This window comes from Haemaphysalis longicornis, unplaced genomic scaffold (assembly GCF_048455015.1).
Source record: "Haemaphysalis longicornis isolate Haplotype H1 unplaced genomic scaffold, Haemaphysalis longicornis Haplotype H1 scaffold_6, whole genome shotgun sequence".
NCBI classification, from domain to species: Eukaryota; Metazoa; Arthropoda; class Arachnida; order Ixodida; family Ixodidae; genus Haemaphysalis; species Haemaphysalis longicornis.
This window is the reverse complement of record NW_027526407.1, coordinates 156716210-156860388: the sequence shown is the minus strand read 5'-3', so window position 1 is coordinate 156860388 and position 144179 is coordinate 156716210. Positions and strand designations below refer to the sequence as shown.

Sequence of the window (144179 nt, the reverse complement as noted above, 5' to 3'; positions counted from 1 at the left end):
GATGCATATGACGACGATTACTACTACCCAGCACAGGGTAAAGCGACGACGGAGCATGTAAATAAACAACTTCAAACATAAAAATGCGTGGTGACGTGTCCTTCACTGCTCACGTAGAAAGAAATCCTGCACAGTTCGCTATGGTTGAAGCCTTCGTAGTACAAGCGTGGCCAGTATTTTTTTTTCTTTTTTTATCAGAAACTAGTGGCATAGTACCCGGCGATGGCCGGGTGGGCATCAACACGAATGGGCACGGGTCGGCAGGCTGAGCCTCACGAGTGCACTCACCCCCCCCCCCCCCCCCCCCCCTCCCCCTGTGCGAGAGCAACTTGCGTGGAGCCCCGCTCACCACTAGCGAGTGCACTCGCGCTACTAGCGCCATTTGCGGGGCTTTACCGCGGAGAGCGCCACTATTGCGCTTGTACTCGTTGTTGGCTAGTCGTCGCAGGAGCCGCTCGCTGTGATGGTTGTTAAAGGGACCCCGAAAAGCTTTGTGAAGGTGGCAATCAAATGCATTCAGGTGGTAGAACACATAACGGGGGATTTTTGAGCCAAGTGTGAGCCCCATACGTTGTACGGATAATTTGTAAACAATTTTTGAAGATCGCCTTTCTCAGCCGATGAGCGCGACGCCGCAGCGAGCCGACTACGGGTGACGCAATGGCGAAGGCGCCCCCCTGATTCGGCCGATCGTCGGCCGCCGGCAACGTCACTGCCATCGGCTTCCGGCTGCTCTTCCTCGTTCCTGCGCGATCCCGAGGCAAAGGCGGGCCCGCAGCGATTGACGCGTGCCTAGGCGCAGGAATGTAGCTAGCGGAGAACGGAAGTCGAGCGTCGCGATGTCACATGGCTATTCCCAGTGTTTCCAACTGCTTTGAAAGAAGCAGAGAGGGAGAAGAAATCGATCGGCAAGGGGGGAGAGGTGCACTTAATTGCTTTTCGCGCAGCTGATACTGAATGTAGATCAATAATCCCAACGGCATTGCATCGCTATATTGGTACTACGCGACAATACAGGTCTTTTGTAACTTTTACAAAAGGCTTTTCTGTGTCCCTTTAAGGTAGGATCGCTTTTAGCTTCTCGTCACTGCGCCGCCGGTGCTACGGGGCACCCTAGAATTAGTTCTCTGGTGGCGTGTTAATTTAGGAATATGATTTGGATGGCCTTCTGACGCCGTAATGCACTAAACTGCTCACGGTTTCTTGACTCATGGAGGATCTGCTGCACACACTGGCGTGCGAGGGGAGACGATGAGTGGTGAGCACGAGTGGGTGTGAGTGGGGACGGCGAATGGTGAGAGTGAGTGAGTGCGAGTGGTCACGGCACATGAGCGCGAGTGGTGCACCATGGAGGGCGCGTAATGAGCGTAAGTGTGAGAGGTGAGGGCGGCTGAAGCGCGAGTGAGTGCGTGAGGAAAAATATATTTTTTCTGCGTCAGTGCGAGTAAGTGGCGCCCCGTTTTGCCGAGGTATGCGAATGGGTATAACTAGCGTAGCTTAGCCTTTATTTAGTGACGCTAGGTATAACGCCTGTAGAGTTATCCTTTACTTGTCATGACTATAGTCTCGCATGCTGTCAATACTAGCAGGCGAGTGGTTATGGGAACGCGTGCTTTACTCGAACTATCCAGAAACGAACTGTGCCAACATGGTGTGCTCAAAGGACTACTTACTTATCGGAAGTATTACCTGGTACGTGTGAAGGATACCCATCAGTCGCAGTTTAATAATAAAAAAAACTCCCACCTCCCCTCGCGGGAACCCCTGTGTAGATGCGACGCATAGGGGGTTGTTGTTTCCGTTAGATTGATTCTCCCATCGCGTGAAACGTGCCGTGAACCACCTGCCGCGGCTACGACGCAACACAATCCACTTTAATTCAATCCAATCCAATCCAAGCCAATCGACTCCAATCCAATGCCCCTCGCGAGAGAGTGTTCGCTATCGGAGAGGAGAGGGGGTGAGCGGCGGAGAGCGCAGCTGGCGCGGTGAGGAGAATGGGGGAGGGGCGGACAACGCCGACGACGACGACGCCGCCGGAGGGACAAGGCGAGTGAATCAGATGCTCTGAATCTAATAACAGAATGCTACGGGCGGTGTATGGTCGCAAATATTCCCAAGAGAAGGCGAGCGCCATGGCCTCCGCGTGATCACCCCGCGCGCGTTCATGCTAGCGCGTTCACACTAGCGCTATGCTAGTAAACGTTTACTGGAGCAGCAAGAAGGGAAAAGGGAAGAAACGTGTGGGTCGACCCGTTATGGAGGAACGTGCACCCGGAATTCAACGAAGGCAGAAGACGCGTCAGAGCCAAGGCACCAACGGAGGTGCACGCGGAAGACCCCGACGCCAGATACGTGGACGCAGCCCAATATATGCCGGCCGCAACGGCTTCGCGATCGCGGTGGGTGACTCCAGAGGCAACGCGCGGGCGTCCGCCAGCACGTCGAGGAAGCAGAAGAGAAGAGCGAGTGCATACAGGCGGTGAGGAACTGCGCCAGATGAAGAAAAAAAATTGGGCCCATCTCCCCGCGAGGGGGACTCGAGTAAATGCGTCGCATAGGGGGTGGGTGTATTGCGTTAACGTTTAGTGTTTGGGGAGTTGGTGGTAGTGAATGCGTTGTATCAGCAGCTTCTTGACGTAGTTTGAATGAGTCAAGGATATAAGGCGCGTTCGTAGCCTTTGATTCTGTGTCGACTTTGTGGCGCTGTGGTTAGAGCACCATGTACCTTGCGTTCCGCCCGCAGAGTCGTGGGATCGAAACCAGGCGCCGATAAGTATTATTTTTTTATATAGTGTAGGGGGAGGGGTGCGGACCTGTTGTTGAGAGCGAGGAGGGTAGCGTGATGCGGGAGAGGAGGAGTGGGGGAGAGGGCGCACCTGCGCGCTGAGCTGTTGCGGACGGACGGCGGACGCTACATGTGAGTTAAAGAAATGCTCTGCATTTAAAATGCTCCAACGGCGGCACGCATCCTGATCCGGCAGGCAACAGGATTCCAATGAAGCGGTTCCCGGCGCAAGCAGGCGCAGCGTCGGAGAAGAATGCCAGCCGCAACGAAACGGCACAGACCCGAGCGCGAGGATTCAGCGTCTAAAGGCCCAACGAGACGAACGGTCCAACAGTGGATATTCCGTCTCGTTGGACATTCAGGCTCGATTGGGTCTTTCGTCTCATTGGACATTCAGGCCACAAGCGGAGCGCGATGACTCGCCGATCGCACGCAAGGCAACGGCCGCCCGCTGTGGTTCAGCGCCAAAGGCCTTTCGGCTGGCCCGCAGACTTCTCCCGCCGCCAGGACTGAGCAGGTCACTGGCCGTGCCGTTCAGGCAACTACAAAGGAGGACGCTTTTGAGCCCAGCCCTACTGCAAAGGATGAACCCAGAATCACACCCCGACGACAAGTGCAGAGCGTGCCGCAGGGAGACGGCCACACTCGAGGTTCACGCTATGGGACACCCCAGCGAGGCTAACTCAGGACGTATACCGCCGCAGCTCGAGGAATCAACGAAAAGCGGCGACCCAGAAACAACTCCAGGTCGTCCAGCAGGTCGTCGAGGCGCTGGCTAGGCAGCTAGGAACCTAGCGAGCCGGCAACGGCGAGCGGGGATCCTCGCAGAGCACCCGCCAAGACGACGACGTTGGCCACATGCGAAGCGCGAGTGCGCACTTCACTGCAGGCTAATAAAAGTTTTTCCAATCCAATCCAAAAATCCCGATCGCCTTTTTATACGCTTGTTGGACAGAATCCTGAGGTTGGTTTTTGGACAATTTTATCATTGGGCACCACTGATAAGCAAAAACGAATTAGCAACGGACTGAATAGTTATTGAGAAATCCGTACAAACCGGTAATTATGCATGGCTGCTATGGAAAAATCTTGTAAAACAGATTTTACAGATTGGTATCGGTCATCCATAACAAGAAAGAATTGTTCAATATTTCAACGGCCCTGTGATAAAAAAAAAACGAAAAAACCCGCGAAAAAAATTTGCGCTTCTCACTCTCTCTGTAACTTCTTAAGAATTAGGTCACACTGAATTGAGCTCCTCCACAACAATGGGGATGTGCTCCCCAACCTTGAAGTTCCTAAGACCAGAAATATGGCTTGCGTTCACATCAAATGTTAGGCCTCTACGGCCGTCATGGGTGTAATTTCAAAAATCCTTTTGGACCTTTTAAGTACTTTGTCACAGGGCGAAATGTGGGTAACATTTGCTAGCAAGAACTTTGCCAGCAAATTGCAACGTTTGCCAGCTAATCTTCCGCAAAAAAACTTGAAACGTCGAACCTTTCAGACTTCACGTGATACTCCTGCCGAACCGATTGTGCAAATTCCGTTGTTACGTTTTTTTTTTTTTTTTCTCTTTTATTCTGCCCAGGAAATCATGTTTGCAATAGTTCCGCTATTCCTAACTGATGTAGATTTCTACTGTGTTCTTGTTGTTTTCACTGTATGTGTATACATATACTTATCTGGCGGAAGCACCGCCCTTATGTAATGCCTTCGGGCCTTTAAGGAGCAAATAAATGAAACTAGATGAAATAAATGAATGTATCAAACATGCCTTGCGGAATCTTCCAAATCACTCAATTTACTTAAAAATGCAGATCTGCCCCATTAGTGTAGGTTAGGACAATACCGTATGACTATACTTTTTAGTTAATCTCACGGGCTTCACAACCAGTAAAAAGCACTTCGACATCTGAATGGGTGAGCGACATAATCACGATTACGCAAAAACACAACTTCCCCCTTTCCCTCTGTTAGGGGAATAATTTACGGAAATCCAACCTCACTGAGCCCCTACGCCACGGCAGAAACGTACTCCCGAAGTTTGAAGTCTCTAGGGCCAACAGTTTCGGCCGGGCGTTGATGAATCAGTCAGTCAGTCGATTAGCCGAGCTTTGGTCGCTTCGCCTGCTTGGGGTTTAAGCGCCGGGCACAAGTCGAAGAGGAGAAGACAAAGGCACACCTCTGTGATGATCTTTCGCCCAGTGCAAAATCTGCCGAAACAGCAGAGCTGTAGTTGTCTTGCATCGGCCCGAACGTCGACGGGAGGTCGCTCGAAAACAGCAACGCCGTCGCCGCGCAAATTCCACGGTTACCCGCAATAGAATCGGCAGCTGAGCGTCAGCGGCAGGAGGCTCCCCTCGCACTGGTCTCGCAGAAACCCGCCCCTGAGAGACCACTGCGCCCTCTTTCGGCGAGTCCAAGAACCGGTTTCTGCAAGGCCACCGGCGGGCAGGGAACCTGCTCCTACCCCTGCGCGACGAACTACCTTCACCAGATGACGGCTGAACCTACAACAGCTCCCCTGTTAACAGTTACGTGCCACCAGTGGTGGGGATGGCGCTTGAAAAAGAGAGCCGGAAGAACGTGATCAAGAAAAAAAAGAAGTAAAGAAACGAAAAAAAATCACGCCATATCCACGGAATGAATGATGATAAGTGGGGCGAAGCTCAAGAGGGGGAGATCATCGGTAACCGTAACTCTCCCGTGAAAGTTCGCCCATTACATAATTAAGAAAGACGTAAGACTGTGTGCGTACATTGTACAAATCAACTTTTATTTTCGGAGTCAATGCTCCCAGGCCCAGACCTGGTGAAAGACCCCGCGCCATCGAGGACTACCCCGCACCTCCACCACAATTTGTCACGTAGGATGGGACACAACGGTAAAGAAAGAACTTTTATTTAGGGTGAACTTGTGCCCGAACAAGAAGAGAGGAAACGAGCAAAGGTCCTTGCGTCTCGTTCGATCTCCGAGGACGACTGCCTGCGTTCGTGGCGTGATCTCTTGCGTGATCTCCCCCTCGCAGTGCACGTGCGCTCGCGCCTCCGTTGGCGAACACAGACAAGCTCGCGCTCCCGGTGCCGAGTTTGCGCTGCCGGTTGCAGCCGGTTCTTGCGCGTGCAACGCGGCCCACTTTGCGACATCTCCGAAAGCATGCGGTGGTCACGTACCACGAGACACAAGGGATGGACAGACCCATGACTTAAGGAGCTTCGCCCCTAAAAAAAAACTACTATTTTAAATTCTTCAAGAATATTCGGGATTCACTTGGCGTACTGTCCACAACCTTCTCAGTTTGCGTTTTTCCTGCCAAATGGCTGGTCGCCACTGTGATAGCAGACGGAAGTAAATGAAACAAGTGGCCTCATTCGTCGAACCGAACATGGGCCCAAGGAGAGAGAAAAAAAAACCTCACTATTTTATAGTTCAGCCTTTCATCACCAGTAGGTTCTTTGAAGGAGAAAGCTGTCGCTACTGCTGCCGAGTTTCGTTCTCGTACTTAGCAAAATGAAGTTGTATTACAGAATCAAATCGGGACAGAAAAACATTTTTGTTGTAATAATTGTAAATCCAGGGGGTTTACAGTGGCTAGAATACACTAAACGCAAATGACTGCTGAACGCACTTTGTGCTTTTCGGTGTCTGGCCACAGTGGTTATTCGTCTCGCCGGTTCATTGCTCTTCCATCTTTATCTTTACTATAACACGATTTTAGCGTTAGTAATTGTAACGTGCAGGTACTACGCGAAAGGGTATAAAAGTTTGTGCTCCAAAGGCTGCCCAGAGAATTTAAGGCCACTGACGGCGCTTCTTTGACTGAGACGACGTTGAAACTTGACGCCTTTGGCAAGACCCACTGGAGCGGCACAGCAGCCGCACTCGAGCGCCCCGCCATTTCGGCTCCCCATAATTAAGACGAGTCGCTCTACCGACTGAGCTAGCCGGGAGTGAACCTGTTGCGTACAGTGCGCAACACTTTTGTTTATAGACAGTTTTAGTTGAGCGTACGCAGAGAGTTGCGCGCGCACGTAGGGGCAGCACAGCGCCCGCAGCGAAGTTCTCGCGAAGAACCAGTTTTAGTTGACCGCACGCAGAAGTTGGTGCTTGGATAAACCAGTAGCGCGGACATGCGCGCTTTGTGTGTCATGCAGCGCCACTAAGCGCCAGATTGGCGAACGAAACATGTGGTTGCCGGCCAGCGCCAGACGTAAACCTAGCCAGAAGAAGCCGTAAACCAGTTTGGGGGAGACGCCGTTCCTTTGTTCCTTTCGTTCACGGGCGACAGAGACCGGAAAGAGGAAGGGAGGGGCCTCGCGCACGGACCGCAAAGCCCGCAAAACCCGCAACGCAAGAATCCAAAACTTGCGGGCGCACGCAGAGCGCGCGGCCGCCGCTTACGTACTGCGCATGCGCCCTCGCGCCTCCGCAAGTTCTTTGCGCGCGCAGAGCTGCTGCGTGCGCTCAACTAAAACTGTCTTATAACACCGAGTACAAAACTGCGGACTCAAACTTGTCACGAAACACGTTTATAAGTGCGAAACCTGTGTATTAGACAAGGGTGTTGTCGTCCGTACGTGCATCTCGCAGTCCAGCGAGGAGGAGGACGAAGCACTCGAGCGGGCGACCGTCATGTACAAATACAAAATCAGACTACATCGACGAAGGTACTAATCCCGACGGCGCCGGATTGCGCAGCGTTGGTGAGGATTAGCCAACGTGAAAAACGTGCCGACGTGAAAAACGTCGGACAGCACCAACATAATCTGCCAGATTGGTTCTTCAGCTAAAAACCGCCTAATTAATCAAATGGGCTCTTTCATTTTTTTGAATTTGATCCTGTCCAACGTCCGTTTCACGCCACTGCTAGGAGACGCCGACGCCCGCCAACCTCACCACCTGAGGGGAGGTCAGATGATGTAAGAATCTTAGAGAGTGAGGGCAGGGTACTTGAACGTCAGCCGGCGTGTTGGATGCCGAGCGAGGTCGGGACAGGATATACTCCAACTTTGGCTTAAAGGGGCTATGCAGACAAAATACAAGTTTGTTTTATTCGAAAGGTTCCGTGTTCTATAGCGCCCCCAGTGCTTGTCCCGAAGCAAACGATCCTTTATTCACTGCGAAATTAATCAATTTCAGCTAGAATTTTTATTCCCACGCCAAAACGTGTTTGAACGACGTTTGCAATGACATCATAAGAACAGGTTTTCAAATAAACTTGGTGTGGAGCGAAGACTTTCTGGGAATTGTGGCTGCCCGCGATACCGACTCGGTACGCGGCAGCGCTCGGAGGCCCGCGCGGCGTGCGCGGGATTGCGCAACAACACGGCAAGAATAGAGGGGTTCGCTTGCCCGTCGCGAGATGACGCCACCGGCGCGCTTCGGAGCGGGGAGCTGGGAGCAGTCCGCGGTGTCTTTTTTCTAGTTCTTCCATTTACGCGCCCCAAGCGGTAGCGGCCCGGGGCAAGCATTAGCTCCTCTTTCTCTCACTTTTTTCTCTCTTCTCCCCTTCCCGGAGCAGCCCCTCTCCCCCGTTGCTGCAAGAAGCTGCGCATGCGCGAAAAAGATTTCTCTCCGGAGTCCGCCCGCGGCAGGCGCTACAGCGGCGGCGTGCGATAGAGAAGCCGCAGGGCTCGCGTGCGCGTCGTGGCATAGTATAAATTGTGTCAGCGTTCTGAAGACCACAGAAGAGCGGTTATATGCCCCATGCACAGGGACGAAGCGCAGCAAGAAGTGATTTTGCTTCGTGTTCACAAAAGGTGAGACACTCATTCATAAAGCTGATACCGTGTTCGATGTCAAGTTAAGCTATGCCGTGTCGTACACCAGTGCTTATCACGGCACGTTGCATTTGTGCTCAGTCGTATTTTCGTAACATGAATAAAGTGTTGAAGTGCGATTTTGGCTGCTGTCTTACTGTCCGAGCAGCGTACGTACGCCTGCATGGTGGCGAGGCCGGCGAGGCCTAGCGGGCGGCGCTCTGCTAGCAAGCAGCAGAGCTATAGTGCCTAGAGTATATTCTAGGCACTATAGCAGAGCGGCGGGAAGAAGCGAAAGGAGGAAAGTATCAGCACCCTCCTCCCCATTTTGCGCCTCCTCGCGGTGTTGCCATGACAATAAGTACGCCTCCAAGCTCAAGATGGCGGCGACGTTGCTATGGCAATTAGAACTCACTTTTGCCCGCCCAGGCTCGCCAGGAGAGGATATAGCGCTACGACCACAATTAGCCGGGACGGTGGGTTGAAGGCTAAGATGCCGCGGACTGCTGGGAGTCGCTTCGGCGGAGAGACGGCTGCGGAGAGCGAGGACTTGGACCGGCGGCGCGCCGTTGCTCCGGCCGTCCCACTCGCCCGGAGAGAGCGTAATTTCGAAGGGGCCGTTTCGGCACTTTCCGCCGCCCCGCGGCGCGCGGAGCCGATGGTTGAAAGCAACAGCCGTCCGTGCTGCGCCGGTCCGCTAAATGGCTTCTGACAGCTTTTGCGCTCCGTATGGCAAAAATAAACGGCCATAGCTGCTTTTAGGAATGGAAAGTAATATTATAGCACCTGGTAATGCCTTTATGTCAGCTACGGTGGCGACAAGACGGGTTTATTTCACATGCGCTGTCCCGCTCTACGCTCCACGGAACCGATTATGCCTTTCTGATAATACCGCGGTAGTGAAACTTCCCGCGTTTAAATGATGTTCGAATCATAAACAGGTATTGTTATTTATTATGCTGGCGTACGGTCTTAATTCAGTTCTGTACAGCCTTCTGTACTTGAGACAGCGGGTGGCCGCTGTGTTTTCTGGCATTCGAATCGATCTTTATCGGTCGTAATACCGGTTGAGGCTGAAAAACGCTGGAAGTGAATTATGTTGAGAGATTCCTGAGCGACATCGTCTTCTCCGTGGCACATCTGCGTTATGCTATTACGTTTTCGTTTTCAGCGGAAGCAAACAAAAATAAGTAACTTAGATGTACTCCGTTTTTTTTTCGTTCTTAAAGGTATTTTGGTGCCTACTGGGAAGTGCAATAGGCACTGTGAGTACTGAATCCATAAAATACACGAACTTTTCGTTACTGATTTCAGGTCCCATCTGAGAAGTAACTTAGCTTTTATATGTTTCGTTTGAATGTTAGCAATTTCTAAACAGTTACCTACCACAGCGCACAGAGAGTCCAGCGGCTGCATGGCTTTTTTACATAATCACTGCGGAATCATTAAATACTCAATTACGCAAAAATATGGAATTGGGGGTCAGTGCGAGCGAGATATGGTTCCGAAAATTGCAGGCCGCGCAAAGAAAATAAAATGGAAGAAAACACGGTGTATTTGGATCAGGAAATGAAATTCGGAGCCGACGGATTGCCAGCTGTGAAGCACGCTATACGCCTGCGAAATGGCCAGTGAATGCACTATGGCCTTATAGATCGGTACTCAGGTCCACAGTTCTCAGCGGGAGCTGTGAAACGTGGCAACACCGGGGGAGGGGGGCTCGCAAGAAGATGCAAACGAACAAAACATGACGCAAGGCCTACAAAGACGCAAGTTCTCGCTGCCGCTAGAACGATTCCTAATCGACGCCTCCTGAACCGTTACGACACGTAGATTATACGCCAGAGGTATCCCTCTGATGACATTGTCGAAATAGAAGGTGACACCAACGTGACGGACCTACATTGAGGATCGCACAGCTTAAAATAAAAGGCATTCGCATTCTTGCAAGTAAGCAAAGTGTCTCTGTGAACGTTTTTAAAGGGAAGTGTTACAGGCTAGGTTCCGATCAGTAGCTGCGAACGTCGACATGGTGCGTAGAAAAAGTCGCGTTGACAGCATGTATCCAGCGGCAAAGCCAACTTTCTGGCGTTTGCTCTGTATATGTCGATCTCATCTCGGTCCTAGAAAATCATAAAGAAATTGGTCATCAGGGCGGTTGCATCATTACGCTGTGCTTCATTTAATTGTCATAATTAGTTTACAGTGCCGTTATAAATGTTACAAAAGTCCCGTCTGCTCGACATGGCCCTGTGGAGAGTGTATGGATACAAAAAAACGGCTGTGACTTTTGTTTTATCAAGACTATCGCGAAACAAATATGAAAATTATTAGCGGAAACGACTCGAACATTACGTCAGGCTCTATCTGCTTTGCACCATTAAGTAGTTCACAGCTGAAGTTGTAATTCCCGTTTGCTGTCAATACATTTGCATGAGGGAAACGAACAGCTTCATATGGTTGTCCAGTTTCATTAAAAAAATTAACTAAGGAGCATACCGTATACGTTCAATCACAAATTACAAACAATGTTTGTTTCACGCACTTCTTCGATTGCACCCTGCTGGTCCGGCCGCTGGTCAGCTTTCACACAGAAGAACGGCAGTAAACAGTTTTTTTTTAATGTACGCAGTAGTTTTTTTCACAAATGTAGGATCTCAAAGCGTGTGCCTGACACAAGCAGAAAATATTCCAGTGCGGTAAAAATTTCATATATATGCTTATAATTTCAAATCACGTTGCAGTGCCCTGGATGCTAGTTTCTTGCGCGATGGGGCCTGGTCGCTTACCGTTGCAACAACATGGCACGCCAACTGCACGCTGCGCCGCCGCGGCCGGCGGCGGCAACATGGCGGCGGCTTCGGCAGCGAAGTGTTCGCATCACCCCAAATAACTATTTATAATAACTCTATAAATAACCTCCGAGAAAGTACTGCGTACCACTCCGTATGCTCGGTCGACGCTTGAAACATGGTCAACCTTTCGTTGATCGCTTGCACACCGTTGCTTCGGTTAAATAAGTTTCTCTAAGCTGCTGAGACAAGCCGACTTCATAAATTCATTGTCAAGTCTCCTATTTCATCAAAACAAAACGCCCGCTGGGGAGGCAAGGGGAATTACCACAGCGAAGACACCCAGCCGCGCAATCTCCGCCTAGCCATTCAGAGGAGCCGGTGCGAGCGGCCGAACCATCGGCTAACACCGCCACCTCGCGGCACGTTGCGGAGTGAGCTGCATTACATTTTTTTGCTGGGGGACGCGCCGAATGGGACGGCCGGAGCAACGGCGCGGAAGCAAGGGGAGCGGTGTAATTTTGCTAACTCCGACACACGCCGCGAGGCGGCGCCGTTAGCCTAAGGTTGAAGCGAGACTCGTTTGGCCGACGCTGCCTGTGCTTTGAGTTGTAAATCAACCTTCGTTGTCGCGTCTTCGTGATAGAAAACTTTCAATATGTGGTCTGTATATTTTGACTCGATCCTACCAGTAGAATGTTGTTTAACGTACGTTGTTTAACACCCACGATTCAATTCAATTCAATTCCCATAATCTGGTTCTTGCTCGGAACGCACAGAATATGCGTTCCGTGCGTTCCAAACAATATGTACGAGATTTTCAGAAAGAAAACCGGAAAACGTGTTGTGTTTTGGAACCATGCGTGACTACAAAAAAGAATACTGCTGTGCAATGAATTCATTTATGCATCACCCCGGGCATTGTGTACGTCGAAAATTCAAAGGCACCAGTAACTACCCTAATGGCACCAGCAACTACTTCTACCTTTCTCCTGCATTGGTGTGCGGTAACTTTTGTATTATTAAACGTCGCGCACAGGCTGCGAAGGCCGAGTTTTCGTCCTCTGCGCCCGCCCGCGCCAGGGAAAGCGACCTTAAGCGTGAACCGCATGGAGCGTTTTCTGCTCGCGAAAACGCGCCGCGCACGCCACAGGCGCACTGACGCTGCCGCGTAACCACCCGCACGCTGCGCCGCCGCGGCCGGCGGCGGCAACATGGCGGCGGCTTCGGCAGCGAAGTGATGTCGGGAGCTCGAGCGACCGCTTCTAAGCGCTCTTTCAAATGCCGCTCAAGGCACGAACGAAGTTGCTTGTGCGGTAAAGGAGCTTATAATGTGGGTGAAAACGGTACTATAAAACATCATTCGCACCGCTAGTGAAAGCGCCCATTCAATATCTGCTGGGGTGGTAAGCCTAAACATCCCCGGCGGAGCCAGCCGGCGGTCTCGAGAGATTCGAAACCGCCGCCATGAGGCGCGCGCCTCCCCATTGGCGCAAGTAGCCAGGCTCCTCCCACTGGTGCGCGCGACGCTCGTCAAAATCTAGCCAAGGCAGATGCTGCCGCAGGCGCGGAGTCGTCGACGCCGGCGTCGAAAAAACGAACGCGCAACGCCGACGCGCGCGAATCGCGTGAAAAAACGCTCCATGCGGTTCGCTGATGATGATGATGATGATGCTTAGTGGCTTCCCCTTTGTAACGGGGTGGCGTTGCACAGCGGCCTTAGTCGCAACGCCACTGTACAATCACCTCGCCAAAAAATACAAACAAAATAAATAAAAAATAATGTCAAAATAAAAAGAAAATGCTTTTACGAAATTTTTGTGCTAGCCTGACGCATGTCTTCCCAGATTGTTCTCTGCTCTTTTCGCACCAATATTCTAACCTTCTTTTACTAACCTCTACTGCTGTCCAGTTCACTTTTCCGCTAACCTTAAAGCCAAGGGCTTCCGGAAGCTGGATGGCTCCATCACTGAGGACTGGACGAATACTTTTGCACTCCGTTACAATATGTCGCATGGTTTCTGGCTCATTTCCGCAGCCTGCGCATAGTTCATCCTGTACCGGCTCGCGGATAAGCGTTTTTGTCCTTTAGGCTACGCGCGCCGCGGTGCGGCGAAAAACTCGGCCACGCCCCCTTTTCAACTTACGCTCTCTCCGGGCGATTCGGACGGCCGGAGCAACGGCGCGCCGCCGGTAGCCGATCGCGGAGGCCACGCCCTACCGTGGCCTCCGCGATCGGCTACGGCGGTATAGTATATTCTAGGCACTATACTGGCGGCGGGCCGCCGGCAGCCGATCTTGGAGGCCATGCCCTGCCCTTCCCATTGAAAGGCGCGCGACGCGTCAGGCAACGTTCTTCATACAGGCGGCGTTGTTCTGAGCATGCATTTAATATCGACCTGTTTGTTACTTCGCTTCCGTCATACGCCGCTGACGCATGAAAGTCGCCGCTCCCACACGCGAGTTTTGGCGGACTGTACATTCTTTAACCTGTGTACTGGTAAAATTAAAAAAAAAATGTTGCTTTGTTGTATTTTTTGTTCATTTTGCACTATGGCGCAGATAACAAAAAAAAAATAAGCAACCGCTGCCTACTGGGGACAGCGGTGCGGTGCACTGGAGCTTGTTCCAATCCTGCGGAACCATAAACCGCTTCCCTGCGAAATCATTATCAACCCAAACGCCCAGCTCCTGCTTGCCGAACCCCTTCAGCGCCTGGCTTTCCGATTGCCGAAACTCCGGATGAGCTCGCCGAGCACGTTCACGGACCCGCCCCGTCGTCGTTCTGTCAGGGCTGCCTGCTCTTCAGCGGAGCGGACCAAGCGCGGCCTACCCACGGCGCAGACGGCCTCGAAAGGGCGAGAAACTGGGCGCGTGGAGCGAGCTCCTCTCTTCTCGGGCGCGCAGGGCATCTTGCGGCTGCCAGCTGCACCTTCTGGTGCTTTATCTATTCCTGATAACAAACAGTGCCGGAATTTTCTAGCTAGAATTGTATAAATAGGAGCTCTGTGACGTCTGCTTTCTTGTTATGTTTCTGAGTTTTTTTCTCGGTGATAGGTGATTTACCTAATATTGTCACATTGTTATTTATGCTTTTCTTGTTTGATTACTTGTGTTCTACCCCCACTCCCCTCTGTAACGCCTTTGACCCTGAGGGTATAATAAATAAATAAATAAATATATATATATATATATATATATATATCTTCCAATGAACCTGAAATCGGTACACGCTATTTTTAACGTGTTTAACACGTTTTGTTATTTGTGATTAAAATAGCACTGCTACTGCCAGTTGTGTCCCTATGCTTTGCTGCAAATTTGCCTAATATTTTCTTTCTGTTCAGCAATGTTCGCAGTCAAGATGAATGCCACCAGTTTGAGTAGTGTGGAAAGGTTTTGCCTATAGTATATACTTCTTGCGCAAGCGTTGATCAACTTTTGGCCGTGCGGCTGAATCGAGAGACAGACGGGCACACCTAAATTTTCGCCTTCAGGTATAGCGCTAGAATGAGTGCCGTGTTCATTAAATGAAGCGTGGTCGTCGTGTAATGCACCTACCCCTCCCGTTGCTGTAGACGGCGTAGGGGAAGGCATACACGTTGCCCAGGCCCACTGTCGCCGCCATGAAGAGCAGGAACAGCTCCGTCTTCTCGGCCCACGCTGCGCGGTCCAGTTCCACCATGATGGAAACCACTGACGTCGGGGCCTCCGATTGCGCTAGCGCTGCACACTACTGCACGGGCTTCAACAACTGCACGAAGAATGCACGCCTATTTAGAAAGAAAGAAAGAACTTGGCAGACGGACGTCTACTATCTTAAAATTTAGCGCTAAAATAATTAAACTGCGGCCAGGCCGTAGCGGCTTTCCTGTTGCCAATCATAAGCCAGCCAGAATTGCTAAAGCCAGAATTTCCGACGCCCGAGTGCGCATGCGCCTTGACAGTTATTGCAGTTCTGAGCACACATTGCCCCTGATGTGAATGCTCGGCTAGCAATGCTAGGCTAGTCCGACCAGCAAAGCTTCCGAGTTTGAAAACACACATGTGCCACTGGAAATAAGCGACAAATTGGTGTTTCGGTTCACTTCAGCATGGTCCACCAGCATATATTATTGCATTATGTAGCTTGTTTCTAGTGGATAAAAAAACGGGCCATTTCCACTAACCTGCGGAAGGGCGAAGCATGCATTCAAAGATTGTACGTCTCTCTCTTGCCACAAGGCGCGTGCTGATATACGCGACATCTCAATTATGAAGACGGAGGGGAAGAGAAATTCGAAACGAAGAACAGCAAATTATAACAATAAAGCTAGTACGGAGCAAAATAGAAGCAAGCAAGCAAGTGCGAACGAAAAACGAGTTTCCCGGTGTTTTACTACCGTGGCCACGTGATGACGATTATGAAAAACTTTTATTAAGTATCAATCAATGTTTTTTTCTGTACTCTTGCTAGGAGTCGGCCAGTGTGCCTTGGGACCTGGCGGCTGCCTGAGCTTGATTTATGACCTTCTGTTGAGCTTCTAGGTCTGAGCTGAGCATCAGAGCATCCCAAGTGTCTATGGTGTGTCTGTGGTCACGTTCATACCATGTGGACTATGCTTGCCAGGATTTCGCGAAGTTTCCATTTAAGCTCAAATTGACCTGGGTAGAGTTCACTATGGAGAATACGATGAAGGCGACACGAGACGCGGACAGCCCGAGCCCCTGAGGTGCTTCGTCCCTAAAAGCTGCTACCTAAAATAAATGGCGCTTGATTAAAGATTCGGTGAAAAGCTATTGAAACGCTCAAAGAAACACACTCTGGTTTCCGGAAACACAACACGCCGAATGAAAAGGCAGAAGGTTGATAGGTATAAACTCTGAGTAGCGAAAAAGTGGAATCCAGCAAATAGTGTCCTTATGCTTTAAAAATCATCATCGCCGTCAATATCCTCCTCACTCCCATCATCGCCAACGATTGTCTTGAGCCCCACCCCTGTTCTCTTCAGACCACTGCCGAAGCCTCTTATTTTTAGATAATTGTGCACGTGTGCATGCACGACAATTAAAATGTGTTTGTCTTTCGTTTTTTTACATTTGGGATCGCTTTTATTTTCCATATCTCGCCGCCTGCACAGTGCGTGAGCGTGTGTGTGTATGTATCAATATAATCCCGTTTTACCATGCGCTACTTGCGTTTGTTTATGTTTTTCTAAATTCACGGCACTTTCGATTGGTCGACTTGGATATTGTTTCCGACCTGTGGAGTCTTCTTTCGCCCTGTGATTCAGTTTTTACAGGTGATCTCGACGGGCAGCACCTTCATAGAGAACAACGCTACGATGCAACGACTGATCCGAAGTTCGAACTCGTCTACACAAGGAACCGCAGGAGCATTTCAAAAGAAACTGACAAATTTCTGGATCTTTACCAAATACCATGACTTCATGTTCTAATACTAGCGTCGAAACTACGCTCAAGCACACTTGTTTATGGATCAAAATATTGCAGAAAACAACTTTCAGAAATTGTTTTAAAATACGCGTGAACGGCGTCGACACGATGAGATAATGTCGTCCTTGCAAAAATATTTCGACCGTTTCGTGGGAATGAACGCTGTAACTCGCTGATAATGCGGCATTGTACTTTTGCATATTTAGTTGTCCTAATTGTTGGGAGGAACGTACCGAGCTGTTTGTTTCGGCTCCATTTTTATATTGAGTAACACGTGCATCTTTAACAACGTTTATCTGTATTTTACATAGAAATATCGATGTAACGTGGGTATATGGACCGAAGCCGTAAGGAAGGTGAGGACACTTTCAGCAACTGGGAAAACGCTCGTGACATGCTCCTCAAAGATGTCCGGCTATATGTGGAACTTTGTGATTTAAGAGTTGATGAGAAAGATCCCAAAATTGGAGATGCATGCGACACCTCGTTAATTCTGCACCAATGTGCCGAGCAATACGCCTCCGTCGTGTCGTCTCCTCAAGGTGCCGTTATGAGAAGAAAAAACGACGAGGGAGAAAATGATTCAACAAAGAAGGCTAACAACTAAGACTCTTTTTAAAGCATAAGGCAGAATAAAGGGACAAAAAAGGGAGTGGCGTCAGTTTCCGAAAACACACAAACAAAAAGGAAACATTGGCCGACAAAGCAAGTGATGTAGTACGACCGCAGAACCGCCGAAGTTTCTTCGTCCTCGTATGAACGCCATTTTTTGGTCACAAAATCATTACATTCGAGGCACCGTCTCCACACCACTGCAATTTTGACCAGGGTGGGGGCTAACGTAGTACGAAGCAGCGTTCTGTGCATTTTGGATATCAGGCTGGCCGCGCGGGTAATACTATAAATATTTCGGCACGCATCATATTTAAAGGCGCCTCTTCTGTCGCGTTTCTTGTGCTCGCCTTTTGTAGCACTTAAAGGCCAACTGCACTCAATATTGTTTTGTCCAAATTTGATCCAAATAAGTAGTCTATGTTCTTAAAATCACAATGGCCAAATCCTAAGCTTCGTAAGCACAGGGTACACTAGGTACCACCGTTCAAAGTGCCTCTGATCAGACGACGTTTGCACGTGGCGGAGAGTCGCCGAGACAAGTTCCGAGCAGCCTCTGACGGAGGTTGGGAACCTGTGCCGTGCAGCTCGCGCTTCTCCGGCGACTTGCACGGCGCTCCTCCGCGCGCAGGGACGCGTCCGCTCGGGTTTCTCTGCTACACCACCGCGCTGTGCCGACGTCGCCATTACATGTTTCAAACTAACCACATAGTAACAATATCCGCCACTTTTTTTCAGTGCAATAAAGAAGATAAGCAGTCTACAAACTCCCGCGCTCACGAACGTTCACGCGCTAACGAACTGTTAGCAAAACGTTTTTTACTTGAAAATGACATTTCTACTAAATTAAAACGCGGCACGCACACTTGTCTCACATTTGTCGTTCTTATTGCATCTATCACAGAAAAAAGGGTCTTTTATAAATTATTGACCACTTTTCCGCGTCCAATATCTGCAATATTTGGGCCAACGCCACCTCCATCCCTTAGACCTGCCCAAAGTTTTGCGACCTAACTAGAGTTGCTGCACACGCGGTTTAAACATTTATGCGACTTTTTTCTCACTCGCTAAGTGAACCAAAATCAGCCTTGCTGGTGGTAACAAATACATCCGCGCAAATATCGGCCGTCGTCTTTGCGAAGTGCGAAAGCTAACGAAACTGCTCCTCTCCTTACAATAAACTTGTTTTTTCGATTCCCAAATGAAGTATTTACTTTTGCAGAAGTCTAGATTTAGCTTACCTGAAAGTAAAATGTTTTCAACAGCACATGTCTCTGGACAGCGTTAGACAGGTAACGTTTTTCGTGTTTTAGTGCATCATTTAGCTGTGGAAGGTGGCGTATAGTTTCAGATCCCTTTTATAATTCGATTCTCGATGTGCAGCAAGGCAACAAAATTCTGGGCTGATATTCACGAAGATGTTTGCACGTAATGTATAGTAAACATAGTGATTGATCTCCGCCCGCGTGCGGGTTATTCCCTTCAAGGACAGCGACATGACAGCCGAGGCGCCGGCTAACCACAGCTGCTTTTCGATATCGTACGAGCAACTAGCTTTGCAAATAAGGACCAGCTTTTTTACTCGCAATGCCAAGGGTTGCTACAAGGGCAGTTATTCTGATGTAAAAAGAACTGTCACACGGTCTACTTCATTTCGATTGACAGCAACGCGATGTCGGAATTGCGCCTAACCCCATTATCCTGGGCAAACGTTATTGGGGGTTCTCACATGGAAACAACAGTGCGAAACGCGACGCTACCACGCCCATTTGAAGGCGGCTCTGAGCGGCCACCGGTTCTAGAGCGGCCGCTTCCGTTCCTTCACGTACGTCACGTCCGGCCGTTGTAATGGCCGCCTTTTCGGTTCCGGAAACGCCAACGTCGTGAGCCGTTTGCGCCGCGCGCGTTCATATTTAAAAGTAGTATTTTGTATTTCGCAATCTTTTTATGTGTACTATTACGTGACATTTTTACGTTGTCGAAAATTTGAGTGCAGTGGGCCTTTAAATCATGCCGTCGCGTGTTTCCATGTTTTTTTGCTTTTTTTGTATTTGCTCCTTGCAATTCCAGCACCTTGGATTGGCCCATTTGAATTGCGTAGAGAAGAGACGGCTGCTTATTGCGATATGAGCTGCAGTTACATTGACCAATCCTCAGCAATCCTTCCGTGATTTGCACCCTTTTGCAGGGCTGTGGACCTGCAATTGAGCCCTTCCGCGGTAAGCGCCCGTCATGTAAACAGCGGTCGACGTTGTGGAAAGAGCCGTAATCGCCAGAAGGCCACCGCGCCGTCGCTGTACGTCCCACAAGGGGTCGACGGCTGAGATGTGACTGCGCCTTCGTGACCTGGGGCGGAATTCCCAGTTTTGTTCATTTAATGTGTGTGCCAAGGTGTTCATTTAGAGCGAGCCCTGATTGGATGAAATCGGGGGACCCGGATGCGCCGCATGAAAAGCAAGGCTGGTTTCTGCGCATGTTATTGGTCGAAGGCTTCCGCACGAGCGAGAACGACGGATTTACACGGAACGCGAAACTTACAATTTTGTTTCACGTCGCGGCGCTGCGCGAGGGAACGCGGAATTCTGAGATACCAGTTTCCATTGCTGGCGGTCGCGATGAGAACACAGCACACGGGAACATTGAACAATGAGAACACAGAACATAGGTAGGCGATCATAGATCGCGGCGCGCTGCAGCAGTAGTGTGCAAAACTGCGACGTGCAAGAAGTCGGGGACAGCCACGGCGGTGAAGCTCAGGCCTTGTAACGTTTAGCGGCGACAAGAGAAACGCCACCATATCGACCCAAGCTGGTCGCCAATCGCAGTGGGTGCGGTTCCAGATCACCGCGATGCTTTTCCGCCGCAGCCAGGTGAATGAGGGCACCAAAAGGCGCTCCAACACCTCCCTCCGCCCCCTGCTTGTGCAGGGACTGCGCTGCGCCTTCCTCAGCAGTCCTGCCGCTTGCGTGAGTCGACGCGGCCAAGCGTTCGCTGCATTTCGCTCAGTGGCTTCCGTACAGGCAACATAAACGCTGATACGCGTTCCAACAACGCTTTGTGGACACCGCGAGATCCCGGCCTCCCAAAGAAAATGCATGCAAAGAACATCCATCACTGCGCTGCAAACATCTCGTAGAGCAGCAGAACCCAAAAGCAGAGAAAAAACTTTTAACCAGGCTAAAAAAGAAACCTGTACTGCATTGATTGATTGATTGATTGATTGATTGATTGTAGGGTTTAACGCGCCGACGCAACGCAGGCGATGAGGCGCGCCGCAGTGGAGGGCTCCGGATTAATTTTGACCACCTGGGGATCTTTAACGTGCGCCGAAATCTCGTACACACGGGCGTTTTTGCTTTTCGCCTCCATCAGAAAAGCGGCCGCCGCGGCCGGGAATCGAACCCGCGACCTCGTGCTCAGCAGCACAACGCCTTAGCCACTGAGCCACCGCGGCGGGTTGTAATTCATTCCTCATAATCAAATTCATGATAATATTTCTTCGAAACCCATATCGTCTTATTATGTAACTGCCTCTCAAGAATGAATACCACGGTAGTGTCACCTGGCAACAGTGAGAATTACCGTCAGAAATTTCTCACGGCAGTCGCCTCTCATTGGCTCAGCACGAGGTTCTATGGGATAAATATTCCCTAAAAAGCCATGTTTGCATCTGCCCCTGTAGCGCTGTGGTATAGTAGTTGGTTTTAAATGAGAAGGCTCAGGTTCGAATCAGACATTGCGACTTTCTTTTTTTTTCTTTTTCTGAATTTTCAGTTATGATTTTGCTATTTTTTTTTTACTCTGTGTTTTACTATGTCAAGAGATCGGCGCACAGGACCTCTAGAATGGGTTGAATAACGTTTAATATAGGTTGTCTTCTGTGTCGCTAGGCTGAGTTAGGTTAGGTTTGTTGCAGTTGGGCTGGATTTGGGTAGGTTATGACGCGTCCTGTTGGGTTACGCAAGGTTCGGTGGGGTTATGTTACGTTAGGTTTTGTTGGGACGTAATATTATTCAGCAAACTTTAGGCCAGCAAGCTTTTATGGAAATTGCAGTGAGAATCTCACGGCTGCCGTGAGATCAGACGCAGCCGAATACCACACCACACAAACGAATTTGGTACAAGTCCACGGTTATACGTATTCCCGCTTTCAGTTCTCCCGTGCCCATGGCCGCAATGCGCTCGTCCTCTTTTACGGGGAAATAAGCGTTCGTTCCACAAAATTCATGAACAGGTCGTCATTGCCAAACAGCCGTTCCGAGAGCTAGCTGACGCTTAGAAGGCCCTCCTCCTGCATATTAGCGCGCAGCAGCGTTTTGCGCGGCGGTTACACCAAGATGACGCGCGCAGTGAACGGCACAGCTATATACGAGCGCCGTCCGTACAACCACAAGGCCGCAGGAAAAGAGGAACTCACAGAATCAGCACAGAATCGGTCGTCGCTGATGCCCGGCTTCTTCCTCTTCTTCGCCTTCGCATCCTCCGCCCTCGTAATTCCGTTGCCAATTTGGTGCACGACGGGCACTTCCGGTGCGATGCACAACTTTGATTAAACGGGCTGATATGCTCCTATTCGCATATAAACAGCGACCTAAAACGTACTGAACCATCCTTATTTTAAAAAAAATGCGTAGAACTGACCAAAGACGCGGGAGAAGAAGGGACCGTCGCACTCGCCATCACGGGTACACAGGCCGCTATGCGCTTTCTGCAATGAACCACAAACGATCGATCATTTCTTCTTCTCCTGCCGACGGTTCTCCTCTATAAGACAAAGGTATACTTAAAATGCACATGCAACCGGCTAAACCTCCCACTGTCTGCTACACAGATTTTGTCATTCGCGGCGAAAGAACTGGAATTCTGCCACGGGGATCTTTGCCCTGCGTTACATTCATTCATTCCAGAATCAGGCCGTCTGCCGTGTTCATTCATTCGGCCCTGCTGGATTCCCTTGTCAAGCCTATGCGCGCCTACCTCACTGCTTTGTTTGTACCACATTCTCTCTTCATTATTCTTACTTCCTAATTTTCATTTAACGGCCTTTTTTTACCTTTTTTACTTGTTTCTCTAATCTCCTCACTTTTATTATTTCTCTAGTCATCTACTGCAAATCCATTCTAGTATTTAAATATTTTTCTTTCCCTAGAAAAATTACACAATTTCTTTCGGTACGGCGCCCATTTCCTGGCCAGTCTCGCTGGGTGGGTATGAACCATTTCACTGGTACTACCACCACCTACGGGCACAATGGCCAGCATCATCATATCGGATTCTAAGACCTCCCTGCGCAACTACGCAAGAGGAAGAGTTTCTACGGAAGCGGCACCTATACTACCGGCCCGCTCAGAGACAACAGCAAGACAAGTCTTCTGATGTGAACACCGGCGCCCTCGTCCCTCCCGGGGAGCGAGATGGCATACGCGGCTGCAACCAGGCTGACCTCGAGTCTGAAGAGGTGCCGTCTGACACGGATGAAGGGATAGGCTCTGGACATATCAGGAAATTACAGAGCACTATAGGCTGGATCCTCTTAAACTTCCGGCAGCTCACAGATCTCTCACAAGAGGACAATCAGTAGCGTGGCGTAGGCTGCAGACATACACTTTCCGCCACCCCGCCCTGCGCCATCGAAGGTACCAGGACACATTAAAATTGTGTGGACTGTCAGCTGCTTCACTCACACACATAGTTCGGGCCTGCCATCTCAAACCCCAGTCCGCCAAGCCCGGATTCCACAGCAGTAATTACGAGGCCACGCTGCTCTGCTGAATCCCCGAAGTACAAGTTGCGCTCATCCAGCTGGCGGAAGACGCCGCGAAGGACCACGGGCTCCTGGCCGCCGTCTGACGAAGCTCTCGGGTGGTTACGCTCGGAAAAGACGACGAATAAATTTCTCTCTCTCTCAATGAACACCTGGGAAATAAGGAAAGGGTGAGATTGCTGGGGCTCGAACTGAAGACGCAAGCGTTTAAAGCCGCCTCGCTACCCGATAGGCCCCAGAGGCCGAACAACAGTGTCGTTTAAGCAGTTTATCAAGATGATCGCGGAAGCGTTCGAAGCAGAGTAGTAGACGGCGCTAAGTGTAACAGGAAGTGCCCGGGCTGTACTGACTTGGGATGGCGCGAGGCTTCGACAACCAAGGGGTCCCCTGAACAGAGGGCACCTATTTATTTATTTATTTATTTTTATTTATTTATTTCCGTATCCTAAAGGCACGTCGGGGCATTACATAGGGGGGAGGGGAAGGGGGTTATACAACCCAATTGCAAGGTATAAAAAAGGAACAAATGTGTACGTACAAATTTGTACATATAAATGTGTGCAAGTAAGAGTACAAAAGCAGTAAACAAGGCGAGCAACACAGTACGCCAAATTTTTCGGAAAGAACCATCTCAAGAAGAAATTATGAAACATTTTCCGCGTGAAGGTATCTGTGTAAAGCGGCCTCAAATAAAGATGGATCCCTTACAGATACAATACTGCCTCATTCATTGACGAGACAAGGGGAGATGATTTGAATTTTCCTGTACGGGCGAAAACTGGAGACACCTTGTGCGCATGCTCGGTCCGTAAGGAAATGTGACGCGCTGGAAAAATATGTTCCGAGCTACACTGCGAGTGTTTATAATATAACGAATGGAAATGAACAAGATGAAACAATTTGCGACGGAGATTGCGATTATGCAGATTAAGGGAATTTTTAGGCTTTGGGTTCGGGAGTATGAACGCAAAATAAACCTTGCAGCCTTGTTCTGGACTTCCGCGAGTAAATTAGTCAAATTCGCTTGGTGAGGGTTCCAGATGATTGACGCATATTCTAGTGAAGATCTTATTAAAGTGCTGTAAGCACAAAATATGGTGTCAGAGGTATCTAGAAATAGACTGCGTCTTAGGAAACCAAATGTTTTTTAAACCCTTGTGTGTGATGAGTTCTTCATGACAGATCGGATGACAAAAATACATCCAAATATATTATGGTGTTACATTTTTGATAACAGTGCCGTTTACTACATAAGTGTTTTTACGTGTTACGAAAATCATAGAAAACTTCACGTGCTTGGTCTGTTCAGTGTTTACCTACATTTGCCATGCGTCGCAGCACTCAATGAGTTTGGTTAGGTCGTCCTGAAGATAAGTAACATTATCTGGGGAATTAATCTGCCAATACAAAACACAGTCATCAGAGAAAAGCCGTATGGTGGAATTAGTATTAGACGCTATAGATGGTATTCTTTGAAAATTTTAGCGGTCAATTTCTTCACTTGGCAACACTGGAAACGGCCACAGACATGGCCGATGCGCCACGGACATGGACAAGTACCGCCATCCCGCGGAGCCCGACGTAACGAGTGACGGCGCACTCACACGGTTGCATGGGGGAGAAGAGGGGTGCCTGATCTGGGGGCCGTGCGCACAACGTCGCCTAGCAACAGACGCCTGGCCACAGATATGGCGGCGCACTGGCATGGTTGCCTGCATGCATTCCACGCCATTGAATACCGGCCATATCATTTATATTAACAAAGAAAAGCAAAGGGCCCAAGACAGAGCTCCGTGGAACACCGTGGAACACAAGTTCGTTTTCACACATAGTTGTTTATAATGACTGACCCGCCGCGGTGGCTCAGTGGCTAAGGCGTTGCGCTGCTGAGCACGAGGTCGCGGGTTCGATTCCCGGCCGCGGCGGTCGCTTTTCTGATGGAGGCGAAAAGCAAAAACGCCCGTGTGTACGAGATTTCGGCGCACGATAAAGATCCCCAGGTGGTTAAAAATTAATCCGGAGCCCTCCACTACGGCGCGCCTCATCGCCTGCGTTGCGTCGGCGCGTTAAACCCTACAATCAATCAATCAATGTTTATAATGACTAATTTCGACCGGCCAGATAAAAAACTTTTATCCAGCAAGTTACACTCTGATCAAGCCCAAATGCATTTAATTTCAGAAGTAGACAGTTATGAGACACGCGATCAAAAGATTTTGACAGGTCAATAAAAATTGCATCTATGTAATACTTTGTATGTAGGGTGTCGTGAAGGTCTGTTACTAATTAGAATAACTGGGTTTGACATGAGCGTTTATGCCGCAAGACATGATGAAATAAAGCTTTGATTCAGTTCCACAAAGAACACGCGCGATAACGGTCTTCGTCAAGAGGTAACAGCTTCGTGAGCACAGGACCAAAATTTTTGCGCTCCTCATGTCGACTTTCCTGGGTGAAGTACATCTGGGTGAATCCCAGCAGGGTTTTCGGCGCTTTGACGGCATAGCTTTTCTTGCGCAAGTTGGAGGATGGCGCTTGGGTCTAATACAGTGACGTAAATGAAGGGACAAAACATGTACAGTCGGGGACTTAATTTTGCAGACCACGCGAGCGCGTGGCAAAAGCCACCGATGCGCGCTCTGGAGGCCCGGCGCCTGTTGTCGAGACCTGCGCGGCGCGCATGCACGTCCTGTTTTACTCGCAGGTACGACGATTTTTTCGCTTCCTGCAGTGGTGTTGCGATGGTCACTCAAGCACCGCATAGCGACGCCTTTGTAGCATTCCTTTCTTCCCCTTCCCAATGGCACATTTGGGGCCTATAGACGATTGCGAGGGCTTTGGCGCAAGTGCTCCTCGCGTCCTGATAAACACTTGCGCCGAATGCTTTATTTGCTTGTTTGGTGCTTCATTATTGATAGACGATGAGACTAGCGGCTTGCGAACGGCGTCCCCGAATGAAGCGCGTATGAAGCACAGTCTCACGGTACCGCGCTACCGACGACGAAATGCTGGCTATATGAATAGCGAACCTTTATTCACCTTGTTTATTTTGTAATTTGGCCACTGAACATATATTTCAGCTCACTCTCCGCTGCCCATAAAGTAGGCGATTTGCAAGTTTTATAAAAGAAATCCTGTTTTATTTTTAATGTCGACTTCCTTACTTAAAAATGGTTGAAAGACATACTCATTTTAATTGTCTCTTCGTTCTGCGCATCGGCATTATTCAAACGGCACCTCGGGTTCCCATCGAAGAATGCCATAACATTATTCGCTACTTCTCGCTGTAATACTGATCGCTACTTAGGGCCTTCGGAATGTTTTTGTCACTAATGAATGTATGTTCAACCACTGAAAAACAATCAGCTTGTCCTTCGGTTTCATTGTTGACCTTATCCTTCCGTCCGCTGGGCATCTGCAAGGTGGCCCTTTTCTAATGGTGGCGAAACGCGAAAATGCTCAAGTGTGTTCGGGATTTCAGCGCATGTTAAATATCCCCAGGTAATCAAAATTAATCCGGAGCTTTCGACTACGGCGTGCCTAATCGCCTGTGTAGTATCGGCGCGTTAAAAGCTCATAATGAATCAATGCAAGCCGACCTTCAAGAACTGTTCTGGCCTTGGAGCGATTCATCCCAGTAATCAAGAATTCTTGGGATAACAGACTGTCTTGGTCTATTAGTAAGCCGGCAAACTTCCCTTTGAAAAACAGCTTCTCAAAGGTAGCGAATAATTTTGCGGCATTCAATGGGAACCCGAGGTGCCATTTTTACGAATGCGGTGGGCAGAGCGAACAGACAATTTATGTGAGTACGTATTTTTATCATTTTGATGTAATTAACTAGGCAGCAACAACACCGAAATAATTTCTTTTATAAAACTTGCAAATCGTCTAATTTATGGGCAGCGGAGAGTGAGCTGAAATATATGTTCAGTGGCCAAATTACAAAATAAACAAGGTGTATAAAGGTTCGCTATTCATACAGCTGGCATTTCATCGTCGGTAGCGCGGTACCGTGAGACTGCTTCGTACGCGCTTCATTCGGCGACGCCGTTCGCAAGCCGCTCGTCTCATCGTCTATCAACGATAAAGCACCAAACAAACAAATAAAGCATTCCGAGCAAGTGTTTATCAGGACGCGAGGAGCACTTGCGCCAAAGCCTTCGCAATCGTCACGTTAGGCCCCAAATGTTCCATCGGGAAGAAAGGAATGCTACAAAGGCGTCGCTATGCGGTGCTTGAGTGACCATTGCAGCACCGCTGCAGGAAGCGAGAAAATTGGCGTGCCCGCGAGTAAAACAGGACGCGCATGCGCGCCGCGCCGGTCTCGACAACTGGCGCCGGGCCTCCAGAGCGCGCATCGGTGGCTTTTGCCACGCGCTCGCGTGGTCTGCAAAATTAAGTCCTCGACTGTACATTTGTCGTAAAATGTTTCCCTTTTGTGTTCGTTTCTGTACGTATTATATATAGGTCTCCTTATGACCACTCAACTGGGAGCGTTGCTATGTAAACGCTGAGTGCTTAGTTCGTCTGTAACCTACATTACTCGAAAGTCGAAAAATCATTTCAGCAGTAACTAAGAAAATTTATGCAGAGTCAATGCTTGGAATTGAACCAATATATGCATATAAGTAAATCAAATGGTACGAAATAGACAAAAAGGGATTTGAAGACTGACCTGGCTGACCTTGAATACTCGAGAAAAAAACTGGCCGCGTATCGGCTCCTTTCGTTGCAAATGTCGTCAAAAGACGATAGTCTTTGCAGACATTTGCCAAGGAAATGCCCCCCTTCGCCTTCCCGCTCACCTCTCATGCTGTTCCTGTTCCGTCGCGTTCATCCCAAGGTAAGCACCCTAAAGGTTTGCTCAAGGTGATTTGAATTTACCGCGTTCCACTGCTACAGTTCGGGTTCTCGATGCCAGCGCTGCAGTACGGCGGAGACGCGCGTGAATCGAGGCGGCCGACTTGCTCCACGTGCGTTCCAAGCAGAACGTGTAATGGATGGATGGAATAAACTTTATTTAAGACGAGCTTTAGGTGCTGATGTTAGGGGCACCTGCCCTGTGGGGGGTCTTCTTCAGTCCGGAAAACCCAGGTCCTCGCTGGCTGCTCTTGCTCTTCGTACCAGGTCTCGCTGGTCGGAGAGGTCTGAGCTGGTCAGCCGGGCCACCCACTGCTCGTAGGTGGGGTTGGGGTTTGGGGGGAGGCTAGGGGTTTGTGAGCACTCCCATACCATATGGTATAGCGTGCTGGGCTGGGTGCAGAATTTGCAGGTTCCGGGATAGAGGGTGGGGTGGATTGCGTGTAGAATGGTGCCATGCGGGTATGAGTTTGTTTGTAATTGGCGCAGAGTGGTGGCTTCGGTGCGGGTCAGTTCGGGGTGAGGTGCAGGGTAACTTCTGCGCTCGTGGCGGTGGTGAGCCAAGATGTCTGTGTAGTTTAACAGCGGCTCAGGTCTTGGAGCGTTGCCCTCTTGAGAAATGGCCCGGAGTGTATGTGCGCGGGCCGCGGCGTGCGCCGCTTCATTTCCCTCAAGGGACTCGTGTCCGGGGGTCCAAACAAGTTGGATTTGCGGTAGCGTCTTAGCAGAACGTAGGATGTCGAGCGCAGAAGGACATATTCGGCCAATAGTGTAGTTTCTGCATGCTGCTTGGGAATCTGTAATTATCGTGAGGAATTCCTCTTCATCCTGGTGGTGGGCAGTAGTTGCGGCCAATGCGATGGCTAGTTCTTCAGCAGTTTCTGTGCTTGTAGTGCCAATCGTTGCTGCTGTTAGTTCTGTTCCATGGGAGTCAATTACACTGATTGCGTGAGCGGGTTTGTGCGGGTACGGGGAGGCGTCGGTATACCGGGTGTCAGGTTGCCCAGCATACTTATTTTGGAGGGCTCTGACGCGGGCGGCGCGTCGTGCATGGTTGTAGATGGGATTCATGTTGCGTGGTATTGGAGCGACTCTGATGGTTTTCCGGATGTTGAGAGGGATGCGCTGTTTCTGGTCCTGTGGTGGCGGAACCATGTATCCCAAGCGGGCCAGGGTAGTGCGTCCAGTTTTGGTGAGTTTGAGGCGTGACAGCTGAGCGACATTGTGGGCTTCTTGTAATTCTTCCCATGTGTTGTGAAGTCCAAGTTGGAGTAATTTGCGTGTGGCCGTTTTCGGGGGTAGACCCAGTGCAGTTTTGTAGGCTTGCCTAATCATAATGTTTAGCTTCTCTTTTTCAGCATTTTTTAGGGCTAGGTATGGCGCACCATAAGTCATTCGACTAATCAGGATAGCTTGGATTATGCGCGTGGTGTCGGCTTCTTTGAGGCCGTATCGGCGATGAGAGACCCGCCGAATGATGCTGACCAACTGATTCAGAGTTTGTTGTAGATGAAGAATGGTGTGAGAGCCGGAGCCGTCCTTCGGGATGTTGAGGCCTAGAATTCGGAGGTGAGATACTTTAGGTACAGGTTGGCCATTTATGTGCAGGTCAGGATCCGGGATTGCTTGTTCCTGGCTTTTGCGAGTTCTTTTACATAGCGTGAGGAGTGCGGATTTTTCAGGGGCGCATTCTAAACCACGAGATTGCAAGTATCGTTGGGCAATCTGTATTGCTTCTTGGAGAGCGTCTTGTTGGGTGCCTGTAGAGCCCATGGGGGTCCACATAGTCAGGTCATCTGCGTATATTGCATGCTTTAGGTTTGGGATGCGTTGAAGGAGAGGTGGCAGATCCTTCATGGCAATGTTGAATAATAGGGGGGATATGACTGAGCCCTGTGGGGTTCCCTTTGGTATTGTTGAGAAAGTGGGGGAGCGAAGGTGTCCGATGCCTATTGTTGCAGTGCGGTCATTGAGGAAAGAGGATACGTAGTCGTAGGTCCGTTGGCCACAGTTTGTTGAAGCCAGGCCAGCGTAGAGAGCGTCGTGGGAGATGTTGTCGAAAGCTCCCTTGACGTCTAGAGCCAATATGGATTTCTTGTTTTGATTGCTGAGGTTGTCTATGATGTCTTCTTTTAGTTGGAGTAAGATGTCCTGTGTTGATAGGTGTGGTCGGAAGCCGTACATCGTGTCTGGGAAGTAGTCATTCTCTTCTATGTGTGAAAGTAGTCGGTTGTGAACTAGATGCTCAAAAACCTTTCCGATGCAAGAAGTTAGTGATATTGGGCGAAGGTTTTGGGGGGTGAGGGGCTTGCCTGGTTTTGGAATTAGCGTAATGTCGGCATGTTTCCATTGTGGAGGTAGGGTGGCGGCTATCCAGTGTTCGTTGATATAGTTGAGGAGGTTTTCAAGGGCTATGTAATCCAGGTTGCGAAGTAATTTGTTACATATCTGGTCTCTTCCCGGGGTGGTGTTGCGGGTAAGTTTTCTGATCACCGCTTCGATCTCAGCCATTGTAAAGGGTTCGTCCATGGCAGGATTGGCTTGACCAGTGTACGGCGGGGTCTTATAAGTCTGGGGGGAGGTGGTCGGCTTTAATTCAATGGGGTTTCGGAGTTCGTTGAGCAGGTCGTCCTCTGTTCCCTGGTAGTTGTGCATAAGCCGTTGAAGCTGGTGTGCTGTGGCTTGCTTGGATGTACCAGTCCCCATTAGGGAGCGTAGCAGATGCCATGTGCGTCGAGTACCCAGTGTTCCTTGCAATTTATCGCATAATTGTGTCCAGTTTTGCTGGCTGAGCCGTTGTGCGTATGCTGAAGCCTCTGCGGTTAGCTTAGCGATGCGAATCTTTAGACGGCGGTTAGTGCGGTGTTTTTTCCATCTTTTGCGTAAGCCACGGCAGGCGTCCCATAGGTGGAGGAGGTGCGCGTCCGCTGCGGGGTGATCTTCAGTCAGAGTCAGTTCTTTGGTGTGCTGCCGGGCCGATTCGAGTAGTTTGGAGGTCCATTCTTCTAGGTTCGTGATGGGGTCTACGGGTGTTGCCTCACGGAAGCTCTTCCAATTAGTGAGACGGGCTGTTCCAATTTTACACTTCTGGTTCGGATTATGTGGTAGTTGAAGTTGGATGATATAGTGGTCGCTACCCAGTGTCTCGTCGAGCCTTGTCCATATAGCTTCTTTGATGTTATGCGTGAGCGTCAAGTCTGGGGTCGTGTCCCGTGATATACTGTTGCCGATGCGGGTAGTAACTTGGGGGGTATTGCAAAGATGCAGCTGATTTTGTTGTATGGCATCGTACAGGGAGGTACCTTTTTTATTGGAGCGGACATAGCCCCACGTAGTATGATGGGCGTTGAAGTCTCCCATGATCAATAATTTGTGGCCTTTCGTTCTTTGTCGGATGGTTCTGACTAGTTGGTCAATTCCGGGTAGGGCGTGATCAGGGGGGCTGTATATATTTAGCACAAATAGGCTGGTTTGCTGTTTTCGTCGGGGTATGACTTCTACGAAGGTATAGTCCAGTTGCGTGGGTGCAGTGAGTTGTTGAGCTGTTAGGGTGGATTTAACCAGGATGGCGGTGCGAGATGTCGGATCAGATACAAATGTTGTGTATCCACTGAAGGATATATTATCAGTGCCCGTTTCTTGTAGCGCGATGAGGTCCGGTGCATGTTGGCCCGCAAAAAGGGTGAGGGATTGTTTCTTGCCACGTAGTGAGCGACAGTTCCATTGCCAGATAGTCAGGGATTTACTCCGTGTCGGGGTCTGTGTACCAGGAGCGGTCATTGTTATTAGGAAAGTGTATCAGTGATGGTCGGAGGGGTGTCTTTTTTGGGTTTCTTGTGCTGCGTCTGCTTTTGCCAATCTTCTTCCAGGGCAGCAACCCGGGTATCCAATGAGGTGAGGGGTTGGGCAATGTTGGCGAAATTGGTCTTTATTTGCTCGCACAGTCGTTCCAGTCGAGTTTCAATGGCTGTGAGTCGAGCGTCTGTAGTATCCGCCGGGGAAGGGAGTTCTGGATTTGACTCAAGGCGTGGGGCAGTGGCTAGGCTTGGTTGTTGTGTATTTTGATTCTGTAAAATAGTTGCCATCTGGGTTGCAAGTTGATCCATTTGCGTTTTCATGTCGGCGAGTTGTTGTTGTAGTTCGGAATTCTGTTGTCTGAGCTGCGCGTTTTCGTGCTGTAATTCCTGGAGGCGGGGGTCGGGGGGTGGTTGGATGGGGGTTGTGTTAGGGAGGGGGGGGAATTGGGTTTGAGCAGTGGGCGAGGCTTTAAAGAGGGTTGACCAGCTCACCTGCGGTTCCCGTGCTGGTCCTGATGGTGTGGCGGCTGGTCTTTGGGTGGTCTGCGGGGTCTGGTGCTGCTGGTTCAATTGAGCAGTGCGCTGCGGGGTCTTCGAAGACGGTGGGGAGGGCTTGAACCTTTTCTTGCAGGCTTTGTCCGCGGTAAGATCAAGAAAATTAAAAAGAGCGCAAAGGACGAGGACAAAGAAACACAGTAGACGGGACGCGCGTCCCGTCTACTGTGTTTCTTTGTCCTCGTCCTTTGCGCTCTTTTTAATTTTCTTGAAGCCATGAACCAACTCGCCCAACAATCCATTTTATTAAGAACGTGTAACCTAGCTAGCGGAACCTTTCGTTGCTGTTGCCGCGTGATTTCTCATATGACGCCAGGAGGGGGCGCGGGAAACAGCAGGCGGAAGTTTTCTGCAGTAGAGGTAGAATATCATTTGCTATCGAAAAACCATGCATCCATGTATTTTTTAATAAAGGAACACTGTAAATGTCCCTTGTGTATTATTTTCGGTCTTACATTTGCGTAAAGTCTTGTTCATGTGCAACAAAGTTGACAAGGATTAACATATAAACCCGGCTTAGACGCTCACATTTGGCTGTGAGTATATAAGGCTATTGCGCAGTATACGTATTACTTTGGCCGGGTGGCTGAACCGAGTCACAGACAGACAGACAGACATACAGACAGACCGAAATTTCTGGGTTTAGGTACCCCAAGAAAGACTATCGTCTTTAATAGCATATAAAGAGAAGCGTCCAACTGAGCTGACCGACCGACCGACGGACCGACTGACTGACTTATCTACGCCCAGCCGAAACTGTGGCACCTAGATACTTGGAATTTCAGGAATATATTCCTATTGCGGCGTAGCGGGTCAACACGGCCGCTTTTTTGTAATTTACATCACTAATCGGGAAAAAATAGGAAAGTTAGGTTTTCACTAATTCATGATTATCTCCCTTGCCTATTCATATGTCGAACTGGTTTTTGCTGATGTAACCTGTAAAAAATGTCTCTGGAAACGTTTACAGGTTTAGCCCTAACCTACCCCTACGATGCGAATCTCTATTTGAGAATAAATAGGGTGCTGGATTTTCTGATGTCCGTATGGCTTTCTTGTGATTGGGCGAGTTGGTTCATATTGACTGTAAATTTCAGCTTGAAAAAAAAAACAGGGGTGGTAGAAAGAAAACACGGACACAATGCTGTTTCCTTTGTCCGTGTCCATCTTAGTGTTTTCTTTCTACCGGCCTTGCTTTTTGTTCGAGGCTGAAATTTACAGTCAGTATGTAGGGGTTTACGATACTATATCGAATTGGATTCTACTGAAAAATGTTACCTCCAAAATGCGCCCAATTTAAGAATTTGATATTACACCCGTAATCGGGTAGACGCTCATTGAGGCATTGAGATGCCTCAATGAGCGTCTACGTGAGCATGACAATAATGTGCGTAATGGCAATTAAGGTTTTTTGGCGCAGCTTGTCAGCACGCGTAGGGGTTGCACTCCGCAGTTCCTTGGCGCCACAGTGGTCGATATAATAAGGACAAGCGAGCGCTTAATCAGTGAGGCAGCTCAGATGGCGTGTGAAAGGAACGACTGTGTAAGCAAACCGTCGGTTGCAATATATCTGACCATGAACTACATTTCTTGCAATGTGATGCCATACGCGTTGTCGAAAAATTTTCGGCGCATGTTGGGTGTATTCGCTCTTTTTTTGTCAGTACTTCCTTGTTTTCTGCTTTTATTGTTCCTGCAAAGGCGAAGCAGTTTGCAGTTACGAGAATAAAAAATCAGTTGGAAGTTAGCGTTCGTCCGTGTGTGTTCTTTCCATCCCGTGTGTTTCTCCTGCGCTACATTTTACCACCACGAAGGAGGTGGTGGTGGTACCAGTCAAATGCCTCATACGCACGCAGGAGGATTGGCCAGGAATTGGGCACCTGACCAAAACAAATTAGGCAATTTTTGTAGGGAAAGAAAAATATTTAAATATTGGAAAGGATTAGCACTAGATGACTAGAGAAATAAAAGTAAGGAGATTATAGAAAGAAATAAAAGAAAAGGTAAATTGAACACAACTGAATGAAAATTGGAAGCAAGAAATACGAAGAATGTGGTACAGACGAAGCAGTGAGCTAGGCACGCATAGGCTTGACAAGGGAATCCAGCAGGGCCAAATGATATCTAACACAAGAACGAAGAACAACCTCCTCTTCACAACGACGTAGTTGGGGCCGCTTGGTGTCGAATTAGTCGGAATTTACCCCTGTAGATAATTACCGTACCTATACTGTGCCAATATGATGAACGCCGGTTCCAGTGTGGATGAGGGAAGGAAGCTTGGGCATGGCAAGGACAAGAAGGAGGGGGGGAGAGGACCGAACCTTGGGGTGTACCTCCGCTACTGAGAAAGAACTCTTCAGACTCGAGTCCAGCCACAAAAAGCCTAGCTGTACAACAGTGGTGAGAAACTTCTCACATAGGTGCGAAGGCCCAATCGTAAAGAAGACAAGTTACGGAGTATCGCATCGTGCCGTATGATCGACGGCTTTGGTGAAGCCTTCATCCTACAGTGAATTTGAATAGGATGATTATGATGATGACGACGAGAGCGAGGATGGCCTTGGTATTGCGAGTGAGGAAGAGATGAAGGTCCAACATTTGCAATTAGAGCGGGATCACGACGTCTAGCGTCGACGACATATAGGCGAAAGTCAAACTTGGTATAGCACTCTTGAAATACTCCGGTGGTGCTACTGCGTTCTCCTCTCATTGTCATCGTCATAATCTTTTTCTATTTGTGTCGTTTTCTTCTCTGATTTGTTTTACGTCGCATTTAGGATATGGGCGCGCATCCACGTATTTGGCGCCGTACACGGATAGGCGTACGACGCATTTAACACATTCCCGCGCAAATCGAATGTTAGGCCTTCGTAGACATTGCGGGGTGTCAATTTCGCGGCCTCCCTTCTCCTTTAACTAATTCTCTAGTACATTTACTGTCTCATGACAGCGTGATAGCGTAGCGCGTGATAGCGTGACAGTGCAATAGCGTATCACACAGCCCGGTATGTGCTGAATGAAGTCTGGCTACCATTAAGTGACAGTCTTCACATACGTAGAAATGCGTCGTCTTCAGGCCCTTAACTATCTTCACTACAAAATACAGTATACACGAAATACGGTCAGAATGTATAGGGCAACGTTACTAGCTATTCTAGTAACGTTGGTATAGGGCTCCTGCGCTGTCCGGGGGGCTCTGCACAACCGACTTCCGCGTAGTACTTCATGGTGCTTCACTCGTGTAGTAGTTCACTTGTTTTCAAGGCGGTGCCAAGCCACCAGTGTCAGCTGAGTCGGCTGCGCTTCTCACGTCCGCTTGCATGCTCCCGCTAAAGCAACCTAGCTCTTGCAATTACCTCAGGCTATAGGAAAGAAATTACGTTCTGTGTTTATGCTAATTATGAGGTTTCCTTTGTGAGGTTTCCATTGTCTGGCGCAAGAATAAAGAACGATGATTATCGTCAGGAAGTTAGACCACCCGACCTGGCGATACTGACCCACGCCGCGACAATATAGACAGCTCGCTCAAGAGAAAGCCGATAAATCGTCTTGTAGCGGATGTTATTTGGTTTAGCCTCTGCAACTACTTAAGGACCATTTTATTCGGCATGCAGTCATCTAGATGCACCACAACGCGATTAAATTAGGTGCAACCAAGTTTCGCTCTGCTTGTAATTGAAAACACATGAAGGGCGGCGAAGGTCGCCTGCTTTTGTACAACATAGACGCGTCGGACACGAGGTGACGCTGCATGTCGCCAAAACTGCATGTCGACGAAAAAAAGATTAGAATGCCGGTGGACTAAAAGCAGAGAGGGGAATATGGCCTAGTTTTTGTGCCTGCCCTAAGAGTAGCGCTAGTATTAAACGAAAAGTATAAAACGTAGGTATTCTTTTTGGTAAGATGACACGTCATCACCCCGCTACAGAGGGGAGACCAAATCATCACTGCAGCGCAGCAGCCGTGTAGACGCGACGCGAAAGCGCGCGCGCGCTCGTGCGGTGTGCAAGCGTGGTGTGTTTTCGTATACGTAGTGATTTGCAGTGTGAATTGTGTGAAATAGTGTGACAGCCATAATAGCCAGAGACGACATTTTTCTCGCACCGGATATGTGGAAAAATCCCGGTTCTCTTCCCAGAGGCTCTCGAAGATGTGACGAAAAAAAAAAAAACACGGAGTGAAAACGCACTTCAAAAGGAACTGCCCTGCGGTACCCAAACCCACGTATATGTGCATCGCAGAATGTGGAGGCTTCAATAAATCGAACGATGAGAGATAAAATAATGACATCAACGTCAACGTGAAGACCTGCCCGAAGAGCACAGGATGCTCGGCCATAACTGCACGAGTCCACGACTGCGTCCAAGCCCGAAACGCAAGTCTCACGAAAATTCGAGCGAAAATGAAGCGAAATTAAGTGTTATCACGAGATGTCTGAGGCCACCGTCCGACGCCCAGGGAGGCCGTGCTGTAGCGTAGCGGGCCGTGACGGAGCGCAGGGACGCGGCAGCGTGCAGCCAAGAAACACGCGTCGTTGTCGCGGCGCAGCGACTACTCAGTGGCGTGTCCAGGCGCCCTTCCGGCCGCGGCTCTGCCATATGACTAGGCCTCGCGCTAGCACGGCGGGCTTTCCGCGAAGGGTATAGCTTTTCACAGGTGGGCTGGAGCCGAACGTGATGGTGAGTACAGGCGCCCTCCCAAGACCGCAGGGTCTTCGCTGACTCTAGACCTCTCCCTGGTACGGCGGCCCTTCCAGATCTGCCAACGAGGCGCAGCCGACCTCTCCGATGGCTTCCAGTTCCCTGTTGTTTTTTGGTAGGTTGGTTTATTGGTTGAAGCAAAGAAAAAAACTGCGCGCACCCACTCTGGGGGATTGGCCAAGTCGCATTGCGATCTCAGAGGAGGAAGGCCAATAGCTCGATGGAAATGAGGAGCTTCGCAGGATTCGAGCCGCGCAGGACTGCAGGAGCGGTTGCAAGGTCAGTGGGAGAGGCCTTTGTCCTGCAGTGGGCCTAAGCAGGTTGATGATGATATCGGTGATGTGAACAATTAAAACCGAGCAAAAATAGCGGGGAAAGTGATGATGACAATTTTGAGAAACAAAAAAAAAATGATTAAAAAATGATTAAATGATTGAACAATAGTTACTTTAATGTTGAGGGAAAATAGTGTAGGTGATGTGTTCCGCTAACAGGGTAAACGACCTGTTTCGGCAATAAAAGAGTGAAGGGTGTGACAAACATGCGAATGCCCCACACTCGTTTTTATTTCCTGCACCATGCACTCGGCAAATCCCCCTGCTTCCGCTCCTCTTCCCACTGTCTCCTTCCACGGCTACTCAGCCCAATCAACATCGTGACCATGCCGGCAGGCGATCGCCTGCAATGCTGAGCTCTGTAGCAGCGCTTCTTCTGGCCCGTCGAAGCGGCCGTCAGCCCGTGCGCGGGCAGTCCTGAGGAGCGAATAGAGAAGCGCCCGTCAGCCTCCTGCGGGAGCGGCGTGCAAGGCCGTGGCCTAGCGAAGCAAGTTCGTCGTGGGCAGGTGAGCGTTTGAGTGCAGTGTCAAGGGGCTCAGAATTTGTGCTCGCGGATCGCTATGAAGTCACGTTCGCTAATGCTATTGTGTCTATTATCCCGACAACGTGAGAATTACCGCCAGAAATTTCTCCCGGCAGTCGCCTCTCATTGGCTAAGAACGCTGCGCGGAGATCCTATGGGATAAACAGCCGCCGCTGTAGCGCTGTGGTATAGTACTTGGTTTTAAACGATACGGCTCAGGTTCGAATCCGACAATGCGGTGTCTTTTAAATGCAGAGCATTTCAGTAACTCACGATGTCACCCACGTTGGCGTCCGTAGTCCGCACCGCACCCCTCCCTACTATATAAAAAAGAGAAATACTATCCGGCGCCAGGTTTCGATCCCTCGACCCTGCGGGCGGAACGCAATGTATATGGTGCTCTACCCACTGCGCCACAAAGCCGACACAGAGTGGGACGCTATGAACGCGCCTTATATCGTTGACTCATTCAAATTACTGCTGACGAGCGCTCTCTCGTCAGCAGTTGCCACAAGTGCAACAACATTAACGTAACGCAAACTACTTAACGTCGTGCGCCCCCGGAAAGGCTCTGCATTTGATCGTGCCCCTCGCGAGGGGGATGTTTCAATGCGTCTTCCTACAGGCCAGTACACTCGTCGCCTTCTGTCGGATGTTGTGCGAACCCTTTGCGGCTGATGGCGCGCGATTTGAAACGACATTTGCATATGATCAAATTGAAAGGCTCTTTTTTAAAAGAAGGCGGGAATAATATAAAAAAGGGGATAATATATCTTGCTGAAAGAAAATGCCACGAATTGATGGCTGGTTGCTCTTTGTGAACGGGAACACCGACATATTTTTTTTAACTTTACGAATTTTTCGGTCATGATTTTGTTAATACTTTTTTTACTCTGGGTTTTACTATGTCAAGAGATCGGCGCACAGGACTTCTAGAATGGGTTGAATAACGTTTAATATAGGTTGTCTTCTGTGTCGCTAGGCTGAGTTAGATTAGGTTTGTTGCAGTTGGGCTGAATTTGGGTAGGTTATGACGCGTTCGGTTGGGTTACGCAAGGTTCGGCGGGGTTATGTTATGTTAGGTTACGTTGGGACGTAATATTATCCAGGAAATTTCAGCTCGGCCAGCTTTTATGGAAACTGCCGCGCGAATTTCCCGGAAGTAATTCTCACGGCTGCCGTGAGATTAGACGCGGCCTTCGATAATTCACCCAGCCCGTAACGTGGCTCGCAGTGTGTCTGCAGCAGTAGAGTTAAGCGCTCGCCAGACCTTCGTCAACCTTACACACAAATTTCGCGGTTCTCATAAAATTTCACTGTTTTTAAGTTAGTCGCAACCTTTGGTGCTATCAGGGCTGGTTGCAGTGCGAGAAATCATTCATTCATTCATCCATACGAACGCCTTCCCCGATATCAGAGTTTCAGCCGAGAATACACCAGAGAGGCCAGTCCAGTTCTGCAGGTGACGAAGACCTTCCTCGCGCCTCAGGGAACGTCCCCAACATCATGATTGCACCTCCAAAAAATGGCAAGTTGGGCTTGTTGGTTCATAGTGTCCATATAGAACAGGCAGCGCAAGAAGGACGGGAGAAAAGAAGAATTAATGACGACACAGCGCTGAACTCGCAACTGATTTTTAGTGGAAAAAACACACATATATATACTGCACTCTGAAGAGCCACGTGGCTTTCCACCATGTTATCCGCAATTACAGCATGAGTGATTACAGCATAATAATACAAACTCACTCTATCACCTTGACAAACGCGATTACAACAGACAAAATACACGTGGCAAGGGCCGCACTAGCGCGCACCGCGACCAGTCAAAAACACATATTCACTGTCAGCTAACGACACTGACGAAACGCTGATGCACTTGTCTCCGTTTTGTCTGATTTGATACGCTTCCATTATTTCCCGTACAGGTTGGTCCATGTGCTGAGCAATTACTACGGTGTCTTGAAGGACGGGGCCACACACACACTTTGCACAATGCTGAGCAACATGGGAATACTTGTCACCTTGCAACGTGCGCTTGTGCTCCATGAGTGTCAGGTTTGTCTGCTATACACTCCTTGGTGGCACGAAAATGGGATCATATACACCAACAGCCACGCTACAAGGAACTAATGGCGACACGTGTTTGATTCCACAGCGTGTATGCTTGGCGGCTCCTGATAACGTATTGTGAACTGCGTTGCACACTCGACCTAATTTATTTGGGGCAGAAAACAATACGTTTACTCCGTACCTTCCAGCTACATTTTTTAATCTACGTGACAATCTGTGTACATAGGGCATGGCAGAGAATATTTTCTTTTTGGATTCAATCTCACGGTTTTCTCGCTTCAGAGACCCACATTTCACCCATTTCTGAACTTTTCCAATTGCGAGACGCATAACTTGCTCATCCTAACCAGCTTTCCTCAACCTTTCCATTTGTGCACTAAAACTGTTATGACACGTAGGCGCACAGGACTTTGCAAATACGTTGCGGAGATAGGAGACAGCTATGCCTGCCTTCCAAACTTTTGAGTGCCCAGAGTTAACGTTTAGTACAGGCTTTTGTGACCTACGGCTGTGCTCCCAGCATACATGATTACCCTGAAGAACCAGCTTAAGATCCAGGAACCGGATTTGGTTGTTATTTGGAAGTTCAAACGTGAACTTCAAACACTCAAACTTCAAAGTTCAAACCCTCCTCGGAAACTTTCAAGATATCAGGCACCCTACTAACAACGTGACACGGTTTCGCAACAATAAGAAAATCATCGACGTACCTAAACACCTTAGTGCACATGCCGTGTAGGTTACATTCAAGAGCCCTGTCCACTTTCGATAGAAAAATGTAACTCAGGACTGGTGCTACCTTGGAACCTGTGCAGATTCCGCTTTTCTGTGTGTACAATTCATTTCGCCACTCGACAAACGTAGAATTAAGGTAAAAGGTGAGAATTTCCTACACCGCTAGGACACCGCTAGCATTGACAAACCTAAACTCATCATTTTCTACAGTGATCCATGCTTTTGCTGTTGTCAGTAGCTCTTCGTGTGGTATGACATAGTATAAATCCTGCACATCCACACTAAATACTCTGCAAGTGCCAGGATTTTCTTTTTTCAAAAAACTCCACTACTTCTTCAGAGCTTGATACCCTGTACGGATCTTCCAAGCATAAGGAATTTAAGTGCCTCTGCAGGTACGCTGATACTCAAGTCTGCCACGCCTTATTCTCTGACACTATTGCTCGGAACGGTACGTCTGTTTTGTGCGTTTTGGCAGAAAAGAACACCTCTAAAACATCGCATTTGAACTTCTTCACCGACGTCGCAAGTTTCTCGAGATGGTGCCCATTTAAAAGTTCAACTGCCCGCTCTTTAACTTTGCTAGCCTGAGTGTCCGTTCTTCTGACGAAGTTCTTTCCTAACGCACCCTCTGCCTTCTCGAAGTAAGCCGATTCAGCGAGGACTACAAAACACCCTTTCTTGTCTGCGACCATAACATGCAGCTTATTCTTCACAAGGAAGTGCACCAATGAAAGAAAAGAATGAGGGCTTCGCCCCGTACCTGCAGTCCTAGAATACACGTCCACACACTCAGGAGGCTTCACCTTTTTCAGTAGAGGTAGCGTTGGTCTGACGTTCCACATCCAATTAGTGTAGTCTTCAGCCGACGATGACCACTCATGAAAGAGCCTGTCGCCGTTCTTCTTTCCCAAAGCAGCACATGACACGCGTAGACAGTCCCGAAAAAAAGCGTGCCTGGGCATATAACTCTTTGCGCTAAAACTTGCAGAGTCTCCTTGCTGGCCCAATGGGGGGTTCAAAGAAGCCGAACCACATCTTCACTTACGGTGGACAAAGCGCCTTCCGTGCATACCATGACGCGACTCTGGCGCGACACTGGCAGACCGCAATCAACGAAGCCAGTTTTGCAGGGTTATTTAAAGCATAGGGGTTAAAACACTGAAAAGAGCCCGTTCTACTGGAAATGGACTGCAGAAGAATGGCAAGTTGGGCTAGTTGGTTCATAGTGACCATATCGAAGGCTCGAATTACGTCATTACAGCAATTGGTTATTGGCTGCTTCATTTCTGTTGCAGCATAAACGCATTCGATAGCCACTACAGAAAAAAAAATCCCGACCATCTTCACTAACGTTAAACCTGGGCAGGGGCGAAGCATGCATGCAGTGTATAAGTGTATTCGAAGATTGTAAGCCTCTCTCTTGCCAAACGGCGCACTCTGATTGGGCGCCGGAGAAGCGACAGTCCAGTGGGGGGGGAGCAATCCCGTGCTTGCTGAGTCGGAGGCACCCCCTCGGCGTCATAGGCATTGGCGCGTTGCCGTTTTTGCCCACGGAGATGAAACCGGTGGGGGCGGGTAGAATTATACAGCTTAGCTGTAAAAGTCTCGTGTCTTTGAAGCACGAAGTGTTCTAGCGCGAGGCGTTGGAAAACGAGTGTCCCGGTATATTAGTAGCGTGACTACACGAGACGACGACAGGAGACGCCGACAGCCTGAGCCCCTAAGGTGCTTCGCCCAGCAAAGCCACTAAACAAAGCAGTAACGGAAGGCGGATAGATCTGATGCGACGAGCAAATCACGCTGCGCCGCTCAGTGCTCGGGATAACAATTGCTTCGAGAACGCTTCCAGTCTCGGAGGCGAGAGTGAACGCGTTTATCGGAAGTGTTGCAGACTCCCTTTACCGGACGTAACGTGTTTAGTAGCAGTTAGGCTCGAAGCAAAAAAAAAAAAAAAAAAAAAACTGATGCACACTTTCCGACCGCTGTGTTGATGACATAGCTTACGAGAAATTCTACCGGCGAAGCTTACCCGTGTGAGCGCTCCGCGATCTCAGGCGCGCTAGGTCGCAGACCTATGACCAGGCCCCTTGCAACCTGTCTTCGCCCTGTCTATAAGCCTAACCCGTCGCGTAACCCGGGAACTCGGCAGAGTTCGTGGGAGCTTTTACCAAGCGTTCAGCTCCTTTAGCACGTCCCGAACGGCGGAAGCTGCCGGCGTGCATGATCTGCAAAAGCCTGACCAGGGCTAGTTGGTTGGACGTACTGAATAATTTGAGGTGCTAAACAACGGGGACCAGAAGAAACACGTCGACACAGACAAGGCGCCGCTTCCAACTAAACTTTATTAGTGAAAAACCCTCGGTTAAATACACTGTTCTGACGTCATGAAAACGTCACACCAACAACGTGTGCAAACCTACACGTGTTCATCTAAGAACTCGAGCTCTTTGAGTGATAATGCGACCGACGGTGCACTGATGCACCTGTTTTCCGCCTTATGAATCAAGTACGCCTCCACAATATCTCTTTCTTGCCTGTCTCTGAGCCATTTTAAAAGCATGGCCTGTTTGAAGAGCGGAGTGCAGTTTGTACCCTGCAGAGTGCACCTTTTGCCGTGCTCTGCCATGTGGCCCCCAGCGTTGTTCTTTACCGCCCAACAGTGCTCGCGCGCCCTGTCGTTGAAACATCTGCCTGCTTAGCTAATATAACACTTGTTACAACTCATGGGAATCTTGTAGACAACTCCCATGGTGCATTCCGTGTATAATTCGCCTTCTTTCTTGGAGCTCGATTGCCGCTTTCTTGGCGTTTTTAAAATGGGTCAGAGATAGGTAAGAAAGAGAGATTGTGGAGGCGTACTTCATTTCATAAGGCGGGAAACAAGTGCATCATTACACCGTCAGTTGCATTATCACTCAAAGAACTCGATTTCTTAGATGCACACGTGTAGGTTTGCACGCGTTGTTGGTGTGACGTTTTCATCACGTCAGAACAGTGTATTTAACCTAGCGTTTCTTACTAATAAAGTTAAGTTGGAAGTGGCGCCTTGTCTGTATCTACGTGTTTCTTCTGGTCCCCGTTGTTTAGCGCCTCAAATTACTCAGTGCGATCTGCAGCTGGAGAGATGGTCAGGCGACGGGTGCAGCCATAGGGGAGCGTGTAGGGGCCAGGTACAGCCACGCCCTGCTGTGGTCGCAGACGGGACCAGCGACGATGGACAACTCCCAGGCTGTCAGCTGGGTGCTCCTGCCCAACGTGGGTGGTCTGGCGGGGCTCTACATCATCAAGACCAAGCACGACGAGCTGGCCCAGGTAGGCACCCTTCTTGTCCGCCATCCACACTGAGTCAACGACATCCTGCTCACCGTGAAATCGAAAACTGCTCAACGAGAAGTCGAATTCGTTTAGCGAATGCAACCAGTGCACGGCCTTTTTAGAGTACAATGAAAGAAGGGTAGTGAGAAAAAATTACCCCATCTTCCCGAGGGGAACCCTGAGTAGGATGCGGAGCATCGGAGGGTTCCGTTGCGTTCCGTTGTGTTAGTGGTTGGGTATGGGGAAAATTGTCGAAGTTCTGGTACCGCCGCTCGACGTTCTCGAACCGACGCTGCTTGACGTTGCCGAAGCTCAGGATCCGCTGCTCGACGTTGACGCTTCGAAGCTGCTTCGCGCTGACGAAGTTCAGGGTCTGGCGCTCGCTTCAAGCGTTTGCGTTCAGCGTCGCGTGCCCTTCGCTTCGCAGCTTTGTCTTGAGCGGACGTAACGTTGCTATTAGTGTTTGGTCGCATGCTTCCGTCAGCCCACTCACTCACAGGACTGTTGCTTCCATCACACTTCATCGGAAGCATCAACGGAGTCAACCGAAGCAAGCGCTGCACTGAACTCGCGCAGCGCTCTACCCGCTTTATTTTCACACTTGAAGGAGAGGAGACTAGAGGAGGAGAGTAGCGCATGCGCCCGACAGTAGAAGCGAGAACGCAGCAGAAGCGCAAGCAGGTGGTAGGAGAGAAGTGGAGAGAGTAACGCGCAGCTGTTGGAGAGCGGGAAGGAGGAGAGTTGCGCATGCGTAGTGTGAGTGCGGACGCCTACGCCGCGGGACATACCCCCGAGCAAGAGACCCTCCCTATCTAAAATAAAGCCACCGACATCATTCCAGCCTGCTGGAGGCGATGAAGCAGCTTTTGTTCGCAGATGTGTTCGTGTCGTCCTCGCTACGAGGCGGAGTTTCACGTGTCAGAACTAGGTTGTGGCACTGATCGAGCTTGCCGCGGCATTTGCCAGACGTTGCGAAAGCGACAACTACCTCTTAAAATGCCCGAACTGAAGTGGCCCGCGCGCTCTTGGTCATTTCCAGCATTCAAAAAAGAAAAGAACTACGGATATCTCGGGGCACAGACACGCTAGAATTCTTCCAACTAATGCTGCGTGGAAACACGACCGCCTCTGACTTTTCAATACAAACATACCCACTTACTGCAGTCAACAAAAAGTTAATTTTTTCAAGTTTAGTTAATTGGGCTGCTGGCAGCGATAATTATCTCACTCTGTGGCCCCTGGCCACATAATTTCCACAGGTGGTCTTCGCGTGCCGCCCAGAGCCTAATTTTAAGAAAAAAATAAAACTTAATTTTGAACACCCGGTATATATGTCGCTTAACAGCGTACTTAACATCATTGAAGCGGTCACTAAGCAGCCGATTATATTAGGTTGATAAAAACATGCGCTTCACTCATTTGAAGAAGAAGACTATTTTTCAGCCGACGGTGTTACAATGCCTGCTGACGGGGCAGGAGGTAAAGGAATTGAGTGCCTGACGAGGGCTCCTGACCCTCTGGAGTTCGCAGCAAAGGACACGCTTCAATGAAATATGCGTGCTTAGCAATAACTTCCACCAATGCCGAGAGAAAACATAAATAAATTAAGAAAAATACAAAAATCGTGCGTTTCCAATAATGAGAATCACAAGTAATACACTGTGCATAAAACTTTTTTTCTGCAATACCTGTTACTAGCAGATACAATAGAACACGACACATTAAAAAAATAACGTCTACACACAATACAGTTTAAATTCCTTAGAATGAGACCTGGCTAGTGATTGCCATCTCACTTTCTTTTCTCTAAACATCACCTTGGTTTCAGTCTTAAATACTTTTGCACGAGTGTTAAATTTTAAATTATCCGCTAGGATGTTCAAGACATGGGTACTTGATAGGTGGCCGATTGTTTGCCGTAGTTAGTCCTAGTTTTAGGTGTACATCTTATTGGTCGCCGTACACAGTAGTGACGTGTTTCTCCGTCGCCATCTACGTATAACTTGTTTTTGTGTAGCATCTGGACAAGTCTAGAGTAATGCAGCTGGTCATCTCTAAGTATTGAGTGTTTTGAAAACAAAGGTGAAGTTGGCAGATCTTGGAATTTCCCTTGAAAATTTTTGAAGCGCCGTAATATCTTTTTTTGCAGGACAACAAGCTTATTGTAATTATTTCGTGAGTTGTTCCCCACACCAAGATTCCGTACGTTAGTTTTGAATAAGAGTTCAATAGAGTGAAATACTGGGCTTGTTGGTTCATAATGTTGCAAAAAAGAAACCAGCGGCAAGAACACGCAGGACAAGAGAAGGAGGGACACAAACAAAACGCTGTACTACCAACTGATTTAATCGGAAAAAAAAAACGATACACTTATATGCAAAACCACGCGCACGCGCACGCGCACACCTTGACAGCATGTAGAAACAACTTTATACAGCTAGGATGTGAAATTCTTTATCTGTTAGAACCACCGAAGGAACGCTGACACATGTCTTCTTGTTATTTCTTATAAAAAACGCCTCAAGTAACTCACGCTCACGTCTTGATTTGCCCCTCCCCACAGTTACGGCATGGTGAAATTTTGGAACACAATCCTGGTAGCTTTTTGTATGTAAAGCTAAATTGCTACCCGTGCCCGAACTCAAGGTTGCTCGGTGCTGCCTCAATCTTTCATTAATGCACCCGCCCGTTTGTCCAATATATATTTTTCCGCAGGACAGTGGGACGGAGTAAACAACACCCACCGCGCACGACGTAAACTTTGTTTGGTGGTTAGTCTTGCAAGGGTCGCTTTTCCGATGGCCCCCAGTAATTCCCTTGTGTTTTCTGAACGCCCTGAACAAAAGTTGCCCGCATGTCATGCAGGTGAGCCTTGAAGAACAAGTAAAACGCCTGAAAGCGTCTGGTTTTCCCTCTCATATGTTTCTGGCGGTTGGGGAATCTTTGAGTAGGAAATTAAACAAGCCTCCTGGAAAGTCTTGCTGCCCAAAGAAGAATGCGAGAAAAAAGGTGGAAGTGATTCCCTACTTCCACAGGACATCGCATGGACTTTAAAAAGTAGCGCAAAGGTTTGGTGTCACCCTGGTATTTTCAGCACCACGAAAACTTTCTGGGCTGTGTTCCCAAATTACTGGGGGCCATCGGAAAGGCGACCCTTGCAAGACTTACCACCAAACAAAGTTTACGTCGTGCACGGTGGGTGTTGTTTACTCCGTCCCACTGTCCTGCGGAAAAATATATATTGGACAAACGGGCGGGTGCATTAATGAAAGATTGAGGCAGCACCGAGCAACCTTGAGTTCGGGCACGGGTAGCAATTTAGCTTTACATACAAAAAGCTGCCAGGATTGTGTTCCAAAATTTCACCATGCCGTAACTGTGGCGAGGGGCAAATCAAGACGTGAGCGTGAGTTACTTGAGGCGTTTTTTATAAGAAATAACAAGAAGACATGTGTCAGCGTTCCTTCGGTGGTTCTAACAGATAAAGAATTTCACTTCCTAGGTGTATAAAGTTGTTTCTTCATGCTGTCAAGGTGTGCGCGTGCGCGTGGTTTTGCATATAAGTGTATCGTTTTTTTCCCGATTAAATCAGTTGGTATTCCAGCGTTGTGTTTGTGTCCCTCCTTCTCTTGTCCTGCGTGTTCTTGCCGTTGGTTTCTTTTTTGCAAAATAGTTTTGAATAGAATGGAGAATCATACAGGTTTCTTTTTAACCATAGCGGTATTGAGTGTGATATTTTATAAAGGCATCCAACTGTTCGTGCCAGAGTCGTAACTATATGAATTACGTGTACTGACCAGTTTAACTGTTCTTGGAACCAAACACCAAAGAATATTTATTCATGTACCCGTGAAATAACATGACCTTCGTATTTGAGATTTATATTTTCGTTTAAGGGCTTATTGATTGGGCGGAAAATTATATAGGTTGTCTTTATGGCATTTAATCGCATCTTGTTTTGTTGTAACCAAACTATTCGTACACCTACAAACTCGAGCCATGAAAGCCGGCGTTGATTGTAAGTTTTCCTTTGTCGCTCGGAACTTGTCTATTCATCGAAAAGTAAAGAACGTAGTAAAGCATTATTACTCACGCACCAGTATTCACGCATATCTTTGGCAATCGGCTGAGGTTTTTTTTTTTTCGTTGAAACGGGTTGGGGAACACAAACCCCTTTGGAAGGCACCGGTCTCCAGTCATTTGGAAATGCGTTGATCAGTCCTCACATTCATAAAATGTTCGAAGTGGTCTAGCTAAGTAAAATTCATACAAAGAAATCACGCCATCCTGCGCTGTGAACTAGTTGAACAGCAGATATGCAAAGGCCCTGTCGCTTAATTAGTAACGGCGGCCACAGTGGCTTTGTTGTCGCTTTGATTTGCACTGGTCGACACACTGGAAACTGCGGACACATTTTCGGGGATGGTCGAATCTATTTGCCAGCATCCAGTATCCAGTAGCGATTTGCCAGTATCCAGATCTAAGATGGATGGATGAGAAATACGACGCGCCGTGCAGACAATTCAGGGAGTCATAAATACGTGGAAGCCGGTAACCGCTTTTTTTTAATGGGCAATCAAAACAGAAGCGCCATGATCCAAGACTACAGGTGATGCCCATCGGCTGAAGGATGGCTCGATGACGTTCTTGCTTCTCGGCTGCATTAGCATGGGACGGGCGAATAGGGCTCGCATCGCCCGTATTGATGTGAGTGACCGTCGATGTCTGAACCAGAGGGCGGTCGTTGAAGTGGAAAATGCCCTGATATGACTCAAAACGGTAGTGAAGCTACTGATCGCAAAAGGTCAAACGCTGTGATTAGTGTCATCAGCAGCAGTCGACGATGGGTCCTGCTCAGGGACGTACCCAGAGGGGGGGCCTGGGGGGCCCGGGCCCCCCCCCCCGAAATTTTTTGGGCCATACCCCCCTTCCCCGCGCCACCTCTCCTCTTCCCTCGCACACATTCTAAAGCGGCGCTATACAAATCCTGGGCTTGATAGATATTTGAGGCGTTTTTTTTTCGAAATGAGCCAAATCCACCTAAGGGGAATTTGAGGGGGAAAAACGAAAAGTGTGGAACCGGACCTAAATGCAGTGCTGTCAAAACTACTAAATGACATGTTTCACGTGTCAGCTAGGGGAAGTCTATAGTGACAAGTAATTAAGAATTATGCGGAGAATTTGAGCAATATTAGGATAAGTTCAGATTTGGCTCGTACTCAGTTGATACAGACAAATTGGTGCGGCATTCTTATGAAAACTTTATTGGAATCAAATTTCAAGAACGGTACGATAGAGTTTTAAGCAAAAAACGCAATAAACACGCAAAAGAGCTCAAAAAACAGTAACACTCTACATCAAGAGCCGGTGAGTCCTCTTGGCAGCATTAGCAGCTCTTTATGAATGGCTCCGAAGGGTACTTTTTTGGGCACGCCTGAAAACACTCATGAAGCTCTTCATTGCCTTGCCATAAATTTCTAAAACGCTTTACAAGAAGCCTGCTCATATCATCTTCCATGGCTTTCCATGGCTTGTAAGAGGCAGCTAATTTGTTAGGTACGTAAATGGGAAATATGGGAGTAATAACAATAATAATAACCAGATTTACTCCGTAAGGACGAGGGTGATGAGATAAAATGATAGTATCACACCTCTCAGTTTCATTTCGTTCACTTCCGCTTCCGTGCACGTTATTGCAGACGTGTGGCGTCAGATCATTTGCCGATCTCCTCATTTCTCTCTGAACTCATGATACGCCAGCTCTCAAAAGCAAAAAAAAAAAAAAAATTCATGCAAAAACGCACAAAACAGCTCGAAACGTCACACCAAACGCGAAATCCCGTTGGGCAAATAAATTTGGGTCATTTTGATCCAGCAGGGTCTGGCTCATTTTCCACACGAACTAAGATCTGCGTACACGTTTGCAGGGAATCGTCTCAACTATTTATTTGCCACATTTTTTTAGGGGAAAGTTGCCGGGATTTTCTTGGCAGTGCAGTTTTATCTGACTTAGTTTTGGTTTGTGGATTAGGTTCATTTAGAAAAAAAAAGATGTCTCATTTGGTGGTCAACGTGGGATAAAAAAAAAAAAAACAGGCGAGGTATGTTTGCTCCGTTTACGCGGAAGCCAGTACCGCTGTACACTGGCTTCGTGCTTTGCTGCCGGCCGGCCACTTGCAATTCGCTGCACCCCTTTTACCCTGTTCGTCTGCAATCGGTGCTTCCGTTCTCTCGACGGCAGTACTTATCGCCTGTTTCGCCAAGATGGCGGTTTCAGCGTCTCGGGTCGCATATGTTTTGGTGGGGAAGAAATTTTTTGTCTTTAAACATTCAACAAATTCCTCCATCCTAGCGCGCCGTGCTAACGGCCGATACTATCGCCCATGCCTGGTGTTTGTGGCTCAACGAATTCCTTCCCTGAGCCAAACTCACAGCGCGTTTTTCACTAGTTTTCGTGGAAATGCTGCTTTTGCTTTTGTCGGTAAGAAGGGTAAGAAGTCTTCTTGCCGCAGAGAAACCCTCTGTAGGGTTTCTCTACGGAATGCCTTCCAATGTCCGGCTCGCGCACGTGTGCAGCGTCCGTGGCCGCCGAACAAGCCAAGGCGACAGAAGGGCTTGGAACCGGATGGCGATGAGCGGAGCGGCGCGAGGGGATGCTTGACCCCACCGTCCGGCGCCTCTAACATTACGCCCGCTTAGGGAAAGCTACCGTGGGAGTACAAAAGCCTTGTGCCACAGTCGGCGCGCCCGTCTGGACAAGAAGGATCGCTCAAAAAGGAAGCGCAACAGCGTTACCAAGCCCGGCGACGGCAGGGTGACAAAGTGAAGGCGCGCATCGCAGTTGTACGGCGGCAAGAGACACCACACCCGCGGCTTTGCTTTGGACAACTAAAGGCAGTGACAGCGGCACTGTTGATTGACAGCCATTGTTGGTTAATGGCTGCTATGCACAACGGTGGTGTAGTAATGCCAGCGCCGGTGGACCCCGTCGGGGCGATGACCCTCCTCCCTTCTCGTCGCTTTGCCGTGTCCCCCAAGCCGTCGGTGGAGTGGCAGCCCTTTGAGACGGCCTTGCCGGCGACCTTCTACGCGGTTTTTGGGAAGGCTCGTTTCCTCCCGACTTTCTGGGGCGACGGACAGGGGGGAGCGGGGGTCAAAATCCTAATTGGTACGTGTGTTGCTGTGTGGAGGCTGCTTCGCTTGCGACTGCATGCGCAATTTCGCTTAGTTTGTCCGGAGCTGCGGCCAAGAGCGGTCGCATCAAGACTTGCTCTCGTGGCAGTTTTTGGGCGCCAGAGCCCCGCGAATTTCTCGCCAACCACGCGGCGACTCGGCACCCGTTTTGGCCCCCGGGCAACAATCTGGGATCATGCCCCGATACCCTTTTTGTGCGCTGCGGCACCTTTTAATTGTAATGCAGTTTTCATTGTCTTGTGTTAGCTTATGTTCATGCTTCGTCGTCTCTTGTAAATAAGTGTAAACAGACTTTTTCTTCATCATCTACTTGCCTCGTCTCATCATCGGGTTCTTCACCATCCTCCACGACGACACTACCCACCTCAATAAGGAACCAAACTTTACTGGTGGGTTTACGGACCCCGAACTGCATTCCTATGAACAGACCTCGAGACCACCGGGCTTCAGCGGGGAAGGGCACGGAGTCAAGGTGGCCATTTGTCAACATGAGAGAGACGGGTGTGCAGTGGGCGATCGGTGAAAATGAACCCGGGCCGGACATCTCGACGGACACCAACCAGACTTTTGGCCGAGAGCGATTTCGGCTTCAAAATTGGACTGCGAACTGTGTCTTTGTATTAGAGAGGTTATAAAACCCCGGGTACATATGATAGCTTAGTCACGCGATGTCGGAGTATCGTCATGGTGTCGGCAGAGAGCAACGAGTTTACTTCACCAACGGGCCGAACGAGAGGACAGAGGAGAAGCTCATTCCCGCCCTGCAGGACAAGCCACGCTGCGACGCCGAGGAAGCGACAAGGCGCATCCCTGGATATAACAATTAAGGTTCTTTACAAAACAGCCAGAGGTAAGCGCTGACGCGCTGGCGCTTGCCACCGTTTTTTTATCTACATTTACTGCAGTCCAGTGCGTCTCGATACTGCAATTACCCAAGCCTGAATCATGGGTGCTTTGAATGAGAGACGGTTAAACGTCGAACTCGGAAGCTGTTTAGGGTAATCACACACGGAATTAGGCGTATGACATCTCTGATTTACCTAGCATTTTGTTTCCTTCCTTCATAACTAGTAGCCACAGATTTTGTTTGGAGAAAAATATGGAAGCGCAAGAGGTTTGCCACGGAGATCTGAACTCTCGAGTGCCTAATGCACTTTCGTTTCTGCCGACTTCGATTGCGGATAACGTGTTGGGTGCTCCAGAAATGTATAGTTACTGTTCAGTACGCGTATTTATTCCCGTAAATATTTTAATTACTGCCGTTCTTCTTTTAATTTTGCAAACTTCGCGTAGGGATCTTTAACATGCACAGAAATCTCGAACATACGAGTGTTTTCGCTTTTCGCCTGCATCACAAGGGCGGATAGACTTAGTTTCATTTCTGTATGCAGGTTTAGGCGCATTTATGGTAAACGCTTGGCGTTCAACGTGTTTAACTTGTAACGGCGGGTACCATCGCCCTCTCCCATAATTTGCATAGAAAAGTTACCTTGGGTTGGGCCCCCCCCGAAAAAAAATCCTGGGTGCGTGCCTGGTCCTGCTTGTCGTCTGTGGCGTCCTAGGAGGTGCCAGTATTCACAGTGGAAAGCTCGCATTCTGCCAAGGGCAGAAGCAATCCACGAGGAAGGAGTCGGCCGGAGAAACCACAGATTAGAAACGGCACATTGCTTTGGTTCTCAACCCCCGTCACGACAACATGGGAAAATGCGACGTTGCGCAGGACCAGCACGTCGGTGGCAGGCGAAACGAGATAATCGCCTCCTGGTAAAGGCGGGCATAAGGGGGTGTAGGTGGTAGTTATGGGAGTCAGCCGAACGTGTTTTTTAAGAGCGAATGCTCTTTATAAGCGACCCCAAACCATCCACCGCCGGCGGCGGCGTCCGCAGTGCTCCTCTATATTTAAGAAAGAAACAGCATCCGGCGCCAGGTTTCGATCCGAGGACTTTGCGGGCCGCAGCCCGACGCTCTACCGAATAAGCCACGGACGCGGCGCTGATATCGGTGTCAGAACGCGCCTTATATCTTTAACGCACTCAAACTACGTCGTCAGCGGCGTGCGTTGGCGACTCAGCGGCGTTATAGCGGCTTGATAACTGCGTGGTGTACACGTGATACTACAAACCCGATGGAAGAGATGGAAGAGAAGGCGGCGAGGCGGTGGGCTGCGGGGGCCGAGCGCAAGCGCCGCAAGCGGGCCGACAACCGTGCATTCGCACTTTCACATTCTCCTCCTCGGGGAAATGCGGGGGAATTTTTTAAAACCAAATCAAATTTATTATTCATGAGTACATACAGAGGTAAAATGGGCCTGCCAAAGCCTACAGGTGGGCTTGCGCAGCGTCGCCCGGCAGCAACGGCCTTCACTTCTGTAAAAAGCGCTCATTGGCAGCGATGACTGAATAGAGAGGTAATAAAAAGACAAACAAACCAACAAAAAGAGAATAAAAAAAATAAAATAGAGCAAAAAAGGAAAGCAAAGAAAAACAGACAAACAGAAAAGACGAAAAGAAACAAACAAAAATACAATAAATCAACATGGATTCTAGCCACATGGGTGGCATTTTTCTCATCCCCAATAAGCAAATTAGAGAACAAAGAAATAACAAATTGTCACCGCACAAACATACATACTTCCGCAGAATTCTAATTTATGCTAGAATAGCAGCACGCAACTGTTTCCGCATAGTTGAAGACAACAATTCGTCAGGCAATTCGTTGAAGATAGCAGGTACATAATATGGCCTTGCAGCCATTCCATAATGGGCACGGACCCTTGGCGCCATATAGCGAGGTATGTGCCGCAGAGGTATAGGTTTAACATTGGGAGTTCGGTAATCGGTACACCAGGAGCACGACGATTTGTTTAAACAATATATCGAATGACGGTAAACCGCTTGCCTTAATTAAGTACACTGTCCGAATCCGGCACGTGTGACGTATAAAGAAAACTATCGGCTATGTGTTTAGCACAGCCGGTTATAAGGCTTGGCGTCATCCTCAAAAGCTGTTGGAAGACGTAGAACACCAGTGGCGCAGTCAATTAAGGTTGCATTAAGGTGGTCAGTAAGAAAGTCAAATCCGTGTATAATTCCATAACAGCATGCGTCTAAGACGGTGAACAAGACAGGGATATGTCCGGCCATTTCGACGCGAGCTTTACACATTCCGTCTATGGTGGACATTCCTCCGTCGGTGACCAGTAGCAGTGGTCACACCTTCCGAAAACGTGCGGCAAAGGTTCGAACTTATGATGGAAAAGTGGGAATGAATCTAGGTACCGGGAGATGCGAGCCCATCCCTAAACCCCCCGGATACCCGTCCCATCACCTCCACTCGGCGTGTGTGAGCATGTCTACCTCGCTATCTGTGCGGGCCACCTACGGTTTTACAATTTTCTGTTATCCTAGTGGCGAAGGTCTCTGAATCTTCTTTAAGAGCGGAGCTCTTAAAGGAGCCATGAAGACAAAATACAAGTTTGTTTTATTCGAAAGATTTCGTGTTTTATAATGTATCCAGCGCTTGTCCGGATGCAAACGATGTTTTAGTCACTGATAAATTATTCAATTTACGTTAAAATATTGATTTTCCCGCTAAATCTTGTGTTTTCGTGGTCCGCAATGACATCACAGAAACCAACCGCTCTGCAGCCGATTGGAAAACCTTGTTTACCGTTGATGAACCTAGATGGCGCCCCCGTACTGTGGCAAGCCGTTTTCTGCCTCTGGTTTATTTTTGACCGTATTTGAACCTGGCTTGTTTTTGTTCAGGGAGAAAATAATCGTTTCGTGAAACAGACTGCTCACTCGACAAATATGGTCACGTAAGACACCGTTGCTTGCGTGAATCGGCCAGTGTCTAAGGCTACACCAAAGCCCGCAGTCCTGTGCAGCTAAACCAAGCATAGTTCGCGCACTACCGGTATTTCTGTTTAGTGTGTTTTGTAACTTCCACTGTCGGTCCCACCATTCTCAGTGCTTTAAAAAGAATGTGACCTAAATTTAAGCGCAAATCGCCCTTTCGCCAAGTTTATAAGCTGTGCCTAACTTGCGTTTGCTTTCGCCGGACTCCGCCAATCGCAAAGCTGGCTGGTATGACATCATAGGTTCGTTTGCGGGAACTGAGCTAGTGGCCCACGTGTCCATTCCCTTTTTTTCTAATTTTATAGCTTATTTCAGCTTACGATAAGAGTGGTGTCAGTTGATTCTAACCAGGCAATTTTTTGAATGAACCAAACTTGTGTTTTGTCTTCATGGCTCCTTTAAGCGCCCACTCCTGTGGTTTGGCGTCGCCGTTCGCCAGCGAACGAAGAGGACACCGCAGACAGAAGACGAGAGCGAGCAGGAAAGCGGGGTTGAAAGTATTGCGAAAGTGTGAAGGAGAGGGCGGTATGCAGAGACCGCGCGAGACATTCTCAGCGGTTCCGATGCACTGCGAGATGACGCCAGTCTAGGGCGTGCCGTCGTGCGTTCCATGATGACGCGATCACTGCTCGAGACAATCGAAATGCTGCGCATGCGTCAGCGCCGCTGACGCCAGAATCTAGAGGTGCGCGCCTCTGAACACGGCTGGGATAGACCGGAGGAGAGATCGCGCCTCCGCTCTCGCCCGGTCGTGCGCTTATTCGCAGATACCGCAACCAGGGTGTCGGAACGAAACTAAAACCGGAACCGAAAAACCAACAAAAAAACTGTGGCTGATTCCTCTGTCATAGGAATAATCAAAACCCGAAAGTGAAATGTGCAGCGAAATCTGCAGCTAAGCATGATTTGCGGGTCGGCGGCTGTCTTGTCGGTGTGCTGGACGAGTGACTTCTTGCCGGCGGGACCCTTCGGCAAAGGTGTACTGGCGTCAATTCCGGGGCGGATATGACGTCAGTGAAATCTTCTGGTATCGCGGTGTAAAATACTTTCTTGTTAAAATATAAAACCCGAAAACGAATAGCCCTAAGTATAACGTGGTCTTAGTGCTAAAAGTTGCTTCCCCGCAAGAAGACACTGTGTGCAGGGGTGCACCCTTTACAGGCCGCTTGCTTCGTTGTGCTGGCGACACTTCCGTGACAGATATGACGTCAGCGAAATCTTTGTGTATCCGGGAATAAAATATTTTCGTGGTTTAAAACAATACTTTTGGTCGGAACGAACACTAAAATGTAATGCTTATGTATTTATTTATTTATTTATTTATTTATTTATTTATTTATTTATTTATTGTTATTTTGTGAATAAAATACCCACATTAGCCCGACAGCATTGACGTTGGCTCCTATTACACATCTATAAACACAACTATTCTAAAACTGGACGCCAAAACAAAGAAGAAAGATACAATGTTTGGCGTAAACACCAGGATACACGACCACCAGCGAGAATTTTAGGTTACTGCCGCAAACTCAACGGAAACAGCTACAAGTCATGTAGCCCTTGCACGCAAATGCTACCAAAACGCAGCGGAGAAAATTTCACACGGAACGGAAATAACGCTACCGTGGCTGGCATTTCTGCCTTCAATAGAATCGTTACAAAAAATGTTTGGAATGTGGATATGCGCCATGACAATTCACCAATTTTGTCGCTATTATCCCTTCGTTTGGATGTATACGTGCAGGGCGAAGGTAGTGACGTTGGTTCTTTGCTACCTCCTCTGATACAATCTATTTTAAGACGCAACACTGGAGTTTTAGAGAGTTCCATGAGACACAGCGTATCAAACTTGTAACGATGACATCACAAGTATACGAGTTAGTAATGAAGCGCACAGCCGGATTTTGAATTGTCTCAAATTTGTCATCAGAATTTTAATGTTCGGGTCCTAGACCAAGGTGGCGTACTTCAGAATTGAGCGTATACTATACGCGCGCAGCACTGTTGTGCCAGAGCAACTGGCCCAAATGCGTTGCACGAGGCGACGCGCTGACAGCGAGGCTGAGTCACGCCTCGTCCAAACCAGATCAAACCGCCAACGTGCCTCTCCCTTTCGTCGCGGTGGCGCGGCCGAATCCCACATCTGGGAACGACCAAATAAGGGCATGTTGCTACGCTTGGAGGCGAGATCACGGAGACGGCGTGGGTGTCGCCCTCCCTTTCCCCATTGGCGGCGCAGCTGACTCACCACTTCGCTACCATTCGTCGGAATTCAAACTTCAGGCAGCGAGAGCCCTGATTGGAGCTATTCGAACTTGTCGGGGCCACAACGAACTTCCCGTGGTATAAAACAAGCCCGGAGGCTCTCATCGTCGGCTTTCCTCGGCGGCTTCTCTCCGGCGGCACTTTTCGGAGGCACCGAGTGCTGTCGCCTTTGTGCGAGTCATGTAACGTTTGCTTACCTTGTACATACTGTATATAAATGTTACTTCAAGTTTTCGTCGGCTCGAGGACTTCATCGCTCTGCTCTGCGCCGCGTCGATAGCGGACGGAGCAAGGCAACGTCGATACACCGGTGACTGCGCTCGGATGGCCAGTCGCAAGCGTGGAGGCGCCGGTGAGAGGGCGAAGTCCCTACAGCGGAGACAGCGTCGGGATGACTGATTCCCAACATCGGTGACGAGCTGGATGCGAGTCACAACCCCGCAGACAGCGCTGGGAAGGTCATTCCCAACAGCACGCTGGTTTTCTGGAAGCTTGGAGTGCTCAACCCAATGGAGCGCCTCAAATCAAACAGCGCTCGAGGAATTCTCATCTACGACAGCGTCTTAATGAACCCTGTGTGCCAGGTGCACACACGCGTTGTCATTCATTTACATGCGCGAGTGGGCGATGCCACGGGTGATTTACGGTAAGAACGATCTCTAGTGCTTCGTCCACTCGTCATGATTCACTTCGTGGAGATGCGTGAATTTTTTACTTCGTTCGGGAAGTTCGCAGAACGCTGGAAAGCTGTGAACTGTTGGCGCTTCTGTGTTTTAATTCCACCCTTTTGGCTACCTGTGTCAGAACACTCCTGACTTCTGTAAAGAGCGTTGCTCTGCCACTTTTATGCTGTAATCCCGCAAGGGTGCTGTTTGCTGTATCATAACTTGCCAAACACTAAACCCGTTAAGTTTTGCTCTCGGCTCTTTGCCGTCAGCACTGAGGCAGCTCTCCTGCTCGCCGCTCGTTCACCACGCTACCACTTCATGACGGAGACGACGAAGCTCGGTACGGGGTGCCTTCGCCAATGTAAAACTGCCTCGCCAAAGACATAGCGCCCTTCCTGCACCTTTAATTAACCGCCCGTCGATCTACACCGATGTTAGTAGTGGAGGACTTTAAGGTTGGTATCACGATTAACAGGTGTGTGCGAGAACATCCCGTTCGTCTCCCTCGTAACGCCTCCAAAGGCTGTCACCACCTCGCGAAATACGTGCACACATAGACCCCGTGGTGGTGCAGCAAGTCTGACATATATCCGTCCATTTCTTCGGCCAGAAGGCTTCCTTTATGGCAGTCAAGAACTGGGAAAGGAGTGTTTATTCAAGGAGTAACGTGTGAAGAATAAAAGTAGTCTGCAGCCATATATTATATGCATATCTGAAATTCTTTGCCTCAACATATTTTGCACAGTCGAAACATTAGGCAGCTATGCTCAAGTTCCGCATTAGGGAGTATCGTTATCGTCTGCCACTTTTGCACATTTTCTTTCGCGCGGCCGATGACCATCGCCTTTTTGGAATCTTAACACAGGAGCACCGATGACAACAAGCAGAATCTCTGCGGCTTGACATTCTTGTAGCAGTTATGTCCTGTGCGCCTCGTATTTAAGCATCGGCGGGAAGCGCTATATTGGATAATTGCGCCTGTACCCAAACACGAATCTGTCCGTTTTAACTGATTTATGGGGCTGTGGCGGGCTAGTCCAAGGTGCATGGTGTGCCAAATTTAGTTGTCATTCGGCAATGCTACTTCGGTTTTGTCGGTACTGAGAATGCGGGCGTTGCTTTGGAGTTTCACTCTCCCCGGTGGCACCACTAAGCTGAAGTGGAGCTCAGTGGTACCACCGCAGTGGCTCAGTGCGGCGCCTCAAAGCGCTACTGAGACCGAGGACACGTGTTCGATTTCGGCCGTGGTGGCCTCGTCGTAGTCCAGGGTGGCGTCTTTGCACCAAAACATAAAATTTGTATTTGCGCGGTGACGTTTGCTTCTGGGTCGCCCGATCTGCGTATTGCAACTTCTACTACGCCGGGCTATCTCTGGCACACCACTGTCCATACATTTCCACGCATAATTGTTCTTCATAGTTGTGTGTTTAAGCCAGTATGCCTTCCTCTTGCACTGTGCCGACTCGTTCATTCATGTCCGTTACCCGACTGCGGTTGTGTCGCTTGTCCTTTTTTCCGCAGCGGTGTCCGGCTGCGCGTGTCTACCCGGGCAGCGGCGGCCAGGTGGCGCTGTGGGCGCTGTTCAACAGCGCCATGGGCTACGCGGCCTTCCTGGTGTTCCGCGAGGGCCGAGGCCTCGAGGGACCTGCCAGGCCATGCGTGGCCGTCTTCGCGGTGGGACTGTGCCACAACTGGGCGTGGCCACCGTTCTTCTATTCCCGCCAGAAGTACGCCGTGGTAGGTGCACTGCTGTTTGCCGAAAGCAAGGCGTCGCATTATGCAGAGCCCCGCGTTCTTGTATCGCTCTGCTTTGTAAGGGAACTACGTTCCTTGACGCCAACACCTTCCGGGCGCGCGCTCGCGTTGAGCGGGTGCTTCGGCAGCACGACGCCATGCGTGTCGCTTCTGGTTTGTGACGCCATCCGTCCGCTCACGGCGTAGCAGCAACGACAACGTTAAAGAGCGGGGGCCCAAAATGGAGCCTTGAGGGACTCCGAGATCGAGATAGTAGCAGGACAGGCCGCTGCTCCGTAGTTGAATTGATCAGGCTTTCACGAATTTGAGAGTCCAGTGACCGGGATGAATCCTGGTCAGATTGGAGAGAATGCGTTTCTGCCTGATCTTTTCAACGCTTTCTTCGTGTCGACTTGCCGAATGTGTTCTAGCGGTTCCCTTCCTGAATTTCGGTTCAGGACCCGCAGAAGCAACCAGAGGTATTTTTGCGTTCCCATGTTGGGTACTTTCCCAGCGAGCGGCGCTTCCAACAAATGTTTTGCAAGCCTGGCGACCGCGAAGTGCGCAAAGCTGGCTACGCGTCCCCGAGATCATATGTGGGTCACATATGCGCGCTCAGCGATAGAGCATGCTTGTGGCTTGCCTCGTCTACAGCCTGGGCTGTGCCGGACTCTTCCTGAGAGCACGCCACAAACTCCTTTAACATGGCGACTAACCTAGCAATAACTGCACCGATAACAGACGCGTTTAGATCCGTGGAATGGCTTTCGTCGGACAGAGATTCGCCCAGTAGAATATTATATGAGATGTTGCAGCGAGGCCAAGTTGAAAAAAAAAACTGGTTGATTCCTCTGTCAGGAATCGGTGAAACACGAAAGTGAATATGAAGCGAAATCTGAAGCTGTGCATGATTTGCTGGTCCGCGGCTGTCTTGTGGGTGTGCTTGGCGAGCGACATCCTGCTGAAGGGTCGCTTCGGCAAAGGTGTACTGGCGTCCTTTCAATAACGCATACGACGTGAGTGAAGCTTGGTGAATCCCGGCATAAAACACTTTCGTGTTAAAATATAAAACGCGAAGACGAACAACCCGAAGTATAACGTACTCCTTAGTACAAAGGTTGCTTCCCCGCAAGAAGATCCTGTGTGCAGGGGTGCACGCTTTACAGGCCGCTTGCTTCGTTGTACTGGCGTCACTTTCGTGACAGATATGACGTAAGTGAAATCTTCTGAATCCCGGAATAAAACACTTTCGCGTTAAAATCAGCACAAAAAACAAGGTGTACTCTACAACAATATTCAGCACAGAAATTAGCAGGATTGACCGCATGCTGTGCAAAATACCAAAAAAATGTTGGTGGTAGCTGGAAGCTGGTGGTTACTGGTAGCTGGTATAGTGGTTACTGGTAGCTGCTATATAGCCTTTTTTTCGTTTTTACGGACCTGCAGAGTGGGTGAGTCTTGGCGAACCAATGAGGGCTTTGCCCATGACCCTTGCGGTTGTAAAAAAACCTGGCTCCGTCGTTTCACTTTGTGCAGTTATGTCCGCAGGAGTTGCGTGGAGAGAAAGGATAACGGGATGTGGAACAGATTATTTGTGCGAAGAAAGAACCGTTCTATGCTCGTGTCCGGAGCCCGTCTGCGCCTCCACGCTGTCTCTGTTCTCTAGATCAATTACTTGTCCCTTCTTTCTCTTGCGTATACAGTGATTTGAGGGTTCGTCCGAGTAATTTGCCTCCTGCAGCTCGGTACTTGGCTCCAAGTACACGTACAAGTGTAGCAAACTGGTCCATCTTTCAACATTCAAGCTGTATACATCAAGCCAGGCGTTCTTATGCGCGCTGGCGGCATTTGAACCTATCGCTGTCCCGGCAACACATAACTTCGTTCTATTCTGAGTAAACTCTAGGCTTTTGATCCGAAATACCACATTTTAAGAAGAAACTGGGCGTGTCCCGATTGCAGAGATTATGGTTGAAGACGACGGAGAAGTGAAAACAACTGTCAGCCGAGGTCCGCATAATTACGAAAACGCAGAAAAAGCCAGACATCGAAAGAAGTGCGCCGCCTGTAACGGGCGCAGATAGGGCGTACTAACAGCGAAGCCGGCTTTCGAGCATGTTCGAGTGTGAGCACAAGGGTCGCATGCGTATGCGTACCTCTTATTGCACCATTTTAAAGGTAATATAGTCCTTTTGGGATAATAAAAGGCAAAAATATTGGCGCAGCTCGTACTAGTGGTGCAAGGCTGTAGAAACAAGGGAGCTGGGTATCGACCTGGCTTGTTTCCCTCTTGGATCCGCGGTCAGTGTACGGGACACATTTGGCTACACTTGGCCTCATGCGGCTACACTTGGCTACAACCCGGCTACATTGGCCTCACCCCTCACCACTTAGCGTAGCCTAAAGCAAGAACATCGCAACCCCTAACAAAACTTAGCAAAGCTTAGCAAACTCCCTCTGCGCTACCCTCAAATCCTGAGGCTTCTCGAAGCCGAATATTTCCCTGAAGTAGATTTGGAGGGATAGACTCGCATTCTAACTCTATGTGCCGCATACTTTGTTTCTTTTCCATACACCACGCATACTTCATCATTTTTTGTATTCTTCCCCAGAAAGATCTTAGTTTGCAAGCAACCTGCTCTAGCCTCAAAAAGAAAAGCACTGCCCTTGGAATTATCGTGGAAAGTTTCCTTTCTGACGTACAATTTCTCAGCCTCTGTACATCTCTAGCGACGTTCTAGCTCTCCATTTATTCGTTTTCATCTGCCTTGCCTCTTTCTTGGATTCCCCACTGTTCTTTCCGTATGTCATCGTTAGCCTTCCACTCTTCCTTAGCCACTGCCTGTCCTGCGCTCTCTGCTGCAGGCCCTGGTGGACATGGGCCTCCTGTGCGGCGTGATGGCGCTGCTGGCGCGCCTCTACTTCCCCATCAGCCAGCGGGCCGCCAAGCTGATGCTGCCCTGCCTCGCCTGGACGCTCTTCGCGGCCACCTTCAACTTCCGCGTGTGGCGCTACAGCCGCCGCCGCCAGAGCAGCGCCTGAGGGAGCCGCTTCTGCTTCTTTACACCCCTCCCGAAGACCCCCAAGTGCTTGCTGGGAGGAGGAGTGCTAGCTCCCCGGACAGTGGCCTACGCTCTGGTGGACACCTCTGATGGCAGGGCAGCTGGTCATGCACTTCCGGACTGCGCGTGATATACTCGCTCAAACAAGCGCGCGCTTCCGATGTGCACTGCGGAGACTTGGTAACGAAAATTGGGAGGGGGGCACAAACGTTGCCAGCGAGTCGGACTACGAGGTACCTTCTGGAGAAATCAAAAGTGTCCTTTCGCGGAATGCGGTTTACATCTGATTTTTTTCTTTCTTCCCGATCTGGTGCCGCTCGTACGCTTGAACGTGGTGCTTTCGCCATCCCAAACGGCTTGATGTACTGTCGGCCAAATCTTTAACTAGCGTTCGCGAGCGGGGACGTTTCGTGCGTCAGCGGCGTTTGACGGAAGCCAAGTTGCAAACTGGCAGATTGTCTGCTAGGCCATTCCTTCCTATAAACAAGAGAGTCATAAGACTGAAAATTCGCAGCTCGCGCACGATAGTTAACGATTTGGCTGACTGTACACTGCAAGAGTGGCGACAACTTAAACGTGCATGTTCACATGTATACGGCGCAGTGTCAGCTTAAATCATTGCAGATGACAGGAGTTTCACGCGTGAAAAACATGCCCGAGCAAACAAGCCTGTACGTCGCCCTGCTTTGCCATGCCCGATGTGCAAAGGGCATCGAGTGTTCAGACACCATTGGAGCTCGTTTGCCGGCTAAGCACCAAGAGTGTGGCACGTGTGGTGAATCAGCGATGCGAGGCGTTTCGGAGGACTTCAACCAGGTAAAAATTTGGGCTGGTTGGTACATATTCAAGAATAGCAAAAACAGCGTAAATGATGGGACAAAGGAAGAACAGGACGAAGCGCTGTCCTGTTGTTCTTCACTTTCCTGTTGTTCTTCCTTGGATTCGTGCATTGCGCTGTTTTTGCTACTGTTTTTCTCAGGAGATGTACGGCACAGAACGGAAGGGTCCACTTCATCGTCATCGTGCTCTTCATTCACAGCGGGATGAACTGGGCTGTCTTGTAGACAGCGAAACCTATAGCAGTGACAAGACGAACGCGCTGACGCAAGGATATAAAAAAAAATTCGGGCTGATTTTCTTTCTGCGCAGTTTTTAAATGGACGGACAACCGATTTTTGTCACGTATATTTTCTCTTCCCCAAATGAAAGGGAATCACCTCAAATACCTGAACCCGAAAGGGCTTTGCTGATTGCGCCTTCGAAATTTTGAAATCGCAATTTTTAGATTCACCAGGTATACCTGCTCCGCGAAAAGGAATGCTGGCAACTGTGACAGTGAGCAGCGCTCTAAAAAAACTTTTAACTACACCGAGATTACAAGAGGTATTTAAAAACTCGTCCCTGGCTAAAACAGCAATATTTTACAACCTTTATTATTCCTTCATGCGGTTTTTGAATCCCGCGTTGAAATCGACGGAATTGTTTGGAGATACAGTAGACTCTCGGTAAATGCAACTTCAGGGGACCGAAAAAAGTAGTTCGTTTAACAGGAGTTCCGTTTACCGAGATAGATGTGACAGTGCATAATTTTGTGCGTACACACTCTTAATACAATTTTGTGGGACTATAAGCACAAGAAGCTCAATGTAGCTAATGGTTTTTCAGAAAGCCAAAAAAACTATAAGAGGTTTAGTCACAGCATTCACAAAGTTGATTTGGCAACAATGAGTCGCTGTGCAGTACAAAATGCGTCGATTTTCTTGTCTGTTTGAGTCCTTGCAACTGCCGCTTCAGGGAAGCTAGAGCCATCAACTTCACGGGTGCTTACGAGCCACCGAATTTAGAAGACGGCAACGCGGTAATTAAGCACTTACAGCACCACGATGGCACGAACGAGGCGGCAGTAGCTGAGCCCTGTAACCTCGACGTCTTTAATCAAGACCGAACGACTGGAACCACATGAACTGCGGTCTTCCATTCGTTGCGCTAAAACGGCTGGCCATTAACGAGACGAGGCATACGAGGCCAACGAGGCTAAAAAAACATCCATGAAGAAGGAAGCAAAAACGAAAGAGCCGGAACCGTAAAAAGCTGATCCTCATGCCGATGGGTCTCACAGAAAGTTCCCTTTCTGCTTCCGTTTACACGGTGACACGAAAATGTTAGTTCCGATTACCGAGAGTTTTTTACGTTATCTGAATACAAAACCAATTAACTTACAGGCAATGATTCTGTTTAAGCAGCAATTCCGTTTAGGCGATTTCCGTTTATCGAGATTCTACTGTATGGCAGTGTCATGTTTAATTACCACATGTCGCCGCCATTTAGACCTCGGAAATTTCAGTGCACAATTAAAACTGTTTCAGCCTGCTTATTTAGAAATCCATTGCCGTTACCCGAGTATACAAAACGGTGGATTTCATATGAACTGGAGTGCATGCAGTCCACAAAAATCGGTTGTCTGTTGGGTCAATGGCAGGTGTATAGTGGTCACAACCGCAAGCTTCTCCTGAGTGTGGATCGGGCAAGGCCGTCAGTGCCATGAAATGCCTGTTCCAAAGGCATAATCGTCAGAATATCCGTTTCTCCCGAAAAGCTCCGTCCCACTTCGCCGTCAGCTGAACGATTGTTTGCGTCACCGTAACATCATCCAGTAGCGTGTCATCTCTACTAGAATGGGGATCATCAAAAGGAACAGCGGCGCATCATTTCATCAAGAGTCTCGTTTTGTGGCAGCCAGGAGCAGGAGCTGCCAGACGCCTATGGGACACGAGAAGAGGGCACCCCGTCCGGTGTCTGCCTGCACTAGCCTTGATTGGGCTCACTAAAAGTTGACTCTCTCTCTCTCTCTCTCACTCTCCGTCCGACAGAAAAAAATGGTACATTGGCTTGTCATAGTTCTAACTCTTGGCGGTGAGTAGCACATGCTTACAAGTAATGCAGTGACCAGGGCCGTAGCCAGAATTTTTTTTTTTGGGGGGGGGTATGGATTTTTGGATTTTCGGAAGGGGGTTGTTTTGCTGAAAGCAACAGTGAGCATTGCTTACATGCTGTCTGGAAAAGATTTCGGGAGGGGTTCGAACCCCCCCCCTTCCCCTCTGGGTGCGGCCCTGGCAGTGACCTCTTAGCCCCAGCAGGATGGCAAGAACTCTTGGCGAAGCACAGTTCGTCCCTTCATTCAACACATCAGTACCAGTAAATGTTTACCACCACCGCCCCGAGGAAAAGGTATGCGGCGGAAATGATGGCGGCGAGTAAAGCGTGGATGGCATGTAAGGGGAGGGCATGAGGCTGCTAAGGCTACCTTTGTGCGGGGTCGGGGCCGCTTGGTTCTCCACCGATTTTCTCGTGACGGCGTGCTGATGTCATTTCCCGGGGACAATCTAGAGCAACTAGCTTGTCTAGTGGCTCTAGCACAATTTATACCCTGGAGACGCGGTTTTATTCACGAAGTGTGGGTGGAGGCAGTTTCACAATCTGGTTGCCAAAGGGAAAAAAATGAGCCATTGCTCTCGGTGATCAGCAAAACTGAGGTGGCACACAGTTTTTAGCGAAGTCACGAATTCATCGTCTTCATCTGTGGGCATGGTGGCGAAAAGTACGCAGACGAATGACTCCCTCATCTCCCCAGTGTTATGTGCATACGCGTGGACGACTACCGCCGCGTGACAGTCTCACGTTTCGACGTACCCGCCACCACGTTAGAGCGGCAGGAAAGAAAACTAAGCCCGCAGCTGGAATTCCGAACGATGACCAAGAAAGGACACATTGTTTTAGCGCAGTATAGGACGGAACCCAGAAAGAACTGTCGCGGATAGGGACACAAGAAGCGTGCACGCACGCCAGCGCACACGCATGCACGCACGAACGCACACGCGCGCACTGACGCACGCATGTAGACGCGCGCACGCGCAAACGCCCCTCAAGTGCGCAACTCACGTAAGCAAGCACGCACACACGTGCACACACGCACGCAGACGCATGCATTCCCAGGTACGCACAAACGTACACACTAACGCTCACGCACACAAACGCACGCAAACATGCCCTCACTCATGCACACGCGCACACATACAAACACGCACGAGTAGGCACGCGCATGCGCACACGTACGCCCCGCACGCGCGCGAAATCACGTAAGCAAGCTCGCACATACGTGCACACACTCACACGCCCAAATACACACACGCACGCCCTCGCATGCATGAACAGTCACGCAGAAATGCACAGTCGAACACGCACGCACACAAACGCACGCAAAGCACGAAAGCACGCGCCCTCGCACACATGCACACACGCACACGCGCACGCATATGAACACACACGCGCATGAGCAGGCACACAGGGAGAGCTCGCTGTCGCTGCCTTGCGTCGCCGCCAGTTCGTATACGACAAGCTCCTCGGTACGTGCTTCCTGCGTTCCCGCTGAAAGGCATTGTCCACGCGACTCAGTCTCCGCGAATGAATTGGCGGCCCCACTGACGTGCTGGATGTCGGACGTAAACTCCGAGAGAATGAACGGTCTTGGGAAAATAGAGGGTGGCTGAGCGGTTTAATTCGAGCATGGGTGGCTTGTGATGGGTAGAGATAGTGAACTTGCGTCCTTCAAGGTAACGAACAGCGAGGTATATGACTATCAGTTCGGGGCCACGAAACACTACACTAAGCCGGAGTGGTGTGCTCTGATAAAAAATTTTAAAGGTTGCCATGCGCCTTGAACTCCCTGCAGCGGGACAGCTGCGACTGCTCGACTTGTCCCGTCGGTCACAAGTGCCGGCGGAAAAAAACCAGCAGTGGCTTAGCTCAGCAATGCCAGGATATACGTAGCGTGAGCCAAGGTTCAGCTGGTGATCCTTAGCTTTCCTGGCTGTCCAGGATTGCTGTCCAGGCTGCTTACTGCTGCTTCAATGACACACACAAACGGTATATGCATAATGTGACACATGTACTACTTATCAGGCCGCTACGGCGCAGCGTCACCCATCACCCCAGAGCTAAGCTGGTTCCACAGGCGTACACACGTTTTGCCGCGACGCAGGAGCCATCGGTTGCACACCCGGTCACCCATCGCATGATCATCAAGTGGACCGGGCCGCCACGTGCGGAACGGGGGTCGGCGAAGACGCTGGGCGCGTGGGGTGGGGGAGAGACGCCGGGTAGCGAGCAACGTTCTGTGCGCCGTGTGACGTCAGTGCTCCTCGCGCATGCGCAGTACGGCTGTCCAGGAGCCACGCGAAACTGCTCAACCTCGGCCAGTGTAGCTCACGCTACAAAATTGGATTCGGATGGCCAGCAGTGCAACGCCGGGGAGGGCGCGTTTGATGGCTCCAAAGGCGCCTTTAGCTACAGCGTCCCAATCGAGTGAAGTAGATAAGCGTCGGGTGCAAAGCAGCCTGTCGAGAGGTCCAATAGCGTGGCGCAGTCCCTCATGAAGGGGCGATAAAAATTTATCTGTTCAACTAACTGGCGCAGTTTTGTCAACGACATCGCCTGGAAAAGTCGATGGTGGCCTAGACCTTTGCGGGAAGTGGACCAATGCAAGTAGCGTCGAAATGATGACCAATAAAATCCAAAGCAGCACGACGTTGATTACGATGCCATGAGCAGTGAGACGATCGAAGAGAAGGCGAAGATAATTTATATGCTCTTTCAGGGACGGGGTGCATGGCCACCAGAGTATCGTCAATGTAAGCGTAGACGAACGGCAGCCATGGGCGTCCGGATGGGGGGCCAAGGGGGGCAACTGCCCCCCCTTGGAGATTCGAATTTTTTTATGCACTACAAAAAGCTGCACAGCTTAGTTGCCCCATAATTAAAATTTTGCCCTGAAGGACAAAAGAGAGCAGAGAACGACACCGACGTTCTCTCCTTTTTGCAAGTTCTTTAAAATATGGAAGTGAACCAATAAGCCCAACAATCCGCGCTGTGATTAGCACACTCAGGTCCTGCGTATCCGATGAAAAGCCCTTCAGGACGGCGGTCAACATTGCGAATTAAACACTTACAAACATTGACGCTCATGTCATGGTAGGGTAACAGACTGCCTGTGCTGGCTATTGTACACCCTTTCCTTGTACCTTGTAGTACACCCTTTCCGTCCAAATTGCAAAATGTCGGTACCACCAAAGCCCCGAAACAAAACACATGTGCAGCTTTCCCGCTCATGGCAGTCCATTGAACAGTAATTACTTTGTAGGTATTTACCGAAATGTAAAGCACGTCTGCGCAGATAATATTGGGGGTGAAAACTTGCTTTGTATACAGCTTTAAGTTTTGCACGCTGCGCAACTAAGTTGCTGAGCCATGAAAACTTTCCCTCAGAAATGCATGGTGAGTAAGATTTGACAGTGAGTTACACAAAAAATATTGAGATTCCTGGAAACTTCTTTTAGTTTTTTCATCTTGAAGTTGACTTCTTGCTTTATGCCAAATAATCCTTTCCTGAAGGGGTTTTGCTAGATTCCTGAGAGGTCGGAATTTTGAGCGCGAAAGCTGGGTATGAATCAGCCCGTCAAAGCGCTTGTACGCCTGTACTGCATTGAAAGTCAGGGAGGCCGGTAGTATCTTTATTGGGTGAGCCATTTTAACAAACTTCATCACACATGTCATCTCGCAATTTGTCCAGAAAAACCAGAGGCGTCTGCAGCTGCTATTCAAGGAAAATTGACGGAGGGCAGTTATATGTATGTGAACGTTTTGTGCTGTGTGCTGGTGATCAGTTGGTGTGAGTCGAGAACCTTCACTCAGCGAGACTGACCACTCTTCTTTACGAAGTGACAGGAACTTTTCGCATGTTATTTATTTACTCTATTTCTTTGTTTGGTAACGAATTCCAATGTATGTTCTGCAAGTCTGGTTCTAACTCGCTGTTTGTAATTTTTGTTTCATATGCGTAGTTTCAACCACAAATAGCGGCTTTTTGGTGCTATCCAACCGTACCCCCCCTCCCCAGCTAGTGGATGCCCCCACTTGCAGAAAGTTCAGCGGACACCCTTGACGGTAGCCCTTGCGGTACGTCGTCTATGAAAACATTGGAATATTTGTTCAGGTCTGCCGCAGAAACTGAACGCGCAGAAACCGCAACAGGCCTAATGGGGTTGTGATGGCTGTTTTGTGGATGTCTTCTTCTGCTGCGGAGATGTGGTGATTTGCACGGAACAAGCCTATTTTAGACGTGGAGATTGGCGGTGAAGTCGTGGAGGTGGGTAGGTGGCAGCGGTCAGGAAGGGTCTTGGTGTTCGAAGACCGGTAATCTGCGCAGGGGCACCAGTGAACAGTTTTCTTTGAATCCATGTGCAGTGGCGCGCAAGTAATACAGCAGTTCGAATATATATATATAAATCGGCTTCATTATACTTATCTGGAAACACAAGTCTTCGTGATCCTTTACTGTCAATGTTAGTCAATGTCTAAACTTATGTACACGTAGGTGCTTGTCTACAGTTTTAGGTGATCTCTCGCTTCTTCAGAATTGAGGATGAAGTTGGCGTAGGTATCGTAGGTATCGTAGGTTGGCGTAGGAATGACATCTTCATGAATTATCAATCGGATTTCGGGTATTTTTGTTTCCTTTTGGTCAGCTTCAGCTCTGTTTGTTGTACGTTTTTGCGGGTTGGCGCCTTTTAGTTCGGTTTCGGGTATTTCCGTTGAATGTTTTTCAACGCAGTGGTATTTAACCATTTAAGTCCATTTCGGCAGTTATTTATTTCTATTCTGGTGGCTGTGCATGCTTTAGTTACGTTTATGCTGTGGTATAACCGACATATCAAGCTCAGATGACGGCTGGCTGTACTTGGAAACGCATACACGCGAACGCGAGGGGCCATTGCCATTTAACAAGCGCCATTATCAACATCAACCGTGCCGGGGTCACGAGAAGAAGAAAGAGCCACACAGCGGAAGGCTTTGCGGATTTGCTTTGTACTCCCGATTTTCCCCAGACGTAACTTTGCTACAGGAAACCTGGCTTAGTAGCAACCAAGAATTTGGTCTTTATAATTACCGCACCTGTAGACTAGACAGACCAACCCGAGGTGGCGGTCTGTTAAGTTTGCTATCAACAAAGTTTGCTCACAACGCGAAGGTGTCCTTCCAACTTTAACGCTCAGACTGTGAAATTTTGGTGCTGGAATTAAAGGTGCCGTTTTACAGTTTGGGGTCATCTCTAACAGTGCCGGCTATGCTATCGTTCGGGGCATCCGAGACGGGGTTCTGTCGCCGGGATGTATGCTCTGCCCTCCTGAGCAACATCGAAAATTCCAAACGATTCCCTTTATGATTGCGATTGGCCACCCTCGCTTTGATTTTCCAGTTCTTTTTTCTTTTTTTCAAAACTCTTTCCAAGCGATCTAATTGATCTTTCCTAAGCGTCTCGTGATTAGATAAAAGTTCCATTCATTTTAACCATCCTGTGTTGATTGGCCGATCCCCTGATTGGGTAGGTGCCGTACCTAAAGGTGCAACAACAACAGTAAGCATGCCGCCCATGCTGAATCGGCACAAGAGCGTCTGACAGGCTCTGTTCGCGGCTGTGTAGACGGATGGGGCGGCATGTCTTGCGGCTACGCGCACCCACAGCGACACGCTGTTTGACAACATGTACATGTTCGGCCACCGCCGCTTCCAGAGGCTGCTGCTGGCGTTCACGCAGGCTGCCCTGTTGGTGGCCTACACGCACTAGTACACCGGTCGGCACTGACCTGGCGCCCGTGCACCACTGGTGCCGGCCGCCACAGCCGCCGCCGGACGACGGCACCGACGAGCAGTGGAACAACCACAGCATCCCCAGGGACCCCGCCGACGGAAGCTTCCGCCGCTGCGGCGTCCGCTACGGCCCGCCGGGAAGCACGCTGCAGACGCCGCCAACCGACGTCAAGGTAACAACTGCCAACGTGCACCATTATAAGCCTCGTTCAGCAGAAAAATCAGGGAAACTTGCACTCACGCGCAAGACTTGGAAGGCGAAGCTGTTGTATAGGTGATCATAGACGGACACAAGGTTGTTTCAGTATCATTGTGGTGTCGTGGTTGACGTCGGCGGCATGGAATTTCAATTACCACTTCAAGGCCCCAGTGAGCCCGTCGTTTTGGTCAACGTTTTCGTACGATGCTCTGCACACACGAATTAGCGCCTCAAGCGGATGCTTTACACGCCGAACCTCTCGAATCTGGGCCTGTTCACCTTCGGCCGTGCGAACTATCCGCATAGGTCAGGCCATGTGCAGCAGCCATGTAGTGATCACTTGCAGCAGCGTCGACGTTCAAAAGTCGCGGCTCTTCTATGGTACAGAGCGCATGGGCACGTCGACAAGGACACGAGTACGTGAGGTAATATATATATATATATATATATATATATATATATATATATATATATATATATATATATATATATATATATATATATATATATATATATATATATATATATATATATATATATATAGAACAGAGACGTGGACGAGGGATTCCGTAGGGACACATATCAAAGTTGCAGTCCGTATTGCCAGTGCTGTTTGGCGTTTTAACAGTTTTTTTTTATAGTGCCGAATGAGGTATGAGTGCATTTTCTTTGCAGGAATAAATAATTGAAAATTGAAGTCGAGAAAAAAATGCGCCGTTTTTTCCGGAAGCGGGAATCGAACCCACAACCTCCGCATAACGCGTGCGGTGCTCTCCGCATAACGCGTTACCGCATAACACATAACCTCCGCATAACGCGTGCGGCGCACGCGTTATGCGGAGGTTGTGGGTTCTATTCCCGCTTCCGGAAAAAACGGCGCATTTTGTCGCGACTTGAATTTTCAATAATTTATTCCTGCAAAAAAAAGCAATCATACCTAATTCGAAACTATAAAAAAAACTCTGTTAAAACGCCAAACAGCACTGGCAATAAGGACTGCAACTTTGATATATATATATATATATATATATATATATATATATATATATATATATATATATATATATATATATATATATAGTAAGGAAATGAGGGGCTCGTTGAGGAAATACAGAAAGATAGGGCAGCAGTCTAAAACGCCAAAGGAGGCATAGGGGTGTGGTTAGGCTCTTTTCTTTTTCACTATGGTTAATGAAGTAAACATTTTATTTTAATATACAGAAGAAAGAAAGAAAGAAAGAAAAACACGCGCCCAGAGTGGGGACCGAACCCACGCCTTTCGATTACACGTCGAATGCCTTACCAATTCGGCTATCTGGGCGACTGTGTTCTCCTTCACTATCTAGGCTATTTATATTTACTTGAAGTGTATTTACTTGAAGCGTCAGATACACTTCAAGTAAATATAAATAGCCTAGAAAGTGAAGGAGAACACAGTCGCCCAGATAGCCGAATTGGTAAGGCATTCGACATGTAATCGAAAGGCGTGGGTTCGGTCCCCACTCTGGGCGCGTGTTTTTCTTTCTTTCTTTCTTCTGTATATTAAAAAAAATGTTTACTTCATTAACCATAGTGAAAAAGAAAAGAGCCTAACCACACCCCTATGCCTCCTTTGCCGTTGTAGACTGCTGCCCTATCTTTCTGTATATATATATATATATATATATATATATATATATATACTGCATCACGTACTATCTATATGCGCTCTGCCATTCGTGAATCGTGCGGCGTAAAATGTTACGCAAGAATCATTTAGTTTCCGGACACATAAATACCAAAAAATTTCACTCGTTTTCGATGAGGTGCCAGAGCAGCAGTGTCAGCTGATTCGGCCCCTCTTCTCACGTGCGCTTGCATGCTCCCACTAAAACAACCAAGCTCTTGCAGTTACCTCAGGCAATAGGCGAGCAATTACGTTCTGTGTTTATGATACTTTAGAACTTTCCTCTGTCGGCCGTACGCAATAAGAAAGAATCATAATTTTCGTTAGGAAGTTAGGCCACCCGACCTGGCGATACTGACCCACGTCGCGTCAATCGCGACAGTTCGCTCAAAAGGAAGCTGATAAAACGGCTTGTACCGGATGTTATATTGTTTAGCCTTGGAAACTACAGTAAAGCCCGCTTATATCGAACAGCGCGATGATTTTAAAATAGTTCGATATGGACAAAAATTCGATATAGAAAGCGGAGCAAAAAAAACTTATATGAGACCAATCTTGCCCACTGAATCACGAGCTAACGCTGAGATCTTACCACCCTGCAGTTCACTATTGATACGACACTTTTTCTGAAGGAAAACAATAATTAATTGGGGCGGAAGAACTGCGTGAGTGTAGCCTGCTTCTTGGAGCGCAACGCGTTGCTGGTGACGGCTTGCTCCCCGGTATCTAAACAGTCGACAAGCACAAGAGCGCTGCCCTCAATGGCACTGCAGTATCGCCGTAGCAGGGCCACGGGAGCGACGGCTTCGCTCGTGCTCGGAAGCGCTGCGGAGTCCTCAGCGTCTTCGACAGAGTGGAGACAAGCATGGAGAAAAGCGAATAACGTCGAACACAGCGAACCCAGCAAGTGGGCGCTGCGAGTGGCGCGGACTTGAAGTTCGCTGACACCGCAGCCTGCAGCGCCCAATGTGGCGATTTTGGCTCCAGCGGCATCATGCATGCCTGGAGCTGGTCCGCTCTGCCACGGCCGGTGTGGACGCGCCCGTGGTCACGCGAGAGTCGCAAGCGACACCAGCGCCGCCGCTGCGCGCCGATGTATTGCGGGAAAGCCTGCCACATGCCTAAAGAGAGCGATAGAACCCGCGCGAAAGAGTTCTATATATTTATTGTGAGAGAGAGAGAGAGATCAAACTTTATTTAAAGCGGCCCATGTCCGGGCTGCCGAAAATGTGGTTCTGGTGGGCCTGGAAGACGTTCAGGTGGGAATTCCGCAGGTGTCAGGGCCCCGCACGTGGGCAATGTGCCGGGCGAGGCGAGGCAGCATAATCGCGTTCGATAGAAAAAGTTTTAAATGCATGTAATTTTTACCAGAATTATACAATGTTCGATATAGGCAATAATTCGATATATCCGTGTTCGATATAAGCAGGCTTTACTGTACTTTAAGGACTATTTTGTTCCGCATGCAGTTATTTAGATGCACCATAACGCGGTTACATTAAGTACAACCAACCTTCGCTTTGATTTCTAATTGAAAACACATGAACGGCGGCGAAGGTCGCCTGCTTTAGCACTACCCAGCCGCGTCGGATACGGTGGGGCGCTGCATGTCGCCAAAACACCAGAGCAGCAGCCGTATGGACGCAACGCAAAAGCGCACGTACGCTCGTAGGTGTGCGAGCGTGGTGTGCTTTTCGTATACTTTGTGATTTGCAAGGTGAATTGTGTGAAATAGTGTGACAGCTATAATAGCCAGAGGTGACATTTTTCCCGCACCGGACATTTGTAAAAATCCCGGTTCTCCTCCCCTTTATCATGGTGAAAATTGGTTATCGAGGATGTGTGACGGGGGAAAACACGGAGTGAAAACGAACTTCAAAAGGACCTGCACTGCGGAACCCAAACCCACGTATACTTGCATCGCGGAATGTGGAGGCTTCAAGAAATGAAGCCATGAGAGATAAAATATTTACATCAACGTGACGGCCCGTCCGAAGAGCATAGAATGCACAGCTTTTGCCGTGCACTAGTTTTGCCGTGTACCACGGCTTTTGCCGTGCACCAGATAATGCACCAGTATTATCAACTGCGTCCAAACACGAAACGCAAGTATCACAAAAATTCAAGCAAAAATAAAGCGAAAAACGGTGTCCTCACGAGATGTCTGGGGCCACGGTCTGACGTGAGGCAGGCCAGGGAGGCAGTGAGGCCGTGCTGAAGCGTAGCGGGCAGTGATGGAGCGCAGGAACGCTGCGCGCAGCCAAGAAATACATGACGTTTTCGCGTCGCAGCGACGGCTCTCAAAGACAAAATGGTTCTTCGTCCGAGCTCACACTCAGGGGCGTGTCCAGGTGCCCTCGCGGCCTATAGAACTGCGGTATGACGAGGCCTCGAGCTAGCACGGCGGGCTTTTCGCGAAGGATAGAGCTTTACGCAGGTGGGGTGGAGCCGTGCGCGATGGTGAATCCAGGCGTCCTCCAAAGGCGCAGGGTCTTCGCTGATCTCTAGACCTCTCCCCATTGGCGGATCCAGAGGGGGGGTCCGGATGTCCTGACCCCCCCTCAATTTGGGAATTTGTACCTCCTAGAAGATGACCCCTAAGGTCGTAGAAAAAGTCTAGTTGAATATTTTTTTCTATTTCTTTTGTTTGTGGTTTGAAATATTTCAGTGATTAAAGAAAGACTACTACCCTCATCCTCCTGTTTATCATCATCGGCATCATCACCATCATCATCACTGGTAGAAGCTGAATTCCCCCTCAGAAAAAACCTGGATCCGCCCCTGCGTCTCCCTGAGACGGCGGCCCTTCCAGATCTGCCAACGAGCCGCACCCGGCGCATACGCTTCGCTGCACAGAGAACCCAAATGACATGTCTGTTCACGCGATGTAGAAGGGTAAATAAATGTAGCGATTGGCTGCGCCCATGCCTAAAGCAACCTAAAACATACCAAACCAGTATTTTCAACAAAAGCAACACGTAGATTTGTGTTGTTTTAAAAAAATTAAATTTAGAGAAATAAGGAAAGCAATGCAAAAAAAAAAAAAAAAACTCAAAGACCTGCTGGGGCTCGAACCTAACCCGTCAGCGCCAGTACTCGGTACTCTACGTCGAGGCCACAGAGGCCGAACGGCACGCTCGTTTTAGTGGCAACTCAAAAGAATAGCGCGCGCAGTGATATCACGCATGTCACGGGGGTGGTCTGTGCAGCGAAGCGTTTGAAAACACGCCACCCGGCCTCACCCATGGCTTTGTTTCCCGGTTTTAAAGACGATAGTCTTTCTTGGGCTACTTAAACGCAGAAATTTTGGTCTGTCTGTATGTCTGTCTGTCCGTCTGTCTGTCTGTGACTCGATTCAGCCACCCGGCCAAAGCAAAAACAATGCCTGCGCAATAGTCTTATATAGTCACAGCTAAATCTACCCGTCTTGGTCCGGTGTAATATTCATACTTGTCAACATTGTTGAAAAAGAACAAGACATTATGCAAATATGAGACAACAAATCAATACAGAAGTGATATTTGCAGTGTTCCTTTATAAGAATTGAAACATGCTTGACTTTTGGGAAATTAAATTCTTCATCAACTGCAGAAAAAGAATTCACTCCGCCGTCGCCTGCTGTCGCCCGCGCCACTATAGCTTCTGGCGCCATTTTAAGAAATCAACCGGCAACAGTTACGCAAGGTTCCACTAGATAGTTTCCACGTTCTGCTTGCAACGCACGTGGAGTAGGGAAACGCGGTTCTATAAACGTTGAAGTAGGGCGCCCCGATTAACGCGCGTCTCCGCCGTACGGCAGCGTTCGCATCAAGACACCCGGTTTGGAGCAGTGGAACGCGGGAAATTTAAAATGATTTAAGCAAACCTTTGGCGTCTTTACCTTGGGAGGAGTGCGACGCAACAGGAACAACATGAGAGGTGAGCGGTAAAGCGAAGGGAGGCATTTACTTCGCAAAAGCCGATAAAGACTATCGTCTTTTGACGTCATTTGCAACGAAAGGAGCAGATACGCGGCCAATTTTTTCTTTGGTTGGTTGGTTGGTTTGTTGGTTTGTTGGTCGGTGCATACCCAGCTTTCTCGCTCAAAATTCCGACCTCTCAGGAACCTAGCAAAACCAACTTCAGGGAAGTGATACTTGGCGTAAAGCAAGAAGTCAACGTGATGATGAAAACACTCAAACAAGTGTCCTGGATTTGAATATTTTCTTTGGGATAGTTTCCATGGCTCAGGAACGTAATCCCGAAGCGTATGAGGCTTGAAACTACGCACGTAGCGAGTTTTCACCCCTAATATTATCTGCGGAAAAAAACGTTACATTTTGCGAAATAACTACAGGGCAATCACTGTTGAAAGGAGTGCCGTGAGCGGGAAAGCTGCCCATGTGAAGCGAAGAAAAAGTGCGCGCACCCACTCTGAGGGATTGGCCGAGTCGCATTGCGATCTCAGAAGGGGAAGGCGAATGAATCGATGGAGGGACGAAATAGGAAAGTCCGCAGGCAAACAATGGATTGGAGCAGCGCAAGACAGGAGCGGTTGCGAGGTCAGTGGGAAAGGCCTTCTTCCTGAAGTGGACCTTAGAAGGCTGATGATGATATCTGTTTTGTGAAGTGGGGTGAAGAATTAAAACCAAGGGAAAATCGAAGTGCAAAACAGCGGGGGAAATGATGATGACCATTTTGAGAAACGAAGAAAAAATGATAAAGTACGCATGTAACAATAGTTGCATAATCGAGCTCCTCCCGTTCTACCCGTATATGTTGTCTTTTCTCGCGCAAAGCCCGTGTTTGTTCACCGAACAATAGTTACTTTAACGCTGACGAAAAATAATGTATACGTGATGTGTTCTGCTAACAGCGTAAACGACCTGTTTCGGCAATCAAAGAGTGCAGGGCGTGACAAACACGCGAAAGCCCGTACACTCGTTTTCATTTCCTGCACCACGTAGCAAATCCCCCGGCTTCCGCTCTTCTTCACACCGCCGCCTTCTACGGCTAGTCACCCCAATCATCATCGGGATCATGCCGGCCCGAACAAGTGCGAGGCCAGCAGGCGATCGCCTGCAATGTTGAGCTCCGTGGCAGCGCTTGTTCTGGCGAGTCGAAACGGCCGTCAGCCCGTGCGCGGGCGGTTCTGAGCAGCGCGGCGTGCAAGGCCGGGGCCTAGCGAAGCAAGTTCATCGTGGGCAGGTGAGCGTTTGAGTGACGTGTCAAGGGGCCAGAATTTGTGATCGCGCAGCGCTACCGAGTCCCCTTCGCTAACTCGGCCTGCCCGTAACGCGTCTCGCAGTGTGTCTGCAGCAGTAGCGTTAAGCGCTAGCCAGGCCTTCGTCAACATTAGACACAAATTGCGCTGGTCTCACATTATTTCGCTGACTTTAAGTTGGTCGCCAACCTTCGGTGCTAACAGGGCTGGTTGCAGTGCGAGCACTCGTTGATTAATTCATACATCCATACGTTCGTTCATCATCCTACTCCTGGTGCCGTATTCTCGTGTTTGACCGTTTTGAAAACGTCCGTTTTGCGTGCGTTTTGTTGTGATGTACTTTCAGTTGTAGACGGGTTTGGGGTTGACTCTTGGGCAACTGTTCTAGTAAACACATTTTAAAGGCTAAACCTATTTAAATTTATCATTTATGTATTTATTGTTGCGCCAGCGAACCAAGAACAACTAAACGAAAAATTGCCTGCTCCAAATTGTCTGCTCCGATAAGCTGCGGGTCACAAAGCTCTTAGATGCTGCAACTAACTCTGGCGGCACAACCGGGTGTTCGCTTTTAGCCAATCAGGGCCTGCTCAAAACGGACACTTTCGAAACGGGCACAAAACGGACAAAACACGTGAATGCAGCCCCTGGCCGTAGCAGGACGAACGCCTTTCCAGATATCAGAGTTTCAGCCGAAACTACACCAGAGAGGCCAGTCTAGCTCTGCATGTGACGAAGACAATTCCTCGCGCCTCAAGGAACGTTCCCAAATGGTGTACCTGTTTAGTGTAGTCTTCCTTGCATGTCACACCGTGCAACCTTGCATCGCATTATAGCCTCAAAACTGCAGTATTCGGAGTTTTCGGTTTCGGTTTCGATTTTGATGTAAACAGATTCTACCACCAGGGGGCTAACCCCTGGGTATATGTTTCACTTGACTGAATTAGTTAGGCTCTCTTTTGGCTTGACTCTTCGACCCGACCGTACGTCTCCTGCTTCGCCCTTCGGGGCCGTCGCCGACGCGACACCACAATGGCGCAGTCCACTCTTGAACCAGCAAAGATGTAAGCACCCCACATCTCTTGAGTAACAAATAAGCCGCCGTACTGGCCGCAAGTTTTTCATTTTTGTATTTCGGCTGAAATTTTCAGTCAGGTTCGCTAGAGGTTAGGCCTACGCGTTCGACCGCATCGGGAAGAAGACGGCCGCCGGCGGCATCGTTCCGAAATCGACCTTCATCAAGCGCTACGCAGCAAATCCATCCAATAATATGTAAGCAGCAGGTAATACTTGAAGATATCGCCAACGGGCACGAGGTATTTATTACAAAAGGATTATATAAACATAACGAAGATCAGTAAAGCGGCACCACTTCGTTCATTATCTTGACAAGATGGCTGATATAGCCGCAAAGCCACCTCCATTTTTCCCGGACCCGGGGAGGCCGGCCATCTCATGGCGCGACTGGCATTGCTTGTTTGAGACATATCTTCTCGCAGCAAGCTGCGACGAATTCACGCCGAAACGCAAGGCAGCACTCTTAAAGACCTTTTTGGAGACGGGAGCAGATCGCATCGCCCACATCATCGAGTCAGCCAGGCCGGCGGGCACCAGCGATGACGACGAGTACAAGTACCTTGTGCAGGGCGTCGAGGCCCATTTCGACGGCTCTACCTCACAACTAGCCAACCGTGTACAGTTCCGAAACATACGTCAAGCAGAATCAGAACTCGACTTCGCGCGCCGGGTGCAATAGATCGGTCGTCAGTGCGATTTCGGCTCAGACGAGACATCCTCATTAGTCGACCAACTCATCGTCGGAATGGCGTCAGAACGCACCAGGGAATACTTGCTGGCAGAAGGCCCGACTCTGACGTTTAATAAAGCCATTCAGTTCATACAAAGCATATCAGAAGTTCAGGACTTACTGCAACAATATCGCGAAACCAAGGAAGACGTCGTTCAAGTCATTGATAGGACACAGCAGCGCCCCACCCGTTTCCCACGTCGGGAGTTCCGCCCCACAATCTTCAGAAACCGAAGTTCGTCACCGTCCCGTTCGGGGCTTAGCTTCGCCCGAGCCAGCGGTCGACGCTCTCCTCCTCCAACATGTGGCCGCTGTGGTAGGGCTTGGCACCGCTTTCAACAGTGTCCCGCCCTGGGAAAAACGTGTTGCCGGTGCGGCAAAATCGGCCACTTCAGGAATGCCTGCCGTACGCCGCGTCCGCTTCAACCGTGCCCCGCTCTGGGGAAAACGTGTTTCCAGTGTGGTAAAATTGGCCACTTCAGGAGTGCCTGCCGTACGCCGCGTTCTTCAACGACGCATCCGTCGTCACATCGGGTGAAACGACACACCCGGTTACCGTTGCCAAACATCGACACCCCACCCGACGACGATCAGGACGTCGTCGTCGTCAACCAGCTCGGTCAGCATGCGACGCCAACGCGCCAAAGATCCTACTCTGATGTCAAGGTGAATGACAGCTTACTTTCCCTGTTCGTATCAGAGCTAGCACAAAGCAGACGTAGAGAATCCCAGCTGGCAGAAGAGATGGGGCAGCTAAAATCGCAACTAGCAGGTCTTCGAGAGCAACTACGGGCAAACTCGTCGGAACTTGAGGAGAGCACAAGTGAATCTCAAGAGGTTCAGGTGCCGGAGGTTCAAAAGGAAGAAGCTGACATGCCCGAGGAAGACTACAAAAAGACCGACGAAGCCGACAAGCTCCAGAAAGACGCCGAGAAAGTCGACATATATTACAAGCCCAAGATCCAGGCCGTCGAATATAATGAGTCCGACGATGGGGACAAGAAGAAAAATAGAAAGGGAAACAGGGCAGTGTGTGGACTGTGTCAGTTGTTTTTGTAGGGTATGGGAGTTTCAATGGCTCATTTTGTTCTTTTTTATATTAAGTGGGGAAGAAGTACAAAAAAAGTAAGGTAAATAGAATGTAGTACGTGAGGTTTTCAGTTTCGGTTTCGATTTTGATGTAAACTGATTCTACCACCAGGGGGCTAACCCCTGAGGTATATATTTCACGTGACTGAATAAATTAGGCTCTCTTTTGGCTTGACACTTCGACCCGAGCGGACGTCTCCTGCTTCGCCCTTCGGGGCCGTCGCCCACGCGACACCACAGAAACCTCCTCTCAGATAGCCGAAAGTATCCATTTTCAGACTACGGGAAAATCGTTTTTTACAACTGGGCTGTTACGCCGCTCTTCGCCGTAGACGCGATGGATGACCGAAAACTCCCTGCTACCTCAGTGCTTCAAAAAAACTCGCCAGCCCTTCCACTCTGTGATAATGAGCTCGTGATCGCCAAGGACCCACTGCCCGATAATCTTTTCCCCGGCGTTGTCTATCGCATGCCCTGCGCCGATTGCAACCAGGCTCTACTTTGACGATCAGGAAAGTTCCCCAGAAGGATGAAAGAGCCCCAAGGCGACGTGAAAAAGCAAAAATTGACCTCTAATGCGACTGCCGAGCATACGCACAAGCAGCAGCACGATATTGACTTTGACAACGCTGCGATTCTGTGCAAAGAACGAAACGTGACATGACGTCTTTTGCTGGAATCATCGTTCATACAAACGTACTCCGATACGATGAATCCGTCACCATTGATGCGGTCGCTGCGTCACAAACTTCACTTTTAAATTCGACAACTTGTCCATTTTTACATCATTGTAAACAAGGAAACCCGTACGGGTTCCGAGACGTCTTTATACTTTCTTTGACTTGGTCAGTGACTGCATTACTGTTTCATCACTCTGTGATAAAAGACGAGCAGCGACGCTGTGGAGGGTTTTACCTCAATCGATGCATAAACAAAGCACGTTTCAAAGAATGGATGCGCTAACCCAAGAAGGACAAACGAGTAGACACACACAAGGCGTTAACTTCTCCATGGGGGCTAACTCCTGTGTCTACTCGCTTTTCTTTGTTGCGTTAGCGCTTCCATTCTTCGCCGCGTCATACCAACAGGCCCAAACCAGCACTCTCGAAAACACGTTTGTTCGTAGTTTGCTATTGAACATACTTTCGACTCAACTAGCTCAATGAAACTCAATCGGTAGAACTCGAGCTAGCGGACTCACATAAGCCCGTCCGTGCCCTCCCGTAGAAACCTTCGTATTGACAGCAGACAATAATTCCAATATTTATATCTTCGTACGTAATTACGAAAAGTAGATGAAACTCAGCGTGATGTTAGTCTTCTTGCCGGCTACTTGTCATATAATTTGTTTGCAGATAGTTTAGATAAAACAGCAGTTACATTCGTTTTATATAAGCATACTCCCTCCGTGGACGGCCATGGATCGACACAAGACGGGAATTCTGGATCGTTTACAACTTCATCGGGAACTAATCTGGACAAGTAAACGAAACACGGAGTAATAATAGGGTCGTCTTAGCGGCTAGTAGTTAATGTGATTTTTCAAGATACCTACGTTAGATTTACTGAGAGAATTCGTGACACACTAGAGACGAGAATTTTTGGTGCCGACGTGACGCGAAGAGGTGTGGACATCGACCACCGCTGAAGGGTAGCTACATACAGCTTTGCTGTAAACACCAGCCTGTCCGCCTTCTTAAAATACAATGCACAACTAATGATGATGATGGTTGGGCTTTTTGGTGCAAGGCCGACAAAGGGCAAAGAGCGCCAAGAAAAAGTTGTTTTATGAGGACGAAGTGATATTAAGTGTAAAATATTTACCTAAAGTTACTTAAAATGACATAAAAGGCAATGAATATGTCTGGTGCAAAGGGCCAGGGTTTTAACATGCATGACAATGCAAAACTAACTGAGCCGTCCCGGCAGCCTCGTCGCTATAAAAAACCACGTAATGTGCGGAGCAGCAATAGGTATGTGCTGCCTTAAAGGGAGCCTGCAACACCTTTTCCAACTCTGTAGATGCGACGCTGAGAGCATTTCTTGTCGGCGGCCCTGTCCTTCCTGCGTGCGTCTGTCGTCGGGGTCCGCACAGCTGCGTCTCTCCTCCACTCTCCCCCTCTCCTCTCCGATAGCGAACACTCAATCTCAACATCTGCGGACGCGTGGCGCAGCGCACTCTCACTCCGCCGGTGTGCGGCGCTGCGCTTTTTGCGCATGTGCAGTACTCTCTCTCTCCTCGGTCTCCTCTCCTTCGGGCGCACTGCGCATATAAGCGGAGTGCCGATCTCCGGCCGGTCTATCAGTTGACGGTCGTCCGCGCTTGCGTTTTCTCTCTCGCAGCGGAACCCCCCTTCAGCGTCGCAACACACCAGAAGTTCCCGCGAGGGGAGGTGGGCGTAGTTTTTTTTGTAAATCTTAAATGCTTTCAGAACGACGTCAAGACACATCCGCTGCATAGAATAGGGGGTCACAAAGTACGTCTGCCAGAAATTACTGCTCTATGCCATTGAGATAACCTGGAAACCCGCAAAAATGATTGTCTCCCTTTCCCGAGTCTTTTCGTCTTACGATCGAATTACGTCATTACACCAATTGGCTATTGGCCGCTTTATTTCTGTTGCAGCAATAAACGAATTCGATATCCACTTTTAAAAAACTCGGCTCCAATGCACGCTGTGAAGGTGGTTGCAAAGCAAAGCTTTAAACAACACCCATAACAATTGCCTATGCGACGCCACTTGAATTCACACAGGTGGCTCTACCTAGAGTGATTCTGCCAGCCGTTACCTGGAATTCGTAGAGGCGGTGTCCCGAATGCACCAGTGTCGGCCACAGCTGGTCTCGAGCGGCGAACGCCGCCGCTGTAGCCCGGTCGCGCGTCGGCAGAAAGAAAACGGCGAGGATTGTTATTCGAAGGGTGAGAGCTGAACCCAGCCATACTGATCTGCTAGCTCGGGGTTACACCACCACGCGGCACAAGCGCAGACACCGACACAATTCGGCATGTGAGCTTAGTGACTCCCATTTATACCGATTTAAACTAGTTAGTTTAGTAAGTGTGAGAATGGCGAGAAAGCTGGGGTAACTTTTATAATCCCTATTTGCCAGAACCAGTTGGTCCTTTTGCCTTTTGTAGTACCTCCTAGAAAACAACCGAATCGGTATTCACAAATTGAGAAAATGGAGTCCCATTCGTGGAAACTAGTGCGAAAAAGGTAGTGTTTCTCTACCGGCCAGATGCCTGTATGTAGTCTCTACATTTTGTTTTCCCGCCTTGGAAACCAATCCTTAACGTATCTTTGCCATACGATCCATCGGCTCCAGGTTACCAAGGAGGTTCTGGCGAACAAGTTAATCAAGCCATGCAAAGGAAGCGTGCAATGAACGCCAGGCTGCGCAAAACAGGCCCAAAGCAACCGTCGCTAAAGCAGACGACACAGCCCTTCCGACGACGCGCCCGCCGTGGCGTGCAGCACGCGGGGAACGCATTCGCTGCGCCATCCACACTGTGCTCCGTTAGTGAAAACGGCCCTACCCCTCCCCAGCCGCGTTGGGAGTTTAAGGTTCCACACGGCAGGAAGGAACCGTTGGCTGGTAGAGGTAGAAATCTTTGATTTAAAAAAATCTCGACCATCTCCACTAACGTAAAAACTGGCGGAGGGGCGAAGCATCCAGTGTATAAGTGTATTCAAAAATTGTAAGTCTATATCTTGCCGCACGGTGCGCTGGTTGGGCGCCGAAGAAGCACCGGTGGGAGCAGCAATCCCGCGCTTGCTGAGTCGGTGGCGCCCTCTCGGCGACTTTGGCTTTGGCGTTTTTTCCCACGGAGATGAAACCGTCGGGGGGGGAGGGGGTAGAATTATACGCCTCGAGCATGGCGATCGCTGCGGCGCCGGCCGCCGCTTCTGCGCGGCGTTGACGGGATTTGCGCTGCGTGGCTGATTAGGGCTATTCAGTGTTTTGGTGCTGTTTTGGTTCTTTTCGCCTTTCCGCGCCCTAAAAAAACTTGTCATGGTGACGTCTATAAAGCAAAGAGTAGGTTTAGGTCACTTAAAAAAATTCCTCCGCACCTCCCCGAGGGGGGTTGTGAGGATGCAGAAATGCATTGGGTGCACCGATGAGTGTGATGCGATTAATGGCGAAGAGAGAGGCGAGAGTGTGAGCGTAATCATTTATTTTTTTCTTTTCCCACACCCGTCATTTCCGCTTCGTTATAGAGAAGCGTCTTCGAGACCGCGTTGAGCGCAACCTCCAACTGCAGAGGATCGTTCACGTCAAAGTCGTCGGGAATCGTTTCGAACTCACCGTCAGCATCATCGACGTCGTCTTCCTGCGGTTCCTCTCGTTCGCCGCCGTCATCGAAGTGATCGAGCCGACTCCAATCGACCCGAACGTTGATGGCGCGATACAGCGGGGTGTGTTCCAGGTGCTTGAGCCAAGCCAGGATGTTGCCGCGCTTCACCAACCCGCGCTTGTACGTTGCCGGACTCATCAGCCTCCGCTTGATGTGAACGTCGAACGCAACGTCCTCGGGTACCATGCGAGGAAGGCACCGCACAACCTTCGATACGTCGATGGGCACGTTCACCGCCTGTCCCTTCACTCCAAACTGCTCGTTGCCTCGAGTCAGCCGCCTGATGCTCATGAAGGCGAGTCGAGGCGCGATGAGCCGCTCTTCGACCGGGTTTAGATGGGGAAGATGCGCCGGCCGAGGAGGGTAACGGTAGCCAAAACTCACGCAGCCCTCCTCTTCGCAGCTTTGTCTTCTTCTCCTTCTTCTTCTTCAGCGGTTCGCTTACGGGAAGATGACGATGGTGGTTGAACGCGAAGCTATCTCGTGATGGATTGTTTGCTTGGCCAATCCCTAGGGGCATCATGCCACAATCATCATCAGACGCGCTGCGGGCGCCGGCCAAGGGCAGCCCTCCTCTTCGCAGCTTTGTCTTCTTCTCCTTCTTCTTCAGCGGTTCCCCTACGGGAAGATGACGATGGTGGCTGAACGCGAAGCTATCTCGTGATGGATTGTTTGGTTGGCCAATCCCTAGGGGCATCATGCCACAATCATCATCAGACGCGCTGCGGACGCCGGCCAAGGGCAGCCCTCCTCTTCGCAGCTTTGTGTTCTTCTCCTTCTTCTTCAGCGGTTCCCCTACGGGAAGATGACGATGGTGGTTGAACGCGAAGCTATCTCGTGATGGATTATTTGGTTGGCCAATCCCTAGGGGCATCATGCCACAATCATCATCAGACGCGCTGCGGACGCAGGCCAAGGGCAGCCCTCCTCTTCGCAGATTTGTCTTCTTCTCCTTCTTCTTCAGCGGTTCCCCTACGGGAAGATGACGATGGTGGTTGAACGCGAAGCTATCTCGTGATGGATTGTTTGGTTGGCCAATCCCTAGGGGCATCATGCCACAAACATCATCAGACGCGCTGCGGACGCAGGCCAAGGGCAGCCCTCCTCTTCGCAGCTTTGTCTTCTCCTTCTTCTTCAGCGGTTCCCCTACGGGAAGATGACGATGGTGGTTGAACGCGAAGCTATCTCGTGATGGATTATTTGGTTGGCCAATCCCTAGGGGCATCATGCCACAATCATCATCAGACGCGCTGCGGACGCCGGCCAAGGGCAGCCCTCCTCTTCGCAGCTTTGTCTTCTTCTCCTTCTTCAGCGGTTCCCCTTAGGGAAGATGACGATGGTGGTTTAACGCGAAGCTATCTCGTGATGGATTATTTGGTTGGCCAATCCCTAGGGGCATCATGCCACAATCATCATCAGACGCACTGCGGACGCAGGCCAAGGGCAGCCCTCCTCTTCGCAGATTTGTCTTCTTCTCCTTCTTCTTCAGCGGTTCCCCTACGGGAAGATGACGATGGTGGTTGAACGCGAAGCTATCTCGTGATGGATTTTTTGGTTGGCCAATCCCTAGGGGCATCATGCCACAATCATCAGACGCGCTGCGGACGCAGGCCAAGGGCAGCCCTCCTCTTCGCAGCTTTGTCTTCTCCTTCTTCTTCAGCGGTTCCCCTACAGGAAGATGACGATGGTGGTTGAACGCGAAGCTATCTCGTGATGGATTGTTTGGTTGGCCAATCCCTAGGGGCATCATGCCACAAACATCATCAGACGCGCTGCGGACGCCGGCCAAGGGCAGCCCTCCTCTTCGCAGCTTTGTCTTCTTCTCCTTCTTCTTCAGCGGTTCCCCTACGGGAAGATGACGATGGTGGTTCAACGCGAAGCTATCTCGTGATGGATTGTTTGGTTGGCCAATCACTAGGGGCATCATGCCACAATCATCATCAGACGCACTGCGGACGCCGGCCAAGGGCAGCCCTCCTCTTCGCAGCTTTGTCTTCTCCTTCTTCTTCAGCGGTTCCCCTACGGGAAGATGACGATGGTGGTTGAACGCGAAGCTATCTCGTGATGGATTGTTTGGTTGGCCAATCCCTAGGGGCATCATGCCACAATCATCATTAGACGCGCTGCGGACGCCGGCCAAGGGCAGCTCTCCTCTTCGCAGCTTTGTCTTCTCCTTCTTCTTCTTCTTCTTCTGCGGTTCCCCTACGGGAAGATGACGATGGTGGTTGAACGCGAAGCTATCTCGTGATGGATTGTTTGGTTGGCCAATCCCTAGGGGCATCATGCCACAATCATCATCAGACGCGCTGCGGACGCCGGCCAAGGGCAGCCCTCCTCTTCGCAGCTTTGTCTTCTTCTCCTTCTTCTTCAGCGGTTCCCCTACGGGAAGATGACGATGGTGGTTGAACGCGAAGCTATCTCGTGATGGATTGTTTGGTTGGCCAATCCCTAGGGGCATCATGCCACAATCATCATCAGACGCGCTGCGGACGCCGGCCAAGGGCAGCCCTCCTCTTCGCAGCTTTGTCTTCTTCTCCTTCTTCTTCTTCTTCAGCGGTTCCCCTACGGGAAGATGACGATGGTGGTTGAACGCGAAGCTATCTCGTGATGGATTGTTTGGTTGGCCAATCCCTAGGGGCATCATGCCACAATCATCATCAGACGCGCTGCGGACGCCGGTCAAGCGCAGCCCTCCTCTTCGCAGCTTTGTCTTCTTCTCCTTCTTCTTCAGCGGTTCCCCTACGGGAAGATGACGATGGTGGTTGAACGCGAAGCTATCTCGTGATGGATTGTTTGGTTGGCCAATCCCTAGGGGCATCATGCCACAATCATCATCAGACGCGCTGCGGACGCCGGCCAAGGGCAGCCCTCCTCTTCGCAGCTTTGTCTTCTCCTTCTTCTTCTTCAGCGGTTCCCCTACGGGAAGATGACGATGGTGGTTGAACGCGAAGCTATCTCGTGATGGATTGTTTGGTTGGCCAATCCCTAGGGGCATCATGCCACAATCATCATCAGACGCGCTGCGGACGCAGGCCAAGGGCAGCCCTCCTCTTCGCAGATTTGTCTTCTTCTCCTTCTTCTTCAGCGGTTCCCCTACGGGAAGATGACGATGGTGGTTGAACGCGAAGCTATCTCGTGATGGATTGTTTGGTTGGCCAATCCCTAGGGGCATCATGCCACAAACATCATCAGACGCGCGGCGGACGCCGGCCAAGGGCAGCCCTCCTCTTCGCAGCTTTGTCTTCTTCTCCTTCTTCTTCAGCGGTTCCCCTACGGGAAGATGACGATGGTGGTTGAACGCGAAGCTATCTCGTGATGGATTGTTTGGTTGGCCAATCCCTAGCGGCATCATGCCACAATCATCATCAGAAGCGCTGCGGACGCCGGCCAAGGGCAGCCCTCCTCTTCGCAGCTTTGTCTTCTTCTCCTTCTTCTTCTTCTTCTTCTTCAGCGGTTTCCCTACGGGAAGATGACGATGGTGGTTAAACGCGAAGCTATCTCGTGATGGATTGTTTGGTTGGCCAATCCCTAGGGGCATCATGCCACAATCATCATCAGACGCGCTGCGGACGCCGGCCAAGGGCAGCCCTCCTCTTCGCAGCTTTGTCTTCTTCTCCTTCTTCTTCTTCTTCAGCGGTTTCCCTACGGGAAGATGACGATGGTGGTTAAACGCGAAGCTATCTCGTGATGGATTGTTTGGTTGGCCAATCCCTAGGGGCATCATGCCACAATCATCATCAGACGCGCTGCGGACGCCGGCCAAGGGCAGCCCTCCTCTTCGCAGCTTTGTCTTCTTCTTCTTCAGCGGTTCCCCTACGGGAAGATGACGATGGTGGTTGAACGCGAAGCTATCTCGTGATGGATTGTTTGGTTGGCCAATCCCTAGGGGCATCATGCCACAATCATCATCAGACGCGCGGCGGACGCCGGCCAAGGGCAGCCCTCCTCTTCGCAGCTTTGTCTTCTTCTCCTCCTTCTCCTTCAGCGGTTCGCCTACGGGAAGATGACGATGGTCGTTGAACGCGAAGCTATCTTGTGATGGATTGTTTGGTTGGCCAATCTCTAGGGGCATCATGCCACAATCATCATCAGACGCGCTGCGGACGCCGGCCAAGGGACGCACGACAACCCCCGACTATAATGCATTTCTGCATAAAAGCAGCTGCGCCTTCGTAGAGTACGCGATCGCCTGCAAGAGCGACCCGGGGACGCGGTTCTGCGCACTTAGTCGCCGCTCTTCCGGGCGTCGGCGAAGGTGGCAGCATATCACCACTGTCACCACCAACTACGTCAAGCACAAATGAATTCTACTGTCTCATCGTTTACACCTGATACTGGCACAGTGAGAGGTTGGCTTCATTTTGCAGCGTGCACAACGAATGCGGCTTCATTTCGAATATATGCGGGGCAAAAAAATATGTTTCGGGGATATGATTAACCAATCCCGGACAATTACTTATACCTTTTATAAGAATATAAACCATGCGAAAATTTTAAGTACATTCCAAACCTGTGCGTCGTTAAATATATTTGCCCACACACGACTTACAGCAAGAACCAAGGCAAGTGAACCTAAGGCAAGTTAATGAAACCACGGAAAAATAATAAACGCTGTGCAAGTGCGGAAGAAACATAATAGCTCTAACGGAAATGAAAAAAAAACAGTCCAGCTTCTGTTATGCTAAAGACGTTCGTAGAAACTTAAGAAAGGTAGGCTTCACCAGACAAACTATATGCGAAATGCACAGCTATTTCACGAGACATCGGGGGGGGGGGGGGGGGGGGGGGGGGGAGGAGAGGTGGACGCTGTGTACAAATGCGGAGCGGAATCAAGCAATGAACGTTTTTGTAATCCCACACACAAATCTCGCGTTCACATGTACTCTTGTTTTTCGACTTCAACGAACAGCTGATCGTACGGCGGACGCATTTTTGAAAGTATACAGGGTAGCCAGTTCAACAAGCGATGAAAGGCGTCGTCGGAAGAGTGTGGCATGCGATAAGGCCCACTGATTTCCGTTTGTGTGTTTTTCTGCAGGCTTCATGTGCCATATGACGATATTTTCAAGAAGTGTTTAGTAGCGGGCCCGGTTTATATTCTAAGCCCGCCTCCGCGCTTGCTCGCAGATGATATATGTAGCAGATGAATGTTTGCTGGCGCTCACCTCACGGCAAGACGACTCTGTCGTGTGCTGATCCCCGAGTATAATTATGCATTGTCCATCGTACTTTCGTTGAACATTCCCGAAATAACACAGACTGGCTTGTAAATGGTGCATATCAGGTATGATATTGGCAAACGTAACTGGCGTGCTGCCAGGTATGAGTGTTCCGCTGATTATTTAGGCGCACAAAACCAATTTAAATCGTACTGTATAAGCCGTAGCATGAACATCTGAGGAACCGGTGGTTACGGAGACACTGCTAGTAAATTCAGGGCAGTGTAACTACAATCGCTTCCATCATACACCGGTTCCGCGACGCTGGCCTGTGACACACACCTGGCGCTTATACAGACCGAATATACCACACTAAGATCGCGTCAAAAACATTTACACTCTCGTAAACACACCCCATTTGCGAAAAGAGTGACTGCTCCACATAAACATTGATTTCAAACGTCCGCAAATGGTAAATCTTGGTCGTGAACGTCCCGCAAAAGCAGTGGAGACAGTGGGGAGCAGGACGCGGACTCCCGCTGCTGCTTTCGAAACGGGCCGCTAGGGGGATTTCAGTGGCGCCCCTACTAAGGTTAGCCCCTACAGGCCGCGCTCGAGGCGTATACAGCTTTGCTGTAAAAGTCTAGTGTCTGAAGCACGAAACGTTCTAGCGCGAGGCGTTGAAAAACGAGTGCCCCGGTGTTTTAGTAGCGTGACTACAGGAGACGACGACAGGAGACGCCGACAACCCGAGCCCCTAAGGTGCTTCGCAACGAAAAGCCACTAAGCAAAGCAGTAATGGAAAGCGGATAGCTCTGCTGAGAATAGCAAATCACGCTGTGCCGCTCAGTGCTCGTGATAACAATAGCTTCGAGAACGCTTCCAGTATCGAAACGCGAGAGTGAAAGCGTTTATCGGAAGCGTTGCAGAGTCCCTTTAACGGGCGTAATGTGTTTAGTAGCAGTAACGTTCGAAGCAACAAACGAACTGATACGCTCTTTCCGACCTCTGTCTTGACATAGCGTACGAGAAATTCTACCGGCGAAGCCTACCCGTGTGAGTGCTCCTCGATCTCGTGCGCGCTAGGTCGCAGACCTATGACCACGCATAGGCCCCTCGCTACCTGTCTTCGCCCTGTCAGTAAGCCGAACCAGTCGTGTGACCCGCGAACTCGGCAGATTTCATGCGAGCTTTTACCAAGCGTTCAGCTCCTTCAGCACGTCCCGAACTGCGGAAGCTGCCGGGGTGCATGATCTGAAAAAGCCTGACCATGGCTAGTTGGTTGAACGTACTGAATAATTTGGGGCTCTAAACAACGGGGACGTGAAGAAACACGTAGATACCGGCAAGGAACCACATCCAACTAAACTTTATTAGTGAAAAACCCTGGGTTAAATACACTGTACAGACGTCATGAATATGTCAAACCAACAATGTGTGCAAACCTACACGTTTCCATCTAAGAACTCGAGTTCTTTGAGTGATAATGCGGCCGACGGTGTACTGATGCACTTGTTTCCCGCCTTATTTATTTATTTATTTACAGGTACCTTCCAGGCCCTTGGTTAGGGAATTGAGTAAGGGGAGCTAATGAAGACATGTACAAGTAATTGGTCGCAAGGTGCCAAAAAGTAAGCGCGAAACAAAGAAACAAGAACTGAGTATGTATAAATTGGCATCACACATCATCACCGAACAACTAAAAAGATGCAGTTCATGGTACACAGCAGTTAGGAAAGTATACAATATGTTTAACTTACATTGGCACAGATTGTGGTATAATAAATAGGGCAAGTCATGGCAGCACTTGCAGAAAGTGTGAACAGTTCGTTCAGATAGGTCTAAATAAACAAAAATAAAGCACAAAAAATAGGGGGGCAGTTCCCTTCACAAAACTTATTTTTGCACAACACTATAAATGCCATATACATACAAGAACGAAGCAGTGAACATAAAATTATCAACCGAGATGTAAAAGCGTGGCATGTTTGAAGAGCAGAGTGCAGTTTGTACCCTGCATAGTGCACCTTTTGCCGTGCTCTGCCATGTGGCCACCGCCGTTGTTCTTTACTGCCCGAACAGTGCTCACGCGCCCTGTCGTTGAAACATCTGCCTTTTTGAACAATATAACACTTCTAACAACTCCTGAGAATCTCTTAGACAACTCCCATGGTGCATTCCGTGTATAATACGCCTTCTTTCCTGGAGCTCGATTGCTGCTTTCTTGTCGTTTTTAAAATGGGTCAGAGATAGGCAAGAAAGAGAGACTGTGGAGGCGTACTTCATTCATAAGGCGGGAAACAAGTGCACCAGTACACCGTCAGTCGCATTATCACTCAAAGAACTCGAGTTCTTGGATGGACACGTGTAGGTTTGCACACATTGTTGGTGTGACGTTTCCATGACGTCAGAACAGTGCATTTAACCTAGCGTTTTTCACTAATAAAGTTTGGTTGGAAGTGGCGCCTTGTGTTTGTCTACGTGCATTTCCTGGTCCCCGGTGTTGTTTAGTGCCTCAAATTATTCTGTATGATATGCAGCTGGCGAGATGGCCAGGCGACGGTTGCAGCCATAGGGGAGCGTGTAGGGGCCAGGTACAAGCCACGCCCTGCTGTGATCGCAGACGGGACCAGCGACGATGGACAACTCCCAGGCTGTCAGCTGGGTGCTCCTGCCCAACGTGGGTGGCCTGGCGGGGCTCTACATCATCAGGACCAAGCACGACGAGCTGGCGCAGGTAGGCACCCTTCTTGTCCGCCATCCACACTGAGTCAACGACATCCTGCTCACCGTGAAGTCGCTGAATTCGAAAACTGCTCAAATTCAGTCGAATTCATTCAAAGTCAAATTCAGTTACCGAATGTAACCAGTGCATGGCCTTTTTAGAATACACATGAAAGAAAGGTGGTGAAGAAATTAAAGCCCGACACATCATTCTAGCCTGCTCGAGGTGATGAAGCAGCTTTTGTTAGCGGTCGTGTTCGTGTCGTCCTCAGTATACGAGGCGGAGTTTCACGTGTCAGGGCTAGTTTGTGGCGCTTATCAAACCTGCGGCGGCATTTGCCAGACGTTGCGAAAGCGACCACTACTTCTTAAAATGTCCGAACTGAAGTGGCCTGCGCTCTCTACACTCTTGGTCATTTCCAGCATCCAAAAAAGTAAAGAACGTCGCGTATCTCGGGGCACAGGTACCCTGCGAGAAATCTTCCAAATAATTCCGTGTACAAACACGACCGCCTCTAACTTTTCAAACGCATCCTACTTACTGCAGTCAACAAAAAGTTAATTATTCAAGTTTAGGTAATCGGGCTGCTGACAGCGATAATTATCTCTCTGTGTCCCCCTGGCCACATTACCAATTTCGCGGGCCGCCCAGGGCTTCATTTTAATAATAAAATAAAACTTAAAGGAGCAATGAAGACGAAATACAAGTTTGTTTTATTCGAAACATTTCGGCTTTTATAGTGTATCCAGCGCTTTCGCGGCAAGAAATGATGCCGTATTCACTGAGGAATTAATCGGTTTAGGTTAAAATTTTGATTATCCCGCCAAATCGCGTGTTTTGATGGCGTCTACAATGAAGTAACCCCGGAGCGTATACAAAAGAACTCGCACTGCGCCATTCGGCGTTGCAGCATTGCTTGCCGACAAACCTCCCAGATGCCGCTAGCATCACAGAGATCTGGCTAGCATATTCAGCACTCCGCCGTTGCTTTGTTCTTGACCCTATTTACACCTGTCTTGTTTTTGTTACGGTAGAAAGTAATCGCTTCGTGAAACAGGGTGTATGCTCGACAAATATGGTCACGTAAGGCAACGTCGCATACGGCAATCGGCCAGCGTTCCATCGGGCGAGGGGGAAACGTACTCTCGCACCCAGCGGTCGCGGCGCGCGGGGCGCCTTTCCCCCTCCTGGCGCGGCTGCTCCTTTGCCTTGACTACGCTTTGTAGGCATCGCGCGGGCGGGTTTACCACTAATTTACTCATTATTTTAATGAAATTACGCTAATAATTGAGCCAGACTAGAAGCTTGGGAGTTGCGCACTTTTAAGCACACAAGATGTTTGGAAATCTTGTTCTGCTGAGCTTTTTCGGTACACCTACTTTGGAGTAGTGGCAGAAAATTCTTCTTCCTTCTTTCCAAACTAAGATGGCTCGCTGAAACTTGCCTGTGCCGCAGATGGTATTAGTTCCATGTCCACCGTTGCTGCGGTCACATTGTGGCATACCCAGCTCCAAGTATTACGTGGGCTGGCCTTGGCGATTTTCACGGTGACTACTACCTCCCTAGGTTGTCTCTTTCCTCAGCCAATCTAAGGGCTAGGGGAAGGGGGAGATACTGAAGGGTATTCTACCTTCTTCCTACCCCCCTCCCCGACTCGGGCAAAATAAAGTTGTTCACTCACTCACTCCAGCCAAGATTTCAGTCTATTACCCAAGTGTGGTGTCTCTTTGTCGGCAACATCAAACTAAGCAACCGAAAAGGGAACGCTTCCCTGGTTGCCCAACGGCGGGCGCTTAATAAGTCCTTATATGTATGACGCTCTCAGGAGCTGTATTGTCTATTTTATTTATGTTGTACATTAGTTGCACGGCTAAATTGTGCTGCAGAGCAGCTTGAAATTCTAGAGAGAGGAAGTTTTGTTTATAGTTGGTGGCAGTGGTGGCTGAGGGTGAGGTGTTGATATATCGATAAGAATTAGTACACACTATGTGATTTACTAAATACTAAGTTCACCCAAAACTATCTGTATTAAACCCTGCAGAGATATGAAGCCAAAAGTCAATTACACTGACACGCGCTTCTGCTTGTTGGCCATGGGCGTCGAGCATATCACGGTTAGATCGTTTAAACAAACATCAGTTTTTGCAGCAAAGCGATCAAAATACCCGCTATACGCGATCTCGGACACACGCACGCAACCAAAAGAAAATTATGACAAAGTATTGCAAACATATGTTCGACACGGCATGGTTTACCCACCGTGGACAACGCTACCTCGAGGCGAATTTCAGCTCCACGGCGGCCCAAAAAGCCGCCAATTTAAGCCAGATCGCTTAAACTTGTCCTATGCAACCACTTTCCCTTTTAAAGTATATTACGGAAAAGAACGTACAACGCGCTACAACGAAAAATTCACCGGTCCTCCGTTGGCGCCCATGCGCGGCGGCTCAAACGCCCAAGCCAGCAAACCGGCCAGCTTCGAGAGGGCGCTGCGCACGGAAGATGGCGGCGCCCTCGTTGGAACGGTGTACAAGACAACTCCAAAGCGTCGGACTGCGGTGCAGCTAAAACAAGCATAGTGCGTCCAGTACCAACAGAAGTGCGCATCGGTACTTCTAGGTTTACGTGTATTTACGAAAAATTTTCTGTTTATGGCACATTTCTTAGTGCTTTAAAATGGGTATGCATTACATTTAGGCGCAAATAGCTCGTTCGGCAAGCTTATAAGCCCTGCCTAATTCGCATTTGCTTTTGCGGGCCTCCGCCTATCGCACAGCAGTCTGGTATGACATCATAGGTTCTGTTGCGGGAAATGAGCTAGTGGGTAGCATGGCCCTTCCTTTTTTTTCCTAATTATATAGCTGATTTGAGTGACGTTTACCTTAAAGGGGGTGTCAGTGTGATTCTAACGAGGCAATCTTTTGGATGAAGCAAACTTGTGTTTTGTCTTAATGGCTCCCTTAATTTTGAACACCCCGTATATATATCGCTGTGAGCCCTTTTTGGGCGAAGTAGCTGTAGTGATAAAAGTCTGATCCGTGTTACATCAACAGCGTACGTACTTAACTGCACTGAAGCGGTCACTAAGCAGCCGATTATATTAGGTTGATAAAAACATGCGCTTTGCTCATTTCACCAAACTATCTGTATACCTATGAACTCCAGCAACGAAAGCCAACGTTTATTGTAAGTTTTTCCTTGTCGCTCGGAACTTGTCTATTCATCGAAAAGTAACGAACATATTAAAGCTTTATTACCAACACCCGCACTCACGCATATGTTTGGCAATCGGCTGAGTTTTTTTTCATTGAAACGGAACGGGGAACACTAACCCATTCGGAAGGGACCTGTCTGCGGTCATTTGAAAATGCGTTGATCAGTTCTCACATTCATAAAATGTTCGAAGTGATGAAGCTAAGTAGAATTCACACAAAGAACTCAAGGCATCTTGCCTGTGTATTAGATAAACAGCATATCTGCAAAGTCCCCGTCGCTTAGTAACGGCGGCTTATAAATCCACTTAGTAACGAATTTATACTGGTCGGCACACTCGAAACTGCAGACACATTTTCGGGGAAGGTCGAATCTGTTTGCCAGCATGCAGTATCCAGTAGCGATCTGGCAGTATCCAGTTCTAAGATGGATGGATGAGAAATACGAAGCGCCATGCAGGCAATTCAGGGAGTCATAAATACATTGAAGCCGGTAACCGTCTTTCTGGTAATTTTAAGTGTGGGTAAGACTACATGAGCCAAGATGCCCATCGGCTAAAGGGTGGCTCGATGACGTACTTGCTCAATGTTTTCTCTGCTTCATTAGCATGGGACAGGCGATACGGAAGTCGGCGAATAGGCTAGCAGCGTCCGGGTTGATACGGTGGCTGACCGTTGATGTCTGAACCAGAGGACGGTCGTTGAAGTCGAAGATGCCCTGATATGACTCAAGAAGGTAGTGGAGCTACCGTTGGTATGCCCGTAAAAGGTCCAACGTTATCATTAGTGTGAAATCCCCAGCAGTCGGCGATAGGTCTCGCTTGTCGTCTGTGGCGACCTAGGAGGTGAGAGTAGCTACAACGGAACGCTCGCATTCTCCCAAAGGCAAAAGTACGGCTATAGTTTGCCGGAGAGGCGAAAGTTTAGAAACGGCATATTACTGCAAAGCAGTAAATGTTTCGCCGGTGTCTGTCACGCATCAGTATGCGCCATCACCGGTTGCCGGTTTATGCTTGCACGGTTGGAGGGTGAAAAAAGGGGGCGTGCACGTACAGCTAAACTTCATGCCGTTACCGATGAAAGGCCGGTTGTGCTGGTATTTAGATGTGGAAATTGCATGGCTCAGTGCGGTTGTTCGGCTGTCCTCCTCTATCGAGTGGTTTGGGTGTGGGTTGATGCGTTACACAGGCATCTTACTGACACAGTAGCGCACACACGAGGAAGAAGGAAAACAGAAAGGCACATGTTTGTACACGGGAAGAGAGCTCAAGGGCTTCGAGGTTTTAAATCGTTATGGGACGAATGCATGCCATTCGTTTGGAGTAAGAAGAGCCAGTATCGAAGTGTTGGCCCCAACACAAGCGCGAATGGGTGCAAAAACAACGAAAAGCTGCTAGCACCGCCGCTACGGCCTCAATTCTAGGTCGTTGACTAGCAGCGAATCCCTCTCGAATGAAGAGGAAACTACCCGCTTGGAACGCCGGCGTGAGCCAATATAACTTCTTCAGAAGGCTTTCAGGGTATATTTTCGGCGGCATCTGTCAATTCTAAGCACGCGCACATGAACGGTTGCCGGTTTATCCGTGCGGAGGTTTGTAGTGGAGAATAGCGGGAGAGAGGAGGGGAGGCGTGCACGCGCAGCTATAGGTTTCATGCCCGCACTGATGGGTGACATGTACGTTGTGCTTGAGCGAGATTGAAACGCGGACCTTAAACGGACCAACGGGACCTGTCTGGAGTCCTTAGTGCTAAAGCGGATTGGGTTTGTGTGTTCCACAAACAGTAAGATGCTCACGATGCGGGAGGGACACAGGCAGCTCCATGTTTGTCTGCAAGAACAAAGCTTGGATCCGTCGGAGGTACATTCGGCTAATTGTCTAGGAAGGACGCTCCATCGCAAATTACAATAAACGTGCTCTGTTTCGTGCACTCCGTGGACTGCATCCAGCTTTGCAGGTAATCCTTCTTCAAGAGTGGAAGGGCAGAAAATTTTTGTGCGCGCTTGAGCTACTTAAATGACATTTTTACAAAAAAGTGATCAGCATCACTTCATCTTTTTTAGCCTAATGTCATAATACTCGATGTCTTTAAACATATTTTCCCTAATATTAATTTTTCTTTCGTGCAAACACGAAGCAATATGAACCGTTACGAAGTAGTATTTTTTTCGTTCCGGAGCTGAACCGGAACGGAATTTTTCTTTACAGAACGAAACAGAAACCGGAACGAAAAAATATTTCGTTCCGACACTCCGAGGTCCGCAACAGAGCGGCGGGATGGGCTATATACTGCATGCCCATCAAAATGTTTGGCACCTCTGATGAAAATGGCGAGCTGTGCGTCGCGAAGTCGAACAGCTTGACTGTGGTCTTCTCGTCTACTACTGTTACGACTCTGCGCTCCGCTGCCTTGTGCGCACGTGATAGAAGTTTGGTGCAGTTAGGTGAAGTTTTAATGTGTGGCGGTGAAGCCAGCCATCCTCAAACAAGTTGCGACAAGCCGAAGAGCATGTCTGTTGCGCGAACACATTGCCGACGGTTCACAACCGCGGCAGGGGCAAAAAATTCCCCCGCATTTCCCCGAGGGGGAGAATGTGAAATTGCGAATGCACGGTTGTCGGCCCGCTTGCGGCGCTTGCGCTCGGCCCCCGCAGCCCACCGCCTCGCCGCCTTCTCTTCCATCTCTTCCATCGGGTTTGTAGTATCACGTGTACACCACGCAGTTATCAAGCCGCTATAACGCCGCTGAGTCGCCAACGCACGCCGCTGACGACGTAGTTTGAATGCGTTAAAGATATAAGGCGCGTCACTAACACTGATATCAGCGTCGCGTCCGTGGCTTGGTCGGTAGAGCGTCGCGCTGCGGCCGCAAAGTCCTCGGATCGAAACCTGGCGCCGGATGCTGTTTCTTTTTTAAATATAGAGGAGCACTGCGGACGCCGCCGCCGCCGCCGGCGGCAGCGGTGGATGATTTGGGGTCGCTTATAAAGTGCATTCGCACTTAAAATCCGGAACAAACTGGCTCTAGAAGCGGCGTGTTCGGACCCGTCGCTGCGAATGAACGCCACCCACTGAGATCTTTCCTTTTCCCCTTCTCTCAGACACAACGTGCCCAGGCTATCACGAGACCGGGGAACTTGTGTGTTTTAGGGGCGAAGGCCGAGACTTGTCCGTCCGGAGTCCGGCGTGCGTGCTCATGGCACAGCACCGTGTAAATCGAAACATCTGTGAACAAAAGGCTCAGAAAAGGTTAACAAGAACAAAATAAAATGTTCACAAAAGGTTAGAGACAGAGAGAAAGAGAGGGGGAGCGGGAGAGAAGGTGCTCCTGGTGAGCCGTGCTGCACATGCATGAGGATCATTGGATTGGATTGGATTAAATTGAAGTGTATTGGATTAGATTGGATTGAATTGGAAATCGTTTTAGCAGCAGTCAGCACTCTTACGGTTGATTTATGGTAAGAAAGATCGCCCGTGCTTCGCCCCCTCGCCATGATTCACTTCGTGGAGATGCGCGTGAGTTTTTTCACTTTGTTCAGGACGTTCGCAGAACGCTGGAAGGCTGTGAACGGTTGGCGCTTCTGTGTTTCAATTTCGCCCTTTCGGCTGCCTGTTTCAGAACACTCCCGTAAAGAGCGTTGCTCTGCCAGTGTCATGCTGTTAGCCCACAAGAGTGCTGTATCATCGTATTGAAAAGCCCAAAAACAGTTAAGTTTTGCTCTCGGCTGTTTGTCGTCATCACTGAGGCAGCTCTCCTGCTCGCCACTCGTTCACCACGCTACCACTACATGACGGAAGCGACGAAGCTCGGTAGGAGGTTGTCTTCGCCAATGTAAAACTGCGCTCGCCGGAGCCTTCAATTAACCGCCCGTCGATCCACACCGATATTAGTAGTGAGGGAATTCAATGTAGACATCAAGACTAACAGGAACTTCCTACCACTTGTTTGCGAGAACATCCCGTTCATCTCCCTCGTAATGCCTGCAAAGGCTGTCACCACCTTGCGAAATACTTGCACAGACCCCGTCTTAGAGAAGCAGTCAGTGGTGCAGCGAGTAGGACATACTATATCCGTCCTTTTCTCCGGTAACCAGGCCTCCTTGATGCTAATCAAGAGCTCGGAAAGGAGTGTTTCGTCAAGGAGTAATGCGTGCAGATGTAATGTGGTCTGTAACCATACATATATGTCTGTCTGAAATTCTTTGCCTCAACATAATTTGCACAGCCGAAACAGCTAGACAGCTATGCTCAAGTTCCGCATTAGGAAGTATCGTTATCGTGAGCCACTTTTACACGTCTTCCTTCGCGCGGCCGATGACCATCGCATTTCTGAAATCTTAACCCAGGAGCACCGGCCGATGACAACAATCAGCGAACCCCTGCGGCTGGATATTCTTGTAGCAGTTATGTCCTGTGCGGCTCGTATTTATGCATCGGCGGGGAGCGCTATATTGAATAATAGCGCCTATTCTCAAACACGAATCTGCCCATTTTAACTGATTTGGTTGCTGAGGCGAGCTAGTACAATGTGCATAGTGTGCGAAATTTAGCTGTAACTCGGCAATGCTACTTTGGTTTTGTCGGTATTGAGAATGCGCGCGTTGCTTTGGCGTTTCACTCTCCCCGTTAGCACCACTGAGCCGAAGCAACGCTCAGTGCCACCACCGCGGTGGATCAGTGCGGCGACTCAAGGCGCTGCTGAGACCAAGGACACGTGTTAGATCTCGGCCGTGATGGCCTCGTCGCAGTCCAGAGTGGCTTATTTGCACCAAAACAGCAAAATTTGTGTTTTCGCGGTGACGTTTGTTCCTGGATCGCACGATCAGCGCATTGCAGCTTCTACTACGCCGGGATATATCTGGCACACCTTATTGTTCTTCATTTCACTTCACTTCATTTCGATTGATAGCAACGCGATGTCGGAATCGCGCCTAACTCTATTATCCTGAGCAAACGTTAGTGGGAGTTCTGTGGAAATAACAGTGCGAAATGCGACGCTACGACGCGTATTTCTAAAACGGCTCTGAGCGGCCGCCGGTTCTAGTGCGGCCGCTTCCGTTCCGCCAGGTACGTCACGTCCGGCCGCCGGTAATGGCCACCTTTTCTATGCAGTTTCGGTTCCGAAAACGCCAACGTCGCGAGCCGTTTGCGTCGCGCGCTTTCATATCTGAAACGTAGTATTTTTCATTTCGCACTCTTTCTATGCGCACTATTAGGTGGCACTATTTTGACGTTGTCGTAAATTTGAGTGCAGTTGACCTTTAATGTCTTCCTCTTCCACTGTGCCGACTTGTTCATTCGTGTCCGTTTGCCGGCTGCTGTTGAGTCGCTTGTCCTTTGTTCCGCAGCGGTGCCCGGCTGCGCGGGTCTACCGGGGCAGCTGCGGCCAGGTGGCGCTCTGGGCGCTGTTCAACAGCGCCATAGGCTACGCGGCCTTCCTGGTGTTCCGCGAAGGCCGAGGCCTCGAGGGACCCGCCAGGCCGTGCGTGGCCGTCTTCGCGGTGGGGCTGTGCCACAACTGGGCGTGGCCGCCATTCTTCTACTCTCGCCAGAAGTACGCCGTGGTACGTGCACTGCTGTTTGCAAGGCGTCGCATTGTGCAGAGCCCCGCGTTCATGTATCGCTCTGCTTTGCAAGGGGCTACGTTCCTGGATGTCAACACCTTCCAGGCACGCGCCAGCGTTGACTGGATGTTTCTGCCGCGCGACGCCACCGTGTCGCTTCTGGTTTGTGACGCCGTCCGTCTGCTGACGCCTTAGCAGCAACGGCAACGTTAAAGAGCGGGGGTCCAAAATAGAGCCTTGAGGTACTCCGCGATTGAGTTAGTAGCGGGACAGGCTGGTTATTGCCGGTGCTCTGTAGTCGATTTTATCGGGCTTTCACAAATTTGAGAGTTCAGCGACCGGGGTGAATCCTGGCCAGTTGTAGAGAATGCGTTTCTGCTTGATCTTGTCAAATGCTTTTTCGTATCGACTTGCGGAATGAATTATTTCCCTTCACGAATTTCGGTTCAGGAGGGCCCGAGAAACCTGAGGTATTTGTGTGTTCCCATGTTGGGTCTGCAGAGCACGTACTTTCCCAGCGAGCGGCACTTCCAACAGGTGTTGTGCTAGCCTGGCGACCTCGAAATGCGTCAAGCTGGGTACGCGTCCCCGAGATGTGGACCACAGACGCGCGCTGAGCGATATAGCACGGTTGTGGCTTGCCTGGTGAACGGCCTGTGCCATGCGGGACTCTTCCTGAGAGCACGCCACAAACTCCTTTCACCATGGCGACTTGTACCGGTGACACACGGCAACGCTAGATCTCCTTTAAACTAAACCCCTTTCGCCACGTCCAAAGACATTTTGTGGAAAGGAGTAGCGCTCCTGACACACAGCAACACCCAAACTCTGTTATGTAGTTCCCGTAACGGACACACCAATAAAGTGGCGCTAGCAGTTCTTGGAAAAAGCGTGCACAATAACAAAAATAAAGTGCGGCGAGTAGATCCTCTTTAATATTATAGAGAGGAACCGTGCGTTTTGTTTTAGTTTAGAAAAATAGACGGGTGATTTCACATATTTGCATTAAACAGCAATGATGGAGTGCTTTTTTTAGCTCATGTTTCGTGCCTAATCTGGCAACAGTGGACAGATGTTTACAAAAATACATTACGATTGGGCTTGTTTGGTGCAAGTTAATTTCATAATTTCCTTGCAGTTTTAACAATTATGGAATCCCATTTGGTCTCACTAAGTTCTGAAAAGTTTATATGATTTGCAACCGCCTGCTTACGAGGCTGCGCCGCTAGCTGCTCCTTTTCGTTCGGGAAAGGAGATGGGCGAACACCCCTTAAGGTAAATGCCCGCTGTGGTGCAGGAGGTTCTCCTTTGTCGTGTGTCACCGAGGCGAACACCGTTTGGGAAGCAGTCCTTCTCTGCAAAGGCCTTTTAGGCACCCGTCTGTCAGGGGCAGACCTAGCAACAACTGCACCAATGACAGACGGGTTTAGATCTGTGGAAATTTCGTCACACAGACATTCGTCCAGCAGAAAAAATTGCGCCCACCTCCCCTCGCGGGAACCGTGGCGTGATGCGACGCAGCGCCAGTTCGTCTGCCGCAGCTATGACGTAACACAATCCAACACAATCCACTTTAGCCCAATCCAAATCCCATCCACGCCAAGCCAATCCAACCGATTCCAATCCAATGCCCTTCGCGAGAGAGTGTTCGCTATCGGAGATGAGAGGGGGAGATTTGCGGACAATAACACCGGACGCACGCAGGAAGGACAGGGCCGCCGACAAGAGATGCTCGAGGCGTCGCATCTAATATTATATCAGGTATTGCACCGCGGCGAAGTTGAAAAAAAAAAAGCTGGTTGAATCCTGTGATAGGAATCGGTAAATCACGAAAGTGAAATGTGCAGCGAAATCTGCAGTGAGAATGATTTGCTGGTCGGCGGCTTTCTAGTGGGTGTGCTTGGCGAGCGAAGTTCTGCTGGCAGGTCGCTTTGGCAAAGGTGTACTGGCGTCATTTCCATGACGGATATGACTTCAGTGACATCTTGGTGCATACCGGCTTAAAACACTTCCGTGTTAAAATATAAAACGCGAAGACAAACAAACCGAAGTGTAACGTACTCTTTAATACTAAAGGTTGCTTTCCCGCAAGAAGACCCTGCCTGCAGGGTGCACCCTTTACAGGTCCCTTGCGTCGTTGTACTGGCGTCACTTGCGTGACGGATATGACGGAAGTGAAATCTTTGTGAATTCCAAAATAAGATACTTTGTGTTAAAATCAGCCCATAAAACAAGGTGGACACTATAACAATATTCAGCACAGAAAATGGTAGGATTGGCCGCATGCTGTGCAAGTGTCAGCAAAATACCCAAAAAAGGTTGGTGGTAACTGGTAGCTGCTGCTTACTGGTAGCTGCTATAGCTTTTTTTAGTTTTGATGGACCTGCAGAGTGGGTGAGTCTTGCCGAACCAATGAGGACTTTGCCCGTAACCCATGCGGTTGTAAAAAAACCTCGCTCCGTCGCTTCAGTTTGTGCGGTTATATCCGCGAGAGTTGCGTGAAGAGAAACGATCACGGGATGTAGATTTCATCGTTGTGCAATGAAAGGAGCGTTTTAGGCTCGTGTCCGGAGCCCGTCTGCGCCTCCATGCTGTCTCTGTTCTCTAGATCGATTACTTGCCCCTTCTTTCGCTTGCGTATCCTTCGATTTGAGGGTTCGTCCGAGTAATTTGCCTTCTGCGGCTCGATACTTTGCCCCGAGTACACGTACAGACTACTCCATCTTTCAACACTTCAGCTGTATGCATCAAGCGAGGCGTACTTACGCGCTCTGGCGACATTCGAACCAATCGCTGTCCCAACAACACATAACTTCGTTCTATTCTCATCCAATTTTAGGCTTTTGATCTCAACCACCACATATTGAGAAGAAGCTAGGCGCGCCCCGAATGCAGCGATTATGGTTGAAGATGACGGTGAAGTGAAAAGAAGTGTCGGCCGAGGTCCGCATAATTACGAAAACGGAGAAAAGGCCGGACATCGAAAGAACTGCGCCGCCTGTAACAGGTGCAGAAAGGGTATTTATTTATTTATTTATTTACTCATGTTTAGTTATTTATGTTTATTTATATATTTATTTATTTATTCATTCATTGATTTATTTATTGTTTTTATTTATTTATTTACCCTAAAGGCCTAAATGAGCATTACATGGGGGGATAGATTGGGGTTGTGAATGAAAGTACTGTACATGTTTCCAGCAGAACATAACAGTGAAGGCAAACAACGCCAAACAACAGTACATAACGTTGAATGGAAAAAGGGTTCACGCAAAAAACACTTAGAAAGAAAAACAAAAAAAACGCAATCAGTACACTCAATACGAGGAAAAAAGTATGTACAGAGTAAAAAGATGAAAGAAAGATTCAAACGATATCAAAGAACTTCAAGAAATGTTTTAGCGCATCGATGTGACCAGGCAACCAGTTCCATTCTGCTATTGCAAGAACTAAAGGAGAGTTTTTATTACTGAACCGGCCTATCGAGCATGTTCCAGTGTGTACACAAGGGTCGCATGCGTATGCACACCTGTTATTACACCATCTTAAAGGTGATAGTGTTTTTGGGGATAATAAAACGCAAAAATATTAGCGCAGCTTCAACCAGGGGTGCAAGGCTAGAGAAACAAAGGAGCTGAGGGTCGACCTAGATTGCTTCCCTGTTGGATCCCCATTCAGTGTAGGGGACATACTGGAATAGCCTTGCAAAACCTGGCTATACTTCGCCTCACCCTTGAGCTCATAGCCTAGCATATAGTAAGAACATCGCAACACCTAGCGAAACTTAGCAAAGCTTAGCAACACTGGGAGAAGCTAAATCAACCTTCAGCTCCTCTGTATTTTTTTTCTTTTCTTTTTTGCAACTGAACACCGATTTCACCCCTTTCAACACCCTACAGAAAACCAAGGCTGTTGCAGTCGGTTGACCCCCTTTTCTCCACACTTGTTTTTTAATTTTAAAAGTTGAAATTCACGTTTCACGTGCCAAAGCCAAACTTGGGCCTTGAGGCGTGCCGTATATCAGACGAGCGATCATTGAAGACGAACATTTTTTTCCCTTTTGAACATTTCTTACGTGGTGGCGAGGAGGGCATGAGGGGGTGCCTGCTACTTGGCAGTGCAATTATACATGCATACATGGCCTTAATCAATCAACAGCTGAACACCATTTTCACACCCTTTCAACACCCTACCAAAAACCAAGGGTGTTGAAGTTGGTCAACACCGTTTTTTTCCGCACAAAAAGGGTGTGCAGCTAGGAAAAGGGAGTCGGGGTTCAAGAAAAATGGTGTAATGGCCTCCCAACACCCTGTTTTCCACGGATGCTACATACTTTTTGGCCAAAACGGGTGTTTAAGGGTTTAGTGTGCGGATTATTTGAGAGCTGCTTTCTTGTGACGCTGTGTCAACGTAGCAGTGCTCTCGGTGCAAGACTAGACAACCTTGACCGAATGTTTTCAAACGTGCTGTATTTGAAAAGCGCGCCATGCCCAGCTGCGCGATCTTCCTTGGTCCCACGGAGCGGGTAGGCTGAGTGGCGCGTCCCGATGATTGGTGACGATGATGATGATTGACAGTGGTATCCCCGTTGTAGCGGGGTGATGACGTGTGTCATCTTACCAAAAGAAAAACTTAAAAAACCAGTATGCCTATGTTTTGCACTCTTCGTTTAATACCATCACTGCTTTTCGGGCAGACACAAAAAACTTATTATGAAGAAAATACTTATTTTTTCTTGTTTCAGGTGGTAGCTGTCCTAGGCAGTATTTCCCTCTCTGCTTTTCGTCCACCAGCATTCTAATCTTCGTTTTGTCTTCTCGACAGTTTTAAGTTAACTCCCTCTGCACTACCCTCGAATCCCGGGGCTTCTCGAAGCCGAATATTTCCCTGAAGGAGATTTGGATGGATACCCTCGCATTCTAACACTATGTGCCGCATAATTTGTTTCTTTTCCATACCCCACGCATACCCCAGCATTTTGTGTATACTTCCCCAGAAAGCTCTTAGTTTGCAAGCAACCTGCTCTAGCCTCAAAAAGAAAAGCACCGCTCTTGGAATTATCGTAGAAATTTTCCTTTCTGATGTCCAATTTTTCAGCCCTGTACACCTCTAGTGACGTTCTAGCTTCAATTTTTTTCTCTCCATTCATTCGTTTCTATCTGGCTTGCTTCTTTTTTGGTTACCTTGGCAGTCTTGAATTCCCCACTGTTCTTTCCGCATTTCATCGTTAGCCTTCCACTCTTCCTTAGCCACCGCGTGTCCACGCTGCCTCCCTGCCGCAGGCCCTGGTGGACATGGGCCTCCTGTGCGGCGTGATGGCGCTGCTGGCGCGCCTCTACTTCCCCATCAGCCAGCGGGCCGCCAAGCTGATGCTGCCCTGCCTCGCCTGGACGCTCTTCGCGGCCACCTTCAACTTCCGCGTGTGGCGCTACAGCCGCCGCCGCCAGAGCAGCGCCTGATCGAAGGAGCCGCTTCTGCTGCTTCTTCTCCCCTCCCCTCTACCTCCCGAAGGCCCTCGCCCCGAGTGCTGCTTGCTGGGAGGAGCAGTGCCAGTCCCTCCGACAGTCCCCTTAGCTCTGGTGGACACCCCTGACGGACGGCAGGGCAGCTGGTCATGCACATCTGGACTGCGCCATCGCTTTTGGCTGACTCAAAGAGACGGTTCAGCGCGTGATATCCTCGCTCAAACAAGCGCGCGCTTCCGATGTGCACAGCGGAGACTTGGTAACGAAAATTGGGAGGGGGGGCACAAACGCCGCCAGCAAATCGCACTACGAGGCACCTTTTGGAGAATTCAAAAGTAGCATTTCGCGGAATCCGGCTTACGTCTGATTTTTCTTCCTTCCCGATCTGGCGCAGCTCGTGCACTTGAACGCGGTGCTTTCCACATCCCAAACGGCTTGTTGTACAGTCAGCCAAAGCTTTAACTAGCATTCGGGAGCGGCGACGTTTCATGCGTCGGTGGCGTATGATGGAAGCCAAGTTGCAAACAGGTCGATTTTCAAACAGGTCGACAGCCAGGTTGCAAACAGGCCCATTGCCTGCTAGGCTATTCCTTTCTAAGAGCGTCATAAGACTGAAAATTCGCAGTTGGCGCACACCAGTTAAAGATTTGGCCGACTGCACAGTGCAAGAGTGGCGACAACTAAAACATGGATGTGCACAAGTATATACGGCGCACTGTCAGCTTAAATCATTGCAGATGACAGGAATTTCACGCGCGAAAAACATATCCAAGGAAACAAGCCTGCATGTCGCCCTGCTTCTTGCCATGCCGGATGTACAAAGTTCATCGAGGGTTCAAACACCATTCTAGCCTGTTTGCCGGCTAAGCACCGATAGTGTGGCACGTATCCCGGGTCAGTGATGCGAGGCGTTTCTCAGGAGATGTACTGCACGGAAGGAAACGAGGCTCCACTTCATCGTGCTCTTCATTTACAGCGGGATGAAGTGGGCTGTCTTGAAGACGGCGAAGCCTAGCAGCGCTACGACGAACGCGCTCACGCAAGGATCCAGAAAAAAATTCGGATCCATTCCCTTTCAGCGCAGATTTTAAACGTATGGACAACCAATTTTGGTCGAGCATATTTTCTGTACCCTTAATGTTAGGGCATCACCTGAAACTCTTTAACCCGAGAGGACTTTGCTTATAGCGCCCTTTGAAATTTTGAAATCGCAATTTTTAAATCAAAGAAGCTGTTTGGACACGTATGGTAGTGTTACGTTTAACACCACATGTCGCCACCTTTTGACCTCAGACATTTTAGTGCAAAATTAAAATTATTTCAGCCTATTTATTTGAAAATTTGTTGCGGTTGCCACAGTATACAAAAACGCTGGATTTCATATGATCTGGAGTACATGCAGTCTACAAAAATGGGTTGTCTGTTGGGCTCGATGGCGTATCCCTGTACAAGCAGTCACAACTGAAAGCCTCTCCTGAGTCCACACTCAGGGCAAGGACGACAGTGTAGGGTGTTCAAACGCCAACAATGGCTGTCCGGGATCGCGGTTCTGCGGCCTTGGCTGCTGTTACGGGCGTCGGCGACGGCAGCAGCATACCACCGCTGTCACTTCCGAATACGTCCGGCACAAGTGAATTTTATTGCCGCCTCGTTTAGACCTGATACCGGCACAGTGAGAGGTGTGTTTCGTTTTGCAGCGCGGACAACGAATACGGCCTCGTCTCGAATATATACGTCGTAGAAAAATATATTTCGGGGATATGATTACCCAATACCTGATAATAACTTGTGCCTTTTATAAGGATATAAACCACGCGAAAATGTTAAGTATATTCCAAGGCTGTGCGTCATGAAAGATGTGCACTCATGCATACCTTATAGCAAGAACCAAGAAAAGCTAATTAAACCACGGAAAAATAATGGTCTGCAAGTCCGGAAGAAACAGAATAGCTCGTATGGAAATGAAAAAAAAAAAACTCAGTGTAGCTTCTGAAATGCTAAAAAACGGTCGTATAAACTTACGCCAAGTCGGACTCACGAGACCAACTAGTGTGCGAAATGCACTGCTATTTCGCGAGACGTCAGGAGGGGGGGGGAGGAGGGGGACGCTTAACTAACGTTGTGTACCAATGCGGAGCGATCAAGGAATGAACGTTTTGGTAATCACACACACAGCCTACGCGTGCACCTTACTCTAATTTTTAGACTTCAACGAACAGCTGATCACTCGGCGGACGCACTTTTTGAGGTGTACAAGTTCACAACTGATAAAATGTGCCGTTAGAAGAGGGGGATATCTGATAAGGCCCTGTGTGATTTCCGTTTGTGCTAGATTCTGCAGGCTTCCTGCGTCATATGACTATGCTTCGAAGGAACGTTTAGTCGCGGACGCGCATTACTCTAGAAGCCCTCCACCACGCTGCTCGCCGAGGTTATATGTAGCATATATGAATGTTTGCGGGCGCTCAGCTCACGACAAGACGCCCCAGCATTAATTTGTTTGTCGTGCGCTGATCCCGGGTATAATTTTGGATTATCCATCCTACAAATATTTCGTAGAATTTCGTGAAATGTATGTCCAGGGTAGTGATCAATATCTGAGGTATGATATTGGCAAGCATAACAGGCGTGCTCTCAGGTATGAGTGCTCCGTTAGGTTATATAAGCGCACAAAACTGATTTACATCGTAGCGTATAGCCACAGCATGACCATTTGAGGAAACTGTGCTTACGGAGACACTGTTAGTAAATTTCAGGGCAGTGGAATCACAATGATCTCCGTATGCATATATCGGTTTCGCGACGCCGACCTGTGATGCACACCTGGCGCTTGTACAGACTGAATGTGCCAGACTAAGATCACGTCAGACACATTTACACTCTCGTAGATGTGCCACATTTGCGAACAGAGTGACTGCTCGACATGAATATGTGTTTCCAGCGCCTACAAACGGTGAATCTCAGTCGTGAACGGGCCCCGAAAGCAGCGGTGACCGTGGGGAGCGGGCCGGAGACTCCCGCGGCTGCTTTCGAAACGGGCCGCTAGGGGGATTTCAGTGGCGCCCCTACAGGACGCGCTCGAGGCGTATACGCCTCGAGCTTCGCGATCGCTGCGCCGCCTGCCGCCGCTTCTCCGCGGCGTTGACGGGAGTTGCGCTGCGTGGCTGATAGGGGCTCGTTCAGTGTTTTGCTTCTGTTTCGCTTCTTTTCGCCTTTCCGGAACCCAAAAAAACTTGTTATGGTGAAGTATATTAGCAAAGAGTGCGTTTAGTTCGTTAAAAAGCAGCTGCGTCTTCGTACACTACGCGATCGCCTGCAAGAGTATACCCGGGGACGCGGTTCTGCGCACTTCGTCGCCGCTCTTCCGGGCGTCGGCGACGGTAGCAGCATATCACCACTGTCACCTCCAAATTCGTCAAGCAGAAATGAATTCTCTGTCGCATCGTTTATACCTGATACTGGCGAAGTGAGAGGTGAGAGGTTAACTTCATTTTGCAGCGTGGACAACGAATGCGGCTTCGTTTCGAATATATACGTAGCAGAAAAATATGTTCCGGCGATATGATAACCCAATCCCGGACAATAACTTATGCCTTTTATAAGAATATAAACCATGGGAAAATGTCAAGTATATTCCAAGCCTGTGCGTCGTTAAATATTTGCCAACACGCCTTATAGCAAGAACAAAGGCAATCTAATATGAAACCACGAAAAAATAAATGCTGTGCAAGTGCGGAAGAAGGAAGAAGACGCGTTCGGCCGGCTGCGCTTGTTTCTTCTTGCAGTTCATTTTAAATAAGTTTCAACGTTTTGCGTGTCGAATTCGGTACGTCACATCAGTCAAGGACATGTTTCCTGCGGCGGGCGCAGCCCCGCCAGGGCTGCCGCCGGGCTCGCCTCCTAGTATGCTGCCAAGTGCTACGTCTGGATGTCACCTCTCTGGCCCCGTTCCGGAGGCTGCTACCGGTCACCTGGAGATGAACCCCTCTCATCAGGCAACCTCCGAAACGGCTTCTGAACACGCTCCTAACGTCTCTGAAGACGCCCCTAGCGCCTCCTCATTGGAATCGTCGCCGATACCAGCTGGTCAGGCAAGTCCCCTCTCATCTCCTTGCCCTTCTGATCAACCGCTGCCGGACGATGAGGATGCCTTCTCAGACATGACAGATGCAACCTCTGCCACAATTATTTATGCTCAAGAAAACTCGAGGAGTACGGACGAGCAAGAAAATTTCCAGACCGTGATGCCTCCTAAACGGCGACGTGGCTCTAAGAGACAGCATTTGACTCTCAGCTGCCAGCCTATCATTAAATTTCCGAAGCACGGGCGTATAGTAATTCTCAAACCCACAAAGGCGGAGAGCGTCATTACCCGTTTCAACCCGCTCGCTCTGAAAAGTGGCCTCGAGTCTATGGCACCAGATGGAGTCCTTCAAGTAAGGCCAAACTATCGGCTCAACCTTCTAGCAGTGGACACGCGAAACGCTGACGCTACTGCCCGTCTCCTGAAAATAAAAACCATTCAGGGCATCCCTATTCAGGCGTATGAGCCTCGCTCGAGTGAGTGCGGAGCAGGAGTGATCAGAGATGTTCCAGTTGATCTGTCGGAGCCTGAAATCCTCGTAGCTCTGCGTCAGAAAACCCCTGTCAAATCTGTGCGTCGTCTAGGCAAGTTATCCAAGAGCGTGCGGATTGTATTTGCCACTGAAATAGCGCCTGAACACGTTTTCCTAGGCTACACGCGCTACCGCGTATATCCTTATGTTGAGACGCCCAGGCAATGCACTAAATGCCAGCGTTTTGGCCACGTGGCAACCATGTGTAGACTTCCGAGCCGCTGTGCTCGGTGCAGTGGCAGTCACGAAAGTTCTGCGTGTGACGCTGATAATCTTCGGTGCCCCAACTGTGGGAACAGTCACGAGTCAACGTTTGCCCGCTGTCCGGTCCTTCGGAAAGAGAAGGCCATACACAAGCTTAAGGGGGACAAAAACATTGACTACAAGTCAGCGAAGGCGACCCTGCATGATCAGCGGGGGAAGGGTGCTGCCTGGAAAAAGTCCTCTTCAGGAACCCAGAAGGCCGCCAAAAGGCAACCGCCAGCCTCCAACACTTCAGATGCAAGCTTCGGCGATGACTTCCCGCCCCTGCCTGCTTGCGGAGCCGTGAAACCTGCGGCGCCCACTACAGCGACACCCATGCCGTCATCCCAGTCGGCACCCATGGAGACGTCGGAGTCGCTTCCTCCACCTGCAGCCGCGTCCTCAAGCGAGACCGCGCCTGCAGCTGCGTCGTCGATTGTGACAGCGACAGCGGAGTCTTCCGGACAGCAGGCAAACCAGAAGAGGCCCAGGCGCCGTGTCCACCAAAACTCTGGCAACATTTTTACGCTCATCGTTTCAGTTGTGGAGGCCATTCGAGTTTTCCTGGCTCCGCTTTCATCTCCGGTGGCCAAGGGCATAGGCACAATCATTGACCTTGTATTGCCTCTCCTCACGCAATGGCGATAGGAGCTGTGACACCAAAAACTCTGGAAATACGGAACAAGGCCACTGTATTTCAATGGAACGCATGCGGTCTTCGGAGCCGCCTTCCGGACTTCCGACGGTTCATACAGCAACACCGCTTTCCAATTATCGCAATATCAGAGACGCGGTTACGCGCAAACATTCGGCTCTCTGGCTACACTGTTTTGCAGTCTAGAACAGGTGAGGCTCTTTCAAGAGTTCTGCTCGCGATCAGGAACGACCTGACGTACATGGAGCATACCTTGCCTCCAGACGACACAAACGAGTACGTCACAGCGACTATTAAAAGTTCTGCGCAGCAGTTTACCCTTATAGCGGCATACATTCCACCTGATGCTGCATTTAACGTGGATAGGCTGCAGCACATTGTACGCACGACACCGGCACCGCACGTGCTAACTGGAGATTTTAACGCGCACCATCCCTCCTGGGGCAGCATTAAGAACACAATTAGAGGCAGGCGCCTTTTCGATGCGGCTTGCCGTAACGGCTTGGCTGTCATTAATACCGGCGAACCCACGTTCAGCCGAGGCGCAGTATCGAGCACACTAGATGTCACCATGGTCTCCCTCGGACTATCACGTAGGGCCCAGTGGTACGTCGACATCGAGTCACATGGGAGCGATCACCTGCCTACATATATCTTGCTGGATGGTCTCTGTGGAGGGCCCTTCAATCGAGAAATTCGTTGCCTGGATTGGTCTCTGTATTCTGCTCTTATTGAGGAGCTCGATGGGAATTTTGAATCGTACAGCGACCTAATAGACGCCATGACACGGGCGAGAAGCTCCTGTATGAAGTTTTTCCGCATACCCTCGAGGTTCTCTGTGGCCGATGCGGAGTACCAAAGGCTCCGCGCGGTGCGTCGCAGGGCTGAAAGGCGTGCTCGCAAAACACGAACATCTGAAGATATGCAAGCCGCTAGACGAGCGCAGAGGCACGTACAGCGACATATGAAGAAACTGGCTAAGCGGGAATGGCAGTCGTTCTGCTCAAAATTAGACCCCCGAAAACCTCTTACGAGAATTTGGAGCTTAGTACGCAGCCTACGTGCACCACCTACTGCTCTGCATCCTTTCCTCTCTATCGCTTTGCGACAGAACCGCCGTGATCTAGACGTCGCTGAAGATTTCTGCGCCAAGGTCACAGCCTTCTCGGCTCCAGTCTTACCTGCCAGATTGACCGATGTCTCTCCGCCCTCTGCAAGTGTAACCGTCATGGACAAGCCATTTACAATGGCAGAACTATTTGCTGCCTTGTCTTCCGTAAACAAGGCTTCTGCACCGGGCCCAGATGGCATAAGCTATGCAGCTTTGTCACACCTTGGAGACAAAGCTAAGCGCTTCCTTCTCGGCACATACAACCACAGCTGGGAAACGGGCCGCCTCGAACCGGGCTGGAAGCGCGGTCGCCTTGTTCCCGTGCTCAAACCCGGCAAAATCCCTACGGAAATTGAGTCTTACCGCCCCATTGCACTCCTGAGCTGCGTGGGGAAGCTGATGGAGAAGATGGTCCTTGCTCGCCTAGACTGGGACTTGACAGAGCGGAACGTGTATGCCCCACAGATGACTGGATTCAGACAGTCCCGCAGCAGCATCGACAACGTGCTTGCCCTTGTCAATGACGTTAAGAGTGCGAAAGCCCAGCGTCGCATCACTCTAGCAGTGTTCATTGACATTAAAGCAGCCTTTGACTGTGTGGCACATGAGGCAATAAGATCTGCATTGGAGTCGGTAGGCATCGGAGGTCGCATGTATGCGTGGATATCCGATTATCTGTCTGACAGATCCGTCTTTATGTCCACGAAAGACGGCGAAACAGCCCCTCACAATGTCACGCGAGGTGTGCCACAGGGCGGCATTTTAAGCCCAACCCTCTTTAATATCAGCTTCATTGGAATTGAGAAGTGCGTGCCACACACTGTCGAAATATCGCTCTATGCTGACGATATCTGCATCTGGAGCTCTGGCCGCAACAGGCGAGTTTTACAAGCTCGCCTTCAAAAAGCCATCAATTCTATAGCGGACTTCTTGACGAGACGTGGCCTCGAAATCTCGGCTAGGAAATGTGCGGCAATAGCCTTCACCAGGCGTGATGTCTCCCGCTATCATCTTTCAGCGGCAGGGGTCCCCATACCCTTTGTGGACTCACACCGATTCCAGGGCGTAACACTTGACAGGTCGATGACGTGGTCCCCCCACGTTCGTCTCCTGAAGGAGAAACTGGGCTCCTTTGCTCAGGTGCTACGCATGCTGACCAGCGGCTCAGGAGGTTGTTCTGCTGGGCCCCTCCTACGTCTCTACACGGCACTCTGTGAAGGACTGCTCCGATACAGCCTCCCAGTACTCGGCCCTCTTTCCAAGACCAACACAAGGCTGTTAGAAAGTATGCAGGCCCGAGCTCTGCGGTTTTGTCTGGGTCTTCCGAAGACAACTTCTACGCTGGGGACCATACGAGAGTCTAGGCGCTTCTTACCCAGTGTACTGGCGAAAGAGGAGCAGCTTCGCCTACATCTGCGGCTGGCGACTAGGGCCCATGGACATCCGCTGAGTTCTAGCTCTGCTTTAGAGGTACAAGACACTCTACCACCCTTGTGTCAGAAGTGCCCTGCGCCGCTTCATCTCCCGCCCTGGTTGTACTCCCCCTGGCGAATCGTCACCACAATACCGGGCATCAGCAGTAAATCAAGGTTGCCAATTCCAGCCCTAAAGTACTTCACCCTAGAGCACATGTGGAATTGCTACCCTAACCACAAGCATATCTACACTGATGGATCGGTGACGGCCACATCATCTGCTGTCGGAATCTGGGTTCCATCAACGCGCACCACAATTGCGGCCAGGTTAAGCCACAAAACAACGTCGACGACCTCAGAACTTGCTGCCTTGCGCTCTGCTTTGCAGTACATTCTTGGGCAAGAAGCTTCTGTGTGGGTGATTTTCACAGATTCACGGGCGGCGCTACAGCAACTAGCATCATTCCCGCGCGAGCAACTGGCCCACGAAATACACACTCTGCATACACAAGCTGCCAGAATGCTTCACGAGGTAGTGTTACAGTGGCTACCTGGACATTGTGGGGTGAATGGGAATGTGGTGGCCGACGAAACAGCTTGCGCGGCCCACACCCAATCTAGTGTCATCATCCCGATTCCTTTCTCTAGACGTGACGCCGCGACACTTGCGTACTCCGTGGCGCGGCAGTCACAACTCTCCACATGGACGGACGGGACAAAAAATTATCAGCCACTATACAGAATCGATCCCGCCTGCACTTTTCGAATGCCGTGTGGCCTGGGAAAGCGCGACGAAGCAGTCGTTCACCGCATTCGCCTCAACGTCGCTTTTACCAGCCACTACCTGCACAAGACGCGCCGGGTGGCCTCCCCTCACTGTCAAGTATGCAGTGTCCGTGAGGACATAGAACATGTTCTGTGTGTGTATCCCCGTTATGACACCCCGCGGCTAACCTGGAAGACAACTTTGGGACTGCGTGCTGATGCCCCATTGAAGCTTTCTGACGCCATTGGTCCTTGGCACTCAACTGCCGCGGCAACACGGACTACACGGGCTTTGGTGTCATTTCTCCGTGACTCCGGCCTGAACGAAACTCTGTGAATGTGTGCCTTAACTTCACTCCGGTTTGTGCGCCGTGTGCGTGATCCTGCATTTGTCAGTTTGTGTGCTTATTTGCTTTTGTAGTGTCTGTGTGAGTTTTTGTATTTTCGTTTCCCTCCACTTTTGCACATCTCATGTTCATGTGGAGTAGCAAGCCAAGCTCGCTGCCAGGCTGACTTCTCTTCATTCATTAAAGGCATTCCTCCTCCTCCTCCTCCCAACGGAAATGGAAAAAAAAACAGTGCAGCTTCTGACATGGTAAAGACGTTCGTCGAAACTTAAGCCAGATAGGGGTCACCAGACCAACTATACGCGAAATGCACTGCTATTTCGCGAAACATAGATGGGGGGGGGGGGAGGGGAGGGGGACGCTGTGTACAAATGCGCAACGGATTCAAGCAATGAATGCTTAAGTAATCACACACATAAAACTCCCGTTCACTGTCCTTTTGTTTTTCGACTTCAACGAACAGCTGATCGTACGGCGGACGCATTTTTGGAAGTATACATGTAGGTAGTTCAACAAGCGGTGAAAGGGGTCGTTGGAAGGGTGTGGCATGTGATTTATTCTACAGGCTCCGTGTGCCATATGACGATATTTCGAAGAAGGATTTAGCCGCGGACGCGGATTATACTCTAAGCCCGTCTCTGCGCTGCTCGCAGAGGATATATGTAGCAGACGAATGTTTGCGGGCGCTCACCTCACGACAAGACGACTCTGTCGTGTGCTGATCCCAGAGTATAATTATGCATTGTCCATCGTACTTTTGTTGAATATTCCCGGAATTAACACAGACTGGCTTGTAAATGGTAGTGATCAATATCAGAGGTATAATATTGGCAAACGTAACTGGCTTTCTGTCAGGTATGAGGGCTCCGCTGAATATGCAAGCGCACAAAACTGATTTACATCGTAGTGTATATCCGTAGCATAAACATCGGAGGAACCGGTTGTTACGGAGACACTGCTAGTAAATTCAGGGCAGTGTAAATACAATCGTGTTCATCATACGCCGGTTCCGCGATGCTGTCCTGTGACAAACACCTGACGCTTATACAGACCGAATATACCACACTATGATCGCGTCAGAAACATTTACACTCTCGTAAAGACACCCCATTTGCGAACAGAGTGACTGCTCCACGTAAACATTGATTTCAAACGCCCGCAAACGGTAAATCTCGGTCGTGAACGCGCCGCAAAAGCAAGGGCGACAGTGGGGAGCGGGACGCGGACTCCCGCGGCTGCTTTCGAAACGGGCCGCTAGGGGGATTTCAGTGGCGCCCCTACAGGCCGCGCTCGAGGCGTATAGGGGCCCGAACGGCGCTGCTGGCGCCGTTCAACAGCGCCACCCGCGGAAGAAAATCGCAAAACTGAACTGGGTATTCCCTGGCGTGTGAATGTGGAGCACGCGTGTTTCTGTGTTGTTAAAAAGTGCAAACACTCGTTACCCTGATAATATTAGTCATATGACACACACATTTTTTTTTGTCAGAAATTGGGTGCGGGCAACGCTTGTTCATTTTATTAATTACCTAATTCATGTTATTTATAATTATTCATTATTCATTGATTGGGTTAAAATTCAAATTAATGTCACTAAGGCTTGTGAGGTATCAAATTAAAGGTTTCGTTGAGGAGAATCACATGGGACAAGTTAAAAGTTGCTTACTGGTTAGAGTAAAGAGATAGTCACGTGAGTCATGGATTAGGTTAAAAGTGAAAGTGATGCCACTACGGCTTGTGAGGCATCAAATTAAAAGTATCGACGAGGGGAATCATAGGGGACAAATTAAAATTTTCTTCCTAGTTATACTCATGAGATAGTCACGTGAGTCATAGGTTGGGTTAAAAACCAAAGTGATGCGACTAGGGCTTGGGAGGTATCAAATTAAAGGTCTCGATGAGGGGAATCACGTGGGAGAAATTAAAAATTGCTTACTGGTTATAGTCACGAGATAGTCACGTGAGTCATAAATTGGATTAAAAGTCAAAGTGGTGCCACTAGGGCGTGTGAGGTATCAAATTTAAGGTCTCGATGAGGAGAATCACGGGGGACAAATTAAAAATTGCTTTCTGGTTATAGTCACGAGATAGTCACGTGAGTCACGGATTGGGTTAAAAGTCAAAGTGGTGCCACTATGTCTTGTGGAGCATCAAATTAAAGGTCTCGATGAGGGGAATCACGTGGGACAAATTAAAAAGTGTTTGCTGGTTATAGTCACAAGATAGTCACGTGAGTCACAAATTGGTTTAAAAGTCAAAGTGTTGCAACTTGGGCTTGTGAGGCATCAAATTAGAGGTATCGATGAGGGGAATCACGTGGGACAAATTAAAAATTGCTTTCTGGTTATACTCACGAGATAGTCACGTGAGTCATGGATTCAGTTAAAAGTGAAAGTGGTGCCACTAGGGCTTGTGAGGTACCAATATAAAGGTCTCGATGAGGGAAATCACGTGGGACAAATTAAAAATTGATTTCTGGTTATGGTCACGAGAAGTCACGTGAGTCACGAATTGGGTTAAAAGTCGAAGTGGTGTCACTATGTCTTGTGAGGTATCAAATTAAAGGTTTCTATAAGGGGAATCACGTGGGACAAATTATAAATTGCTTTCCGGTTATAGTCACGAGATAGTCACGTGAGTCACAAATTTGGTTAAAAGTCAAAGTGGTGCCACTAGGGCTTGTGAGGTATGAAATCGAAGGTCTCAGTGATGGGAATCAAATGGGACAAATTAAAAATTGCTTTCTGGTTATGGTCACCAGATAGTCACGTGAGTCACAAATTAAGTTAAAAGTCAAAGTGGTGCCACTAGGGCGTGTGAGGTATGAAATTAAAGGTCTCGATGAGGGGAATCACATGGGACAAATTAAAAAAATGCTTTCTAGCTATGGTCACGAGATAGTCATGTGAGTCATAAATTGGAATAAATGTCAAATTGGTGCCACTAGGGTGTGTGAGGTATGACATTAAAGGTCTTGATGAGAGGAATCACGGGCGACAAATTAAAACTTGCTTTCTGGTTATAGTCACTAGATAGTGACGTGAGTCACGAATTGGGTTACAAGTCAAAGTGTTGCAACTAGGGCTTGTGAGGTCTCAAATTAGAGGTCTCGATGAGGGGAATCACGTGGGACATATTAAAAATTGCTTTCTGGTTATAGTCACGACCTAGTCACGTAAGTCATGGATTCAGTTAAAAGTGAAAGGGGTGCCACTAGAGCTTGTGAGGTATCAAATTAAAGGTCTCGATGAGGAGAATCACGTGGGACAAATTAAAACTTGCTTTCTTTCTATGGTCACGAGATAGTCAGGTGAGTCATAAATTCAATTAAATGTCAAAGCGGTGCCACTAGGGCTTGTGAGGTATCAAATTAAAGGTCTCGATAAGGGGAATCGCGGGGTCAAACTCAAAATTGCTTTCTGGTTATAGTCATGAGAAGTCACGGGAGTCAAGAATTGGGTTAAAAGTCAAAGTGGTGTCACTATGTGCTGTGAGCTATCAAATTAAAGGTTTCTATAAGGGAAATCACGTGGGACAAATTAAAAATTTTCTTCCGGTCAGTCACGAGATAGTCACCTGAGTCACGAATAGGGTTAAAAGTCAAAGTAGTTAAAAGTCACAAGCCACTAGGGCTTGTGAGGTATCAAATTAAAGATCTCGATGAGGGGAATCATGGGGGACACATTAACAATCGCTTCCTGGTTATAGTCATGAGATAGTCACGTGAGTCATAGATTGGGTTAAAAGTCAATTTGAGGCCAATAGGGCTTGTGAAGTATCAAATTAAAGGTCTCGATGAGGAGAATCATGGGGCACACATTAAAAATCGCTTCCTGGTAATAGTCATGAGATCGTCACGTGAGTCATACATTGGGTTAGCAGTGAAAGTGATGCCAGTAGGGCTTGTGAGGTATCAAATTAAAGGTCTCGATGAGGGGAATCACGTAAAGAAAATTAAAAATTGCTTTCTGGTTATGGTCACGAGATAGTCATGTGAGTCATAAATTGGAGTTAATGTCAATGTGGTGGCACTAGGGCTTGTGAGGTATGAAATTAAACGTCTCGATTAGGGAAATCACGGACAAATTAAAAGTCGCTTACTGGTTATAGTCTGGGATGGCCACGTGAGTTACAAATTGGTTTAAAAGTCAAAGTCCTGCCACTAGGGCTTGTGAGATATGAAATTAAAGGTCTCGATGAGGGGAATCACGTGTGATAAATTAAAAATTGCTTCCTAGTTATACTCATGAGATAGTGACGTGAGTCATAGGTTGGGTTAAATGTGAGTCTGACGCCACTGGGGCTTGCGGGATATCAAATTAAAGGTCTGGATCTAGAAAGTTTTCATACAATCTATTTTTTGAGAAGATAATGAAGGAATATTTTTACATAAAGTTAGAAAGATCACCAGTTTAGGTGACATAAGTTGATATCACAAGCCGACACAAATCCGCAAAAAATCAGTATTACGGTAGAGCGCACATTGTGGGCGCGATTTTCTTTTTACATAGTACTTGTTTGCCTTTCTTTATTTTAAAACCAATATGAAGGGGAAATATATTTGCTGACAGTTTTTAGAAACCATATTTTTTTGGTGTATTAGTGAACTTTCTTCCCCGTTGATGCGGCACTGCTGTCGCGGCCACTATATTCGCCGCTGAATGAGCTCCCGAACCTCGGTTCGCCGCTAAATATCATTCACCTCAAACGTCCTTGGGTGTTGTCGTGTAGCGCTTAAACATGGACATTTAAAGCAAATGTCATTCGCTGGAAAGATAATTTTATCTGGCGTCTGGGAGTTTTATAACATATGCTACGCAGTTTCGATCGTAATCCATATTATTGCTCATAAAATAAAATATTAATAAGGTGAAGCATTTCTATGGCAGCCGCTTGTGTACTCAAGGTAATGCGGCCTTCGCAGAACACTTCGTGCCAATACATGGCTTGCACACCGATCGCGCTGGCCGCTTACATAATGTAGTTGGCCCAAGCGGGCTCGATGGTGCAGTAACACAACGGTGAGGAGGGAACGCAGTGAGAACTTCACAGGTGTTGTCAGTCCACCCAGGAAAATATTTGTACGGGGTTCTTTCTAAATACGGGCTGTTTTTTCTGAGCCACTGCAAAAACCGTTACTCGGAGTTGGGCATATATACTGTAACAGTCGAATGAAGTGAGCCTTAAAGCTAAGCTATGTGATGAGGTACAAGATTGTCTAGTGGAGCTGTAGAAGGACGATCGTTACAATGATAATCATAGCCACTTCTTTGCCTACGCCTCGAATTCAAACGGTATTGGAATTAAAGTGGGCGGATGAGTATTCATGTTCTTGAACCACACATGTGGCAAAAATGGATCTATTACCCTAAGCGTAAATGCAAGTAGGGTGCCATAAGCCCGCTCTATATGGTGCGAATTTACAAACGAATTCGGAGTTGAGGCGTCGCTAGTGCGACAATATGTCGTTTTGCTGCACAAGCTAAAACAATCCAAGCGATCAATGTTCGTTGCTGCCGAAGCTATAAAATTGCTTCCACAGGTTCAGAGGCACAGTTGGAGAAGACGAAGCGAGAAGCGACTTAAGGAGAAGCAAAGGGAGAATGGGCTCAAAATACAAGAACAAGTGAACTCTCCTAAGATGGAGTTACCGGTTGCACGAAAGACGTGGTCACAGCCTCTCCTAAACTTTCCTTATTTTTTACAAATGGTGGTGGGTGGCAGTAGTCAGATAGTTTTGAATAGTTCTACCGAGACGACACAAACAGGTATCTGTATATTTGAATACATGCATGTCGATTTATTCATTGCACTCTTAAGGAGCAGAAAAGACAGTATAGTGCTGTCACGTTAAAAGAGTAACCCTGCGAAACGTCTTGCAGGGCGCATCATGGCGCTGTTGCGCCGCGCATTCCCTAATGAAAGGGTGACGTCGCAGCGAGTATTCTTGGTGACAGTCATCCTGGACGGCGCATCACGTGACTGGCGTTACTCGTTCCGTCGGTGGCTTGCAACATACTCTCTAGAGCATGAAGTCGTTTATAACAAATTTCACTACAGGAAAGCCTGGCACTGCAATCAGGTGCCGTCATGGGACTGCTGGAAAAGATTACAGCAAAACACGTTCATAGCGAATTGCAATATGCACCGCAATTAGTTCCATATATCCCATAGTTCGATATAGCCGAACCCGCCTATAACGAACTTATCGTTACAAGTTCGCAATAAGCGGGAGCCCTCCTCCCCCTCCGGAACTCCACCTTCCCCGCATGCAGAAACGAACACAGTAAAGTAGCCGTTACCATACCCAAAATAATACATTTATTGCAATAAAGCTACTTTCCGCCTGAACTGCCTACTTTGCAAAGAAAAAAGCGGTGACTTTTGTTTTGACTTTCGTTTTCGCGGCTTCAACTAGCATAGCATTCTCTACACGAAACATTATTTGCACCAGTTCGAGTCTGCGTCCTCCAAAATCTAACATTGGCGGAGCACATTGACTGCCTAAAGCACTTCAATATAAGCGTCGGACGGCTTTCACTCGCGACATCATCGGGAATGTTGGGGAGCTCTTCCCACAGTTCACTGATGCTGCTGTCGTGGTCCGGACTCGCTGACTGCGCGGGTTCCGGCGTGAGTCCCGCACGCCGGAAACAGTTACGGAAAGTGTCGGGCGTCATGTCGCTCCGTGCGCGGCGCAATGTCTAAGTCGCAACTCTTGCTCCGTGGTCGCGGCCAATCCACATCTCAATCGCCGCTCCTAGACCATGCATTTCGGTGGCCATTCTAGGCGCGCAGAGTTCGTTATATCGGATGTGAACTTCGTTATAAGGAATATGTTTCCTATGTATTTCAGTAACTGAATAATTTTTGTTCGATATATAGCATAATTCGCTCTATTCGGGTTTGTTATAGCCGGGTTTGACTGTATATTTTTACTTCACCGGCCTTTCAAATTCCTCAGACAACCCTTACCGACGGTGGCTCGAGTTTCTTTTCCCCCTAGCAGCACGACGATCCCAATCCACTACTTTGGAGCAAGCACTGCTTGCTTTCTTGAGGCGCTGTGTGTTGCTTTTTTTGTGGCTGTTAATTCGCGACAAAGAGCCATTGAAAAAAGAGCTTTGAACAGATGGAGCGAACGAAGGAGAGTCGGATCGAATTGAGCAAACTTCGACTGCATCTATGGTGGTGGCGGGGGAGCAGAAGAGACCAGGGGGGGGGGGGGCACACAAGGGGGTTTTACAGGCTCGGATGGCAGAAGACTACTGTCTTTAGATGGCATTTGCAGCAAAGGACGGAGATATAGGGCCTTTTTATTATTTCAGTTCAAAATTCAAATTATGGGAGTTTATGCGTTTATGCGCCGCGGCTGTGCACCTGATCCGCGAGGGCTCTGGATTACTTTTGAGCACCTGGGCACCTTTAATGCGCGACGAAATCTCGACTACGATCGTCTTTTTTTCTCCCCCATATGAAAAGCAGAGATCGCGAACGGGATCAAACCCACGTCCTTGGGCTCAGCAGCATAACTGAGCCACTGCAGCGGGAGCTATTTTCAGTTACTGTTGTAAGACTGACAGGGGATGTAAAACGGCTTCCGAAGAGCGCTGGTTCGTCATGTGTATGTTTGTTTACTACCATAAAAACTTAAACCACCATAGATGTTTTCCATCCTGGTACATTATCTTGTTGGTGCTACGTACGTTGCTCCACATGGCATATCAACCACAATCACCAAAGTATCAATAACGAAACAAAACAAATGAATACATATTTTATATATAAGACAAAAGCGTCATTTCGAATTGCAAGGAGATGCCACGTCAGTAGAGTTGTAAGTTTCCATCAATAGGGAAGGGCGTGAAAAAAATTTTCCATTCATGATTTTTTTTAAATATCGAAAATAAAAAAAACCCGATTCCAAACATATTAAAAGCTCGACATGCTTTCAAAGGGCTGCTGAAGAGCTTTTCAAAACTTTTGTTGGTGGCATTTGTTGGTGGCACTCCCGCCCATTGTGCGGTAAGAGCAGTGGCTGCCTTTTGCGATCGGGCCCCGGTAGGTAACGTCCTATTCGGAAGCCCCGGAGCTGCGTCGACCACTCAGCCTGCAGAGCTCTTTCTGTTCTGATTCAGAAACGGGTCAGAAAGTCCCCAGTAAAATTGAAGACGCACAAAACCTTCCCTTAGAAAAGGGGAGCTTGAAAGAAGCACAAACTGAACAAGTATGCTCACGGCGAGCTTAAAAAACGAATTTTCAACGCACGACTCATTGCCGACTTTGGATTTTGGAATGCAGGGATCTTGTGCAGATATGGGATTGTCGCTTTTACTACCAGCGTGAACACACATTCCTAGCACAATTTTCAACACCCCATCAGCCCCTTCTCCGCAAGTGAAACTTTCTTTTTACATTTGGGAGGGCCATAACAAGCTCTAGGGCGTCACTTTGACTTTTAACCAAATTTATGACTCACGTCACTATATCATAACTATAAGCAGGAAGCAATATTTAATTTGTCCCACGTAATTCTTATCGGCACCTTTAATTTGATACCTCACAAGCCCTAGTGGCACCACTTTCACATTAACCCAATCTATGAATCACGTGACTAGCTCGTGACTATAACCAGGATGCAATTTCTAATGTGTCCCATATGATTCCCCTCACAAAGACCTTTAATTTGAAACTTCACAAGCCGAGTGGCATCAATCTGACTCTTAAAGCAATCTATGACTCACGTGACTATCTCATGCCTATAGCCAGGAAGCAATATTTAACTTGTCCCCCATGCTTCCCCTCATCGATACCTTTAATTTGATGCCTCACAAGCCCTAGTGGCATCACTTTCACTGCTAACCCAATGTATGACTCACCTGATTATCTCATGACTATTACCATGAGGCAGTTTTTAATTTCTCCCACGTGATTCCCCTAATCGAGACCTTTGATGTGATACCTCACAAGCACTAGTCGCATCACTTTGACTTTTATCCCAATCTATGACTCACGTGACTAATTCATAACTATAACCAGGACGCGATTTTTATTGTGTCCCCCATGATTCCCCTCCCCGAGACCTTTAATTTGATACCTCACAAGCCCTAGTGGCATCAAATTGACTTTTAACCTAATCATGACTCACGTGACTATCTCATGACTATAACCAGGAAGCGATTATTAATGTGTCCCCCATGATTCCCCTCATCGAGACCTTTGATTTGATACCTCACATGCCCTAGTCGCATCACTTTGACTTTTAACCCAATCTATGACTCATGTGACTATCTCATGACGATAACCAGGGAGCGATTTTTAATGTGTCCCCCACGATTCCTGTCATCGAGACCTTTAATTTGATGCCTCACAAGACATAGTGGCACCATTTGACTTTTAACCCAATCCGTGACTCACGTGACTATCTCGTGACTATAACCAGAAGGCAATTTTTAATTTGTAGCCCGTGATTCTCCTCATCGAGACCTTAAATTTGATACCTCACACGCCCTAGTGGCACCACTTTGACTTTTAATCCAATTAATGACTCACGTGACTATCTCGCGACTATAACCAGTAAGCAATTTTTAATTTCTCCCACGTGATTCCCCTCATCGAGACCTTTAATTTGATACCTGACAAGCCCTAGTGGCATCAAATTGACTTTTAACCCAATCTATGACTCACGTGACTATCTCATGACTATAACCAGGAAGCGATTGTTAATGTGTCCCCCATGATTCCCCTCATCGAGACCTTAATTTGATACCTCACAAGCCCTAGTGGCATCAAATTGACTTTTAACCCAATTTATGACTCACGTGACCATCTCATGACTATTACCAGGAAGCAGTTTTTAATTTCTCCCACGTGATTCCCCTAATCGAGACCTTTAATTTGATACCTCACAACCCCTATTGACATCAATTTGACTTTTAAGCCAATCGTACTAATCAAAATGAACTAATTAACCTAAATTAGGTAAATAACGTTCGGGCCCTACTGCCTGGGGAAAAACTCGCGGCAAGAAAAGACAGCGCCCGCGCTCAAAAAAAAAAAAAAAAAAAAAAAAAAACCCGCCCGCATCGGCCCACGGGGGGAACTCGAGTAAATGCGTCGCAGAGTGGTGGGGGTATCGCGTGAATGTTGCGTAATTGAATATGGTTTGGGAATGCTTAATTGTTATTTCGTCTTTATTATTTTCATTTATTGAATGAAGGAGAAGCGAAGGCTAGGAGTGTAAAGTTAAAGTCTGTCTTTATTGCTTGGTGCCGTCAAGGAAAGCGTCAAGTCAAGCGAAAGCCAAGCAAAGACGCCCTTGACTGAATTCCGAACGCGCGCTCCGCCGCTTATAAAAACACCACCCGCGTTTGAGGGAGAGGAGTACGGGGGAGAAACGCGCATGCGCACACTTCCGTACACAAGCGCGCGAACTTTCCACGCACCCACCACGCCGTTATCACGTGTACACGCCCTGCCGCCGTTACTGTTGAGCGCGACGCAGCGCACGGGTAGCTACGACGCATGCGCTCACAGACGTGCTCCCCCCGCACCGCCGCAGCTGTTGTTGAGAGTGACGGAGCGCACGGGGTACACGCGCTCCTCCCGCACCGCTGCACCTGTTGTTGAGAGCGAGGAGGGTACGGGGGAGAGACGCGCACCTGCGCCTCGACGCGACGCGCATGCGCAGTGAGCGTGTGGACGGCGCCGACAACATTGATGAGTGACATCGCGAGCCTAAGAACTGCTCCGCATTTAAAAAAAAACAGCGTGCCGCTGCTGTGGGCATCGCGCCCACAGCTGCAGAACGTTTTTTTTTCGTCCATAACTTCCGTTTTCCGCCACTACGGCAAAAAAATGGCGCTAGTGTCGCGCGGCAAACTCCAGGTTCCGATCCCTATAAGGCGCGTTTGTCGTCCCATGCACGCGTTCGTATGGGAGGTAGAAAAGAAGTGGTTGGTGGTGGGACGTGGGGGGCGTGTCCTGTCTCAAGAACGGCGCTCCACCTCGTCGTCGCCAGTACGCGGCAGCAAACCGCCGAAGTAAGTGCTGCATAAGGAATGATTTGGGATATTGTTTTGATATCGGTATGAACCATGCTGTCATCCTACTAAATGCAGGCAATGGCTTTGCTTTCTACACGACTACGCGCGGCCACTCTAAATATTAGAGGTATGGCGTGTAGACGCCGGCAGTACCAAGTCAGAAGGCTTTTGCTAGAAAGCGACCTTGATTTACTTGCAGTCCACGAGACTAAAATTGATAGCGAGAGTGGGACTGACAGCATGGTTGAAACCTTCCGTGATCGTTACTTCGTGTGCGTGAGTCACGCCGTGGGAAATTCAGCAGGATGTTGTCTGCTTTTGAGGAATTCAGTAGGCATTGAAGTGCAAAGTGTTTCATGCGTTTCTGGGCGCTTCGTTGTCGCGGATTACATGTTCTGGAAAAAAGGTTTTAGCACTGTCTGTGTGTACGCGCCAACGAAACCTAAGCCACGTATGAAGTTTTTTGAAGAACTAACGAAGTTCTTTGTCTGCGATAGGAGCCTAATTGTCATGGGTGATTTCAACTGTGTCTTCAGTAATTATTACCGTTCGAATAAGAATGCCCGTGCGGACCCTAGTGCACATTTCTTGGAAACCAAGTTATCCGAAAACAGTTTACACGACGTAACCACTTTTGTGACTGCTCAAGATGATGTTAAGTTCACCCACTTACAAGGATTTAGCCACGCTCGTTTGGACCGTATCTACGTGTCCTCAAAACTGGCTTCAGAGTCTTACAATTACCAAGTAGAGCCACAGGCTTTCAGTGACCACTGTCTTGTGTCCATATCTCTGGGGGCAAAAGTTAACAGAAAAGCTAAATTCAACTGGGATTTGTGGAAAATTAACACAAAGCTTTTGCAGGATAGTATTTTTGTGGAAAGTGTTAGAAAAAGGCTGTACGAAAACTACGACAGGAATTGCCAGAGTGGCGGCGAAGCATGGGAACGATTCAAACAAGACGTAAAGATGATGGCGATTGAACGGGCTGGCAAGCTTCACTATCTGGAAAAAAAAGAAGAAAAAGGTTTACGCAGCCTATTAATGCAACTAACTAAAGAGCAAACAACAACACCAGGGTATTTTAGTGAAGATATTCGGAACATAAAAGCCAAGATCGAAAAGCTTGAAGTTGAAAAATACAAAGGAGCTGCTATCAGGGCTCGGATCGAGAGGCTGCTCGTTGGGGAGCAGCCAACTAAGAGGGCACTGGCTGAACAAAAAAAGTTACGCGCGCAAGCACGAGATAAGGCAGATAGAGTATGGTGGGATGATGAAGATGGCACAAACCGATATAAAAAGGCCTTCACAGAATATTACACAACGCTTTTCAGCCGTAAAATGCCGACAAGAAATGGATATGAAACCGAGTTTCTAAAACTGCTACCAGCTCTTGACAATGACGAAACACAGAGTTTGGAATACCCAATTAGTAGACAAGAAATTCAAGAAGCAATTGATAAACTCAACTCTGAAAAATCACCTGGACCTGACGGACTAAATGCCGCTTTTTCAAAATGTTTAAGTCACAAGTAACTACTTTGTTGCAGACGGTTTACGCTGGAAGTTACTTGAAAGGATGTCTGCCACCGTCTTTCAGCAACGGATACACGGTACTTATCCCTAAAAGTGAAGAGGCAGAAAAATTAAGCAAAGTGACACGTTACCGACCCAGCACTTTAACCAACATCGACTACAAAGTATTTATGAAGGTGTTAGCGAAACGGCTACAGTCTGTCATGAAGAACTTGGTCGGACCACACCAGACATGCGGCATCAAAGGGAGAAGCATATGCACTAACATGCACGTCGCAGGGAGCGTTCTGGAGTGCTGTGATGCCGAACACAGACACGTGGCCATGTTACAAATTGACCTGGAAAAAGCCTTCGACAGGGTATCTCATGACATCTCATTTGCAGTTTTAGACCACGTTAAATTTGGTTCGGTGGTATTTGAAGGAATAAAGATGGCATACAAAAACTGCTCGACCAATGTAATAATAAACAAAGAACTAACTGAAAGAATTAACGTAAATGCTTCAGTTCGTCAAGGATGCCCAATGTCACCGTTACTGTTCGCGCTTTACTTGGAACCACTATGCAGAAATATAATTCAAAGTAGCATAATCAAGGGGTTTGTTTTAGAAGTACTCGCCAAAGTACTCGCGTATGCAGATGATGTGGCCGTATTTTGTATTGACCGTCAAGCGTAACAAACACCTTATCTTTGACAAAAGAGTTGTGTAAAGTAACCGGCAGCAGTGTGAACCTGGACAAATGTAATGGAATCTGGCATGGTGAGTGGTTGGGGACGCCCCGCGTTTATGATAACGTATTGTGGTCATCAACGCCCACAAAGTATTTGGGAGTTCCATTCGACAAATACCGCGGGAACACCATGTACTGGAGGGAAAAAGAACAAGAAATGCGCGCACAGACAACTGCATGGGCAGGCCGTCCCGCATCCATTTTTGCGAGAGCGACCATATGCAACATGATTCTCTTTGCTAAATTATGGTACGTCATGCAGGCACTGTTCTGTACGAGAGCAAACATTCAGAGATTTCATCGGATGTTTGCAGTATTTGTATGGCAATCGTCTTTTGAACGAACAAAGCGCAGCAGCTTGTTTACAAAGTTACAAGGTGGGGGCCTGGGACTGCCTAATCTGTTTGTAAAACAGTTAGTGTCAATGTTTTTGTTTCTGCGCGATCAGTGTGACCCGTTTCTACGAACATTCATTCAGGTTAGATTGTCCTCTGCAATGCCTAATTTTATTGTGTCAACAAGAGGTGTCCAACGATACGCTGTTAGTGGGTATTTACGCGAAGTTGTGTCGTCTTTCCGGTTTTTGAACGCACGATTTACACTAGACTACTTGTCTCAGGTAACGCGCAAACGTCTGTATTGCGATGTTATTGAACTTTTATGCCCGGAACCTATGTACAGGGGGCTTTACCGCGGAGCTCATGCTAACAACGTCCTTAAAAGAGTTAAGCGTATGCCACTAACAGGGGGGGTAAAAACCTGTTTCTTTATGTTACACACACAGACCCTGCCAGTTTTGACATGGATGCATGAAAAGGGAATGTATTTGCCATGGGGGTACGAATGTAGGCTTTGTAAAAAGCCAGAAAATGTACAGCATGTCTTTGTGGATTGCTGGGACGCGGTGTTTTTTTTTGGATGTCCTCCAACGAACCTTCCACAAAGATCTGCCACTAACACTAGATGGAATACGTTACCTTGACATAAAAGACGATGTCATACCATACGATGTTTTTTTCCTGCTCAGCCTTCACGCCATATGGAAGAGTAGAATGGCAGTACGTAGCAATGACGTGGACGCTATGCCTGTGGTAAATTATTTCATTGAAAATGTGTGTAAGCTTAGAGAAGTGCACGCAGCACAGGGGTGTGATGATGATGTAGCGAGAATCATGAATGATTTATGTGTGATGAAAGTGCACAAATGTTAACTGCCTGCTTAAAGTATGGCAGGGTGTTATTACATCAACCTGTTGGTTGAGCATGTAACTTTTGTGTTATGCCAAGTCAGGCAACAAAGAAAAAAATATGCATAGCGCAGTCGGTAGCGCGCCAGGTATCTCCCGTCGCGGCCAGAGAGTCGTGGGATCGAAACCGGGCGCCTGGGCGTCTATTGCAGTTATTCTGGGGACGTCACTTCCGTGACGGATATAACGTCACCAAAATCTCTGTGTAGCCGGGAATAAAGCACTTGCGTGTTAAAAAACCAACCTAACGAGCGTTCTAAAATGAACTCGGGGGCTGCTGGTTATATACACAGATTTTGCCTGAAATGTACCTGCAGTTTTCTTCGCGCTAAATAACGGGGAGATGTATGACAAGCGCCAGCGGTTCACGAGTTTCGAAAGCTTATGAATATTTAAACCGCGTGGTTTTCGAAGCCCAAGCGTGACTCCCTGACAGAAGGCTCTATCCGTTATCTCGCTGCGCCTCCTGATTCCAGCAGTAGCATCGCCTAAGACGACAAGGCGAGCCCATCAAGTGCTCTGCGCTTTAAAAATCATGAGCCAATCCACTCGGTGATCAGCAAAACTGAGGTGGCACGAAATTTTGAACGTAGTTACGAATTCATTCATTGTCTTCATCGATGGTCATCCTGACGAAAAGTACGCCGACACATGATTGCCTCATAACTATTATGCATACGCGTGGACGATTACCGCCGCGTGACATGCTCACGTTTCGACATGTACCCGCCACCACGTCAGAGCGACAGGAAAGAAAGCTACGCCCGCAGATGGAACTCGGAACGGCGACCATCAAAGGGCACACTGTTTTAGCGCTATACAGGACGGGACCAAGGAAGAACTGTCGCAGATATATCGACGCAAGAAGGGAGTCTGACCGCCGGTCGCCCGTTCGCTGGGCTGGTCACAAGCAGCTGCCGCGGCCCCGAGGCGCGAGCTGGGCCCGTGCCCCCGTCGTTCCCGTGCCGGCGGCCTCTTTATTGATATCGTCATTGGCATTCCTCAAACAAGAGTTAACTAAATGCTACGAACTATGGATCTACGAACGCTTGCACGGAGTATTTTTCCTCGTCCCGTTCTATAACGCTAGTACAAGATACCCAGCACCCCATACCCAAGTAGTAGCTCAACTTCCCGTTCTCAACTTTCCGTCCCAGTGTAAACACGGCCGCCATGCCTGAACGCGCAGTATTTTGTTGCAACCATTTTGACCATTGTTTGTTTCGCGTCCATCTTATTAGGACAGAGTCAAAAGCCCTCGAGAACTGATAGAGGCCTTCCACATTCGGAGGCACCGTGATCGATGTGTGAGCGCGCCCTCTATTATATTAGCAAAAAAGCAGTACTTCATTCGGGCCACTTGCTGCACAGGTAATGTTCGTGCTTTTCTTTGCATTCTTTGCCGAGCACCCCTACAGCCAGGATCGTGTAACGTCCTGCATTTGCACAGAAATGCAGAATTGGCGGAAGTAACACATTTAATCGCTACAGTAGCGTAAATTAAGATAAACTGATAAAAATTTTGAAAAACCAAAATATAAGTAAAATAGAATAATCTATTTTTCCTATTTTTGGGTTACTCAAATTTTTGTATATTTATACAAAAATTTTACAAAATTTTATTGACGAATCATAAATCGCATCTCGGAAATCTCTAAAAACGAAGACGCCGGGAAAAGAACGATAGAAATAATAAATATATAGCGATAAAAAAACCGTGTAACGCCCTGCATTTGCACAAAAACGCATAACTGGCGAAAGTTCAGTTCAGTTCAGTTCTGTTCTGTTTATTCACCAAAAGGGATCTAGATGAATATACATGGATTCCAGGGCTAAAAGTTGTATAAACAACTTGACTAGGGCCCAGGCGATTCATGGCGCGGCTTACAAGACATTGCATATAGTAGTAAAGGAATATTAGGAACAAGTGTACTGTTTCCGAAGATGTGTAGTATATAAACAACAACAATAATTGAAATTGCAGTAGGTATCACAAAACATAACATATAACAAGAAGAATGCTGAATGATACTCATTGGCAAAGAGCACTGTTTGTGGGCAAAAAAAGAAAAAAAGAAGAAAAAGAAATAGGGGACAAGCAGATGTACGTAACTTAGTCCAATGCAGCAGTGATGGATAATTAGTTGAAGAAGTAAACGTTCAAGCGGAGAAAAAAGAAAGAGGGCGTGGTTTAGCTCCAACATAACAAACAACTACTAAAAATATGAGCGCAGACACTGGCAAAAGAACTGAAACACGCAAAAACACCACAAATAATTCAACTTTTATCAATTCATATCAAATCAACAAAGTATCCATCGGTATTCTTAAATGAACAATGTTGTACTGCTTTAAATCTATTAAAAATATCAGGAAGGTTATGCCGAAGAGATTATAGCTTGTAGTTTGTACGAAAGCGGGGTATGTGCCAGGTGTCAGTGTTGCGCGTGTTTAGTACGTTTGTTGTATGTGTTAGCAGGGCTGTAGATGATCAGAAGTTACTGGACGGGATGGATGAAAAATAAAAGGAGCGTACGATGCGGAAATGATACATATGCTGAAAAGCTATAATATTATAGGAGTTAAATATACCGGTTGTTGGTGATAAATAATGCACACCTGAAATGAGTCGCATAATCTTTTTCCGCAATATATGAATTTTATTATATTTGTTTTTGTCGTGGTTGCCTAGACTAGGCTGCATTAATTTAGGTGTGATTCAGATAATACAAACTATAGTTTCAATTTTGCTTTTGAGGGTATAAGTGAGTGGGTGCGGGCCAAAGCTCCTGTTGCTGAAGAAAGTTTTTTTACAAATGTTACTGACGTGGGTATCCCAGCTGAGGCATGCTGAAAAGGTGACCCCAAGAATTTTGATTTCATTTACTATTTCAATTGTACTGTTTGAATATTTAATGATATGGTTTCGTTTCACTGGTTTGTGTTTTGCTCTAACTATACCTTTGTTTTTGCTGGGTTTATATTTGTTCTGTTGGATTGGGACCATCAGTGCAACCTTTCAAGAATACCGTTACATTTCATTATTAAATTATCTTCACATTAACCAGATATCAGTAAAGTACAGTCATCAGCATACATTATAAATTTTGCTTCCGAGTCAATTTGTACGATATCATTAATGAACACATTGAAAAGGAGGGGTCCCAGTACACTTCCCTGCGGTGCAGCCATTGTTATGGGCAGAAAGGATAAAATGTTATCAACACAAACGCATTAGTGCCTATTGGTTAAGTAAGACTGGAGTAGCGATAAAGTAGTTCTACGTATACCATTAAGCATCAGTTTGTGTATTAGTATATCATGATTAAGACAATCAAAAGCCTTCGTGAAATCTATGAAAAGACCGAGAGTGTGATGCTTGTTTTCAATATTTTGCAATATGTTTTCTTTAATTATCAAGAAAGCTTTTTCAATTGATTTGGTTTTCGGGAACCAAATTGTGCATCAGATAAAATGTTGCCTCTGTCAAGAAAACGTGTCTGACGGGATAGCAGCAACTCTTCTATTGCTTTAAAAAACACCGAAATTACTGATATAGGTCGATAATTTAATCTGTTAGTTCTATCCCTACTTTAATGTATCACTGCAACCCTACTTTTCTTCATAGCATCAGGAAATATGCCACCTTCAAAGCATCAATTATAAATGTAAGTAAGTAAGTACTGGGGTAATTGCTTCTATGACATATTTTATGGGTTTAATTTGTAGGTTGTCAGTTTCGAAGGCTTTGCTGTTAGAAAGGTTCATAAATGTAGAATAAACTTCTTGTTGATCAGTAGGCGCAAGGAAAAAGCTTCCGATGGACTCTGTTATGGGGTCATCTAAGGCTACGACGTCATTAACAGAAGGGACGATATTTTCGAAATATTCGTTGAAATGTTGCGCCATTGCTTTGCCCGTCAGTTTGAGATTGTTGCACATTATGCTCTCGGGAAACGATCTTTTGTTTCCTCGACCTAATACGCGGTTCAATAATTGCCAAGTTGCATCTGGTTGTTTCGGAAATATGTCAGCAAAAAGCTGCAAATAGTTGTCTTGTTTTGCTCGCTTAAGCTGCGAATTGAGTGCATTTCTTGTTTTCTTAAATTCCTCATACAATGCCGGCTATCTCATGATAAGAAACCGATGGTACAGACGATTTTTCTTCTTTATTCTTTTCTTCTTTTGGTAACCCATGGTTTTTTAATATTTTTAGTAGGTTTGAGGAACTTGAAAGGCAAGTGAGAAGTGTATATCTGTACACATTTATTCACATTTAATCACATTTATTCAACTAACGCATTTAATCGCTATAATAGCGCAAATGGAGATGATTGGGGGAACAAAATTTTGAAAATCTAAAAATAAAGAAAATGGAAAAGATATTGCGAAAAATAAATAAATAGAAATCAAAAATATGCATTTTATACATCTCTAGGAAACGAAGACTAGACTAAAAAATCATCGGAAATATCGTTGAAATACCGTTAAAAACTGCGAAATTGAGCAAACCGTCTGCCACCCTGCATTTGCACAAAAATGCAGAAGTGACGAAAATACAACAGTTAATAGTTGTAACAATAAAGGGAGATAATTGGTCTAACACAATTTTAAAATGCCTCAAGAACAGGACAAAATGGCAGCATCTCCACTCCGTGGATGATGGCGACGCTGCCGAGTATACGGGGACTCCAAATGACATCCAAGTTGCGCCCCGAGTGACATCCGATTTGCGCCCCGACCGTCATTCGATTTGAGCAGTGAGTTGCACCTTGATCATTCCCTAAATAAAACTGCAACTCACGGCTCAAATCGAGTTTCGCTTGATTTTCGCTTGATGGTGGTGTGCGCACGAATGGACGCGGATGGACATCGGGAGGTGCTAAGGTACTCCGCACCACGGCTCCGCACCGTTACAGGCGAGGGAGTAACAAGCTTGACTCTCGGGTACTGGCTCACGGTCGTAGCCCAATGGGTAAGACGACTGACGCTAACTCTGCATGGTCTACCAGGCGCAGGCTCGAATACTGCCGGTGCCTGTTGTTTTTTAGATGCAGAGCGTCTCATTCACTGGATCTCATTCACTCATTCACTCTCATTCACTCTCACTGGATTGGCTTGGCTTGACTTCGCTTGGCTTGGATTGGATTGGATTAAAGTGGATTGTGTTGGATTGTGTTGCGTCATAGCCGCAGCAGGGGGTTCACGGCACGTTTCACGCGATGGGATAATCAACCTAACGGAAGCAACAATGGAACCCCCTATGCGTCGCATCTACACAGGGGTTCCAGCGAGGGGAGGTGTTCACTCGCCCTGTCCCTCCATCCATCCGGCGTCGTCGTCATTGTCGTCGGCGTTGTCCACCCCTCCCCCATTCTCCTCGCCGCTCCAGCTGCGCTCTCGCCGCTCACCCCCTCTCCTCTCCCGTAGCGAACACTCTCTCGCGAGAGGCATTGGATTGGATTGGATTGGATTGGATTGAATTTGGATTACATTAAAGTGAATTGTGTTGGATTGTGTTGCGTCATAGCCGCGGCAGACGCACTGGCGCTGGCGCGTCCCCTCACCGTTAAGCGTGCTATAAAACGCGGTGCCTGCGCCGCTCCGCTCCATCGTTCCAGCGCCGTTCCTCCACTGTCCAACGCTGCAAAGTGAACCCCCTATGCATCGCATCTACACAGGGGTTCCCGCGAGGGGAGGTGGGAGTTTTTGCAAGTCGCGAGTTCGAATCCCCGAGGGTACATGCTTTTTTTGTAAATTGGTTTTTGCTTTGGTAAACGCTGTGCGCACGGACGCGGAGGGACATTGTGCTGTCCTATGGTACTCCGCGCTAACAGAAAAATATAAGTTGCCCGAAAATGAGCTGACGAAATCGAAAATACGCACCTTCTGCATCACACCCCCTTCCCTTGGAGGAGGTCATCAAAGCAGAGATGCAAGACGTGCTTCGCTTATAGGAGTGGTCGAGAAATTGGGGTCCCCATACGGCGCACCACCCCTGTCTGTAACTAAACCGCACAACACTATCCCCCTTGTGTGGACTGCAGGGAGATAAATAAACGAATAGTCTCCGACAGCGAACGGATCCCTCGAAGTGACGTCCTCCTAGCTCGCATGTGTCCAAAGAAGTTCTTTTCTAAATTCGGCAATGTCGCGACCGCGCAGAGAAAACCAGCCAGGACAGTGTTTGGACTCAAACTATTTTAGTCAGCGTTAGCGCACATGAGCGTGCGCCTCGTGAGGAGTTCCCGGTGTCGTCCAGGCGTCGCCCTGTGAGAGCTCCCGCCCTCGTCGTCGTCGTCTCGGCGCGGCGGGTCCTTGGCGCGCCGTTCGCTACAGCAGGTACCGATGGCACGCGACAGTCGAGAACACACTGCGTTTTGTACCAAGTCCGGTGCGTAGAAATTTAAGTACATGCCTTGCGGCATTAAGACATCCCCAGCGGTGTGCACTCGACCATGCGTAGAGTTTTCGAGGAGGTCTAGAACGCATGTCACTACTTCGACCACGTCCTCGTCGCGACCGAAACGTGTCCGGATCACGTTATTCAACTGCGGGAAGTTTTCCAGCGGATCCGGGCTGCGAAAATGACTGTGAAATCTAAAAACTGTGAGATGGCGCCACACACTGTCCGTTTTCTGGGTCACAAGATAGGAAATGGCACGGTGTCACCAACGGACAAGACCCCGGACAAAATATAAGGCTCGTAAAGACCACAGACCAAAAAAGAAGTTAGGTCTTTCCTTGGCCTTACAGGCTACTAGCAAGACTTCATTGCGGACTGCACCAAAACAGTGAATTCACTGACGGAGTTGATTCGAAAAGGTGCTAAATATGTGGTTGAATGGAACGACGAGAGAAGAGAGAGAGAACAAACTTTATTGAGCATTCTAGAGCCGTTTAGGCGCTTGATGGGGTGGTGCCCTCGTCTCGGGCCCCATATGTTTCCAGGTACTCCTGTCCTCTGGTGATCAGCGCGATCTGTTCTTCCAGGGCAGGGCTAGACAACAAGGTCTCCCATCGCTCAGGGTTGATGTGAGGGGAGGGGGGGAGGGGGGAGGGGTAAACTTGGGAAAATTGCACTCTCCTATTATGTGCTGGAGTGTGCCCAGTTGTCTGCAGTTGGGACATTCTTTCTCATATCTATCCGGGTAGAACTTGTTTCGGAGGTAAGGGTGGGGGAACGACCCGGCTTGGATCTGTCTGTATATGACTTGCTGCGCTCTGCTTAGAGAATGGTGTGGTTCAGGATATCGCTTCCTCCCGTCTTTATAGTGATTGACTATGTCCCTGTAGCTCGTTATGGGTAGCTGTTCCTGCCCCTCTGCCCGGCTGATTAGTTCTCGGGCCTGTTGGTGGGCAAATTCATTGCCCTCCACCGAAGAGTGGGCTGGCACCCATATTAGCTCTATTTTGTGGCTTGGTGGTACTTTCCTTTGGAGGATTCTCACTGCCTTATAAGAAACCCATCCTTGTCTGAAGTTCCTATATGCTTTTTGGGAGTCCGTGACTATTTTTGTCGCTTTTGGTTGGGTCAAGGCTACGGCAATTGCTATTTCCTCAGCTTCCTCTGGGCTTGGTGTGATGACTGAGGCACACGTGATGAGCTCGTCCCTTCCTGTTATTGCAATCGTTGCTCTCATTGAGTGTTTCGGAAGTGAGGCGTCGGTGTACGTCACTCCTGTTTCTTTAATTAGAGACTCGTTTAGGGTCTTCGCTCTGGCCTGTCGTCTTCCTTCGTTTCTGTCCGGCTTCATGTTTTGAGGTAACGGTTTGCTATCCACCGTTTCGGCCCATGCGCGCGGTATAGGGCCTTTGTTTTGACGATAAGCTTCTTGCCATCCTATTTTATCTAGGACGGCTCTTCCTGCTTTTGTTTGGCTCAGTCGCACCCTTTGGTTTGATAGGTGCGCTTCGATCAGTTCGGAGACCGTATTATGCTTGGCCATTCCCAGTAGCTTCTCGTTGGATGAGTGTATCGGAATGCCCAGCGCGAGCTTCGTAGCTTTTCTAATAACTGTGTCCAGTTGGTCCCTTTCGTTTTTCAAAAGCTGGAGGTAGGGAGCTGAGTAGGTGATTCTCGAAATCACAAAGGCTTGGACAAGCCTGAGGGATTCCTCTTCTTTGAGTCCTCTTCTCTTATTTGTGATCCTTCTAATCATGTTCATGATTTGTTCGGATGTGCTCTTGAGCTTTCTGAGTGCGGTTCGGGCTTTACCATTCTCCTGTATTATTAGGCCAAGGATCTTGATGTGAGTCGTCGGTGTGATGCTGCAGTCGTCTATAACTATGCTTATGTTTCTCTTGTCTGCCTTTTTGGGTCTTGGCTGTATCACTAATAGCTCTGATTTTTGCGGTGAGCAGCAGAGACCGCAGGTGCTTGCATATTCCTGGACTACGTCCGCTGCCCTTTGGAGTGTTTCCTCCATCCACCCTTCTGAGCCCGCTTGCGCTGTCCAGACCGTAATGTCGTCCGCATAAAAGGCGTGATCTATTCCTTCTATTTTCTCTAGTAATGCTGGTAGAGGTAGAAGCGCCAGGTTGAAAAGCAGCGGGGACAGAAGAGACCCTTGCGGAGTTCCTCTGTCCCCTAGTGCTATAGGCTGTGACTTCTCCTCCCCAATCTTGATTATAGCAGTCCTATTGCTGAGGAAATCTTTGACGTAACTGTAGATTCTTTCCCCGCAATTCGTGTTATTCAGACTGCGAAGAATGCTCTCGTGCGTCACATTGTCAAAGGCTCCCTTGAGGTCAAGGGTTAATATTGCCGCGAACCATACATTGGGTTTGTTTATTTGTGTTTTGCTTTTACCGCCCGGCTGCGCCGGTCTGTGTTATCTCTGCGCCAAGGGAAGCGCGTGTTCCATTCTTTCTTTCTGTGCCGCACGTGTTATCTGTTGTGATAGGGAGAGCATTCCGATCTAACGTGAACAGCCCAGAATAATCTTCTTGGATCTACTATGTTCTCGATGCGAATCGACGTTTCGAGAACCACGCGCGCCAAAAGATAAAAAGCCTGCAGTGCGGACGCCGGGGCATTCGATTCGACGACACTCGCCTGTGCAAGCCACTTTGTTGACCGCTGCTTCGCCGCCTCTGTATTCTTTTGAGTTGTTAGGGGAGCACAAGTTCGCTCCAATAAACGTATTTCTCATCCAAGACAACTGCATCGTCCTTGTCTTCGTGACATCTGGTGGAGGTGCTGGGTACGCACCCTTCATGCCCACTACAACCTCGAGAAGCCGCCAAGCCAGTCCAACAAGAGCCAGCCCCCGCCTGCAAGATTTACCACCCGAGTTCGGTTTGATGCCAGAAGGGCCCAAGAAAAGGAACGCTGCAACCAACACCATGGTGCAAGAAACAACGTCGCCAATCGTCCTGCAGCAGCCCCGGGAACCGCCATCGTTCCGGGGAGCCCCCGCTGAAGACCCCGAAGAATGGTTAGAGAAGCTGGAGCGCGTCCGCATCTTCAACAGGTGGGACGACGAAGAAACTTTCCGGCATGTCTTCTTTTACTTAGAAGATGCTGCTCGAACTTGGTTCGAGAACCATGAGAGTTCTTTGACCGACTGGACTCACTTCAAAAGGGAGTTCCTGAAGACATTCACTACCGTTGTGAGAAAAGAGCGAGCTGCGCTTTTGCTTGAAACTCGGACACAACACCCCAACGAAGGGGTCGTGATCTTCGTTGAGGAGATGAAGCAACTATTTCGCCGCGCGGACCCCGAAATGACGGAAGAAAAGAAGTTACGCTTCTTGATGCGCGGTGTGAAGGAGGAGCTGTTTGCTGGACTTGTCCGCAACCCGCCCAAAACCATCGCTGAATTCGTGACCGAAGCCAGCACGATTGAGAAGGCTCTCGAAATGCGTGCTAAGCAGTATGACCGGAACTTTGTTGGCGCGGCCAGTGCGAACTACATCGACAACATGCGGATTCCGGCTGATAGCCTACGCGAGACCATCCGCGCAGTAGTGAGAGAGGAGCTGCGGAAACTTTTCCCGACGACGCCGCAACCCCAAGTCGCTTGCCTAACTGACGTGATCCGGGAAGAAGTTCAAAACGCTTTGGGAACTTCTGTGGCATCCGAAGTACACTGCGAGCCCCAAGCTATGACGTACTCCGCGGCTGTTCACCGACCCCGCCCTGCTCCAACACGTCGTCAAGAGGCACGTCGTCCAGAGGCCCCGCCCTACCGCCGCCCACTGTCGCCCGCCCGACCCCCGGTAGTACAAACCCAGACGCCGAGAAAGACTGACGTATGGCGAACACCGAATAATCGTCCTCTGTGCTACCACTGCGGAGAGGCCGACCACATCTACCGTCGCTGCCCATACAAGAGACTCGGACTACGTGGTTTCTCCGTCGACGCACCACGCCCCCGACCCGGCCAGCGCCCTACTGAGATCCACGAATACCTGTCCAACACGAACCGAGGACCTGCCCGCTTCAACCGCTCGCCGTCGCCCTACCGGTACCAGTCGCCAAACCGCCATAACACCGCTGACTTCTCACGTGGAAGGTCCCCCAGCCCACGCGGGGGAAACTAAAAGCAGCAACTTCTGGAGGTGAAGTTGCAGAACGGCGAAAAAACGAAAACCCTCCAACGACGCATGGCCGCACCGAACACCGTACCTGCAGCCCAACGACTCGATCTAACCCGGACGTGACTCCCGAACCCGACGGCGACACGACGCGACGCTTACCCGAAACGACAGAGCCTGCCGCTGAGAAGATGACGAGAATGACGACGCATGGTGCCCGCCCGTCAACACGCACAAGCCGAGATACAACGCCCCGACGCACCAGAAACTCCAGGAAAGCGGCGTCCGACGTCCAGCTGTCCATCGACGGCTTTGACGTAGTCGCCCTCATCGACACGGGAGCCGACTACTCGGTAATGAGCGGCTCATTCGCGTCGAAGCTGAAGAAAGTTACGACAACATGGGACGGTCCGCATATACGCACAGCAGGAGGCCATCTCGTAACGCCAAGTGGAACGTGCACATCACGCGTCACCATAGGCGGCACCACGTACCCTGCTGAGTTCGTTATTTTGCCTAACTGCTCCCGCGACGTAATTCTCGGAATGGACTTTTTGACGGACAACGGCGCAATAATTGATCTTCAGACCAAGTCGATAACTTTTTCCTCCGATTACTCCACGACGCCGCAGCCGAACCCCGATCACCGTGCTGCTGTCAGGATCGCCGACGATCACATCACCCTGCCACCCCGCGCAAGCTTGATGATCGCCGTCTACTGTGAGGATGCTGCTTCTGACATCGACGCCATCGTAGAGAGTGATCGAAGGTTGCTTCTCGACCGCGGTGTCTCCATCGCAAGAGGGATTGCGCACTTTAAGCAACGCCAATCTCACGTTTTGGTCACTAATTTCACCGAAGAGTACCAGCATTTAAACAAGGGAGCTGCAATTGCATTCCTCGAAGAAACGCAAGAAGCAAGTGACGTGATCGCGGTCGCCGACTTTGAACGCACACCCGATGACACCTTCAAGCTTCCGCAGCCCTTCGACGTAAATCCGGCGCTACCGCAAGAACAACGGAACAAATTATTGGCTTTGCTGCGTCGCTACAGCGAATGTTTTTCGTCGAGCGCAAAACTACGTCAGACCCCTCTAGCGAAGCACCGAATAATAATCGACGATGGAGCCCGACCTACCCGACAGTCACCGTACCGCGTCTCTTCACACGAACGGGAAGCCATCCGGACTCAAGTCGACGACATGCTCAGCGACGACATTATACAGCCATCGAAAAGCCCCTGGGCTGCGCCCGTCGTACTCGTAAAGAAAAAAGACGGCACATTAAGGTTTTGCGTTGACTACCGGCGACTGAACAAAATCACGAAAAAGGACGTGTACCCCCTCCCCCGAATCGACGACGCCCTCGACCACCTCTGCCACGCGAAGTACTTCTCATCGATGGACCTGAAGACCGGCTACTGGCAAATTGAAGTGGACGAGAGAGACCGAGAGAAGACTGCATTTATAACCCCAGACGGCCTATACGAGTTCAAGGTGATGCCGTTTGGGCTGTGCACAGCACCAGCGACGTTTCAAAGAGTCATGGACACTGTGCTAGCTGGCCTTAAGTGGCACACCTGCCTCGTATACCTCGACGACGTAGTGGTATTCGCCCGGACTTTCCACGAACACCTTGCAAGGTTGGAGTCTGTACTCGAGGCCATTCGTACGTCGGGGTTGACGCTGAAGCCTGAAAAGTGCCGTTTCGCATACGGGGAACTCAAGTTCTTGGGCCACGTCGTCAACGCCGCGGGAGTCCTACCTGACCCGGCAAAAACTTCAGCCATTGCGAACTTCCCAAGGCCGAAGGACAAGAAGGGCGTGCGAAGATTTCTCGGGCTGTGCGCATACTACCGGCGCTTCGTGGCAAACTTCGCACGCATTGCAGAGCCACTCACGCGCTTGACGAAAGATAGCACCCCTTTCAGCTGGGAAAACGA

General features: G+C 48.9%; 2 protein-coding genes and 1 non-coding gene across 4 annotated transcripts; 2 read left to right on the top strand and 1 right to left on the bottom strand.

The window, feature by feature from the left end:
* The first annotated feature begins 43953 nt into the window (after window positions 1-43953).
* LOC144143336 (translocator protein-like) lies at window positions 43954-62818 on the top strand. The gene is made up of 3 exons (XM_077675105.1): window positions 43954-44052; window positions 59564-59779; window positions 62642-62818. Exons 1-3 carry the CDS (start codon window positions 43954-43956, stop codon window positions 62816-62818), a joined length of 492 nt encoding a protein of 163 aa, XP_077531231.1.
* Window positions 62819-72989: 10171 nt separating this feature from the next.
* Trnat-ugu (transfer RNA threonine (anticodon UGU)) lies at window positions 72990-73061 on the bottom strand. Its single transcript has one exon. It is a non-coding gene; the product is annotated as a tRNA-Thr (tRNA).
* A 5405-nt stretch (window positions 73062-78466) lies between these two features.
* Window positions 78467-108364, top strand: LOC144142017 (translocator protein-like). Of its 2 annotated transcripts, XM_077673447.1 has the most exons (4): window positions 78467-78593; window positions 93645-93758; window positions 102306-102521; window positions 107804-108364. In XM_077673447.1, the coding sequence occupies exons 2-4, from the start codon at window positions 93660-93662 to the stop codon at window positions 107978-107980; spliced, it is 492 nt and encodes a 163-aa protein (XP_077529573.1). In that variant the 5' UTR covers window positions 78467-78593; window positions 93645-93659; the 3' UTR covers window positions 107981-108364. The 2 variants fall into 2 exon arrangements, with proteins under 2 accessions (XP_077529573.1, XP_077529572.1); XM_077673446.1 differs by lacking the exon at window positions 78467-78593 and having other exon boundaries at window positions 93568-93758.
* The last annotated feature ends 35815 nt before the right edge of the window (window positions 108365-144179 follow it).

What these genes read in the sequence shown, in the direction of transcription:
- LOC144143336 (XM_077675105.1), top strand. Translation starts at nt 43,954, where the DNA reads ATGGACAACTCCCAGGCTGTCAGCTGGGTGCTCCTGCCCAACGTGGGT. An exon ending in AGCACGACGAGCTGGCCCAG is followed by an intron (nt 44,053 to 59,563) that starts GTAGGCACCCTT and finishes TTTTTTCCGCAG; the next exon opens with CGGTGTCCGGCTGCGCGTGT. An exon ending in CCCGCCAGAAGTACGCCGTG is followed by an intron (nt 59,780 to 62,641) that starts GTAGGTGCACTG and finishes TCTCTGCTGCAG; the next exon opens with GCCCTGGTGGACATGGGCCT.
- LOC144142017 (XM_077673447.1), top strand. Translation starts at nt 93,660, where the DNA reads ATGGACAACTCCCAGGCTGTCAGCTGGGTGCTCCTGCCCAACGTGGGT. An exon ending in AGCACGACGAGCTGGCGCAG is followed by an intron (nt 93,759 to 102,305) that starts GTAGGCACCCTT and finishes TTTGTTCCGCAG; the next exon opens with CGGTGCCCGGCTGCGCGGGT. An exon ending in CTCGCCAGAAGTACGCCGTG is followed by an intron (nt 102,522 to 107,803) that starts GTACGTGCACTG and finishes TCCCTGCCGCAG; the next exon opens with GCCCTGGTGGACATGGGCCT.